Genomic DNA, 144,179 nt, shown 5'->3' with positions numbered 1-144,179 from the left:
CCATCTGTTAAGGGAGATAGGCATCCGGCACAACATACCGGTTATTCCTTCCCCGCTGAGACCAATGAAAGCTGTAACTAGAGGCTAATAAACCAACAAGATAAAACAAGTGACACTATCAGTTATGAAAGTCTGGCATATGTGTAGGTTTGTTGAATTAAGTTATGTAACTACATGGTATTGTTTGTTAGTGTGCAAAGTCTTTACAGGCCACAAAAACGAGAGAAAGTGCAGCGTTCAACTTCGTTCAATCTGACGGTCCACTGTTCAAAGCCGTATTATTGGTATTGAGAGAGAGAGAGAGAGAGAGAGAGAGAGAGAGAGAGAGAGAGAGAGAGAGAGAGAGAGAGAGAGAGAGAGAGAGAGAACGTTTATTGAAACAATAGGGAAGGGGTAAGGGAGACCAAGAGCTAGGAGCGGTGGGTGGCCACCCTATTCCGGTAGGCAGCGTGCTGCGGCTGCCATCCTCGCCCGAGAGATCAGGGCCTCCTGTCATCAAGCTGGAAGCTCTGCAAAGCACGCTCCCACTGCTCAAGGGTAGGATATCTGGGTGGTGGAGGATTGGTGGGGTACGTCCAGACGAGATGAGATGTATCACATACCGCTCATCGCTTTGGGCGCAGTTGGGTGGGTACGTAGTTGGAGAGATGTGGTGGAAATGGCGGTGATTATGATACGTGTTTGTTTGAAGTCGGCACAAAACGCGGGCGTCTGCAGTACGAAGAGAAGTGTGGGTAGGGGGATAGTTTTGTCGGTTTGCTGTATGGTAGTAGAGGATGTCAGTACATTCTAAGCCGGGTAACCTGATTAGAGGTGCACATTTTTGAATTTTTGTAACCGATAATTTATAAGGTACAAAAGTAACCTATAACTTAGTAACCTTTATGTACACGCGGCGTCAAAATAAGCCGGGGCACGCGCGCGCGTGGCAAAATGCATCGCCGCGACATCTGACGTTGCACATCTGGTGTCGAGACACCGGTGTGCGCGTGCGCGTCCAACCACGCTCGCTAGCCTGTCTTTTCATTCGCTTCAAACGGCAACGCTTGTCACATTCAGCGCTTGGCGCCAGGGGCCCCTTTGGGCAACCCCTCTTGCTCGCACACGCTTCAGCGGCCGAGGGCGAGGGTGAAGATGCGTTGCGTTGCTCGCTCTGCGCTGCTCTGACAAAGGATACATGGAAACGGGACTGCTATCTTAGTTTTAAATACTGCATTCTTTTTTACAAGAAAGCTGTCTATGGCTAGGATCGAGCAGATCGTCTACGGTAATAGAGCAATGTAGACAAGAATGTAGACAAGATGTAGACAAGAACAGCGTCTTAGGCCGGGTTCAGAGTGTTGTCGCAATTGTTGTAATATCTTTGAGTAATGACGTCATTTGACGTCTCAGCCAACCGAACTGTGTAAAACGCCGTTTTTTTACGTCCATAGCGCACGACACGGCTGTTACGTATTTAGTCTAAACATAGCATTAAGCGAACGCACATCATTGTCACGTGAACGCCCCCCTCACGTTTTCTGCAAGCGTCGAGCGCCTCGTGCGGGCACAGCATACTGCCCCTTCCCTTCCCCCACCGCACACTTTCGGAGAGCGCTGGCTCGCGTCACCACGGCGAACCTACTCCCCGCCCAATTTCACGACATTCTCCTTTGCTTTCCTTCACTCGTCGGTCTTCCCATCGTTCGCTCGGTCACGACGACGCCGACGCGGCTGAGCCCAGAGAAGGGCGCCAAAGGGCTGTTCCTTAAAATGGCTTCCCAGCAATTCATTTGTGTTAGGAGGTGAAGCAGACATCAGGGAATTGTTGTAAGCTTGATCTTTGTAAGATGGCTTTCCCACATCGACTGGTGAACAGTTAATCAAGTCAATATTCGGAGGGAATACCATCACATAAAGTGGCTCTAACGCTTGTTTCATTGAAACTATACCAACACAAATTATATGACAATTAGCCGCTAAGACGAATCTAACACAAAGCCTGGTTTTATATTTTTCAAAATTGAATGGTTAACAGTGAAATTGTAAATATTATGTAATTCTCGTCCGCTGTCAGTACATATAGGATTCTAGGGGAGGGAAACGGACAGCCCATGTTTGTCCACCGGAAGAAAGCTCTAGCTAATCAAAAGTTCATTCAGTCAATTAACCATGGAACTATGCTGAATCGCAAATTACAACGAACGTGTTTTGCTTCGTGCACCCCTTGGACCCAGCCAAAGCTCACGTCGAGGCTTGGCACCGCAGCTTTGATGGTCATCCTTCTTCACAGAGTGGAAGGGCACTAAATTTTTTTGTAATGTTTTTGTCAAACCCAGGAGCACGCCGAACTTTTTTCCCGCTACCTCTTTTTTAATTGTTTCAGAACGTGTGCAAGGTGAAGTCCCATCACACCTTCATAAAATAGATTATTTCTCGCTTCAGTTCGTATTCTGTTTGTGTGTTCATTCTTAGTTAACAACCAATTGCATGTTTTACTAAAAAAATACAAAAACTCGTTCCACCGATTGTGATTGATATCTACTGAAACAGCGCGGAGTCGCAGTTACGTCCGTTTTCTCCAATGCATGGCAATTTCTCTCCGTAGATTGCGTTATAATGACAACAAACTAATTCTCAAGGGTTTACAACTTCACTACCTAATTATTAAGTAAACGAAACTCGGCATAGCGGTGTCATCGTCCTATCAGCATAGTTTCATAGAACTTGTTTTTGGATACATTTAATAACACATGAGTTAAAGCCGTTTTCTTTAATCATACTCCCTCCGTAGATTTCCATGCTTCGCTGCGCAACAGGCAGTGCCGCAAGGCCCGCTTACAAAGACCAAGCTTCCGCCGATCTTCATAAAGTCGGCTTTACCTGTAAACACCAACGCTTTGCTGGGAACTCCGGAGGGTGCGTAAAACGATACAAGGACATGCTGTAGTCAAGCCCAGCCCAAGAACAGCGTCGCTGTTAGAAATACCGAAGTGGGAGAGCATATGTGGGACACAATTTTTTCACCGCGAGACGGGCAAGATTAGTTATCTGTCATAGCAGGGCAGGGCGAGCAACGCATCTTCACTCTCACCCTCGGCCGCTGAATCGTATACGAGCAAGACATGCTGAGCAAAGAAAGTGACCCCTGGCGCCAAGCTCTGAATGTGATCAGCGCTACCGTTTGAAGCGAAGTGAAAGACAGGCTAGCGAGCGTGGTTGGACGCGCACGCGCACATCGATGTCTCGACACCAGAAGTGCAATGTCAGATGTCGCGGCAATGCATTTTGCCACGCGCTCGCGTGCCCCGGCTTATTTTGACGCCGGGTGTACGTATACACGTAAGGGTTACTGAGTTATAGGTTACTTTCAGCGTGTATACTTTTCTATAGGTGAAATCTACCCCCGTGCAAGGCCACACACCTCGAAGGTGTTATGCTGCATACCAGCGCGTTTCCGCCGACGTCGCTGTGGCGAGCCTCCGATGGCGCCTTTCGGGCGCGGTAAACGCACAGTGCGTTAGTGGAAAACGATATGTGTGACCACGCTCTCCATTGCGCAGTCTGAACTCGGAAAGCCTCGGGCGTTTTTTGTACGTCCCTTCAATGAACTGCCGGCCACTATTGCGGCTGTGCAAACATTACAATAAGGATATACTAAAATAAAAGTTAGTTTTATAATTACTAATATTGCGGTGCCATAAAGCTTGAAAATATTCTCTTAATATACCTATATGCATCCATATCTATATCCATAGGATGACCTGTTCGATAGTCATTATCCAAGTTGTCTCTCAAATTCTTCGAGAATATTGGCAACGTTGAGGCATATGAACAGGCATGACTAAATTTGATGTTGGCATCAGCTTTGTGCCGTTTAAGAAACGAGCATCACATATGCATGAAAGCTCTGATAGTAAATTGCGGGCATGAAGTTAAGCTTTAGTGAAACTGCATTTCATTATATAAGCCAGATGAGATGCACTTGATAGCTTACTTCAAAAGGACGCCAAAGCTGTAATAACATATAGCCTTAAGCCAAAGATTCTTGTGTGACAACTTGGGTCATGATGATCAAAAAGATCGTGCAATACATGCACATATGTTTGCACATATAACAGGAGCTCATTTTCAGAAGTTTGGCAGGAGTATTTTAAAACATACAAGGGACCCATATTAAGGAATGACACCTGAGTTTATTCCTTAAAAATCACCAAAGCTGTGAACCACGCTAATCTTATTATTGTCCCTTATCGAGTATTAGCTTTTCGTATATTGCTATATATTTCAAAGTAGAATTTGCTTTATTCAAATATCCTTATTATACCTTTTTAATAAACAATGCGTGATCTACTTTACATACACGGCCAAATATAGAGATTTCCCCCCCTAAACGTTGCACGGATGTATGCAAAGTATTCCAAAATTTCGGATTGTTTGGATACTGCCATTGAACTATTTGTGGATGAGTTAGAATTTGAGCTGAATTTATGATATTCTTCGCACACTGTACTGCCCCAGTCCAGCGTTATTGTCATTGTTCTGCACAGAACAAAACAGAATTCCGGGAAGTGGAAAGAACGTTTATTATAAAATCACTGTTTCATACAAAGCAGTATTTAGGGCTATATTCGCTGCATTCTCCGTGTCACCCAGAGTTCATTCGTCTTCACGAATCCATCTTACACTTCGTTCTTAGGTTTGTCATTACAATTAGATCTGAGTTGTAGATTTCCAACTAAGTTATCTTTTTTCTGCAGCACTAACAGGTTTTTAGGCAAATTGCAATCAGTCTTTTCGAAAAAATTCTCCTGCCATATAATTTGCTGCATGGAAACAAGCACTTGGGAAAATGCAAACACATATGTTTGATATTTTATGTGGTACACAAGCAGGCACGAAATCAGGGCATACTGAAGATTTCCAGAGGTCATCTGAATAACTTGTTCCCTGCTGCCGTATATATGTGAGGGGACATCACTTCGATTTCGCCACCTTGCAAATACATCTACAGAAAATATCAGAAAAAGAACAAAAACCAGTGTTGAACCACACTGCAAACGACAAGACAAAGGACGATAGCAAGAGAACACACGAAGCGCTGATTTACAACTGGATTTTATTTTCTCCAACGGCGCCAAATATAAATGAAATTGAAGAAAACAAAACATAAAAAACATAAAAAACACATGAAAAAACCGGCATGACGAGACATGTAGAACCAACCACAGAGTTAACCGTTATCGGCACGTGTCCTTTTAAGATAGTCTATCTCCTTCTTCGTGAGTGCAATTGAGGCTATACTGACGCAATTCTCACCCAGGCGTTCAATCTCAGCGGCCTCTATAATTTCCCGAGTAAGCGTATTCATGGTTCTGCCGATAATGCGGCAATCTTCAAACAGCGGCTCGCAGCCGCATGTGTCGTAATGGGTGGCGAGATGACCAGCCGTTTTATTTTTAACATTATTATGGTGCTCCCGCAGGTGATCATTGAGGCATCTTCCGGTCTGACCGATATACCTTTTTCCACAATTTAACGGCAGGTCGTAAACTACGCCTTCAACGCAATCAACGAAGGGCGATTCGTGCTTTATGTGACGCGGGGATTTTTCCCTCCCCGAACCATGGTTCAGGCTGCAGAGGACCGACAGTTTCTTTGGGGCAGAAAAGCACACGTGTATGCCCGCTCTATTAGCTATCCTTCTTAAGTTGTGCGACACGCCATGAAGGTACAGGATCACAGCCACTCTTCCCTTAGGCCTTTGTTGTTGGTCTTGTGGCTGCGAGCCCCACAACTCCTGCTTTTTGGCCTTAGGCATACCTTCTGCAACAGAGGCCAACACGTGCCCAGGGTAGCCTGAGCCTAAAAGGCGCGTCGTCTGCGCTGTGAAGCTGGCTTCCGCATTGTGGCTTCAAGATTTTTTAAGAGCATTTGAAAAACAGAGTCGGACAATGCCTCTCTTCACCAATTTTGAATGTGCTGACGAAAAGGGCCACAGCGGTTTTGAACCGCTCAGTTCGTAAGCCCAGCATACATGACCAAGGGAAAAAAAACCTAAGATCTAGAAACCTGATAGAATTGCAAACAGGTGTTTCCTGCGTGAGTGTCAAAGGTTTCATGCAAGCTTGAAAAATCCACAAGACACTCAAGATCTGCTGATCGATGCATTTGAGGCTACAATTGAGTATGACTAAAAAATAATCCACGTACCTGAAAATCTTTAGCACATTGCACTCTGAAAGGCAACTAGACACTGCTCTACCGTAATGTGCTAATACCAAATCGCTCAGTACAGGGGCAATACATGATCCTATGCAACTGTCATCTTTCTGGAGAAGAATTGTGTCTTCCCATGCCACAAACGTTGACTCAGGTACAGCGACAACAATTCAAGAAAACCGCCAACACTCACTCCTGCCGTGTTTTGAAATGGGACTGCTCCAAACTGGTCTATGCAGTCTTCAGTGCAACTTGGTATTTTTCCTTTTGGCAGGGAATAATACAAATCCTTTATATCGATCGAAAAGGCACTGTAGGGCATTTCAGAGTGGCAGTTCAAGAATTCCACCACTGGAAAAGAATTCCTGAGAAGGAAAGGGTCTTCTACGCGAAGCAAGCTCAACTTTTCCTGTAAAAACATGGCGAGGGCTCTCTGCCAGGTGTTATTTTCCGAAATAATAGCTCGAAACGGCCAAGCGATCTTGTGCGTCTTCACAGAGAAGAACAACTCTTGAGTAAAATTTTTGCTCTTGTCAATTTTCTGAGCTAGTTGACCCAGTTCAAGCCTATTGCGTAGTTTATTAGCTTCAGCTTTGACACGGCCCAATGAGACAGCTTTGGGGCGGAAGAAAATGCCGTTAATTGCATCCACAGCTTTTGTGCCGTACACTTTACAGGGCAAGACTGCAAAACCTCCCTCCTTGTCAGCTGTAAGCAACTTAAGCTCGTGCTTATCCAGATAAGAGCAAATTTGTGTAAAAGATGGCGCATTCGACGCAGGTTTACACCGAGCAAATACGCCCACACCTTCGGAAACACACCTGTCACTAGCGCCATCAGGACGACGCCGAGACACATCGCGGACCATGGTTAGCAGTTCCTCAGGGAATTCGACGGAAAATTTGGGGCCGTGGTTAAGAAAGCGCCTCATGTGGTCCGGCAATCCGACGTCTCCCAAGGTGTGGACGCCGCTACAGGAAGCCGGACATTTTGCAGGAAGGGCCGATCTGAGCAGGAGCTGGCGTTGCCACTGGAACTCAACTGTCTGCTCGCCCTATGCAGAGTACTCCCGCCATCTTTTCTTTCTAGCGCCGACATTGCTTACGTCCTGGACAATGCGTGCGTGCAAGGCACCGCGGTACAGGCGCGCTTGCCTGTGGTTCAACATGCATCCCCAACTCACCCAAGTTTTCACATTGCTAAAATCCAGTGCCACCATAAACCCCACAACCAAACCACAGGCATGTGAAGCGCTATAATTACATTGCATAGAAATAAAGATGCAGAACAGAGAATGAAATGAAAGGCCAGATTTACATTGCATAGAAATAAAGATGCAGAACAGCGAATGAAATGAAAGGCCAGAGCGCACCAGAGGTACAGTAATTTACGTTTTTTCGAGTAATTTCACAGCACCTTATTCATCATTACACAGAGTAATTTTTCAGCATAGTTCAGAACAAGTGAAGCCACTGTAGTCATACCGACCAACCCCCCGAATTTTCATCGTGCCGTGTTCCAGTTTATCTCGCCCAATGTTTATGCATACTCACCCAGAGCAGGCAGCAAATTTGGGCCACGACAGAAAACTGGGGTGCCGCACATACATTTGCAAAAGAGAAAAACAATCACTTCCACGCCTTCATGTGGAATCATTGATAATGCAGCAGGCAAAACAGCCAACGTCAACCCCCGCCACCCCCCCCCCCCCCTGGTATAACAATTTTATTTTGAAGAAGGCCCCCTTGTAAAGCCGATAAGACTTTCATTTCAGTAACGTGTTTTTGTCAGTGTTTTGATTCTCTGCTATTAGTAACAAGGAACCGCAGCCTTACAATTTTTTTTCCATCCGGATGTGTTGTTGGAGTGGATACATCTAGAATTTTCACCGATCTTCAAGCGTCATTGCCAGGAGGTCCAAAACAGAGTTTCTGTACCTGTAATTGACGGAAGGGTTATTTCGGTTAAAATGCAAAAGGGTTGACAGCTGGGCTAGTACTATAAATTTACATTGACAGAGCACCACAAACTTGATAAGACGAAGAGAAGACAACACGAGCACTCACTAACAAGTGGAGATTTATTAAAGAGCTCTTTTTGTAATATTCTGTTGTAGCCCATCAGAACACCCCATGTAATAGACTAGCTGCAGTTGCTGAAAAACTACAAAGCTCTATGCTTAGGACATCGTTATGTTAATTTATAATCTACATGCAGTAACAAACTGATAGAAAGAGTCGCTAAGCATGGGGCAAAATAACGTAGGAAGTATAAAACACTATAACACTACTTGAAGAAAGACATGGAAATTTGTTTTGTTGAAGTAACCTATAAATCACTAAAGTAACCTATAAACTGCTTTTACTCCACGCTTGTAACCCTTAGAATGGACTGGGATAAATAAAAATCAAAATAGATCCATTGTAACCTTTATTTTAGAGGTTACTTCCGTTTATAAGTTACATTATAGGTTACCAGGACTACATTGTAGGTTTGGGAAAGGGGCGTTCGGGAGTTAGAAAAACTAGTTGCGTTGTTGGCCTCTTCTGGGAATCCCCGGTGAAGGAGTGCTCGGGTGGTGACGTGTGCCACCTCGTTCCCAAAGGGGGCCGTGTGGCTGGGTGTCCACGCTATGTGGGACAGAGGGAGGGTGGGGCATTGAGAGAGATGACCAGGGTAAGAGCCAAGACTCCTACAAGTGTAAAACGACGGCAGACGGCTTGGAAGTCAGACAGAATGGGAGTTAGAACATAATGCTGGGACTTGTAAATTGGGTCGTTGAGAGGGCAATGGCTGCTTCTTCGGTCGTAGAAGTTGTGCAGACAGTTTCCTAGGTGCTAAAAGCGTTGTCGAAGCGGGCAACAGTAGCGACATGAGCGGGTCGTTGAGCGAAGGGAGGGGCGTTCGTATACCGAGTTGTCGAGTAGGGGACATGTTTACTGATGAGGAGGCGTGTAAGATGCTGAAGACGGCCAGCGTTGTATGTAGGGTGCACATGACGCGGAATGGGAGGACGTGGATATTGAGTTGCATTGATGAAGGCATACGTTGTGGGGATTCCGGAGTTTGTACCACCTGCCGGCCTAACGTTTTCATCATATGACGACCGGCGGGAGTGAGTTATAAGCATTGTAGTTGGTTGTGGTGATGGACTTCAATAATCTCCGAGAGGTTTTTTTTTTGTAGACCCAGTCTCAATAAGCGGTGGGTAGAAGTGAAGATGGGCAGGCCGAGGGCTGTATTGTAAAATTTGCGAATTAGGATATCGATCTTGGCATGTTCGTGTGGTTTTAGGGTAAGATAGGGTCCCCCGTAAGAGTACCTCGACAAAACTGGACGCCACTCACTCACACTCGTTCAAAAAATATATCCTAATGCACTCCCACGCAATTATGGTCACGCTCGCCACTCGAGCGCACCACTCGCACTGACTCGCGCTCACGCTCACCACTCGTTGCCACCACTCGCACTCGCGCTCACGCTCACCAGTCGTCGTTACCACTCGCACTCACTCGCGCTCACGCTCACTAGTCGTCCTTCCCACTAACACTCATGCTCACACTCACCACTCGGCCTCGCCACTCATACTGACTAACTCTCAAGTTCACCACTCGTCCCCACCACTCGCAGTCACTCGCGCCCACGCTCACGACTCGTCGCCACCCCTCGCGGTCACGCTCACCACTCATCGTTACCACTCGCACTCACTCTCACTCCTCGCCCTCACCACTCACACTCAGTCACGCTCACCACTCGTTACCACCACTCCCACTCACCCGCACTCATGCTCACTGCTCGCCGTCACCAGTCCCACTCCCTCACGCTCACCCCTCGGCGTCACCGCTCGCACTCACTGACACTTACGTTGACCACCGGCATTCGCCAGTCCACTACCTCTCACTACCCCTCCACACTCGCATTGGCCAATCACACTCACTCGTGCTCACCACTCGCATCCTTCACTCACACGCACTCGCCACTCCCATACCTCATTCACGCTCACTCAAAACCACCACTAATCCGCATTCCTACTCAATTTGTTTCTTTAGCATGGGGATTTAAAGGGACCCTGCAACACTTGCCATCGACTACTAGTAATGTGTTTTGGGATAAAGTCTATTGTCCCAGAAATCTCCTCCCGCAAGAATTATGAAAATCCGTTCACAATTAACGAAACTACGCGCGATGAGAAATCGCGCATACTCGTTCCCTCTCAACTCGACCGCCGACAACGCAACAAAAGCTGCGCTCTCTCTCCCGGAGAGTGGGGCGGCTCGCGGCGTTCTCTTCGGTGTCCTTCGATATATCACATGCCGGGTAGTTTTCTCCTTTTCTCCGCAACGCGGAGGGGCCTATTTCCGGTCTGGTGCCACAAAAAAGCAGGCATGGGTGCCTGCTCGCAAGTGCGCGCGCGGGCTGGTAGGGCGTCTGTGAAGCAATAAATGTTTGTAGTCGAGTGGTCCCGTTGAAAGGGAAGTATTGAGCTCATCACTCAAACTCCGCGCGCACTCAAAACACAAAAGAAACGGCAAAACTGTGCCGACAGGTTCAGGCATACAAGAGGTTCGTACACAGCGATGACGACGATGGAAATGGGAGAATCTAGCCGCGAAGTTGACCAGTGACAGCCGATCGGACAGCCATGGCCTATGTGACGTCCCTTAGGCCATGCATAATGAGGACAACTGAAGAGAGAGCGGTTGGTTTTTCCGCGTCTTTCACATCGTTTTGCGCGCTCACCGCTTCACGTGCACGTGTAATATTTGGCTCAGGTATTCCTGGCAGTGTAATCTAAACGCCGCGCAGGTTTACTTGCACTGCTCAAAGAGTGTTGCAGGGTCCCTTTAAACTACAGTTTGTTTGTAAACCACATGAATCATTCCATTTTGTAGAGATCTTCAATACGACGCTATTGACGCCGATACCACAATGATACCCTTACTTGAAGCGAGAAAAAAATTTGTGTTTTAAGAGAGAGGCTTCACGTTAGCTATAAGGCATTCCCCACAACGATCATTACTCCAAAATACTTGATCCAACAGACAAAAAATAAATACCCCTGTCTTCAGAGAATTAAAACGCAAAGCTTTCTCCCGTGGAACCTGAGTCAAATCATAGTTCATAATTCAAACTGATTCAACCATGTCGGAATTGCGCAATCGGATAGACTTCGGCTTGATATCGCGAGGGGCCGAGGTTGGATTCCGACCACCGGAAAGGTTTCCTTTGGGCGCTTGATGTGCCATCGCTTATCATCATTATCGTTTCGCGAAAGCCACTGTGTAAAGTTGGCATTCCTGCAGGGTTATTTACTCAGACGCCGACACCATCAGTGGAGTGAACAATTTTTGCATTGGCAAGGATCATCCAGGTATGGCCATAATTAACATTGACGGTGGCTAGCCAGTCAACGGCAGCGGTTTGGCCTTTGGGCAAATATCGAGGCAGACTGTTCTTTTTTATTCTATCAAATGCCTTTGTTATTATTATTAGCATTCTCACTTTCATAAGTGCAGCAAACTAAAGGAACAGGAACAAAAGGTGCCAAACTGTACCTGTCTAGGTTCCTGACTCCATGCATTCTGCATAACGGGGAAACAGAAACAAGCTCAGTTACAATAGAAACACACAGAAAACGTACACATGGTATGTGTAGGAACTAGGGATTATAAAAAAACAGATATGATATACAAAGGGAATCTATGATACATAAAGGGAACAGAACTATCCAACACCCTATATATAATGCACAAAGGTGTCATAATAGATTTAACAAGGGATAAAAGAATATTATCTTTCAACTTTAACCAACAATTAATAAAACGGAGTTCACGCGATTCAGACAAGGCTTCATAAACTTTCCATAGGGAACCAGAACCACTACACAACAATCCAAACGGCGCAGCTCGGTTTATTAGAGTGCAGTCGACTCGCGTTAATACTGTCACGTAGCCAAAGACGACGCAGTTGTCTTCAAGGAAAACAAGTTTATTGGAGCGAACTTGTGCTCCCCTAACAACTCAAAGAATACAGGCGGCGAAGCAGCAGTCAACAAAGTGACGTGCGAAGGCGAGCGCGACGATTCGAATGCCGCGGCATCTGCTAAGCGGGAATTTATCACTCGGCGCGAGGTTTTCTGGAATAGTCAAATTGTATCCAGAACACTGTAGATCAACGAAACTTATTCTAGGCTGTTCGGGTTAGTTTGGAACGCTCTCCCTATCAGAAGAGATAACACATGCGGCAGAGAAAGAAAGAAGGGAACACACGCCTCCCTTGGCCCACACAACACCGATAACACTGACCGGCGCAGACGGGCGGCAAACGCAAAACACACGAACAAAAAAACAAATACAATGCATGGTTCGCGGCATTACCTCCCCCCCCCCCCTAACAGTGCATCGACCCGATGCTAATACAAGCGACAGTCCGAACAAATAAAAAAAATAGAAGTGCGTCATCGTGCGTAGAAAGGTTTTAAGCGAACCACGTGGACGACTTCGGGCCGCGTGCGTCGTCGTGATGTTCCGGAATCACCATCGGGGAACACCTCTTAGGTAAGGTGGCCAACACGTTGTAGAATTTGGTAGGGTCGGAAATACCGTCGTAAAAGTTTCTCACTGAGGCCACGTCGTCGGATGGAAGTCCAAACCCACACACGATCCCCTGGGCGGTACTCGGCGTCTCGGCGTCTCGGCGTCGGAGGTTGTAGCGTCTCGCATCCACCAGCTGCTGGTCCGTTGTGCGAACTCGAGCGAGCTGGTGGGCCTCTTCCGCACGCTGAAGGTATCCATGGACGTCAGCATTGAGGTCGTCGTCTTCTATGTGCGAAAGCATGGCGTCAAGCATCATAGTCGGCCGTCTTCCGTAGACAAGCTCGAACGGTGTCATCTCCGTAAGTTTCTTGATAGCTATGTTGTACACAAACTTGACATACGGAAGGACTTCGTCCCAAGACTTATCTTCAACGTCGACATACATAGATCGCATATCCGCGATTGTCTTGTTCAGACGGTCCGTTAGACCGTTCGTTTTGGGGTGGTACGCCGTAGTTCTTCGGTGATCCGTGTTGCTGTAGCGTAAGATTCCTTGCATAAGCTCCGCAATGAAGGCCGTTCCGCGGTCCGTGATTAGGACTTCAGGGGCTCCATATCGCAGCACAATTTGGTTTATGAAGAACTTGGCGACTTCTTGTGCAGTAACCCTCGGAAGAGCGGAGGTCTATGCGTAGCGCGTCATGTAATCTGTCGCTACGACAATCCACTTGTTCTGTGATCGTGATGTAGGGAACGAGCCTAGAAGGTCCATCCCGATCTGTTGAAATGGCCTCGACGGGACAGCGATCGGTTGCAGTATTCCGGCGGGTCTTGTCGGCGGCAGTTTTCGTCGCTGGCAGTCACGGCAACTCCGAACGTAGTGGGTAACGTCGGATGTAAGTCGGGGCAGCAAGTACTTCGCATTGATTTTTACAATAGTGCGAGCTGTTCCGAGATGTCCGGAAGACGGGTCGTCGCGGCACGCTTCCAAAATTTCGTCACGAAGGTCGGCGGGGATGACAAGTAGATAATTCGTTCTCGTTCCGGGGTTGAAATTCTTCTTCAAGAGGACGAAGTCTTTGAGGCTGAATGCTGGTATGTCCCTCATGAACGCCCTAAGCACGGCGACGTTGCGTCCTTCGAGGTAGTCGATCATGACGCGCAGGTCGGGGCCGGCACGCTGCTTGGTGGCTAGGTCGCTCTCTCTCACGACTCCGAAGAACGCGCTGTCTTCATCGGTGTCTTGTGGTGGTGGGTCGACGGGGGCGCGGGACACGCAGTCGGCGTAGGAGTGTTTCCTGCCGGATTTGTAGACTTGTAACGACGAACTCTTGCAGGCGCAAGCTACACCGCCCAAGACGGCCAGAGGGGGTCCTTCAAATTGGCGAACCAACACAGCGCATGGTGGTCTGTCACAACCTCGAACGGTCTGCCATACACGTATGGGCGAAATTTTGAAATGGCCGATATGATAGCCAGGCACTCTTTTTCGGAGGCAGAGTAGCTTTTTTTCCTCCTTCGACAGACCACGGCTTGCATAGGCGATTAACTTTTCGCAACCGCTTTGCTTTTGGACGAGGACGGCACCCAAACCTATATCGCTGGCGTCCGTGTGCATTTCCGTTTCGGCGTTTTCGTCGAAATGAGTGAGCACGGGCGGGTTTCGCAGGCGTTGTTGCAGCTCGCAGAATGCTTTTTCTTGGGCGTTTTCCCAGGCGAAAGGGGTGCTATTTTTTGTCAGGCGCGTGAGTGGATCTGCAATGCGTGCGAAGCTTGCGACGACGCGCCGGTAGTATGCGCATAGTCCGAGAAATCTTGGCACGCTCTTTTTGTCTTTCGGTCTTGGGAAGTTCGCTATGGCTGATGTTTTCGCCGGGTCAGACAGGACTCCCGCGGCGTTGACGACGTGTCCCAAAAACTTGAGTTCCTCGTAAGCGAAGCGGCACTTTTCGGGCTTCAGCGTTAACCCCGACGAGCGAATAGCCTCGAGTACAGACTCCAACCTTGCAAGGTGTTCATCGAAAGTCCGGGCAAATACCACAACGTCGTCAAGGTATACGAGTCAAGTGTGCCACTTCAGGTGTGCCACTCCGCGGCAATACGAATTCCACAGCAGCACAAAGCACTTGGTATTAACCTAACTTCCAGTTGAACACAATCACAAGAACAGGATTGTTATTATTCCCCAACACGTTTCCCTTCTCGATTTCGTTCAGAATGTCGACTTTAGTCGTCCAAGCGAGCGTACGGCAATGGTAGTTGAGACTTGTCACAAAATCGAAGCCTGAAGCATCCACAACACGAACTCCACACTCGGCGCTGTGCTCAGCAAAGGAGCTTGAGGACGGAAGAAGAGAGATGCGTACACTTACGCGAGTGTCAACTGCACTGTCGCTTTATCAACTGTGCGATACTCAGTTGCGATGGCGCCGAGATCAGTACACATGATTGTAGGGTCTAACGCTCCGAAGTTACACAGGTGATGGGGCGCACCCTAGTGGAGGGCTCCGGATTAATTTTGACCTCCGGCGGATATTTATCGTGCTCCGAAATCTCAAAAACATGGGCATTTTTGCTTTTCGCCTCCATCAGAAAAGCGGCCGCCGCGGCCGGAAATCGAACCCGCGTCCTCGTGCTCAGCAGCACAACACCATAGCCACGGAGCCACCGTAGCGGGTGACATCAGTACACAACACGGCTCTATTTTTGCGTTTAAAAATTCTGAATTTTATCAAGAAATGGCTGTCCCCCTCGATGGTTTTTATTCGAAATAACTTCCAATTAGCTGATATTGATATAATGGGCTCTCGCTTCGAGTAATCGAGAAAGCGCTTCCATTGGATTGCATGTAGAATTGCCTAGACCAGCATGCCACTTTATTTAACTGAAAGTACCAATTAGGCGACTTAGAATTATCGAAAGTCGACTGTGTTTGGATCTCCTTGATATATGGTCAAATGTTCCCCTAGATAGCGCGACGTGTCACTTTGCTGTGCTCACTAGGAAACGCCTATACGTAACCGGGTTCCGCTTCCCCTTTTCATAATGCGAGGAAACGCGCAGCAAATTAAAAATAAATGCTTCGCTGACAGTTGGCTCATTTGTGTTAGTAGTAAAAGCCCCAAATGATCCAGCAGGCTTTCATAATTTAAGTGGTGTCTTTCCAATAAAAATTATATTCTTTAATTAACAGAAAAATGGCTTTTCTCGACAGTTTAGGCACTTATTTTTTTGTCTCAAATACGCGTACGATTTCCTCTGCGTTGAGTGCTGTTGATATGTAGGAACGTGTCCACCGGTACCAGTAGTCAGGCCATTTTCATGCCTACGCAAACAGCTTGTTCTTTTAAGTTTAAGGTTTCTTTTTCAGTAATACGGTCCCTACGAGTTGAGGTTAGCGACAAAATAGCGACACCAAATGCAATGCCGGGTTTACTGAGACACGCTTCACATATCAAATAAAATCAGGCCTCTGGGATATGGCTCACATCGCGTAAGAAGCACGAAGGCACGCCCCTCACTTTCCCTCGGCGTTCCATCGCGTACCAATGGTGTGAAAGAAAAACGGTGCGAGCCGTTCTTCCGTCGAAATAGCCATCGTAGCCCTTTCTTTGGGAAAGCGCTGGCCGTGGTATTTGGGACAAGAGAAGGCTGTGCTCGACGGCCCTTCATGACGCTATCTCGATAAGCCATGACCATACATGCCATGGGATGGAGAAAGGCTACTCGTCTTGGCGAGGGAATGCTTGGATCGTTTGGTTTTTTCATTTGCCTTTTTTAAATGTGCCTCATTTGCTGCATTATCCGCCGGTCCAGCGAAATGTGACGATATATCAGGTGGTTGTCCATCCGCCGTTGGAAGTGGGATGGGTACATTTTCTTTTCATTCCTAACATGGGAGCAGAGATGCGTGGCTTTGCTTTGTTTACGGCTTTGCGGCAAGAATGTGTGAACCTGCAGAGAAAATAACATTGCCGTGTCGTTCCAGTCAAGTACTGCCAGTCACTGACAGCAACGAAACTGCCACGTCGGGTTTATCTTTGCATGTGGGTTATATGGAATACGGATCGCTGCTTCTTCCAGCATCCAACAAACCTCTAAAACTAGAGTTTATTTCAGTATTGATTAGAATTGAGAGAAACTGTAACGAAAACTGAAGAGGCTCGACGCACTGGCACCTGGGTTTTCACCTTGACATGGGTGGTAATATGGTGCATTGACAAAAAAGCGATGAAACACACGAAGAAAATGGTTGTTGAGCCAATAACGAATCAAGACGGTGGAGAAAGGAAAACTTACACTGAAAGAATGAAAAGAGAGAAAATGACTAAAAACGCCATAAAAATAAAACAAAAATAAACGAGTAGCTACTATAAGAACAACACAAGATTGTACCCAAATGAACCCATAGACATATATATCCCACTATTGACTACACAAACCCGTAAGGAGAAAGGCTGTTACAATACTGAACCTCTTACATTGAAATAGAGTGACACGGCTAATATTTTAAAATATTACCGTAATTTAGGTTTTTGATTATTAATCGCAAACCATCATAACCAATATATTATTATTAATTACTTAACGCTACGTCATCCAGGAGGGGTAACGCTTAAGGACGCGATGTATAAGTTCGTAGTAAGGTTACGCATAAATAAAATAATGAGCGAATTTGTTGCAGACGAAGCGTGTTGTAGGGCGTACCGTTGGCTCATTCAGAACAACCCGTGGATCAGTTGAGAGGGGATGGCGACTGGTTCTGGATATGAAATATTACATAATCTGGGCGCGTCTCAGCTCTCTTTCCTGTGAGTTGCGAGGGTGAAAGCAACAGTGTCCAATAAAACGTTCGAATGCGAACGGATATGCTAGCTTGCAAGCTCCGCCACGCATGGAGGAAAGAAAAGTTTAGGAGGGAGCGTCGCGTGACAATGGTGAACCCTAGTCATAAAAAAAAAAAACTCGGGGGAGCTCCACCCTCACGTGGCAGGCAAGCGAAAGTTCTTTGCGCCTCATGTGGCCGCCCGCCCGCACTTCGTGCATGCGTCTGTTCGTTCGGTTGCCGGGCCGTACGGTTATTCGAGATGGTTTCGGTGACGAGTCGCCGTCCATAGGTCGGCAGGCTCACTCACGAGTGCACTCACACATCCCTCACTCACCAATCACTCATGAGTGGTGAGTGAGCCTCGCCATCGTTTTGGGCTGGTGAGTGTGAGTGCGAGTGAGTGCGAGCCCGACGCCCCGTGAGCCCAGCTCACCGCTCGCCAGTGCGAGTGCCGCTCGCGCGGAGCCCCACTCACCACTCGCGAGGGCATTCGCGCTACTCGCACAATTTGCGGGGCTTACCACGGTGAGTGCCGCCTTCGCGCTTGTACTCGCTGTTGGCTATTCGTCGCTGGGGCCGCTCGCTGTGATGGCTGCTAATGGCGGTATTTTTAGCATCGGAAATATTTCGTCACTGAGTTCCTGCTATGGGGCACCCTAGAATTAATTCTCTGGTGGCGTGTTCACTTAGGAACATGATTTCGATGGCCTTCTGACGCTGTAATGCACTAATACTGTTCCGTTTCATGACTCATGGAGGGTGTGCTGCCCACACTCGCGTGCGAGGGCACACGGCTAGTGGCGAGCGCGAGCGAATGCCAGAGGTGACGGCGAATGGTGAGCGTGAGTGAGTGCGTCTGGGGATGGCGAGTGGTGAGCGTGGGCGCGAGTGATTGCGAGTGATCACTGCGAGTGGAGAGCACAAGCGCGACGGGGTTGCGAGTGGTGGAGGGCGCGCAGTGAGCGTGAGTGTGAGTGAGTGCGTGAGGAAAACTATATTTTTCTGTGTGAGTGTGATTAAGTGGCGCCCAGTTTTGCCGAGGTATGTCGCCATCCGAGCATTGCGCGCAGCGCTGCCTGCAGCCCGAAACGCGCTGCGGGATAATCGTGGGGGCAAAGGGTTCGGGTGGGAGAGACAGAAAACATCTTTATTTATTGAGCTTGGGGATCCGTCGAAGTTCACGCCGCAGGCGAAGTATTCTGTGCTGCCACTGGGCCAAAGTGGACATGATCTTTTTAACTTTGCCGCTGAGGCCCCATTATAGGTAATCAACCGCTTATTGCCAAGGCCAGTCCAGAACTTACCCCGGTCTTCCTCCCCCCCCCACCCCCAGGCGTAATCTAGCATTCATTTTTCCCATATAAGTATCGCACCAATTAAGCAGTCCTCGGAAAATGATCCGTTCTTCCCGTGCCCACCCCAACATCAGGGGTTCTGCACCTTTTGTTTTCCAATGCACTGATGAAGACAAAAATGTGCCACCATGCCGGAACACTGATAAGACGAACGTATGCAAATGAGCGCGCGAGTGAAGCCAAGGCTTTTCGCACAACCTCTCAGCCGATGGTGCACTCGTTACAGCGCTATGATGTTAAGGTAAGGTGGCGCGATAACTCTCAGCAGAATGCCAAACGCAATCGTCACAGCAAATCAGCCAAACACCACGCAGCCATCGGCCGCTTCGTGCTTGTTACTGTTTACGGCCGCACGTTCGAGCGACCCAACGTCAGAAGCCAAATGCGGCTTGCCGCTCGTGAGGGTGCTTCCTCAGAATAGGATCGAAATCTCCCCTCGCTTTGAACAACGACAGCGGCAGTAATTCCACTATACGATGCTTGGGGCGCAACGCTGGCGAAAAATCTTGTACGGCACCTTCGGCGACAGCGCTCAACTCCGCCGGCAGCCAGCCGGAGCAGCTAAATGCAACCGCCAGCCTGAACATGGTGGAGTTTCAGGACGCATTGCGCGGGAGGAGCCCGAGGAGAGGAGAATGTGGCATTTTAGGAGGTTGGCTTGCCAAAGCTGGGCCGCCTCACGTCGTGCTCCCTCCTAATATGTAACACAAAAGTGTTTTATTCCCGGATACACAAGCATTTGAGTGACATCATATGCGTCACGGAAGTGACGCAAGTACGACGAAGCAAGCGGCCTGTAAAGAGTGCACCCCAGCACACAGGGTCTTCTTGCGGGAAAGCAACCTTTAGAACCAAAGGGTATGTTATGCTTGGGGTTGTACGTTTTCTGGTTTTACAGTTTAAGACGCATGTGCTTTATGCCGCGATACATCAAGATTTTACTGACGTCATATCTGTCATGGAAATGACCCCAGTACACCTTTGCCGAAGCGACCGGCCAGCAGGACGTCGCTCGCCGAGCACACCCACAAGACAGCCGCCGACCCGCAAATCATGCTCAGCTGCAGATTTTGCTGCCCATTTTACTTTCGTGTTTTACCGATTCATGTGACGGAGGAACCAAGCATAGTTTTTTCTTCCTCTCTGCCGCCACGGAGCGGAAACGGCCGCAGCGCCAGCAATGAGTGCGGTGGTGCGCCGTGCAAGGCACCATGCCCTGGATCCCTGGTGACTGCTGTGCCGTTGGGTAAGGATAATCGCCTCTTTTTTTGCGCACGGCACTCACATCACACTCCCCTACCACGGAGGCATGCGCTACCCCGTATTCACTGACGATGCAGCTGCATTGCTGTGCTTTTCTTTCTGTTTTATTTCTGGAGCACCTAGGCTTCGACCTTGTATGCCGCGTAACAAGGAATTTGAATTGAGGCCACAGCGTTGCGGCCACAGCGTTGCCTGTGGCCGCTTCGCTGCCACAGGCAACGCTGGCTTCTTTTCTCAGTGGGTAATTCATTGCTCTCGAATTACATCTTTCCCCATCGCTGTTTTCCAGCGTGACCAGTGGCCCTCCCTTCCCAGTAGAAGTTCTTTCGCATTTAAGCTTTTCCCGCTATTTCAGCAATGCTACAGGTACCCGCGTTCGCGAGACCCATTTTCTGGAAGGCCTGAAATTCGGACTTCACTCCCTGTAAAAAGAAACTCTCCACGACCACAAAGTACGCAAGAAAAAGCTAAAAAAAAGAACATTGCTAAGAAGTGTACGCCGGATATGTAACTTGGATGTGCTAGGTGCCTTTTTTTAGGGGGTAGTGGTTCTGCATAGCGACTGTCTGATTCTGTTTCCGTACAGGGGCTAAATTCAGTACAGGGGCTAGAGGTAAACAGCTAGCAGTAAAAAAGGTGGGCCGAAACATTCGTATGGTAACGAAGTACCCATGGAAGATGTTTCCATTTCATTGTGTTGCACACGTTTACAAGAAAAGCACAATTGACCAGGGTGCAGCACAAAGGAGTGCCAAAAACTGCTGTGTCTGGTTGGCCGGCCGTGTCCAAGTGATTCACGGCTACAGCTTCTGGCTCGCATTCGATGCCACGCACTCCCCCCTCCAAGCGTTTCCACTCCTGCTGGCCGCTCCTTTTTGCGCTCAGATGCAGTACCGAGCACCGACGCCACCCTCTCTCCACTTTCTCCTGTCGCTCGGCTCCAATCGCTAACCCTCTCCGTGGCTAGAGTGTAGTGCCGGGCGCTGACGTCACATTTTTGCCACCCTATCCCGCTCCCCAGCGGCTTCCCCATCCTCTCCCCTCTTACGATTTTCTGTCACCCGCGCCCCATTTCCTGGGAACGCGTGCGGGGGATGCATACAGGCGCTACAGGTGCACAGCTTCGCTTTAAAAAGTTCGTATGCTGTCAAAACGGGAACGCTCAACGCCTTTAGGCATCACTTTAGTGCGTGATGTTTTGGTGCGGGACAGTTTCAATGGTGAGTCCTTTTTTCACGTGCCCTTTGGTAGCCGTGCCGTTATGACACGTGTTAGGTCGCTGCCGTTGGGTGGCGAGCGGTAATGTCGCTTGTCATTTTGTGACCGCTGCGTTGTGTTTCTGGTTACGTGGGTGGGTCCTGTACGATTTAAGAAGCGATAATTGACTAGTTAATAGTGGTTCTTGAGCCACTTGAAACACCGCGAAAAAATCGACGGGAAAAGAAGACACACCAAAGCGCTGTGTTTGTCTGTGGTGTGTCTTATTTACGTACAGGCACACATTGGTGTGGTGTGACTTAATTACTTGCTGTGCCCGTGCCGATCTTGTGCTGTGTTTCAAGATGTTCCAAAATCTGCACTTTCTTGTCTGAGCGACTACCTATTTTCTCTCTTTTGTATATGGCGGTTTTTTTTTGTAATCTTCGGTGCTCTTCTTCTGAACCGAAGACAACTGGAGCGTAGCTCTTTGTCTAAAGACTACATCTAGCCTATTTTTGTGTGGAATGTGGTATTGGACATGAGACATTATATTACCAGTCAACATCACATCCCGTATTCACACGCCATTCATCTGTAATGTTGTCCCGCGCACAGAAAAAGACAGCGCTTTTTACGTCCGCTGGCGTCAGCGGGGAAGGACGTGGCCCCTCCCAAAATTTTTTACCTTTGGGTAGGGGGGGGGGGGAGTGAAGGGACGAGGCCGACAACACCGCCTCTCGAAAAGAAAAAGCAGTCAGAATTAACTTCTGTCACAAGCTACGCATGGCTTAGGCTGCTTTAAAGGGACACTGAAGTGAATTTAATTTGTACACATAGCGGCATTACTAGCGCAAATTGTAGTCCGGAGTCCATAGGCCATGTTTCGACCACTTTGAGCACGTTTACGCGAATTTATTTAGTAGAAAAATCCATGCGAAAATGCTGTCCTCCTCTCTGCACCCTCGCCCATTTTCTGTGGCGTTTCCGCGTGACGTCAGGAGGAGGTGAGCTGGCAATTGGCATCGCTACTGCACGGCTCGCCGACCTTCCGACAGAGTCAGTCGGCTCAGCGTTTAGTCCGCCGGCCGCCGACGGGTCGTCGCAATTAGCTCGCTCAGTTGAAACTAAGCCGCAACACGTTTGTGAATGGAAGAATGTGCCTGTCTTTCCTTTGTTAGTTTGAACACTATCAAGCTCCGAGTCCGGGTCGCTCCACACAAGCGCTGCCAAAGTGCACATGCGACGCTTCGCTGGCTGGTACGCTAGTAGGAAAACCTACGCCCACTTTAAGGCGGTAGAAGAGTCAGCGAAGTCAATATAGGCACTAAGGTAATAAAATCAACTGAAACTTTTACCGTACAGCGAAAAACTAGGGAGCAGGAAGCACATTTTTGCGCTGGGTGAACAAGCACAGCGTTCAGCACCACGACCATACATCTGCGAACGGTTTTCCGTCTAACAAATGCAATTGCTAGACGCGAGTAATTGTGGAAGCTTGGGGTACGCTTACTGCACGGGCGCTATACAACAAATAGTCACCTAAGGTACTTAAAAAGCTAAAACTATAAACTGTAAACTGGTTGTACATGGTATACCTTATATATCCATGGTCGGCAGTGCTGGAGTGGTGGGCGAGCCCATAGACATCCTTAGGTCTGTACGCCAAGGCTGCCCCATGTCGCCCATCCTATTCACACTTTACCTTGAGCCACTTTGCCATATGACTCTCGCATCTAAGGTCATAAATGCCCTCACGCTGCGAATTGAGGAGCTCCGTGTTCTCGCATACGCCGACGATGTGGCCTTCGTTTGTACACAAAGATCACAAGTGGGCGAAGTAATCAGGCTAGCGCAACAGTTTTGCCGCTTTTCAGGAGCGGAGCTAAACCTACTTAAGTCGAGGGGTGCCTGGTTGGGTGAATGGGCCTCCAAACCAAGTTGCCTATTTGGAATGGCCTGGGAAGAGATGTCCAGTTACCTAGGCGTCAATCTCAACCAAAGCGGTGCAGTCACACAACGATGGAAACCCAAGCTGTCAGCGGCGGAAAGGAAGCTGCAACCGTGGAGACAAAGACACATCGCTCTGTTCACAAGGGCCCATGTATGTAATGCAATAGCATACCCCGCGGTGCTGTATGGAGCCCGCATAGCAACCATTGACGCAGGCTCCCTGAACAAGGTGCACCGGTCGTGGGCGGTGTTCCTCTGGCGTTCCACGTACGAGCCCATGCGCCGCTCAAACCTCTTTTGGAACCTAGAAAGGGGTGGGTTGGGTCTCGTCAACGTGGAGCTTAAACTGACGGTCCAGCGATTGCTGTACTTTCTGGAGCGAAGGGACTCGTAACTCGGAGCAACCACACAGAGCCCATGTGCTAGACATTTGGCCCCGTGGATCGCCACCACAGCACTCCTCTGCTTCGGCGCACGCGCCACCGGATTCTATAAAGAAGTTGCGCTAGCCCTAGCTCTGCTCGAGCAGCATTTTTCTTGGGAGTACCTACTCAAAGCAAAGCCCCGGAAACTACACTTGGACCTCGTGGAGAAGGTCCTGCCGCCCCCCTTTCTACCGACAACCCCAAACTCCTGACCACGTATTGAAGCGGGTAAGAAGACTCCCTGTGCCCACAGGTTCAAAAGATTTTTCTTCCACCTCCACATGGGAGTGCTGCCGGCGAAGGCACATTTGGAGGATAGAGGTTTCTTTCTCCATGGCGGCGCGAGATGCCTACTCTGCGGAAAGCGGGAAACGGCCGAACACGTCCTTATTGAGTGCAACACCGCGGCCGTCTTCTGGTACGAGCTACAGACTGCGTTCACTGAGCGATGGGACCTGTCGTGGTCAGGCCTCCAGCGCCTGAGCGCACCTACAAGGAATAGGGTGCTTCGACACTGCGTGCTTGTCAACGGGCTCCACTCTCTGTGGAGGGCCAAAGTAGACGCAGTGGAGTGCGCTAGGAGCCCCAAGCCTGCCTGGCGGCACTTTATGGCAAAAGCTGAAAGGACCGTGAGCACGATGGGGGAACCAGATAGCGACACAGACCTTCGCGACTCACTGCAAAAGGGATGCCAAGCCCTGCAAAAGTTCAAAGCGAAAGAAATGCAACACTGGCAACGGCTGTGACTCGCGCGTGGTCCTCCCACTGCGTTCTCACAACGCTGTACTCCACTCATCAGGCACCCCTCACGTCAACTAAGAGTATACGCCCCCCTGTGAACTCGGTTCTTGTCCAGCGTCCGCTCTTGAGTCTATTTGATTTTGCGGGGTTCTGCAACGCCATGGTTTCATGCTCGTAATTAATTTTGCACCCACAGTCATGTGTTGAGTACTTTTTTGACTAGTGAAGACTCACTTGAAGGTGGCCGAAGGTCATGTCACGACAGTATGTGCGCGCAAACTTGTCAATACCTCCTTCGTGCCTTTGTATCATGTACATATGTAAATCTGTGTAAATAAATGTTGCGTTACTAAAAAAAAGGCTCGTGGCCGAGTTGTCTGAAGCGCTAGGTTTGTTGTTTTGCAAGTCGCAAGTTCGAATCCCCGAGGGGACTTGCTTTTTTTTTTTTTTTTGTAAGTTGATTTTTTGTTTGCGGCCGATGTTTTATAAACTGAGTTCACAATTTTTGGGCCGTAACGTTCACTGCTCCACGAGCGAGTTCTCAGAACGCGCGCAGACTGACATTGACGCGCAGGCGCGTTCTCGTTGGCGTGCTGTTGCCACAAGCACCGACTACTTACTTGCGGGCAGTGGGCACAGGCCAGAATCAGCAGACCCTTGGCCTGGTGCGAACACGCTTTTTACGATACAGGCATGGGTGAGGCAAGCTCCGAATATGCGGGAAAAGCGCATGGCATTTGAGCGTCTGTGGTGACGTGACACAGAGGGCGTTCATCCACTGCGTAGGCATCGGCTAGTGATTGCTACGATTCCAAGCCGTCCTGGGAGGCTTACCTTACGCATTTTACAGCCGACAACATGGCAGAAGCGCGGTACGACGATTATTGAGACATGGAGAATGCCCGTCCAACGATAACGTCGGATGTCAAGCATGTTGCTTTACAGAACCGAAACCGAAACTTGTTTGAATGTTAATCCTGGACATCGTCCAGTCACGGTGCATCTCCTCCCGTCGTCACAGCCTTTAGTTGGTGCGGCCGCCACAAACCACGCATGGTAGTTTTTCTTCTTTCCCGCTTTATAAAGTAATTACCGACTTATCAACCGGATAAACGATGAAAAGTGTGGTAAATTGAACCAGTCTACGCAGTGCAAGCAAAACCACGAGTTTGACAAATTCACTTCAGTGTCCCTTTAACGTCTGCTCTCACAGCCACGAGTTTTGCAACGTCAATTAAGAAAACCGAAGATCAATAAAACAACAGGAAGGTCATGTAAAGTACTAATATAGTGCCACAAAGCATTTATTTTAATCTATGAATTTGTTTTTCTGTTTAGGCATTTTTATCTTGTGTGATTTTGTTGTTTTTATTTCTCTATTTAGTTCTCCTCCCTTTCGCTTTTTTCAGGGGTCGAGAATCCGCCGAAATTAAACCCTGCGCATGCCACCGCTCGCGCGTGATGAAATTTTCGAACCTTCGATTGATTTTGAGGAAAGAATGGGGGAGCATTCAATGGAAATCCTCGTGTGCAGCGAGAGATAATAAAGGTGGATTTTATTCTTACGTACGCCTGAAATAATTGAAGCTAAGCAGAGGGCGGAACCCAATTACCCTCAATAATGCGTGCACGCTCCCTTACTCAAACAGAAATGTTGGAAAGAGATGCATGCGCTGCGAAATGAACAAAGAAATATCAAATAAAGGTAAACCCACAGCGCCGTATGCAATCAAATCACGCTGAAAGGCGGACACAAAGTGCGCATTGCCAGCCCCTCGCAACAGCCCGGAATTTAGTCCTTTTTGATCGGAATGGCAGCCAGTGAGGCGTGTGAAGTGTTTGACACATCGGAGACCATACGCCATGTTCTATGCGAGGGCACACGTTTTTCATCAACTTTGCGGAAGCTCGATTCTCGGAGCCCGTTCTCTGACGGGAAAATCCTGGGCCACCGACCTTCGTCATCTACGCGCGCGGCGACAAAAGCGCTCAAGACTAGGGTCTATGAAGTCACCGAACTCCATCATCTGTAGCGTCGCAACGCTGGGCACACCTCCTTACGCTCTGTCCTTACCTTTCCTTGCTTTTACTGTTTTCAGATTTTTTTTTCTCCTTGCTCCCCTTTCCCACGTGTAGGATAGCAAACTAGGCTACAGCCTGGTTGACATTCCTGCCTTTGTTTTACCTTTTTCCTTCCTTCCTTGCTCACTTGTAGGAAAAGCAAAAAAAATGGCCAATAGCCTCTGTATTCTCTAGCAGCAGCAGGCAAATCAATCTGCGCAAGCACACGGGAATCAGCCACTTGCAACATTTCTCGTCCGCCTGTTCGATAAGGGCCTGTTCAGCGCCGAGGTTAGAAGGATGCCTCAGCGCAGCAGCGCATCGGCTAAGTTATGAAAAACATCCACATGCGGCGGCGAGAGTTTGAATTGCCTAGCGAATCGGTGGCGGGCGTCATGTCTTCTTTTTGAGTCGGCGTTGACCGACTTGCCCCTTTTTATTAAAGCAAAGAATATTGGGAAAGCTTTTAGAGCGGCGTGGTCGGCAGAGACGCATAGCGCAGCCGCCTCTGTTGTTCGACCTCGGCTCGATGATGCCGAGAGGATTTTTAGCGAACAGCGTGCGGAAAAATGTCTGCGACGACCAAAATGCCTTGTTTGAAACCTCGGGATTATAAAACAAATTTCAGCCAGACGCATATGAATTTTGCAGCATACTTAGAGGGACGCCACACTATAACAGCTGAGTTGCACATTTGAACGTACGCAGCGTGTGGTAGCAAGAGTTGGGCTTAAGCTCTGGAAGGCATGCAGCCATCTGGAAACTTAATATCCAGCGTCATGGCGGTCTCCGCGTCGCCGTATAACGGCGTATAGTTGTGGCGTGAAATCACATTTTCTTCTAGCTAATGATATGCATTAAGGCTTCGACAAAACTTCCAAACAATGCCGCGCAGGTTGCGCTCAATGGAGAGCATTTTGTTGCGGCTATGGGAGTGGAATCGCCATGATTCCTTTCGCGCACAGTGGTCATACTAACCCTCCGCAGGCTTGGCGCAGTAACGGCACGCCGGGGTAGTTTCGCAGCGCTTTCATTTTGCCGTGCTTTAGAAGCTCGACGGAATGTTTTACCGTATGAAAGTCCTGACAGCTCTACTCCTGGTGGGCAACAATATGTTCTAACGCTTCAAAGCAACTGTGCATGAAGGCATTGGGTTTATTGTCAGAGCCAACGGGAGATGATGATGATGAACAAACGTTTATTATAGAGCAAAGGGTTGGGGGAAGGGGGTGTGGTCAGCCTCCTATGTCCAGGAGGCCGCGAGAGGACGCCGCCGTCACCGCCCGGTCGACCAGCATAGCTTGATCTTCACGGTCGGAGCTGGTCAGCAACCTCTCCCACTGCTCACGGGAAGGGGTGGGGGTCATGCGGGGAGGGAGGGGTGGAGAGTGCGGGCCTTCAATGACAAGATGGAAAGTGTCTAGTGGGGTATTACATGGTTGACAGGTTTTCGGGTAGAGCGTAGGAGCAATGTGGTGGAGTCGTGTACAGTTGTAATAGGTATCTATTTGTAGGCGTCGCCAGGTGTATGCTTGGGCGTGCGTGAGGGAGGGGTGCGGCGGAGGATATTTGTAGCGGAGGTGCTTGTAGTGGGTGAGAATTGCTTCAGTGGTGGTTATAGGTTCGGTGGTGATGTCTGCCGTGGCTGCCGATTCGGATGCTGAGGATACCCGGTTGTGGATCTCGCGGGCTGAAGCATGGGCTGCTTCATTCCCCAGCAGGCCAGTGTGAGCAGGGGTCCATATTATTGTGATGAATAGTTGAGGGGGAAGCTTTTGCAGAAGGAGAATAGCTGCGACATGAGCTTGTCCACGACTGTAGCGTAGGCATGCCTGGAGAGAGTCCGTAACAATCGTGAGGGGGTGTTCACTGCGGTGCGTGGTAGCGGCGTGAGCTATTGCGATCGATTCAGCGGTAGTGGAGGAGATTCCACGATACGTGGCAGCAGTCATGGTGGTACCCGTAGAGTCGAGAGCCACAATTGTGGTACGCCGGTCATGGTGAGTAGACGCAATATCTGTATATCGGACGTGTGGATCCCTGTCCAGTCTTCTTTGTAGCATTCGGACACGAGCTATTCTTCTGCCCCTGTTATGACTTGGGTGCATGTGCCTCGGGATAGGAGCGATGTGAATACGTTGACGCAAAGAAATGGGGATCGGATTGGGCGTATCCTGAGCTCTTGGGGTGTCATGTCCCAGAAGACCGAGCAGGTGTCGTCCTGTTGAAGTAAGTTGAAGGCGATGGATTTGGGTCGTGCGTTGTGCTTCAAGAAGCTCCGAAATAGTATTGTGAGTACCCAATTCGAGGAGTTTTTGTGTGGGCGTAAAGGTGGGCAGATGAAGGGCCGTTTTGTAGGCTTTTCGTACTAATATATCAAGTTTTCTCAATTCGGGGGGTTTGAGTGCAACATACGGCGTCCCATAGGTGATGCGGCTAAGTAGCAAAGCTTGTATGAGCTTGCAGGATTCATTCTCCCTTAGCCCTGCATGTTGGTGGCTTACACGTTTTATCAGATGGGTAAGCTGGGCGCATGTTTTGTTCAGTTGAGGAATAAGGGCGGCACCAGAGCCATCGTGATGGAAAGGAACGCCGAGAATACGTAGAGTAGGCACTTGGGGATAGAGGTGCTTTGGATTTTCAGATTAGGATTCATTGGGGGTTCAGGAGGTCTACCTCGTGTGCGCGAGCGAAGCATCAACACTGCAGACTTCTCGGCTTGACAGCGAAGCCCTCGTGGTATGAGATACGTATTGATGGTGTTTATGGCTTGCTGTAGGGTGTCTTGTTGGGCTCCGACTGACCCTTGAGTTATCCACAACGTGATGTCGTCGGCATAGAAAGCATGGTGAAGGTCCGGGATGTGGTCGAGCTCTACGGGTAGATGAAGTAAAGCAATATTAAAGAGGAGGGGTGAAATGACGGAGCCTTGGGGTGTGCCGCGCGCAGGCATGTTAAAAAGGGGGGTCGAGTGCGGGCCGAGTCGAAGTGTGGCCGTTCGGTTGTGGAGGAAAGCCTTGACGTAGTTGAAGGTTCGATGGCCGCAGTGTGTAGTGGCAAGATTGTCCAGAATTGCAGAATGGTAAACGTTATCGAATGCCCCCTGCACATCGAGAGTCATGATCATTTTGGGATGGCTGCGGCTAAGGGTTTGGATTACTTGCTCTTTGAGTTGTAGCAGCACGTCTTGAGTGGATAGTCCAGTACGAAAGCCAAACATAGTGTTGGGATACTGTCCGGTTGTTTCAAGATGCGTGGTTAGACGTATATGAACCAAGTGCTCAAAAATTTTGCCAACACAAGAAGTAAGAAAGATAGGTCGGAGATTGTTGAGTCCTAGGGATTTGTGGGGTTTCGGTATGAGGATGATATCCGATCTTTTCCACTGTTCAGGTAGAGTTCCGGTTTCCCAATGTTGATTGAAAAGGTCAAGGAGGGCTTGTATGGTTTCGTCGTCGAGATTGCGGAGTAGTCGGTTAGATATTCGATCGTGTCCAGGGGCACTGTTGCGTTTTAACATTTGTAGCACCTGATGGAGTTCTTCCATGGTGAACGGGGAGTCTAGCTCTGCATTGTCGTTTCCAGTATATCACTTGGAATCATTTGATGGGGGGTATTAGGATTCGTGGCCAAAGATCTTCCGTCGAACTGATTGAAGGAGTTCCTCAGGTGATAAGGCTGAGGTTTGTACTAGGCGGTGAATTTGGTTTGAAGTAACGGTGCGCGTCTGTTCTTTGTCGATGAGAGAGCGCAGTATGTGCCATGTTTTCTTCGTGCTTAGCGTACCTTGAAGCTGGTTGCAGAAAGATGCCCAGTTTTGTTTCTGTAAAATTTTGGCGTAATCTTGGGCTTGTTGGTTTAAGACAGCAATACGTTGCTTTAAGCGTTTATTGTGCTTTTGTTTACGCCACCACCGAGTAAGGCTCTGTCTGGCTTCCCAAATGTGGAGGAGATGTGGGTCTGCTACAGGGTGTTCCGTCGTCAATGATATCGTTGTCGTGTGCTTCCGCAGCCGTTGTTCGAGTGCATCAATCCATGCGGCGAGATTGTCTTGCGGGGAAGGGAGAGGGGCGTTATCTTCGCGGAATTTTTGCCAGTCGGTGATTCGAGCTTGCCCGATTCGTATTGGATTAGTTTGGTAAGTTAGTCTGATGGAGATAATGGCATGATCACTGCCTAAGTGATTGGCTTGGCACGTCCACTGTATTAGCGGGCAGTTCTTCGTAAGGGTGAGGTCCGGAATAGTGTCACGCGTTACGCTATTTCCGATGCGGGTAGGTTGAGTAAGGTCGTTTTGGAGACAAAGTCTATGATCATGGATGGCTTTCTGTAGGCGCGTGCCTTTCTTGGAGTTTTGGTGGTATCCCCATCCAATATGTGGAGCGTTGAAGTCACCAAGTATACGAAGGGGGCGTCTCTTGCTACTGTAATAGCTTTTTGGATGAGGGAGATGTAATTTTTATTTGACCATCTTATAATAACACCCTGAACGATTATGAATTCAGAGAAGAGATTTGGGAGGGTATATTGCACGTGTATTTTCTTGAATTAAGGAAAACACGGAGTGAAAATACTGGCGTTACATTCGGGACGTCCCCAAACCTGGCTTCGTCGCCTCCGTCATGTCTGGTAGCGTGGTGGTCGAGCGGCCGGCAAAAGTTGCCCCCTTGGTGTAGACGACAAAAAGCCAAAGGCTAAACTTAACTGGTTTACTGCATGGCGAAAGATGAACAAGGACGGTAAGGAACATCACTCTTCCGGGCGAGCTTAGAGCATGGCTCGAACAGAGTGACAGCGGGATATGATGCTGTTGAAACAATGCGTTCCGCGCTCGGAGCGATAACGGTCAAACGGCTTTCCTTGTGCTCTTGCACCCGTCCCGAATACAGTATATGGATACACGAGCACTATTTCCCGAGTTCGTAAGGAGCGCCAGTAGCGGCGCACTTTGAGGCTGAGAGAGGGGGGAGATGACCCCTCGGTAAGTGCCGTCCGCTTCGCAGGTGCATGTCTCTGCATGAACAGTTCTTTTTGCATTTTGTAGCTGCAACCGAGCAGGGCCCGCTCGGCAGGCCTTCTCCGGCATGTTCTCTGGCACGTCCGGGGAAGGCGGTCTCTGCGGCAAAGCACAGGAGCCCTACACAAAACTTGCAGCACGCGCGAACAGGGTAGCGCCGCGCTGAATCGTAGCAATCGTTAAAAGGGCTAGCAGTAATGGCTGAGTCACTAATATAGAGCCGTAAGTTGATATATGACTGAAATCAGTCATGATATATAATCGAGATCTTCAGGAGGATCAGCTAGGTAGCGGCCTAACTTATCGGGAGAGATTTTTATCAATCTTCGAAGAGTGTGCGAGGAATATTTTGACTTGCAATGAGAATGCTTAGACGCAAAAAGAGTTTTAAATGAGGCTAACCTGATTAAATGCGAATGGCGCCATTTGACACACTTAAGCTTGTGATGTAGGGGAATAATTTCTCTCGATATTCATAGATGGTTTTGGTTTGTGCGAGCATGCCTGTTAGGAACGTATCTGTCGATGCAAAAGCGAATGGTAGATTTTAAGGTATTCCAAAAAATTGAACGGAACTGGGGAGGTTGTCACGAAAGTTTAAAACGGTGTCTAAGATGGGTCACTCATTGGAAAGAGAATAATTTTTTACGACTTTGTTAATTTGTTTTCGGTATTCCTTAAAACCTCTTACAATAAAATACAGCAGCACACTCTTGAGACATATTATTTTCGACGAAACCATGTATGCAAAGTGACTTGAATGAACAAAACAAGGTAGAGTAAGTAAACACAAACAAGCTCGATAATATATGAATATAATATTGAGAAGAGGGTTGTTAACCGCAGATTCTGTGTTACGCCAATCAATTTGGGGCAGATTCAAGTCACCAAATGTAGTCATCCGGTGGTATTTACACATACACAAATGATCGTAAAGTGAGTGAGTAAGTGGAACACTTTATCAAAGGTGAGAGGCCATGAGGCCTTGCGGGAAAGTGATGATGGGGTAGGGGGAGGAGGAAGGGAAAGGTCATAATTCACACCATGTACGCAGTTCTAGTCTTGGGTTTCGATTCACAAAATGCACAGTTCACTCAGTCAATTGCACCAAAATGCACAGTTTGCTGTGTTGACATTGGTAGTGAATGGGTATGGTCAATCCGGGACAGTCTGTCAGACCGCTACTCCAATTTGTAGAGACAATTTGCAAGGGCGTAATGGGTTATTATTTCTAGAGTTGCAGGGTCGTCACTGACACAGCTAACGTGCTCCAGTTCAGTCACGGGCGCAAAACCTACAGTTAGCAGCTGACGGTGGTTAGGGGCAAGATGAAACTCCGGTTGGCATCCATGCACCTCGCAAGCCCTTCTCGCGTCCGGGCGAGGTATCAGCCAAAAAGTATAGGCCCGAAAAACGCAAAGTTTATCATGATGAAGAAACGAGCACGAGGTCACCGGATTGATTCCCGGCCGCTGCGGCCGCTTTTCTGATGGAGGCGAAAAGCAAAAACGCCCGTGTGTTCGAGATTTCGGCGCACGTTAAAGATCCCCAGGTGGTCAAAATTAATCCGGAGCCCTCCACTACGGCGCGCCTCATTGCCTGCGTTGCGTCGGCGCGTTAAACCCTGCAATCAATCAATAAATGATGAAGAAACGGGAGACGAAGGATATAAAACGAGCAGCTCGGCCCCTCACAGCTTCGCTAGCCATTCAGATCGGTAGCCCACACTCTCAAAAATCACGCAGGTGGGCTTCACCAAAACAACGACTAATCATCGTTGCAAAATGTGCCAATTCGGAGAATGAAAAGGCCCAGCACACGATTAAAGCAAAAAATAGCACCTGCGCTGTGACAACAGCGCAGATGCCCGCTTCGCGCTGTTGTCACAGCGCAGGTACTATATTTTGCTTTAACGGCGTGCTGGACCTCGTCATTCGCCAAATTTGCACATTTGGCAAAGAGAAAAATACACCCGATTGCGAGTAATATTCGACAATAATTAACAATAATCTGGCTAAGTGTGAAGATGGGTACAATGCCAACTGGAAGCGATCGATTCTCTGTTCTTGTCTCCCCTCTCAGAGCATGTGACGTCAAAACTGCCGTGCCGGCCATCAGAAAGGAAGTGTCACGATGAGGGGTGGGGGTTCCGACGGCGTGCTGGGGGCCGCATAATACTGGCCTGCGGGCCGCAAGTTGCTGGCCCGTGCTCTAAGAGGATGCAAATACAATGGAGCCGCGAAGGAGCCTTTTACAAGTACCACCAAGCTTTCCCAAAGATAATAAGCGACTTAGTGACCCCAGGAGGAATTTTTTTTCGAGATGTGGGAGGGCTAGTAAATATAGGTGCAACGAAATAACGACATTACAATAAATACAGGTAAAAACATAAAAGTGCAATGAGATTTTTTTCTTCATGTAATTTACAGACTCTTAGTTGTGAACTAAATTTTGAGAAAAAAAAGAAACCTGCTCCGGTCAAGCGAGTCTGCTAAACGAGTCTGCTAAACTCGGGTTAGATAAACTTCCTTGCATCGTGCCGACCCTCATAATCTTCTCTGTGCAAAATTTACCTTTGTGATTGGGAAGATTGATTGGCCCATAGTTTGAGTACGCATGCATTGCATCCCGTGATCATACCTACGCTGTTTCGCATGTGCCCTTACTAGTGAAAAAATATTTTTCATTTATTCTCTGAGTGCGTGAGGTACGAACAACTCACGTTTTTTAGTGCCTATTGACTGCAGCTTTTCGATTTAACAATACTCAGTCTATAACAATAATATTCAGTCGATTTAACAAAATTCAGTCTATATATACGAGGTATCACCGGAAAACCGAACTCCTGTCTGTGCAATATTTGAAAGATACCCAACTAGCGTCAATTCATAGACCTCACAGCCATTTCGACACTTCTCAAAGCCCCTTTGCCCCAATGCTGGCCCTGCGCTTTTGTGCTGCATAGTTTCTTTTCATTGCTGGTTAATCTTAATGTCATGGACTCAGACGGACCATTGGAAACCGACAACTCGCTTCCTCTCATACCTGTGGTAGTGTTATTTACAACGTGTTTTCAAGTGTTTCACACCTGTGTTAGTGCGCCTTGCTGCGGTATGCATACCCGCAGGTTTTTTTTAATTTTCCTTCAGGTATTTTCCGGCTTCAGCGATGTTTTAAGCGGTGCACATTGTTTAAATTTTGCCTCTGTTGTGTATTTTCCTGTTGTTGGGTGCTTTTGTCTCACTTCTGCCTTTAAATACTTATGTATTCGCTTTTTTCGCTGCGTGTGTAATAAGGCACGGTGAGGGTATGTATGCAGCAAAGATTTTGTGCTCCTTCATTTCTTTAATGAACAAATTAAAATCTCTTGAAGAATAATCGGTGACAGCATTGTCAACAATGCCAATCAATGTAAAAAGTAAACCCACTCATTCATTCTTGTTTTAGGACTGTACACGCAAACTGACCTGATCTTTAAAAAATGCCTGCCCCTATTTTAACAATTCGCACTGTTGGGGCGTTGGTGTTGGAAATTTGAAAACGTGGCAGCACTAAAAATAATTACGTGGGAAGAGACCTAACAAGTGTGCTAACTTTCCACCGGGGAAAGTTAACTTAATTAAATTAATTAAATTAATTGGTTACTTTTCCCTCTCATTCTGACTAATTTATACGTGTTCCGCGGAAATTTATTTATTTTCAAGAAATAATCGTACCAACCCAACTGCCCTGTTCTGAAAAAAATATTTGGGAACTTTCAGTGAGGGGTCGTATTATCGTAGGTATAAACGAGATAACTGATCGCGCCAACATCATGTGCAGAAGAAAATATGCTAGATGATCCCAGTCGAAGAAAGGAGTGGGCACCCTGGCTCAACATACGAGGGGAATGTTTCGCGCTCCCCTCCACCATTAGTACTAGCATGGTCTCTGGACTTCCCACTTTCCGCACCTGGGCCAGCTGGAAGCGATCAATTCCCTGTCCTTGTCACCCGTAGGTTTTTCGAAGCAGTTCTGTAGCAATGCGGAGCCCCGAGGCCTTAGACCAGATGCTAGCCACCTCCCGAGGCCTCCAAGTCGCGGTGGGCCTGTGGGCAGCCGTCACAGGGGCATTTTTTCGAGTAAATGTTTTCTCTCTCTCTCTCTCTCTCCCTAAGAAACTGGCAGACTTCTGCAACAACCACGCCAAATACACTAAACGCCAGTCGCTCAATAAACACACAGGGTGCGACTTACAAGCTATGAGTTTTCAGCTCAGCCTCCAAAGTCCTCGGTACCGGGGGAGGTATTGTCAGCCGGCCGAACAATTTGTCAGTCGCGCCGGCGGAGGCCCGTCCGGCGGCGTGCTCCAGCTGCGCGCGCGCGGCGCCCTCGCTCGGCGGCGGCAGCGGCGGCGGCGGGACCTCGATCCGTTCTCGTGCTCAGAGTGCGTCTTGCATGCCGTGGGCCGAGGTGGCCGAGCCGGCCGCTCTGCGCTGGCTGGGCGTCGCGGTCGCCGCGCTCGTGCTCCTGGCCGCGCTTCTCGGCAACCTGCTCGTTCTAGCCGTGGTGTGCCGGTTCAGGCGCATGCGGTCCCCCACCAATGTGCTGCTGGCCAGCCTGGCTACCGCAGACGTGGCCGTCGCCCTGGTCGTGATGCCTCCGCGACTGGCTTATGACCTGGCCCGCGCCTGGCGCCTGGGCCTGCTCGCGTGCCGGCTGTGGATCTCGTGCGACGTCATGTGCTGCACGGCATCCATCCTGCACCTGCTGGCCGTGGCCCTCGATCGCTTCTGGGCCATCACGCGGCCGCTGCGCTACCGGGTGTCCCGGCGGCGCCTGGCCATCGCTGTGGCGGCCATCTGGCTCTGCTCGGCCGCCATCTCATTTGTGCCCGTGCTGCTGGGCTGGCACGCCGACGGCAGCGCGCCCGACGCCTCCGACTGCGGCCTGCGCGTGAACGCCGTGTACGCGCTCGTCTCGTCGCTCACCTCCTTCTACCTGCCGCTGCCCGTGATGCTGTACGTGTACATCCGTATCCTGCTGGTGGCCGGCCGCCAGGCTCGCCAAATCCGTCTTCTGGAGCGCTCGCTGGCTGGGCCGTCGCCAGGACTGCGTCGCAGTCTGCGACGCCGCTCCAAGCAGCTGCTGCACGACACCAAGGCGGTGCGATCACTGGGCATCGTGCTGGGCGTGTTCTGCGCATGCTGGCTGCCCTTCTTTCTCATGTACCTCATCACAGCCTGCTGCCCGGACTGCGACCTCAGCTACGAATGGAGCTGCGCCATCACCTGGCTGGGCTACTCCAATTCGGCCTTCAATCCCTGCATCTACGCCTTCCTGAACCGCGACTTCCGGGCCGCCTTCCAAGAGCTTCTGGGATGCGGCTCGCGTCGCCGCACTGCCGACGCGATATTGGGTCCCGCACGCCGGCGTCCACTCGTCAAGCCGCCGCCGCCACAGCCGGTGTGTCCCAGTACTGCTGCCGCGGTCACCAATTCGGGCCACGCTGCTTCCACAGACTGCTTGAGGGACTCGTCCGAAGCCGAGCGCCGCTAGGGCCCATCCAACGGCTGTAGCGCGCCCGACTCAGCTGTCTAACCAGCCTGAGCACAGACTCTTGGGTGCGCAACTTTCTAACTCAAACCTGCGCTCCCAGTTCGTTCGCCCATGTAACCTTCACGTGACAACTGGGAAGCCTCGAGAACGACAAACTACAGGTGCGGTTCTCGGGCACCGTGCGACGCACTTCCATGCACGGGGCGAAGGGAAAAGCCTCTACCGGGGACCGGCCCCTGCAAGACTCACAGTTCCTGGCTCTACGCGTCAAGTGTACGGTCCACAGTTACAGAAGAAAAAATGCTGCAGTAACACCGTTCCCGCCGTTGTAAGTCGTGTCCCTGGCGGCAAGCACTACTCATTCCCTGCATGTTACTCTATTTCTACTGCGTCGTGGATTCATCCTGGTCATGTTCATATTGTTACATTAGCTGTCCACATCATCGGCGAATCCGTTCACGGAAACCTGGTTGCACGGAATCGACGACGTCGACGGAGCACCGGTGACAAACAGTGCTTTTAAACTAAGCACATCTGTGAACGTACGCGAGCCGAACCAGAAGATCTGGAATTGTCCCTGATATTTCAGTCGGAAAGCAGGGTTTTCGCGGAGTCACCAAGAAAGGAAGCATTCCGAGGAACTACGTGAGTTGGCTTCACGGAAGCTTGTAGCTTATACGTTCATCCCGACTGTTGCTCTACAGAACTCTTCGGAGACAAAGTGCATGTTGTGACAGCTGCTTTCACGGTGAATTGCTGCTTGATGAAGGACTGAAGAACAGTTTGGGCGTGCACTAAGCAGTGGGCACTGCTTGGTACACGTTCAAGCAATGCGCTTGCCGCTGGCGCACGTGTAAATAGTACCAGAATAGTACAGTTTGCCGTCACATCCTGAAAGCGTCTGACGTGGGAGCAATCGCCGAGTTAACTTGGCCAGCGACAAGACATGTCCGTTTTTTTTTCGTGTTAATGAACATGTATTTGCGCAGTTAACAATAAACGAAACGCTCTAAGAAGCGGCGTTGTAGCTCGGAGTAGGCGCTTTTTCGTTGATTTGAGGAAGCCCTTGCATGCGTTCATTTCGCGCGAATGCAAAAAAGGAAAGCGCTTCCACACGCGTACATACCTTTGGTGATTTTGTCAAGCTGAACGCCTGAAATTGTTGAAAGAACAGCAAGTAACTTCAACAAGATTTCTGAAGTTAGGTGAAAGTTTAGTTTACATACTGAAACTTCAGAATTAAGGTTAGGCGCAACGCTTTATTCACCCTTATTTTTTTTTAACGGGACGCTTACTCATGTGTAATAAGTGATTGGACAGAGGTCGCTTGACGTAGGAACTAAGCAAGAACAAAAATGATAGCCATATAAACCAAGAGAAAGGGAGAGACGGGTGGAGGAAAATGAAGTGAGAGCCACTGACTCCAATTTCGCTTCGCTGGGCTCAAAAGAAGACGACAAGGCGGAGCGTTCAAAACGCCAGTTAGGACTCGTGAGTGCGAAGTACGCGCACAAATGTCGTTCCCTATGTACGCATCTTCGCTAAAGCACGAGCGCCACACGTCTAATGGAGACACTGGAGACATTATAGAAACAGAGCAAATAATCTGGAGGTATTCAAATTTTGCAGTCACAGCAATTTGTGCGCGAAGATGGATTGAACAGAGCCGAGGCACGAACGCGCCATTTTTCTTTTGCGCCCATGAATATATTACCATCGTCATTACGTCCCCTAAAGCCGGCGATCAATGGCGCGTAGACGTGATTTTTGTGGCTTGCTTTTTTTCAAAGAGTTTAAAGACGTAAGTTCGGCTTTCGCCGGCACCAAAATAGAATCTCTCCAGTTTTATAAAGCGCCGATTTTCACTTTATTTGTTTTTTGTGCCAGCAAAAAAAAAAGAGAGAGAAAACGAGCAGCTGATAGTACGGGGTTAATTCAGAGCTTCGGCCTTCAGCACGTGTTTTCTTGTATTTATGCATCCGGCCTGCAGGAGTGCGCTTCATCGCTGCACTTTGGCTAAGAGCTCTGGAATGGAGTTCTCCAAGGGGAGTCCCAGTGTTTAGGCAGAGTTAACTCCAGCCTCCACCCCCCCCCCCTTCCCAACTTCCCCCCTAAAAGGCTTATTTGCGCACCGGCTCAACTTCAGCGAGTTTACTAAACACATCCAGAAAAATCGTTTTTGCGCCGTGACGCCGCGCGGCGCAATGTTAATTCTGAGCATCTAAGCATTCATTCCTCTTTTTATTCTTTTCGCGAGTATGTGCACAAAAGGAAAGCTCCGCGCTGAGGTCAAAGGCGGCCAACTGCGCGCCTTGGTCACCTACAATGCAGTGCTTTAGCTTCGCATAACGGCGCGGAAAAATGCTCTAAGCAAAAAAAGGATGCCAAATTGTCCGAGATGCACGTCTAGCGGCGATCATTTAAGCCTAATAGATTAGTCACAGCAACAGCGTAGGTTAAAGGACACAGTACTCGGCGCTTCTTTCTGAAGAGGCATCCATACCCTTCCTACCCAGTGATTGCTTTCTGTAAAGGAAATCCACACATCGTCCACAAAATGTCGGACTTTCCAAACACTCTACTAACTGCATAAGGGCCATTAAGCCACTGCGGAGTTAAGGGTTTGAAACGACCTCTGCTGAACTGGTTACGAGGATCTACTATGGCTCATGTTTGGCACGAAAAACTAACGGGTGATTAATTGAAGAGTGCTGACAAACGCGCAGATATTCCTGTGCGCTAGCTTATGGCTCCTTCTCCACAATCTCTTCCCTAACCTCCGCCCCGCCTCGCCATTCTCTTCATTGGCCACGCAGATGGCGAAAACTGCGCTCAGGTTTCCGTTTGCCTTGCCCTGAACGTGTTCCACGCGTCAGGCGTGGCAGAATAGATGAGCGTCGTGTGTCCCCAGCTAGCACACTCGGCGCCTGGCAAAGTATTTTCAGTCCATTCCCAGTATGCAACGCGGTGTGCAAACTGATACGCAAAATTTTATAATGTGCACTTTTTTTTGTATCCTCGTAAAATTCTACATAACGGGCACTACTCAATTCTATTGTTACAATTTACGGTTTGCCTCGCCATTTGGTGCCAGACTTCCATACCGAGCGACATCGCCTAACATTCTTACGAGGAATTAAGTGTCAGTTGTTTTATTAGTTAGTTAATTAGTCATTATAGTTTTCTGAGTCCTACAGCACTGCCTTTTTATTTCCATAGATGCGCCTTTTCAAATGTAAAACTTTAACTAGGTTATATTATACATTTACCGAACGCTAGGTAGCCCTGGTACTCTTCATGGGGAGGGGCGTGGTTTCTGTCGCGTGTACCATCGACATCACAATGGAAATTTCCCCTAACGCATTGCGACTGAACAGAAATATAGGCGTTACAAACAACCTAGCTTCATTCAACTTTCAACTTTTTGTTTACAAGAGCGTTTAATAAAATTCTTTCTTGTACTCCTTCGCCTCCACGACACCTGGCGTGGGTTTTTTGTGCGTAATAAAAATATTAATCGGGTAACCTATAGATTGAGAAGTCAGCCGGCTCTGACAGTGTGTGGGCCGGTGCTGCGAAGGGTTTCGCTTGGTCGATAGGGCAAGAAAATGGGCTAAATGGGCTAATCTTCTCGGCCTTTGAATAAACAGAACTTTCTTTTTAACATAGGGTACCCTTATTTCGGTCGTGATTACAATTAAGCGGCTCCCTGCAGGATTCAAGGCTCCGCCGCAAGCTACGTTGCGCTAGGCAAAACGAGTCTCAGTGTTCGGGGGCACTGCACAATACAGTATTTCTCTGACGTCCTGCTCCACTGATGCGCCTTTGTCAACTTCTCTTTTTTTTTTTGAGGGGGGGGGGGGGGGGGGGGCTACGGTGGAATGATGTCGCTCCTGACTTTTTCGCAATACTTAATTTCCGATTGGTGTCATCTAAATATGACATAAAGAGTGAAAATTATTAATTTCTGCTCGAGTGTACACGCATAAATGTCGAAGACCTGGTACCCTGAAAGAGCAACATAGCGTTGCTAATGGAGAAGACCACTTTCCAGCAGACCTTTGCAGACATGATTTCATATAAGCCAAACTAACATGCTGCGAAATGCTTTACGTGCCGGTAAACGATCTTCACCGCCATTGTAAGATAGATAGGGCACCCACAACTGTACGTATTTTGTTATTTTTGTAGCGTGTTTCATGCTAGTTAAGTCTTTTTTTTTAGGCCGGAAGCCCCACTCCGCAATTTATCACAGGTCTTCAGTTTGCGCCTGTATAGCTTCTTCTTTCTTGTTTTGATACACCTTTCGAACTTTTCACAGATTGATACGTAGAAGTATCAGGAATTTCGCTGCAGTATTCACGTCATCTGTTTTCTTTCCAACGCACGCTACGCTGAAGATTATCAATGAGCGCTATCCCGCGCACACACGCAGACGGACACGCACTCGAGCAAAGATGCAATGCTTGTTTATTCGAACACGTCGGCTCCAACAAAGCGACCCTAGGTTTGGTATCTATTTGCGGTTAAAGTTATGTTTACGCTTAAGCAACGGCTGGCGAGGCGGGAAAGAAAGCCGCTTAAAGCTTTTAATCCGTTAATCTTTAATAAGATCAGAGCATGTTCCGGGATGTGTTTCACATGCGGAATTACATCTTCCTGTCAACTGCACCAATTGTAGGGCCGCTAGCACAGCCCATTGATAAAAATGAAAGATCCTAGGACAAAGAAAATAAAAAAGGTCTATACTTACGGCTTGTGAGTAGTTCGGCCTGGAGGTGCCCCCAACGAAACACAGCGGTGTATGCGACTATTCACGATATCGTACACGATCCAAATATGAATTCGTGAGCATCACTCACGCGTTACATGATTAATGGCGAAAAAACGGTGTCCCCGATCCACGTGGACGGAAAACGTGACCAGAGCCTAGTCCCCTTAGCTGCATCTCTTCCAGAAGGGTATTTGACAAAGCTGGCCGCCTAGACGCAACCCCTGTGCACCCCTGTCGCGTCCTACTGAACGTGTTGGTTACTATACTGACCTAAAAAATAACAGACCATCCTTATTTTCTTAAAGAATGCTTAGAGTTGACCTAAGAGAACATGTTGAACTGAAAAAATCGGTGATCTTCGCTGCAAATATTAGTTACTGGGACACGAACTGAAGCCGATAGGCTGAAAACCCGCGACGCCTACGCTGCCGAGGCCAAACAGCGTGGACGTATTAGCGGGTGCTCAAGAGATTAGGAGGGTTCCACATGAAGCAGCGGACGGCACGCGTCTAAGCGGTGTCGTGTCAAACAAGCATCCCGGAACCCCCCAGGAAAACTATTATTGGCTGCGATAGCCTAGCAACACGCCCACCTCCATGTGGATTGACCAGTGACGTTAACAGCAGCCGTCTAAAGGCTGCGGCTGATCCAACAACGTAAGCCGTAATGTTAAGTTTTCAGAGGTACTGTCTTTAACGGTAACTTGCAGCTTGACGTACAATTAATTAGTTTGGCGTTGATTGACACGTCGTTAGGCTCAACGTGAATTAAGTAACCTAGCACTTATCACCATCATTACCTTTATTGTGGAAGAGGGGGAGAGGGATAGAGGGGTGAAACTACGGGCGGCGTCGCATGTCCAGAACCTCGGCCCCGGGCTTGGCTAACAGGGCTGGCCCTAAAGGGCTGAATGTATTCCTAAAACACCCGCCAAGGTGTATTGGACAGGGACGATGACAGCAGCCGTTAGAAGCCACCGGCCGATTCACCAATTGTCAACAATGACAGTTTTCAGAATAAACTCACGACATACTCAATGGTTGCAAGTTTGGCTGCGAGTACTTCAATATACCGACCCACCAATCTCACGTTCCCATTTCGGCGGGTTGGCCAGTGACAGCAGCTGTCGGGGGCCTATGGCCGATTCACCCATTCTCATTCACGGACTCTCCTAGTTACGTAATATGCCCATCCACACATATTCTTTCAAATGTTAACGAGAAGCGATTCTTACGCATTCCGGTTTTATAAGAGGAAGCTTGTAAGCACCCCAGTAGGTTTTACCGCACTTGTGTTCGATACAAGATTTGACAACCAGCATTTTCAACTACGCAAATTTCTGAATATACATGAACCCGGAGACTGTAGTGAATGTGTAGGCTCACCGCAGTGTACGCATTGATTTTGGTGCCATACACACTTGCAACACGTCTAAATATATTTGCAGTTCCAAAAGGTGGTCTCGAACAGGGCTCAAATGAGCAGAGCAGCACAGCTCGGATATACATATAGAGAAACGAAAGCCCGTTGCGAAGGACGCCATGGAGGACATACAAGAAATAGCTATTTTTTTGGTGGAATAAATGAGATCTTTGAAACATCGAAAGAAAAAGAATGAGAGAGGAGAAAAACATGCTCCCAAAGTAGGGCCTGAACCCACGAGCGTCAGAGAACACGTATTATGCCTTACCACCTCGGCTATCTTGGTGGCTGTATTCCCCTGACTTAACTTCTCAAGTATTCATGTAATGTAACTGTATCATACGCATATCGTACTAGCCAGCACCGCTCCCACAACACGGGGTGAAGGAGACCTTTTTACCCCGGATCCCCGTGAGTCAAAAGCAGTGGGCCGGCCGGAACCTTTTTATGCTAGTTTTAACGTCCAGACTGCGGAAACCGTGGCTTTCGCTATGTGTTAGGACGGTAATTTGAGCTATTCGGTGCATATTATCTGAATTCACAACAGCGAGAATAGACGCGACGAGGCACGACAATGCAGGGCACGGAGTGGTTTATTCCGATGCCTGCAAATGGTACCTAAGGAGCAGAGGGAAGAGAGGCGAGATGAAACCATGAAAGACAAGGTGAATACAAGAAAGGAAATACGAAAATACAGGAACTATACACGTGCAATTGACTCACAGTGAGCACAATGGGCAAAACAGAAAGAACTCACGCAAACTCAATCAATTTTTTTCCTTCACGCTGTACTCACTCGAACTCATACTCAAATAGGTCGCGTTTACTCAAAATCACTCGTACTCACTCCTCACTTGCTCATTTGTAATCGTACTCACTTGTACTCAAACTTATTAGTCCTGACAAGTACTCATACTCAACCTGTACTCACTTGTACTCGTACTCAATCTGTACTCACGAGTACTTGTACTCAATCTATACTCACTCGTACTCAACTCCCCAGTACTCACATGACTCACTCAATCTGTACTTACTTATACTCGTACTCAATCTATACTCACTCGTACTCATCTGTACTCAGTTCTACTCAATTCAAAAGTACTTATAGTAGTTTCTTCTCGCAATCGACCACTTGAATTGTCGCGCTGTACTAGGACTCCACTAAGTCAGAGCAAGAGAACGCTTCCACCCCGTGCCAGTTTTTTCTCCCGGTTTCCTTTTTACATTCTTACAAACTGAAATAGACGAAAGCTTTTCTGGTTACCAATTCTGAAGACAGAGAAAGTGGCTTCAGCATGTGTTGTGCACGAAAGCAGCCTCCCGTTCCCCTTCATTTCGAACAATATGAACGAAGAAAGTGCAGCGAAGACACCCATGCTTGCCCGGGCTTTAACTATGGCAACCCCGTGACGAGCGGTTGCCAAGAGCGGCAACGCCGCGTAAGAGGAAATGGAAAGAGCCGCAGTTCCCCCCCCCCCCCTAACACTTCACTTTACCTTCCTTTAATGGGCGCCGAGAAATGCGTGAGACTCGTGCACGCACGTCGCGACTCGAGGGCGGGATCAAAGTCACAAGTTTTTACTCGCGAGTACATGTACTCACATTTGTATTCACTCGTCATCGTACTCACTTTTTTTCTAGGTCTGTACTCACTCGTCATCGTACTCACTTTTTTCGTCTGGGTCTGTACTCACTTGTCACTGCACTTACTCGTAAGTTTGGGTGCAAATGATTACCAATGAGTGTACTCCGCGGTGACTACGCCGACCTATGCCACAGATATAGCGTAAATATCAAACGCGTGGCAATATACGAAGGGCAAGGCAGTGTAGGTTGGTTTTCGAGAATCCGCGAAATCAACCGGCAGTTGCTAGTCACCGCCATGCGTTATCCTCCCTCGTACCGTCTAGCAGCGCGGTTGTGAATTCAGATTTCGTTATGCATCTATGGCTTGATATATTTACTAAGCGTAAACTCGTTTAGCGCACACAGAGAAGGAGGACAACAGTGAAGCGCATTACGGAAAGTAACGAAAATGCTTTCGAGTTTTGGGACTAAATTTGTTCAGGTTATTTTTCTGGGTCTTGCAGAGTGGAACGTTGGTTGTTTGCAGACTGGAATAACTTGGACGATATTGATGATTGATTGATTGTGGGGTTTAACGCGCCGACGCAACGCAGGCGATGAGGCGCGCCGTAGTGGAGGGCTCCGGATTAATTTTGACCACCTGGGGATCTTTAACGTGCGCCGAAATCTCGTACACACGAGCGTTTTTGCTTTTCGCCTCCATCAGAAAAGCGGCCACCGCGGCCGGGAATCGAACCCGCGACCTCATGCTCAGCAGCGCAACGCCTTAGCCACTGAGCCACCGCGGCGGGTAACTTGGACGATATTGCTGAGAATTCTGCTGCCGTGCAGAGCGTCGTGGCTCTCTAGGGACTAATGTGTCGCTGGGGGAGGCCCGTGCCGCATGGTCTTGATGACGTCTCAAGGTCACCGGACCTTGAGCGGCTGCCGCAGCTACCCCCTTACCACCGCTTTCCACGTGGTTCTGTTATTGCCTAGTTGTTGCCTAGCTGCACGGTCCTGTGCGTTTTATTAAAGGGACACTGAAGTGATTTGTAAACATTGCGAGATTATTAGCGCAAATTGTAGTCCGGAGTCCATAGGCCATGTTTCGACCTCTCTGAGCTCGTTTACACGAATTTATTTAGTAGAAAAAGCAATTCGAACATGCTGTGTTCCTCTCTGCACCCTCGCCCATTTTTTGTGGCGTTTTCGTGTGACGCCACGAGGAGACGAGCTGGCAATTGGCTGCGCTACTGCACGGTTCGCCGACCTTCCGATCGAGTCAGTCGGCACAGCGTTTAGACCGCTGGCCGCCGACGGGTCGTCGCAATTGGCTCGCTCAATTGAAACTAAGCCACCACACGTTTGTGAATGAAAGAATGGGCCTTTCTTTACTTTGTTAGTTTGTACACTGTATCTAGCTCCAAGTCGAGTCAAGGTCGCCTCACACAAGCGCTGCACAAGGGCACATGCGACGCTTCGCTGACTTTACGCTAGTAGGAAAACCTAACGCCACTTGAAGGCGGCAGAAGAGTCAATGAAGTCAATATTGGTACTAAGAAAATAAAATCAACTGAAACTTTTACTGTACAGCGCAAAACTAGGGAGCAGGAAGCACTTTTTTGCGCTGGGTGAACAAGCACAGCGGTCAGCAGCACGACCGCACATCTGCGAACGCTTTTGCGTCCAAGAAATGCAATTGCTAGACGTGAGGTATTGTGGAAGTTTGGGGGACGCTTACTGCACGGGCGTTATACGACAAATAGTCGTACTTCAAATGATAAGGCTAAATAAAAGTGTAAACTGGTTATACATTATATACGTTATATATCCAGCCTTCGGCAGAGCTGGCCTGTGGCTGAGTGGCCTAAGGCGATAAGTTATCGTTTTGCAAGTCGCAAGTTCGTTTCCCCGAGGGTTCAGCGATTTTTTTTTTGCCAGTTGATTTTTTCGTTTTCGGCCGATGTTTTCTAAACTGAGTTCACCATTTTTTCCCGTAACGTTCACTGTTCCACGAGCGAGTTTGCAGAACGCGCGCAGACTGCCACTGACGGTCTAGCGAGTTCTCGTTAGCGTGCTGCTGCTTGCGGGCAGTGGGAACATGCCTGATTCAGCACACCCTTGGCCTGGTGCGAACACGCTTTTTACGATACAGGCATGAGTGAGGCAAGCTCTGAATATTAGGGAAAAGCGCATGGCATTTGAGCGTCAGCGGTGGCGCGGAGGGCCTCATCCACTGTGTAGGCCTCGGCTAGTGATTTCTATGATTCCAAGCCGTCCTGGGAGGCTTATCTCAGGCAATTTACAGCCGACAATATGGCAGAAGGGCGGTACGGTGATTACTGAGATATCGAGAAGGCCCATCCAATGATGCCGCCGGATGTCAAGCATGTTGCTTTACAGAACCGAAACCGAAACTTGTCTGAATGCTAACCTCGGACATCGTCCAATCACGGTGCCATCTCCTCGCGACGTCACAGCTTCAGTTGGTGCGGCCGCCACAGACCGCGCATGGTATTTTTTCTTCGTTCCCGCTTTATAAAATAATTAACGACTTATCAACCGGATAAACGATGAAAAGTGGCAATTTGAGCCAGTCTACGCAGTGCAACCAAAACCGGGAGCTTGACAAATTCACTTCAGTGTCCCTTTAAATGCGAAGCGCAGTCTACAGAACACAGAGCAGCCACGTGGGTTTAGAAGGCATTTCCCTCGACAGACGCTGTAGACACTGGCTTTCCCCTCAAAGAGCAATTATTGCTTTGTAGGGGTAAACAAAGGTAGGGTGAATTCGCCAAAACGCGAATTGGGGGAATTCAGAAAAGTCTTACAGAGCTCCTGGCTTGTCAGTGCCGGTTTCTTATTTATTTATTTATTTATTTATTTATTTATTTATTTATTTATTTATTTATTTGCTCCGAAGCATTAAAGACCGGAGGGGGCAACACAACAATACCCATACAGCAGCGTTACAAAAGTAGCTACATATGACATTGCCGAACGTGGCAGAATCGGTAATTGAATCGGCAGAGGTGGGGAGGTGGTTCCACCCGGTGCTCGTCTTTGGTATGCGAAGGAGTCGTGACGAAGATTGGTCAGGCAGGTGAGCACACGAACTTTGTATTTATGATCACTTCGCCGTGATATGAGAGATGGGGTCGTTAAAGGGCAGAGTCTAAGAGTTGTGTTAGTAGTGTACATGTTATGAAAAAGGAAGAGACGAGATCGTTTGCGACGTAATGAAAGTTGATAACGATGAGGCCAATTGCAGCTCGATTTAGTTGAAATTGCAAAGGCAGTGCAAAAATAATTATATAAAAGAAAGCATAGAGATAGGTTCCGAATTTTTTCTGGTTTAGCGATAAGATCGTTTGAGGTTCCAAGTTTGAATGTAATGCTGCAATGTAGGTCTTGCCAGTGTTTCACAAAGCAAAAGTTTCAAGTGAGTAGGGGCCAGAAAAAATTGCGCCCCCTATAGCCCAGCGAGAAATGCGCATTGCTCATTACGGTGTGGGTCCGCCAAGGAAGATTGTTAGGTACCATTCTTGTATCATACGCGTGAGGCAGGCACAGGACGAGACAAGAGATGGGACGAGGATGAGCGCTCGACCTCGTCCTATCTCTTGTCTCGTAATATGTCTGCCTCGCGCTTAGCCTACAAGAATGCATCACCAACAAGCCCAACTTCATACTCTCGTTGGGTACTATCTTTGTCCAACCTTTCTAGGCCACGGCGATCGTGGCCGGAGCAGCCGCGCAATCTGGCAGAGGCGCTGAAGTTGCCGCTGTAGGCTGGTTGCGCGGCTGAAGAGGGGGATGAGAACTTTGGCTCTTCCTTTCGTAGTGTTCTCTTCCAATTAAGCAACTCTCTCTCTCTCTCTCTCTCTCTCTCTCTCTCTCTGTGTGTGTGTGTGTGTGTGTGTGTGTGTGTGTGTGTGTGTGTGTGTGTGTGTGTGTGTGTGTGTGTGTGTGTGTGTGTGTGTGTGTGTGCGCGCGCGTGCGCGTGCGCGCGCGCGTGCGTGTGCGTGTGTGCGTGTGTGCGTGTGTGCGTGTGTGTGTGTGTGTGTGTGTGTGTGTGTGTGTGTGTGTGTGTGTGTGGGTGGGTGGGTGGGTGGGTGGGTTGGTGGGTGGGGGGGGGTTGGTGGGTGGGGGGGGGGGGGCTGGCGCGATCAGTTCGGTGCGAGGCCGATTTTTCAGCGCAGGCACTTCGCTTCAGCCCCGGCACTTCGCGTCGCACTTATCGGGCCAGCCACACTATGAAAACAAGAGCCAAAGTTCTCCCCTCCTTAGACGCGCAATCAACCGACAGCGTCAACTTCAGCGCCTCTCCTAGGCCGCGCGCCGGCTCCGGCCACGGTCGCCGTGGCCTAGAAAAGTTTGACAAAGACTGTACGTAAACTGTAAGGTATTTACAGGGTACCACCTGAGTGACGATCATGTTATTTAGTAAATAATCCCTTTTTACATGCTAGGAGGCATTACGACCAATTCTCATCTACTTACACTCACTGACATTTATGGCTTATATTCAGGTTTCACAGGAGGAGCAAATTTGGTTAAGACAAGACTGAAGGGTTATATGGTCACTGGTGCTTAGAATTTCATGATAAATGGCACAGTGACAGCGGTAAGTTTTATGGAAGATATATGTTAGTTTTCAGGTTGGTAATGTAAATGAGAGAGAGTTAGACCCTAGAAGAAACACGTCCATGCCAGACGTTACGCTGAATGTAGTCATTATAGCGCGCCGTTAGACAGCAAGAACTCACTCTTTTCAAACGTTAGGGCGTAAGTTAAGCTTACCTAGTTTCAAGACAAGGAGACTATATTCACTTGTGTCGAAGGCTTCTGCGAAACCAATGAAAATACAGTCTGCAGACGACGATCGGTCAATGGCGGAATATAAATTGTTAGTAATTATCGGAGCTGAGGCTCGGACGAGCAATTTCTTAAAAAGCAGTGTCGATACATTTGCGAACACTGCCAGCCACAAGGCGGAGAAACGTTTGCCTACATTTCACTCATACTTCTGGAGGGGACGCATTGCATTTCTAGCGTATTCTTCGGAAGAAGCACTGAAGTGAGTTGTCATAGCCGTTCATTTCTGTGTGAATTGTGTAGCTTAACGCTTGTAATCACTTATTTTGCTATTTACCGCAATAGCAGAGCAATATGTTAAATATGGTGCGTCGCAAACTAGTAAACACTATGCGCCCTAACCAGTCGTTTTATAACCACGGTAAATATAGTGTCGGCGAGCTTGTTCATGATTTCGTTTTACGGTATCCCAAGCTCCAATATAAAGATTTTCATGTATTTTATGGAAGATATTGATTTTTTTGTTCGCCCACAGCTATACTTGTTATACATGCTTGCAATCCGCTGAATTTCGCCCTGCGAAATTGTCACATTTTTGGAGTGTTTAAAACGTGTAGAAATACATGAAGATGTTAGTTCGAAGTAAACGCATATTTAAGCATACTTTTGCCACGAAAATAAATGTGCGCGAAAGAATGAACTCAGAACATGACATAGGCTTTGGAACTCCGAACGCAAAACTAAAACCTAGAACTCAGAACATCACCTATAGGCTCAGAACATCCTAGTCTTTAATCGCAAGTAAACGATGCTCACAGCTCACTTCAGTTTTCCTTTAAAACGTTTAGTTCCATCGGGCAGCCAAAAAAATCACAGAACTGAAGCCTTTAGAGCTAACATCGAGAGCATTGCGCAGTATAGCTTTAGCAATGACTGTGCGTGCATTGAGTGAAGCGACTTTATCTGCCCCATAGGCGACTGACTGCAGGCTTTCTGGTGTTTTAACACAAAAGTGTTTTATTCCCGGATACAGCAAGATTTCGGGGACGTCATATCCGTCACGGAAGTGACGCCAGTAAAACGAAGCAAGCGGCCTGTAAAGGGTGCACCCCTGCACACAGACCCTCTTGCGGGAAAGCAACCTTTATTACTAAAGAGTACGTTATACATAGGGTTGTTCGTTTACGGGTTTTATATTTTGACATGAAAGTGTTTTATGCCGCGATACGCCAAGGTTTCACTGACGTCATATCCGTCACGGAAATGACGCCAGTACACCTTTGCCGTAGCGACCCACCAGCAGGACGCAGCTCGTCAAGCACACCCACAAGACAGCCGCCGATCCGCAAATCATGCCCAGCTACAGATTTCGCTGCACATACCACTTTCGTGTTTTACTGATTCCTATGGCAGAGAAATCAACCGCAGTTTTTTTTTACCTACAAAAAACCGCCTGACATTCGGTGTTAATAAGTTACGTCCACAGAGTTCTTCCAGGAACCGCACAAAATTCACCGGCGTACAGAACAGAACTTTGCGCCTTGAAGGGACACTGAAGTCATTTGTAGACATTGTGGGATTACTTGCGCAAGTTGTAGTCTGGAGTCCCTAGGCCACGTTTCGACCCCCTTCGGTGCTTTTACGCGACTTCATGAAGTAGAAAAAATCAATTCAAAAGTGCTGTTCTCCTCTCTGCATTCTTCTTGCAGATTTCCTATGACGTTTCGTATGACGCTCACGCGATATGGCTTGGAGTGACCAGCTTAACTCCGCTACTGCACGGCTCCCCGACCCTCCGACAGATCGAACGGCCGCCAGAGGGTCGTCGCAATTCGTTTCCTCAGTTCAAACTATGCCACGACATTATTTGTGCGTGGAATAATGTGCCTTTAGTTAGTTTGTAGACTGTGACAAGCTTAGTAAATTCTATTAGTATCTCCACAGAAGCGCACATGCGATGCTTCTCTGACTGGCACGGTACTAGAGAAAGCTAAGGCCAATTAAAGGTGGGAGAATCAGAATCAGAATTTTATTTCCAACACGTGTTTAGGGGGCCACCCAGGCGGCAAAAAGTGGCTCTGTGACCACCTGGGGGGACCTGGGGCCCAGTACAAGGCAGCAGGGCTTCACAAGTACACAGTAAAGGGTGAATTATTAAAATACAGACTGGAGATTCTAAACTACTGTAAAGTATGAGATCCCATACAGGTCACTTCAGTGTGTTAGGTAACAGAAATAGGCATACTATCATCTCCTAAAAAATCTCTTCATACAATAGTGGATGACCATGTAACATTAATAGTCCAAGTTTTTATAGTAACTATTTTTCACAACGAAGAAAACAATGACATTTCGGCGAGCTCACGCACAAAAACAAACACAAACCACACTGAACCTTCCTGAACGTTTCTGTCAATAGGATAAAAAGTACTCGCTCATTTGACGCAAAGTACATTAATTCTTATATTCCCGTCTTTCAACCTCTTGAGCAGAGTCAGCAAACGGTACGGTAGTGATCGAAAAATGTAGTTCGGTGGCAAGGACTAAGCCACTTGTCAGAGCTGCGGGTGCGGGAATCAGACTGTTGTACCGTTAGTGAAGAAAATTATTTGATAAAACGCAGTAGCTTTTGATTTAATAACCAATAGAAACGAAGTCGTAAATCGTACAACTTCTTCGCGCTTATTATTCCATATTTAAGAAAAAAGCCTTGTGTTGTCTTCAAGTAGGGAAGGTTTGCGATGCAACAAATTGCTCTTTCTGTAGGCGATGAATTGTATTTATATTTTAAAGTGTAGTTGTACCCCAGACAAGACTGCAATAATTTAAGTGTGTCGCAAATAGAGCGTGATCTGTAGCTTTGCTTTCTCGTGCATAAAATGACGACTCAATGGTAAAGCACCCCCAGCTGATGACGGACATTTGGTCAATGCTTCAACGTGAAATTGCCGAGACATATCAGATGAAAACGTGACCTCAAGAAGAACTTCATCTTTTTAAAGCGAAGCAGTATGTGTCTAACCCCTTCCAGTTTTCATTCCGGTCAAGCCCATTTACTCGGCGCCGCGTCAGCGTTCCCCTCGCCACAGCCGACACCGCCTTCACAAACGTTATTCCCCTCGCCACCACCGATGCCTCCCTCACAAGCTGCGCGATCAGCTGATAGCGGCGACAGCGCAATTATCAGGCGTTACCAGAGGAACTTGCCCGTTCATTTCCAGCATGAAAGGCTGGAATTCATTTTCAGCATGAAAGGGTTTCCGAATGACATTTACACTCGTGTATTTCAGGTTCGGTGTGGAAGCAGGGTGGCGTGCATGCATGGCTAGTCTTCATGCCGCCACCGATGATATGTACCTTGTGTTGGCGGGAAAGTTAAACGTGGAAGACTCGCGGCTCAATGCGACCTGTCAGCTGCGCTCGATGGTTGAGTGGTTTGGGTTTGGGTTGGAGTGTTGCACGGGTAGTGCGATGAGTACGACGCGGGAAGCAAGCACACGGCCACACGTTTGTCCACTATGATAAAGCTCAGTCCTTCAAGGTTTTAGCTCCCTATGGACAGACTCGTGTCGCTCGCTTGGAGGAAGAGCAGCGGGAATCGAAGGAGTGTCTGCCGGAACAGAAGCGCGAATGGGTGCGAAAAAAAAGGGCGCCAATCCACCCTGTGAAGGTGGTTGCAAAGCGAAGCTGTAAACGACACCCACAACGATTACCCATGCGACGTCACTCAAATTCACACACGTGGCTCTACAAAGAGTGAAAACAGAGACGAGTGAAATACTTGCAAAATCGGTCTCTTTCTTTTTCACTGCGCTTTTTAGCACTCAAACTGTGCAGTCGCGGAAGCACATCCGACATTTTCCAAATACAGCCCCTCCATTCGTTCCACATGGATTGGGGTGCCATGTGACAGCACCGCTACCACCCCGGTGACAAAAATTTGATGCGCCTACGCATGCGAGCCATTTCTTGAAAAGTGGCGAACAGTGTTGAACGCGATTTAATATTAAGCATACGCAAGGATGCATCTACCTGACAATACCAAGTTGTGAACAGCCGTTTTGACAACATAAGGGGTCGTATATAAGCCAATTTAGCGCTATCCGGTCGGCTGATGCGACTGGAATTCAGCACTGGCCTTTAGTGGGCCTGATATTTGCTATTGTTACCGTACATCCCTCTTACGCCGCACGCGGCGCTGGCCAGCGAGTTCTCTATGTGGGACCTTCTTACCAAATCAGGTTGGGTAATTTTTTTACCGCATCGCGGAAAGAGAGAATTTTATGCTTGAATATGAATTCCCTGTCAAAACTTAGGCAGCTTAACAATGCCTTGCCATTCCACTGAACACCAACAATTAGCTTATATGCAGGCGCATAAGAAAGGATTTCTATAAAAAGCAGGGCATTGACCAATGTTGCAACAAAATTGACGTTTCGAGATACGTACGGATCTCTTGTTCACAATGGAATGATGGCAGGCTTCTTAGCAGCAGGCTCCTAAGTAGCGTTGAGCGCATGACGTAATGTTCGGGAGCACACGTGGTTTAGAGTGCCAGACGATCTGTTGATTGTGTTGCTCGTTGTCTGAATTATTAGTGATTCGAGATTGAGCCTCGTTGCGAAATTCTTCTGCGGGGCTATGATGCGCGCGTGGTCCCAGTTTATCTTGTGGTCCATCTTCTCGATATGCCCTGCAAGTGCATTCGTCATGGTGTGGCCCTTGGTGACGTCATTCTTGTGCTGTTTAAGGCGCCTGCAGAAATTTAGACTTTCACCAATGTATACCGATTCGCAATCGGCGCATGGGATTTTGTACACTACACCAGGGAAACGTTGCCGAGGGGGAGGATACTTCACATTAAGCAAGTAACCCTTAAGCTTGTTTGCTGGCACATGCGCGATCTGCACACCACGTTTACTGAAGACACGAGCAAGGGCTTCACTTACACCTCGAATGTACGGAACCACAGCACGCTCGCATGTTGACACTGTGTTATCCATGGCTGGACTGTTTGGCTGCTAGTTATGCAGCCAAACAGTCAAGGTATTGGACTTATTTCAGACGAGACCCAAGGTGTTCCTGAGATACGCTGATCACTGCTTCTGTGTTATCAAGAAGAAAGACGTGCAACCTTTCCTTGATTGCCTTAAAGGAGCCATGAAGAGAAAACACAAGTTTGGTTCATTCAAAAGATTGTCTCGTTAGAATCATACTGACACCAATTTTAACGTAAACTTCGCTCAAATAAGCTACATAATTAAAAAAAAAACGGGAATGGTCATGCGACCCACCAGCTCATTTCCCGCAACAGAACCTATGATGTCACATGAGCTAAGCTCTGCGATTGGCGGAGGCTGGCAGAAGCACACGCAAATTAGGTAGAGCTTACAAACTAGACGAACGAGCGATTTGCGCTTAAACTTAGGGCACATTCTTTACAAAGCAATAAGAATGATAGGACAAACAGTGGAAGTTACGAAAGCACATGTAAACATAGAAGTACTGATGCGTTCTGCTGTTCTTACTGCGCACAGCATGCTTGGTTTAGCTGCACAGCACTACGGGGCTTGGGGTTGTCTCATACGACACTGGCCGATTGACGCAAGCAACGGTGTCTTACGTGACCCCATTTGTCGAGCGAGCACTGTTTCAGGGAACGAATATTTTCTCCCAGAACAAAAACAAGCCAGGTTTAAATGCGGGCAAAAACAAACCAAACGCTTGCCACGGTATGGTGGCGCCATCTAGGTTACGGAACGTAAAGAAACGCGGGAACAAACCAACACCGCTGTACAGGGTGGAGACAACCTTTGAACGGTCCCGTGCCGCCGCAATTGGGCCAACGGGCTCAACGCGTTATTCTTTTCGTTTCCCACGAGACCTAGCAACGCGAAACAGACAATATGATTCAAACTTCTTCAGTAAACCTCGTCGCGGCGATAATTTTAGCGCGGTTTTGACACAATGACTTGCTTCGGCGGCGAGCGAGCAACCGAAAATGGCGGCGCCAGCGTATACGTCTCTCTACCCTGTACGGCGGATGCGTGAATGAAGGTACTCTAGGCTGCAGAGCGGTCGGTTCCTGTGATGTCATTTGGGACCACGAAAACGCACGATTGAGCGGGAAAATCAAAATTTTAACCTAAATTGTTTAATTTCTCAGTGAATAACGCACCGTTTGTATCCGAACAAGCGCTGGGGGCACTATAAAACACGAAATCTTTCGAATAAAACCAACTTGCATTTTCTCTTCATGGCTCCTTTAATGGGGTCGAGCCTTCCGTCAAGTTCATTTTGGAAGAATAGAAAGACGGTTGCCTCCCTTTCTTGGACGCAGTTTTGAAGCGTGCTCCCACACGCCTCGCCTTCAGCGTGTACCGAAAACTAACCCACTCCGGTAGATATCTTGATTGATTGTAGGGTTTAACGGGCCGACGCAACGCAGGCGATGAGGCGCGCCGTAGTGGAGGGCTCCAGATTAATTTTGATTACCTGGGGATCTTTAACGTGCGCCGAAATCTCGTACACACGGGCGTTATTGCCTTTCACTTTTATCAGAAAAGCGGCCGCCGCGGCCGGGAATCGAACCCGCGACCTCGTGCTCAGCGGCTTCGGGGTGGGCAATGACTACTGAGTGTATGAAAGGTAGAATCCCACAAACAGGACTGGTCAACTATCTCCAATAAGAATGCAAAGGACGTATACAATGAATTTTTGCAAATATTCTGCCGTCTTAACGAATCATCTTTTTCTTTAAAGGTAATGAAAGTTCAACAGAAGATTAGGAAGCCATGGTTAGGTCCTGATCAAGTAAGAATGACCAGTAAAAAAAACTTTACAAGGTGTTCTTGCGTACGTAGCACCCTCATCAGCTTACTGAATTTTAAAGATATCGCAACAAATTTAATTCCGAAATGAGAAAGGCAAAAAGCAGAACACACAGGGCACGCCAGAACAACGAGTACAAAATAAAACGCTAACAGGAGTAGCACTAGCAGATTATTTCAATGCCCATTTTGTCAACTTGATGCCACCTCCTACAACATCAGATCGCTCTCAAATTACTGAAATCCGCTGAAATCCGCTCGACCACTGAGGAAGCCGGAGAGTCCCATTTCGCTGTGGACGTACACGTTTAAACATGCCACCAGCACAATGGACATGTTATTAGTGGAAACATGATGCCTATATCTGCGCGTGCACGTCCCCCCCCCCCTTTCCCTCCACTCCCAACTCGTGCCTGATACACCAGCAACATGTTATGTGCGTGTGCTTAGCAGTAAAAGGCAGCGCCAAAATTCTCGCTCTGTGAGCCCTTCACCTGAGCAAGAAATATTGTCTCTCGTCGACGTTTCTGTTCATCCGGGAGAGATTCCTAGCTTCTCGGCGAGCTGGAAATTTCAGTGGAAACGGGGACGGCAGTGCTTTCAAATGCTAAGCTTTTCACCTCTACCCTCCAAGGGTTCTGTCGCGACCGTTGTTGTCAACAGAAAACTCACGCAAACATATAAAAGAAGTTCCTGGCACCGTCAGGAAGCGAACCTTGAACGACTAGAGAAACGGAGCGATAGCCCGTTGCCATACCGATTGATCTATGAACCAACCCTGAGACGGGGTACAGACGGTGCACTCACCGAGCACATCTGCATGTTTACCCCCTCGCGTTCTGGCTGAATACCACGTGACAGCGTCACGCGACTTCTCGCGCCGCTGTGCGCTCCGCCCACTGCACGTGTAGCGGCCGTGTGCGCGCCTTGCGCATGCACTAGGAGTTATAAAAAATAAATGAAGCTCACACCAACGCATGGCATCTCACTTCTCCTCCGTGTCTCCTGCCGATCTCGTCGCCTCCGTCGGCGGCGGCTGAGACGAAAAAGAAGGGAGATCTTCTAACACCAGGTTTGAGCTTCCTTTAATTGTGATAAAAAAGAGCGTCCACTCATGTGCTCAACCAATACAACTCAACCAACCAACCACCGTTCATGAATCATGCATTAATATACCCTTAAGAAAGCATATCTCTTTGAAGTAATAAAGGGTATGGTTAAGTGGTTTTTCTCTGGTTTCACTCTTTGTAGAGCCACGAGTGTGAATTTGAGTGACGTCGCGTGGGTTATCGTTGTGGGTGTCGTTTACAGCTTCGCTTTGCAACCACCTTCACAGGGTGGATTGGCGCCCTTTTTTTTCGCACCCATTTGCGCTTCTGTTCCGGCAGATACTCCTTCGATTCCCGCTGCACTTGCTCCAAGAGAACGATACGAGTCTGTCCATAGGGAGCTAAAACCCCGAAGGACTCGAGCTTTATCCTATTGGACAAAAATGTGGCTGTCCCTTTCCGTCCCGTGTCGTATTCATCGCACTACCTGTGCAACACACCAACCCAAACACAAACCGCCCAACCATTGAAAACAGCTGACAGGTGGCATTGAACCGCGAGACTTCCACGTTTAACTTTCCCGCCAACAGAAGGTGCATGTCATCGGTGGCGGCCAGCATTAAGACTAGCGGTGCATGCACGCCACCCTGCTTCCACACCCAACCAGTGCACGCATAAACCGGCAACCGGTGCTGGGCGCATGCTTAGGCGTGGAATACACGGGCGTAAATGTTGCTCGGAATGCCTTTCATGCTCAAAAATAATTATGGGCTCACGTCGGCGTTCACAACGGGCAAGTTCCTCTCGTAACGCCCGATAGTGGCGCTGCCGCTGCCGTTATCAGCCGATTGCGCAGCTTGCGAAAGAGCCATCCGTGGGGGCAAGGGGAATAACGTTTGCGAAAGCGGTGTCGCCAGTGGCGAGGGGGAGCACCGAAGCGGGGCCGAGTAAATTGGCTTCACCGCAATGGAAACTGGGAGGGGGGAAGGCATCAGACATATATTGCTTCTGAGTGTTAAATTCGGGCCTTGGGTTGAGTGAGTAGCCTAACTTGTACGTACAGTGAATGCTGGAACAGCGACTGAAGTGAATCCAGCGAATGCTTCATAGGCTTCGACTTCAGAGCGTGTGTTACAGACACGTAGTGAGGCGTACAGAAGTAATTATGGGCATGTTAATCGCAAAAGTAGTAAAGCACGTTTGGAAAAAACGACCATGCTGATTCGCAAGGAGAGAACACAATCGCACAACGGAACACGTTGCTGCGGCCGGGCAGTTTCTACTGCGATTGGCTTTGAAGCGGCTACCTCAGTGGCAGCTAGCGGTGAAATGCCTCAAAACTTAGATACAAGGGAAAGGATAAAAGAAACTACGCTCGGTACTTGGAATGTGCAGGCAAGAGCCTAGTTGGATTTTCTGCTGATATGGTGTTGACCTTTGTTGAACTTGCACGTTGCTCTGCATCGTGCTTCATCCAACACAGCTTCCTCTGGACGGTGGTTACGACGAGCGACATTTCGAGATGATCGCCTCTTCCGCCGTGGCGCACTTTCTCACTCTTCGCCCGGGCCATCGTCACCCACCGCGACGGGGCGACGTATACCAGGCGCGTCCATGACGTTCCACCGTCCGTTGCCTTTTCTCAGGACACTGCTCCAGTGCTGACGTTTCCCGCAACGCTTTTCTTTGCCTTATTTGTGTACCCCACAACGAGACGGGGAAACTTTGAGATGTAAGACTTCCGCCAAAACATGCTGCGGCGAGCACGGGGGCAGGCGCTCGCTGTAGCCGAAACCCACACCGCCGGGCACTACAAATATCCCACTCATGTCCACGATATTGTCGTAACAGAAGGTGACAAAGCCGTCAGTGACCTACAGTGTGACATAGATCGCCTCTATAGACTCAAATGGCGTGTAATGCTTTCGTATTCCCGCACGTAAGGCCCTGAATTCATGGTTATAATACCGTACTCAATGACACACAATGAAGTGTGTCGCGCTAAATTAGCCATACTTTTTATTCCGCCGTGATAGTATATAGATTGAAGCAGAGTTGCAGCCTTCGTGGTCCATTTAATACAGCGCCTGAAAAGGAGTGTGTCGGCAGATTCCAGTAAAGCGGCTCACAGTCGATTGATGCTTCTCGGGGTCCGTCATTTTACATTTCTGTTGTGGATATCGTCGTTGCAGTGGCTGGATTTGTCAGCGAACATTGAGGGAGTTTAGTGTATTGAAAATTGTAGAACGTTGAAATACAATGTACGAGAAAGGCAGGCGGGACAGGCGCCGTCTTGTTTTTTCCCTACCAAGAAACAACTCATCCAGCAGCACATTTCAGTGAGAAGGATAAAGTCTGAGCACAAAACATTCGCACTCATATCAAACTCAAAAGCTCCCGCAAGAGCGAACGCACGCGAGAGTACCAACGATTATAGTGCGGAGAAGAAAGAGGACACGTCATGTTCACCCTCGCCACGCCTGCGCAGTATGGGGAGCGGGGTACAGGCGCCGTGCGTGGCTGAGCGCCTGGTGCTGGCGCGCATGTGTTCGCATTGCTTCCACGCCTGCGAGAATGTGAAAGAAGGAAGAGGCGTCGCACCGATTGGGCAAAGGGCGATCAACACAGAAAGAAAACAGCGGGATGCACACACGTTAACAAGAACAACCAAGGTAAATTTGGGCCCTCTTAGTTGCGCAAATAAACCGGATTAGGCGTGCTTTCTCACCTAGAAATAAATTTACATGAGGTCGACGCGTAATTGTTTTGTCGAGGCAAGGCGCCATTTTGCGTTAACTCTGTCAAGATGCATTTTGAGAGACCGTTACGAGTAACTGAAATCCAAACGAAGACTGTCCTTCTCACACCGAACTACGTGCATAACCAGGGCTATGAGAGCCTCATGTTCTCTTTAAAGATGATATTCCGTCTTGGGCTACTTAAAGGAGCCGTGAAGACAAAACAAAAGTTGGTTTTATTCGAAAGATTTGCTGTTTCATAGTACCCCAAGCGCTGTCCCGGAAGCAAATGATGCTTTATTCACTTAAAAATAAGGTAATTTAAGCCAAATTTTTAAATTTCCCGCTAAATTGTACATTTCGGGACGTGAACAATGGCGTCATATGAGCCGGTACATGAAACAGATGCTTAGTATGTGGACACCACATAGCACCCATAGAGTTTCATACAAATAACTAGAGGGGAAACTGGCGCTGGTGTGAACGCGAACATGGCATCAGCGCTTGCGCTTCAATGGGAATGATGGGTAGTTCTGGAACCGGATTGCGTAGGATCGAAACGAGCTTATGGCTGCGCAAATTGTGTTTTTTGACAAAAAAACTTTTATTGCCCGGTTCTCCGTTTGTAAATTCCATGACCAACAAGAAAGTTAGTGACCAAAAACTGGTTTAAGAAATAAAACTTTATATAAACAGCAGACGTGGAGTTGAGGAGGTTTGTGTAGCAGGTTTACCATTTGCCGTCAACTACAGCAGGACTCGGACTTCTTTCAAAACTATTTGTAAAAGTTTCGGCGCTTGTAGTTTGTAATACTAAGAAAAGTTTTGTGCTCATAAAAAAAAGAAACTGATTACCTTTGCAGAAGTTATTCTTCCCTGAATTAGTGACATTCATCAAGCTGCGTTCCAATCAACCGCCGGTGCTGCTGTTCTACGCCGTAGGAGCCGGCGTTCGCACGAAAGGTGTGGCTGTTCCAAGCGATTCGCAACCGTCGTCTGCTTTGACAATACATTGCTATGCCGAATGAGCAGTGCCGCAACTCCTAATTCGCAGACAACTTCGCCGCACAGAGCGCTGTCATTTGTGTTTTCGTGCTCATTGTGCGGCAATGAATTGATAACTCACCCAACTCGCAACTCCGGTTATAAAACATTCCACTCAGGGCGGCGTCAGTGCACGTGAGGCATGCAGTTTATTTTTGATCGCTTCTCCCAATACCCCGCGTAGGCAAATGCGTTCATGTAAATCCAACACGAAAACGAAACTGCCCGCAATCCAGAGCAACTTCCACAAGCCATCGAGCGCCAATCCAAATCCAGAACTACCCATCACGCCCATTGAGGCGTACGATCGCAGCGCCAGATTGCTCTCTAGTTGTTATTGTATGAAACTATATGATAGCACCGACACGCGGGAATCAAACAGGAACCGGAACTCGTGCAGAAACCGAGACGGCAGCCGTTTTAAAAATACTAGTAAAATCTAGTACACCCGCAGCCCTAGTGATAGCATCGCGTGATCCGGACAACAAAGCTCTCGCCGAGGAGCTCGGTCTTGCATTTAACAACCTCACACCACTTGAATGGTCAATGTTTCTAAGTGCACGAGCGGCAGGAGTTGTGGGATACACGGATGGACCGGAAAGCGACCATTCCGCGATACCCACAACAGACGAACGCCCAGCCGTCCGCACCGCTGCCTCGTCAGCACCGTCGCGACGGACGAATACAGACTGGTACGTAAGTGCCGTATTTTTATTACGGTTAATAATAGTTCAATTTCAGTAGCAGTATCGCTTATGCCAGTTGGCCGGTGTCGTGTACGGAAAGCCGTTCGCGCGAGCTCTCTGCTCCGACCAGAAAGATACGAGCGTCAATGCGCGGTGTGTACGGTATTTTTTTTTTTTTTTTCAAGCTCAGAGCGGTTTGACGGCGAATTGACGAAGTCGGTGCCGAGCGGCGGAATGTCGCAGGAGTGAGGTAACGCAAGGGTCCCTGGCGTAATCACTTCGTCGGAAATGAATGGAGCACACTCGTACTTCCTTTAGCTCCCTTTCGCCTCCGTTTGCAAAGTTCACAAAACGTAGCCACTTGCTTCGCCGAGGTTCGTAGTTGGGCAGCGCATGATAGGAGATCTCTGCACCGGCGGGGATGTCACACTCCCTCGACGATTTGCCTGTACTACACGGGCATTTCAGGACGCAGCAACGAAATTTCATTGTAAAGTACTTGAACAAACTGAAGTTTTCAGTGGTTGTAAACTGAAAACGAGATCGTAACGAAAGCAGCAAGCCAACACGACCACCATTCCGAAACTTCTGCGACTAGTGGCACTATCTCATCGCTGCTTGCTGTTCCTTACTCACCGCGTTTCTATTTTTACCTTTGGTGGTTGGCGATATGATGCCAACTTCCCGTCAAGGGATTAAGATACCAAGCAAGGTCGCGGCTGTGTGTGCTAAAGCGGTTCGTTGGCCCGAAGAGCCTCGAACCCGAAAATTCGTCTGCGCGACGGCGAAAGGTCCAGCTCGGCCGGCGGTAGTTCCGTACGCATTGGCGTACATGTTTGCGTGTTCGTTCGGAACTTCAACCATGTACTCTACCGTTCTTAGTGTCATAAAAGGAATGTGCAGTATGTTTCACGGGAATATAGCTCACTCTGCAAACTGGTAAGCCCTGCCTAACTTGCATTTGCTTTTGCCGGCCTCCGCCAATCGCAGAGCATTCTAATATGACATCACAGGTTCTGTTGCGGGAAATGAGCTATTGGGTCGCATGGTCATTCCCTTTTTTCCTAATTATGTAGCTTATTTGAACGAAGTTTGCGTTAAAAGTGGTGTCAGTATGGTTCTAACAAGGCAATCTTTCGAATGAACCAAACTTTTGTTTTCTCTTCATAGCTCCTTAAAACGCGAAAATTGTCGTCTGTCTGTCTGTTTGTCTCTCTGTCCCGTGATTCAGCCTTCCGGCCAAAAGTTTAAACAATTCATGAAAAAGAAGTTTATATTGGCAGAATTCTTCCAATCTACTACATACATGTCCCGATCATTTAGCGTAAAGGAAACCTCAGGAACATTTGAGGAAAAATTTAAGTACCTAACCAGTAGTCCCAGCGTTCCTTTAGCTAACAATACAGGTCGGTCTGGTTTTTAGAATGGCAAGCAAAAAGAAAAAGAAACTGGTTTACAATTATGATGACGGGCTTCAGCTCATGTGAGATGAAAGCAAGCACAAAAAGAACCGAACTGCTGCTCGTGCCGTTCCAGGCAAAACAAAAGATAAAGAAAGGGGTGCGCGCTGTCCCAACAGATGACGTGCGAGCAGTCCGAAAGCGGGAAAATTAAATTGCATTAAAGAAACCATGATTCAATTTATCCCAAGAGGAGCCAGAGGGCAGGCGAAGAGCGGGAGGGTTTCAACCTTCAATCTGGTCCACCCGGAATGCTCGCATAGCGACGAATCACGACGCTTTACCACTACCGGCTTGCACGCTGCCTACGGCGCGGCTCCCTTGTGTGATCACGCGTCCTCCTTTTCCTCCAAAGCAAAAAATGCCGGAGTAACAGCCTTTACTGTCACGAAGGTGTTTCTTAGACTGGCTGTGGTAGTTAAAACTGAGCTGCGCTGGAGCCTTAAGGACCAAGTACACAACGCTGGCAGTTAGAAGTCAAAACAGTGCGGTCAACCACTACCTGGACATCGTCCATAAATGCAGCGACACAGCTGCAAAGGAAACCTATATAGATAGCTTTGTCAGAAACTTCGCAGTTGAAGAAAAATTCTGCCGGGTCATGACCGCAAAGCACAACAAAATGTTCATTAACTGCAAATTTTAAACAAAATGCCCCGCCCCCTTCCCTCACCTCCCCGAAATGGTATCTTGCGGACGCCACTGTCTGCGCTAGATGCCAATCTCTTAGCGGCACGCGGTCTGGGAATTAACTACCCCGGTCACTTTTATTATTTACACCTTGATGAAACGAGTATAAATAATGGAGTAAAGTGGCTGGCCAGTATATATCACTCTAATCCTGGTAACATATAATGTAACTTCTAAAAGGAAGTAACCTATAGCATAAAGGTTGCATAGAGCGAATTCGAGCCTTCCTTTATCATAGTCCATTTTAAGGGTTCCAGGCGTGAAGTTATAAGCGGTTTATGGGTTACTTCAACAAAACCTGTTAACCTTTACGTTGTAATCTATAAAAGGCCCGCTAACTTATAAGATATGCTTGTGGCGCCATCTCTCCAGGCGGCTTGTGATTTCTGCGTTGCATGACGGGAAATAGAGAAATGGCGGCATCCGAATGGCCGGTAGCCGCGTCTTCGCGCCATGTGAGCCTTTTCACCGCTGTTATTCATCTATGATGGAGTGATAACTGCTGTTACAAGACTTGTTGTCGGCGTGAGTCGCGGACGGAGGCTGCGGCGAGCCCCTTTGTAACTGGCAGCGCTACACGGCCCTATCTTCTGAGACCATCAAGCCTGCATGTTGGACCAATGCACCAGCGCCAGAGGGAGCGAACTCGGTGAGTATATTCACGTAACTGTTTACGTGTTTTCATTAGTGTGTGTTTTCGCTGGGGACTTTTCAAATGTAACATTTGTAATTACACCATACGAGAGGGATTTTCGTTACCTGACTGGCTGTTTCGCTACATGTTTTTTTTTTGTTGTTTTTTCCCGCTACGGCTATTGATTGAAATCACTGGCTTGCGTTCGTTGCGTCAGGTTAAAGCGGGCAATGGGGCAAGCGGGCACATTGTAACAGACGGCCTGTTTTTAGCGCTGTTATTATAGCGGAGCGTCAGCTTGCGCACCTTCCTCATCTGTTGATCGTTTCGTTTTCGCTGTTGGCTGTAGGCACACCCGGCGCACTCAACGAGTGATTGACCCATGAAATTCTCAGATAGCTGTTTCAATAATTGAATTTTTTTCCCGTTAAGCACTTATATTATGGCACTATTCTGTGCGCATTATCGTTTTCTGTCAGCCGTCGCGGAATTCTCACTTTTCTCGCTGCATATCTTCGGAAGTTTGTCGAAATTATTGATCTTGTCGGTTTCTATCCGCTTAAACACAAGTTGTGCATTGCAGAAACGTCGTCCGCTAAATGCTGCCCAAAATTTCTGAACTCATTCTGTTATTTCTGTCAAGTTTTTTTTTTGTTTGTTTTGCGCTGGCAATTTTGGTATTGGTATTAAACAGTGGGTCATTTTTCACCAAGATAAGTGGGTTTATTATTATGATTTGCACAAATAAGTCGTTTATTTATTCTCCTGGTGTCGCAGGGCTAATGGCTGTTGCATGTGATCCTGGTGTAAAGCAGTAAAGCTCCTTTAGGGACTGGTGGTATGTATGAGGCAGCATGCAGGCTGATGGATTGTTGTTTTAGATGTGACTGCATCTCCTTCACTCGCCTTGTCCCTCCATACGCCGTTGTTGTTGTCCGTCCACACCCCTCCCCCATTCTCCTCGCCGCGCGAGCTGCGCTCTCCGCCGCTCACCCCCTCTCCTCTCCGATAGCGAACTCTCTCGCGAGGGGCATTGGATTGGATTCAATTGGACTGGCTTGGCTTGGCTTGGCATGGATTGGATTGGATTTGGATTGGATTGGATTAAAGTGGATTGTGTTGGATTGTGTTGCGTCATAGCCGCGGCAGGGGGTTTCCAATTTTGCTGGGAGTTATCGCGCCACCTTCCCTTTACATCATAGCGCCGTAACGAGTGTCCTGTCAGCTAAGAGGTTGTGCGAGAAGCTTTGGTTTCGCTCGCGTGCGCATTTGCATACATTCGCCTTATCGGTGCTCCGGCATGGTGGCACGTTGTACATGCCACAATTGTCGTGACGATGCCTGTTTTGCGTTGCTGTCTCCTTCAGTGCATTAGAAAAGAAAAGGTGCAGAACCACTGACGTTGGGTGCGGGCTCGGGAAGAACAAATCATTTTCCGCCTCGCGTCTCAGGCAGAACGCGGGCTGGTTGTCCGAGTACTGCTCAATCCGTGCGATAGGTATATGGGTAACGAACGCTAAATTACGCCTGGGAGGTGAAAATATAAAATTACCAGAATCAAGGAAGTGAGGTGTGTTTGTGAAATAAAATGTGAGGCACGGATGTCGTACTCTGACATCTCCGCTTTTGCACTGCGGCGGAACACGACACTTCGACTGCGGCGCACTTCGACGAATGCCAGAGCTCAATAAATAAAGATGTTTTCTGTCTCTCCCGTTCGAACACTTTGCCTGCACGATCAGCCCGTTGCGCGTTTAGGGTTGCAGGCAACGCCGCGCGCAACGCCCGGACGGGGACTCGTCGCCGAAACCCGAATACCCGGACGGCCCGGCAACCAAACGGAACGACGCAGCATAGCGCGGGCAGGCGGACGGCCGCGTGAGGCGCAAAGAACTACCGCTTGCCTATCACGTGAGGCAGGGCATCTCCCATCAGTCTTTCCTTTTTATTTTTTATGACTAGGCTTCATGATAGTCACGTGACGCTCCCTCCTAAACTTTCTTTCCTCCATGCTCGCCACATCGGCGTCGGCGGAAGCGCACGCGACGGGCCGTTTCACATAACCTATTAGAGGTGTGTGGCCTTGAATGGTGACAGTATATCTCGCCTATATAAAGGTATATATGCTAAAAGCTGCAAAGTAACTTCTAACCAAGTAACCCTGACTGGTATAAATATATAAAGGTTACGAATTTATAGGTGACTTTTGTACCTTATAAACTATTGGTTACAAAAATTCGAACGCGTGGACCTCTATTAAGCGTTACTGAGACCGGCAACGATAATGAGGATTATTATGATGATGATGATTGATAGTGGTATACCCTTTGTAGCGGGGTGATCACGCGTCATCTTACCAAAAAAACTGAAAAGAAACTAATATACCTATGCTTTGCACTCTTCGTTTAATACTAGCGGTGCTCTTAGGGCAGGCACAAAAAAAAATCGCGCCAATCCACCCCGTGAATGTGGTTGGAAAGCAAAGCTGTAAACGGCACCCATAACGATTACCCATGCGACGTCACTTAAATTCACTCATATCGCTCTACAAATAGCAAAACCAGAAAGAAGTGAAATGCACTTAACCACACCATTTATTACTTCAAAGAGATATTCTTGTTAAGGTTTAATCAATGCATGAAGCATGAATGGTGTTTGGTTGAGTTGTATTGGTGTAGCACAAGAGTGGAAACTTTTTTTTATAAAATTAAAGTAAGCTCCAACCCGGTGTTAGACGATCTGTCTTCTCCGTCTCTGCGCCGCGGACGGAGGCGACTAGATTTGCGGCAGAGGAGGAGGAGGAGGAAGAAATACTTCTGATCAGATTTCTAAACGGCCCAGCGTGCAGCCCTGGGGAGTGATTCCTTCTTCTGTGGGGCTCATATGCAGTCCGCGCGGCCTGTGTTCTGTCCACCAGCTGAAGCTGGGTAGGTAGAGAGAGCCTGGACAGCAGCATCTCCCATTGCTCTTGTTGGGTAGTTGACGGGAAGAGAGGAGGGTGCTCAGGGCTAAGGTCGCACACCCCGATTACGGGGCGGAGTGTCCCTACTTCTGGGCAAAATTTACGTTCAGCGTCGTAGTTATTCGAATACATTAAGTGAAGACGCGTAGGCTGTGGGAAGGAGCCCGGATTGTATGAGCCGTAGTGTAGTTTGTTGTCTGGAAAGGTCAGGGTAAGGCGAAGGTACGGTCTGTTTCAGAAGGCTATAATGCTGAGTTATCTCCCTGAACGTGACAAGCGGGTGACTGTCCTCGTGCAGCTCCATAGCACGGGAGGTAAAAGCGCAGGCCTGTTGGGTGGGCGTATTTGTTTCCCTCCATTGAAGCGTGAGGGGGTGTCCAGATGAGCTGAATGGAACCGTTTGGGGAATGGCTTTTTCGCACACGCAGTGAAGGTCAGGCCACCCAACCCTACTGGTAATTCCAGTAGGTTTGCTGGGAATCGATGACTACCCTCCGAACCCCTGGTTCAGCGAGAGCCAAGGTGATGGCTACCTCTTCTGCTGCCGTCATTTCTTGGGTCCTCAGCGAGGTACACGCAAGGAGGTTGGTTCTGGAGGTAGCCACGATGATGGCGTATTGCTGCCCTCGATGTTTGGAGGTGTCTGTGTAGATAACTGCATGATCCCCACCGAGGGTGGTGTTTAGCGCTTGAGTCCGTGCTTTTTGGTGACCCTCGTCATGTGAGGGGTTCATATTTCTAAGCAAAGGGAGCATCTTTAGTTTTAGTCGCCAAGAGTCTGGGAGTACGTCAAGCGGAGTGACATTCTGGGCTGCCCAGCCAATCTGGTGAAGCATGCGGTTACCCATCGCAGTTCTGAGTTGGACCTTCTGTTTAGAAAGATGGCCTTCTATCAGCTCTTGCACCGTGTTGTGGAGCCGCGTGCTAAGCAGCCTCTGTGTGGACGCACTCATGAGAAGATCAATGGCCTGCTCGACCGCCTTTCTAATCATTATATAAAGCATCTCTATGTCTTCCTTGTCGAGAAGAAGACAGGGGGCTGGCGTAAGTGATTCTCGAGAGGACAAAAAAATTAGCGCCAATCCACACTGTGAATGTGGTTTGAAAGAAAAGCTGTAAACGACACCCACAACGATTACTCATGCGACGTCACTTAAATTCACTCACGTCGCTCTACATATTGTGAAACCAGAGGGAAGTGGAATGCACTTAACCACACCCTCTATTACTGTAAGAGATATTCTTGGTAAGGTTAAATTAATGCACGATGCATGAATCGTGGTTGATTGAGTTGTTTGGTGGAACACAAGAGTAAAAACTCATTTTTTTAAGAAATTATAGCTCAAACCCGGTGTTAGACGATCTCACTTCTCAGTCTCTGCCTTCGCGGACGGAGGCGATCAGATCGGCTGCAGAAATGGGGGAGGAGCAAGAGAGGAGGGAGAGCATCAGTAAATACTTAAATTCAGATTTCTGAACGGCACAGAGTGCCGCCCAGGGGAGTGGTTCCTTCTTCACTGTAGCGCATATTCAGTCCGCGCCGACTGTGCTCTGCCCAGCAGCTGAAACTGGGTAGGCAGAGAGGGGCTGGACAGCAGCATCTCACATTGCTCTTGTTCGGTGGTTGACGGAAAGAGAGGAGGGTGCTCAGGGCTAAAGTCGCACACCCCGATTATGTGGCAGAGTGTTCCTACTTCTGAGAAAAATTTACATTCAGCGACGTAGCGATTGGGGTTCATTAAGTGAATGCGCGTCGGGTGTGGGAAGGAGCCGGATTGTACGAGCCGTAGGGTAGTTTGTTTTTCTATGGAGAGGTCAGGGTAAGGTGAAGGTAGGGTCTGTCTCAAAAGGCGATAATGCTGGTTTGTGTCCCTGAACGAGAGAAGCGGGTGACTGTCCTCGTGCAGCTCCATAGGATGGGGGGGAGGAGGTAAAAGTGCAGACAGGGTGGTCGTATTCGTTGCCTCCTATGGAAGCGTTTGCGGGTGTCCAGATGAGCTGAATGGAACCATTTCGTGAGTGGTTTTAGCACGCGCAGTGCAGGTCGGGATACCAAAACCGACTGGTTATTCTGGTAGACTCGTTGGGAATCGGTGACTACCTTACGAACCCCTGTTAGAGTGAGAGCCAAGGCGATGGCTGCCTTTTCTGCTGCCGTCATTTCTTCGGTCTCTAGTGCGGCACCCGCAAGAAGGTTGGTTCTGGAGGTAGCCTCAATGATGGCGTACTGCTAGCCTGGATGTTGGGAGGCGTATGTGTAGATAACGACATGATGCCCACCGAGGCTGGTGTTGAGCCTTTGAGCCCGTGCTTGTCGGCGACCCTCGTCGTGTGAGGGGTTTATATTTCAAAGAAAAGGGAGCATATTTAGTTCTTGTCGCCAAACGTCCAGGAGTATATCAAGCGGATTGGCATTCTGTGCTGCCCAGCTAATCTGGTGAAAGATGCGGCGACCCGCCGCAGTTCTGCTCATTCGGTGCTTCTATACACAAAGATGGCCCTCTAACCGCTTTTCCACCGTCTTGTAGAGCCCCGTGCGAAGCAGCCTTTCGGTAGACGCACTCATGGGAAGACCAGTGGCTTGCTCAACCGCCTTTCTAGTCATTATATAAAGCATCTTAAGTCCTCCTTGCCGTAAAGAAGGCTGGTGGCTGACGTAAGTGATTCGCAAGAGGACAAAGGCTTGAAGTAATCAAAAGGTATCAGATTCCTTGCGGCCTCGCTTCTTGGTGTTAACTTGCCTGATCATGTGTATGATTTTATTGATAGTGTGAGGCCCTGCAATGATCTGTCACTCTTGGTGTTGGTCTGGAGATGTAGGCGCAAAATCTTGATGCTGGGGCTTGGAGTGATGGCCTGGCCATCAAGGGGTATTTCAATGTGTTCCTTGAGGTGTCGTTTGACGTGAGGGCGGACGACAAGAAGCTGATAATTTTTACGTGTTTACTGGAAGCCACAGGTTTTAGCACACTGGCGTACTAGAAGTGAGGTGCCATGGGTTGGTGTAAGCTTCTTTTAATCGCTATCACGTGGCATTCAGCGAGAATGCAGGGGTTGAACCCGTAGATGTGCTTGGTGAGTACACCCCTTTTCTTCCCTATCTTCGCATGGGCTCGTAGCTAAATCGGAAAGATAACGGGCTTTTGCTTTGTCACCCGGTTAGTTCCAGGTTCGATTCCTGGCGGTGCAGTAAATTCTTTTATTTGTTCTCGGGAGTTTTCTGGTGACACCAACGGTCGCGAAAGAACCCTTGGGGGGTAGAGGTAAAAAGCTTTGCTTTAAAACTTGAATTGATCGAAAGGTATCGGATTCCTTGAGGCCTTGCTTCTTCGTGGCAACTCGCCTGGTCATGTGTACGATTTGATTGATGCTGTGTTTGACGTGCTACAAGGAGACGTCACTCTTGGTGTTATCCTCGACAAGTAGGCCCAGGATCTTGATGCTGGGGCTTGGAGTTATGGCCTGGCCATCAAGGAGTATTTGAATGTATTCCTTGGTTTGGCATGAGTGCGGACGACAAGGAGCTGCGATTGTTTACGTGAACACTGGAGGCCACAGGCTTTAGCACATTGGCGTACTAGAAGTGAGATGCGATGCATTGGTGTGAGCTTCCTTTAATTTTTGTAACTCTTAGCACATGAGCAAGGTGCGCACAGGGCCGCTAGACGGGCGTGAGTGGTCGCGTGATGCTTTCACTTGGCATTCAGCGAGAACGCAGGGGGTAAACCCGTAGACGTGCTTGGTGAGTACACCACCTGTCTTCCCGTCTTTGCGTGGGCTCGTAGCTAAATCGGTAAGACAACGGGCTTTCGCTTTGTTAGTCTATTAGTTCCAGGTTCGATTCCCGGCGGTGCCAGTAAATTATTTTATTTATTCGCTGGAGTTTTCTGGTGACACCAACGGTCGCGAAAGAACCCTTGGGGGGTAGAGGTAAAAAGCTTTGCTTTAAAACATTCGTAATCGCGGCGCAGAAACGAACGTGCCGTTGTGGTATTGTGGTACAATTTTCCCTTAGCGCTTCCTGGCCTTCGAAGTTCTGCGTGCGTAGGCGTATCGTTCTTTCAACGCTCATTTGGTCTGCCATGACAACAGAATTTCGTAATTAAACAAACAGGCTACAGACCACAGGCCCTATCAAGAGCACCAGCACACCTCCCCCCTCCACCCCCCCCCTTCATACGGGTGCGCGCTAACGAGATTCTTGCTGCCTGGATCCGCAACTGTTACGTATACATTCTAAAATGTCGAATGCAGGTAATTTTGAGCAATCGTCAGCATTGCTTTATAACCAATATGACCGAGGAATTATCACTAAAAAACTTCGCAATTTTTTGCAAATCTATCATGTCGTAGCCTGAAAGGTGAACATCACGGTCGCTGTCAACCAAGGAAATTCTCTAACTGTGCCATTACTGTGTGTTTCACGCTGAAAAACTGCAGTCTGTAGCATTTATCTAGGCGGGGCCATGCCATTACGCGTGTTTTCTTGGTGGACTCCAGGAAACAAAAGCATCGCACCACGCGCCAAGGTGATGCTGGCTCTGTACAACTGCCCAACGCTCCGTTCTCTGGTAGACCAAGGAGCTTCCCAACATTATTTCCATTTCCTGAGTCTCTAACGAAAACTACAAATTCCTGTACGCCCTATAAATTCCAGAGCCAACCGTGCTCATACACTGCATATGCTTTAAAACCCGCCGTGTGTACTCGGCTGAACAATGGCAGCCCCCGAGTCAGCTAAAAAGTATGTCCTTTCATTAAAGTTTGAAATCAAAATGGTAGGACCTTATTATAACTCCTTCCTCAGATCTCACGGCAAAATACCGAACACAGCAATATTTTGCTCAACTTGCACTGAACATGCCTAACCACAGAGTATGGCCACACATCGCCGTCTCGGCCTTATTATTTTTTCTTGCTGAATTTCCAGCATCACCGTCGGAAGTCCACCATTCTATGCCTCAAAAATTCAACGACATCCTCGACCATTACCGCCTCGAACGCCGCATCTTTCGCCCACCCCACGACAAGTTGACTAAGGAAGAAGCCACCACGTACCGCCGCCTTCAAACCAACACCTACCCGCACGGCACCCTCCTCCACGCCATTCATCCCACCTCCTACTCCGCCACCTGCAAGTACTGTCCCCAACCCTGCACACTGTATCATATGATTTGGGCGTGCTCCCACACACCATCCCTCCCCCCTACTCCCTCCCCCAACCATGAGCAGTGGAAAGGCATGCTAGCCAGCCCGGACCCCGGCGATCAGCTTCGGCTGCTTGAAAGGGCCCGCCTGGCAGCGACCGCCCAGGGACTTCTGGACTGAGAAGACCTGCCACTACTACAAAAACTAATATTGAAATAAAGTTTATTCCTCCTCCTCCTCCTTCTGAATTTGAAGCTCGATACAGCATTGAATGGTCAACTTTGCAGTGACTTACCTTACCTTATCCAGGAGTGGTATCTACACCTAAAGGAATGGCCTCCCCAGAAAAGTTACTGGATAGTGCACGTCTTCAGACATACTATAGGGCATTTATGCACGAAGCATTGAATACTTAACAGAGAATAATGCAACTATTTCAGAACACAATGGGGGAGCTCATTACAGCAGACTCGACATTTTGGCTGTGCCGAAATGTCAACCAGATTCACTATGTTACAAAGCACCAGCTTCTCATGTGTGTCCGGAGTCCTGATAAAAGCTATGAAATGGATTGCGTTGAGACCGAAAACATAAGCGGAAATTTTAACTGGCATGGCTTAACAAATACCGAGGGCTGAATTATTCCGCTTTGCGTGAAGGCTAATCCTGCCATGTTCCTGTAACTTTCGTCGTTAACAGCGCTGTTCTTGTGCGGGTTGTCTGTGTGTTTATATAGGTTTAGTACTTGCTGAAATTTTTGCTACTGATATCACGCTTATTGTAGGCATAATTCATAGCCTATCATTTTTTTTTTTAAGATACGACCTGCGCTACACATAACCTAAGGGCATGAATTCGATGTAGACTGCACAGAATGAGCTTCATTGGCCTTGCACTGAAAGCTGCTGTACGGGCGTAGAATGCTTATATGCAAAAAAAAAAAATCTGCATTTTGGACAAGAAGAACTAAATAAAAAACTCAGTCTTACGGCCCACGTTATTCTATTGCGGATCCCACACTCCACACGTTGAAATAAAGCAAGTAATCATATGATACTATGGCTATTTAATGCAATGCCTAGACAAGGTGCTCGTGCGGGCAGAATACGTCTTGTATCACGGGCACAGATTTGCACCACGCGGTCTGCGGATTTTCACCAAGTTTACAACTTCACCTGGCGCAAATACCATCATAATCCACACCAATATCATGAGAAAGACCCTAAAGGGGCCATATGAAGACAAAATACAACCTCGTTCAATTTGGTAGAACTACCTTTGGTAACTCCCACGCTCCCTTCCAGTCACAGACGTTTTTCAACCGAAGCAATGCAACAAATATCAAAAACTCATATTTAGCACTGCAGTGACGTAATATGGGCAGGAGTATTGTGTATAGGCTAGCACTAAAAAGTAGTTATGAGGGTGTGAACTGCGCGTTAGAATTCAAATGATAGGATCAGTGGAGGCCCTACAATCGCGAAATCATGTTCCTTGGCGGTGGCTTAGGTCGTTGGGCGCCAATCGTACGAACAAGATCCTGTGATGTCATGGAGAAATTGCGGGCAAGTGGGCGAGGACTCGCCACGGCTTCATATCTTCTATTTAATATCTCGACCATTCCTTTGAAGTTAGCGATAAAACTGGTATCATTGTTAACAGGACAATGCAGTCTTTTTAATGAACCAAACATGTACACTACCGCGCCTTTTTTTTTTTTTCATTGAGGCGGGGGGCTTGAAAACAACCTTAGCCCCCACCACCCCTTCCCTGAAAAAAAAAAAAAAATTCTGGCTACGCGCCTGGTTCGATATATAGCATAATTGGCTCTATCCGGGTTCGTTATAATCGGGTTTGACTGCACCGTGACGTAAATGCGCGCCTTCCACACACGATCGCAGTGTAACCACCAACTTGAAACAGTGCATCTCTCTGCGCTTCATAAAGGGTGACACCTTGATAAGACCGACACCATTATTAAGCCCGGCCGTCACCTCGCCGCTCGCCGCGCGCTGAACGCTGACAGTGGTTCAAACCTGGTGCTAGGTGATTCGCAACCAAGAACCCGCCTTTACGAGTATAGCGCTGGTAGCTTTTGCACACTGGCACGAAAATTATACCGCACTTTAGCCCTATACAGCTTCTCCATAAAACTGTCATTTATTGCGTTTTATTTCACTGAAATGTTTTTTGTGTGTGAAAAGGAGAGGTATTGCTTATCCCCTTAGATTTTCGTCTGTATAGTGTAGCCCTTTCATTTCAGAAACCTCTGGTTATCTTGATATGGCGCAGCGGTTGTTTCCTAAGCAAAATTCGGTTATCCAGCCTCAGATAGCGTGTTCATAAATCGACACCATGAACATGAAGCCGGAACATGAAGCCTGGGGAGGGGGGAACGGGGTGACCGCGAAAGCAGAGGATATAAAAGAGAAAGCAGAGGATAAAAGATAAAAGAGAACGCAGAGGATATGAAAGACAGGCCCATGCAGAAGGCTGCCCAGATGCATAAGCATGCTTGCTTATCCACGTTGCAGAAGCGGGGGCAATCTCTGAGCAGAGAGCGGCATGGGTTAGAACTGTGCGCGCCAGGATATCACATACTTTGCGCCGTCTCCACGCAAAATCAATCATTCTATGTTTAAACAGCGTCAACGCCACGTGCGGAGGCCGAGAGAGAGAGAGAGAGAGAGAGAGAGAGAGAGAGAGAGAGAGAGAGAGAGAGAGAGAGAGAGATATATAAAGGGAATGAGAAGAGAAAAATTTATCTTTTTATGATGAGGAGAGGAGGGGGCAGCTACCTCGGTCCAGGCAGCTGCCGCTGGCACTTCGGATGAAGGTCGCCAATTCCTATCCACGTGTGGACACCCATTACAAAACAGACCCTCATGTGGAAGAGTCGCAGTCAAATTGTCAGCGCTTTGTTTCCCGTTTTTCCAGCCTAAGTATGCGCGCTTTGCAATAGGAGATGTGTTGCGTAACGTCACGTTCATGTCCACTCGCCAGGTCGATTTTATTGCCTAGTGAGAATCCATTTATAGCGCGTTTGTTTTCGACTGAAATGTAATCCGCAGGGAAGGGCGGTGCAAGATGGATACTTATCACAGAGACCGTTTCGCCTTTAAACTTTAACTACATGTTGGGTTCATCACCACTAAAATATGTCACTTCTGTAAAATATTTGGGTTTGACATTTACAAATACTTTATCAAGGAACGAGCACATTGACAATGTATGTTCATCTGCGTTTCGTAAGCTGTGTTTTTTAAGACATAAACTTAAAGCCGCACCCTCTAATGTAAAGCTGTTGATCTATAATTCCTTGATTAGACCAAAACCTGAGTACGCGTGTATAATTTAGGACCAGTTCACACTTTCTAACATCAGTAAGTTGGAAAAAATCCAAAGGAAAGCCGCCTGGTTCATATATTCTAACTTTTCCCCTTATGATTCCCCATCAGACTTACTGCGTGATAATAACATTCCATTACTTCAGGCACGTCGGAAGAAACCCCGCTTAGATTTCCTTTCTCTTCTCATCAATAGAAAGCTCGGGCTAGACCCCAGTAATTACTTAATTCCTTTGTCAAGAAGGTCTACACGCCACGATCACCCGGAAAAGTTTACGCCATATTTTGCTCGCACAGACCTGTTCAAGTTCTCTTTTTTTCCCCAGACGATAAATGATTGGAACGCTGATATTTAATCCCGTGGTGTTAACTCCCTTACTTGATGTTCTCATGTTTATTGTGTTTTCTTGTTTATGCTCTTGTTTTTTTTTGCGTCTTGTTGTAAAGCACCTGTCCTGCGTGGACCCATGAAAGATCTGCAGTATGTACAGAAAGAAATAAATAAATAAAATAAAAATGTCATCATGCCGGATTTGGGTGCATATAAAGATTCCAGGTGACTGTAGCACTCCGTAGTCCAGTAAAGCCTTGAATTTAAACCTGAAATTCTGCGCAAATGTTCACTCCGCGACAATGAAAATTAGAATTAAACATATAGAAGATCAGTCTCACGGCCTTTCTAGGATGCGAAGCCTATATTTCAAATGCTGAGTGAGATAAAGATACGCACATGCCCTGAGTGGTCGTTTTTGACTAGGACTAGGGATATAACTGGCAGAAGTATATTTTCATGAGCCTCAACGCGAATGGTAGCCTCCGTTTAGCAGGCGAATCAGGACACACGCACAAGTAGAGCGCAGCCAACAGGGAGGGCTCGACCGGTGCTGGCCCACCTCAGCGGCAGGGCCGTGTACTACGGGACTGCGGCGTTGACTGCAGCAGCGTAGCTCATGTCGGTTGGGCGAGACTCTGGCGAGAAAGTTTCCTCTCTCCTGGTAGCAGGAACGGGGGTCGGCGGTGTCGGACCTGCAAATGCGTTTGGCTGCCCCCCACCCCCCTACACACACTTTTGTTATTTTGCATTAAACTCGAATTTTGGAGAAAAACGTATATGGCTAGGTTTCTGTGTGTTTTTCGGAAAGAAATGAAAACGACGGAACAGCCATTTACCAAGGAAAGTCATCATAATTATCATCATAACGATGCAGCAGTTTTCAGAAGCATGCCCAATGGAGTCACAAGGAGCGCGCTTGTATTGTGTTTTTACCACGGTTTCACTGCGAAGCAGCATATGTCTAACCCCTCCATTCCTGTGAAGCCGATTTACTCGGCGCCGCTGCGGCACTCGTCCTCGCCATTGCCTGCACCGCTTTCACAACTGTTATTCCACTCGCGAGCACGGAAGCGCCTTTCACAAGCGGCGCAATCGGCAGACAACGGCGCTAGCGCCCTTATCAGGCGTTACCGGAACAACGTGACAGCTGAGAACGTCGACGTGAGCGCATAATTGTTTTTCAGCACGAGGGGCTTCCCGCGCGACATTTTCCCTCGTGTCTTTCACGCCTTAGAACGCGCTGATCACCGGTGTCCGGTTCATGTGTGCACTGGTTGGGGATGGAAGCACGGGCGAGCGCATGCGCAGCTGGTCTTCATGCCGCTAGCGATGACATGCGCGTTCGCTGGCGGGAAATTTAGAATTTAGACGTGGAAGTCTCGCGGCTCAATTCCGCCTGTCAGCTATCCTCAGTGGTGGAGCGATTTGGGTTTTGGTTGGTGTGTTACACAGGTAGTGAGATGAGTACGACGCGGCACGGAAACGGACAGCCACATTTTGGTCGACTAGGATAAAGCTCGAGTCCTTCGGGGTTTTAGCTCCCTGTGGACAGACCCATGTCGTTCGCTCGGAGGAAGAGCAATGAGAATCGAAGGAGTGTCTGCCGGAACAGAAGCGCGAGTCGGTGCGAAAACAACAGAAAGCCACTGCCGCCGCAGATTCCACCACAGATTCTACCGCGAGTTCCAGCTCGCCGAGTATCTGGGAATCTCTCCCGGATGAACAGCAACGTCGACGTGAGCCAATATTTCTTGCTCAACTTGAAGGGTACCTACTCGCCGCGGTACCTACCCGCCGCGGTAGCTCAGTGGCTAAGGCGTTGTGCTGGCAAGCAGGAGGTCGCGGGCTCGATTCCCGGCCCCGGGGGCCGCTTTTCTGATGGAGGCGAAAAGCAAAAATGCCCGTGTGTACGAGACTTCGGCGTACGTTAATGATCTCCAAGTGGTCAAAATTAATCCGGAGCCCTCCACTACGGCGCGCCTCATCACCTGCATTGCGTCGGCGCGTTAAACCCTATAATCAGCGTTTGTGTGAAGGAAAATTTGACATCCACCTCAACGCAGCCGTACGGCTAAAAAGGAAAGTTATACAGCTTTCTCAGAAACTTCGCAGTTGAAGGAAAATTCGTCCTGGTCCAGGATTCGAACCCGGGACCACCGTTTAACCGGAGGGGAGGGATATTGTGTTTTAACATTTAGCTTCATTACGCTATTACAACGATTAAATGCGTTACTTCCGCCAGTTACGCATTGTTGTGGAACTGCAGGGCGTTACATGACTGGCTCGTCTCCGCAATTTTTCTTCGTAATTTCAACGTTCTTTTGAAGGCTTTTTAAAGTTACGTCTTCATTTCCGAGCAGATGTAAGACATATTTTTAGTAAGTTCACTATTGTGATTATTTATTTTTTCTATTTTTGTAGTACATTTTAGTTTCTCAAAACTACGCTTGGCCAATTACATCCATTTACGCTATTAATGGATATAATTGGCCCCAATTACTTAAAGCAACAATCTCCTACGAGAGGAAATCACGAGCATCGCGGGGCACCCAGGAGAGCTCCGTCAAGCGTCAATGCGGCCCTTGTGCGGGCTGCCAAATTAAAGCTGCATGAACGCACGACGGAACGGGGTGGACCTGACCGGCCCGACGCGTCGACGGCACCCGCGCACCATGGGTCTCCAATTCCACCAAACGGCGGCGGGGAGCGGTTTCCGGAACGTTCACCGGCGCCGAAAACCGGCTGCAAAGATGGACATGTGTCCGGCCCTTTATGGTGTTACTGTAGCCCCCGCACATAGATAACAGAAATTCTACTGAGGCCGAACATGTTCTCTACCACTGACACTCCTGAGCGAATACATGGCTACTTAAAGCCTGAACGTAACCAGGCAAGTCATTAACTGCAACTCTTTTGGGTCTACAAGTCTGCAAAAGCAATGTAGTGCTTCCGTGATTAGGGGGCGCCAAAGCGCTCTCCTGGAACAGATGATGACTTTGCAAACGACAATGCCTAGCTTTGCAGCAGGAATTCACCACCCATGGGCAAGCAGTCGCGCTGTAATTGACTCGGCCGAGGATATAGAGACAACGCTGTGCGTCCGGGCCTCTCGAACTCTGTACAGATTCTCAAAAACTGTACAGATGGCTGTTTGCGAAGCTATCCTTCAAGATATTCCCCATGGCGCTTTTCCAGGAGATACATGTTTTTGCGGCTTAGTTTGTAAAATCACATATCGCGCTTGGTGCAGCTACAAACGAGTGTGGATATGATCGGTTAATCACAATAGAGAGAGCCCTAAGCCGTACAGGGCTGAGACAACAATAAGACCATAAAACGCTATTGCTGCTCGATTCCTAGCTACTGAGGTAGCCCCTGCTTTCGACTGTTTTCATTTTTATTCGCTGTAATATGAGTGAGGGGAAACATATATCTGGCGCGGAATTCGATGCGCTATCCGCAAAGGGTAGAAAGCGCAAGAAGCCTGCGTGGACGCTTTTACGGTGCGGCAAGCACCTAATGGGAATACGCGCGTTCAGCCGGAACATAGTTGGGCTTGGCTGGGTCACAATGCGCATTAGGTGCCGCTGCACGATTTTTGTATGTAAAGTGCGTTCTTTGCCCGTTTCAACAGCCACCCCGAAGAAATTAACATGAACGGCTTGCGCACTTAATGATACCTGGTGCCCAACAAAGCCTTCTTGACACCTTAGTCAAGAAAAACATCGCGTGTATTTACGCCCTGAACCGGCAATTATGCGTAATAAATTATGGATGGTAATTAAAAGATTTTCTTCTTGTTCAGCTGTTAGAAATTTCTAGTTGATAATCGACGTCTTGCGCGTTTTTTCTCCACTTTGCACGAACGACGTGAATAACATTTGTGCTCAATGATGAGGACATATGCATCAAGTACGCTTCAAAGCAATCTTCCTTGTGCCCATTCAGTTCGGCCTCTTTGGATGAACTGGGACGGCAATCAGCTGCGCTAATTACACCGTCGGTCACCGCATGAGATCAGATGTGGGGCGCTCCTGTAAGATGAGGTATCACCGGATCCCTTGCTGCAAAATAAATAGGTTTACCTAGGTATTAGGCGCCCTACGCAGAGCAAAAAACAGATGAATAAGAGCATCTAGTGTCTGTATCTTTTTACCTCTAGCAGGTTATTTACATGTAATACTAAAAGCAGGGGCTTGATGAAAATTGAGAATTAACTGGTTTGGAAAGTGGCAGACCACCTCCACCTTACCGTTTTAATTAGCTTTTCACGCTGAGATTTAGTTTACTGTCTGTGCAGCTAAATTCCCGGCATTTAAATGCACAGCCCTTCCTTACATCGTCTCCTGCCACAAGTCTGCCATGAATACTTAAGGCCGAAGACGTACGCGCACGCGTGCGCTAACTCCAGGCGAAATACACTCCAACAACGTAGATATCGAATACACCGACTCTCCAGCTTATCCTAACCTACCAGCCCCCCGAACCTGCCGTCTTCTACTTCCAGTCACCTTCGCTTATGCCACTAGACGGCCATCGCTCAAGAGACCGCCATTGCACTAGCACCCACCACAGCACCGGGCGGCTCCGTAACAATCATAAGAAACTCCCACAAGGCACGCCGTGATATACCTACAGGCCGCATAACCCTCCGGCTTCTTCAAACAATGCAAGCCCTACCCTTTAGACCCAAATCGCATGGTCCCCCCCCCCCCCCCCCCAAGAGGGACCGCCGCATTATTTCTCTGGTATTCTAATCGAGGATGGACGAATCGGCCATACTCCCTCTCGGCCAACCTGCTCTTCCTTACAGCGGTAAAATACTCCGCAACTACAGACACAGCCACCTCCCGTATTCTTCACCTGACCGAACGTTTAAGGCTCAGTAAGCCTTCCGTTAGCGCCGACTGCAAACCCAAACTCACTTCTACACACCCTCCTATGGCTCACTACCCCAACACAACACCCCTACAACTGTGAATCTCGTCAAACGCCCGGCCCCACACACCAGCTCGTGTGGGTAGACCCCCGGGTTGTTTCAAATAAGATCGAATAAAGGGTGGGTGGTGAGCCTCTTCAATGTGCCTGAGATATATTTATGTAATTTCTTTGCCGCTAACCATGGCGACTACATCGCGGCCTCACAACTCTCAGGGCAACACGCCCAAATACGCCCTGAAGAGTACTTTGGCAAAGCATCCGCGACCATATGCACCAATATTTTCTCCTGAAAAAATATAGTCCACCTGTAAAAAAATTTCAAACTTGACAAGGTGGCCCCCGCGCTGCCTGCCCGTGCGCCTCGGCCAAATTTAGCGACGTGTAGCTATGAAAATATTAATGAGGGACAATTCGTAAATTTTATGCACAATTTACGCCTAGTGTACATTTATCTAAATAAGTTTTCCAGCTGTCAAGAATATAAATTTTTCGCAATAAACTGTCAAATTCGTATCAGAACGCAATTTTTCTCGAACCTTGAGCCTAATTATCACAAAAACTAATTAAGTTACAACATTCACATTTTGACCATGTGTGCTCCTTTCAGTTCTGAACAAACGCCGTGAATATTATAATTTTGTTTTATGGTTAAGATAAAATGAGCACAGAAATTTGAAGAAAAAACTGAAAAACAAAGTTCAGACGCTAATATATATAAAAAAACACATCGATTTTTCTCACATTCCCTCCAAATGTAGGCCTATAGATGTACCTGCATTATCATGAAAATAGGTTGTATGATTTTGTTCCTGGGCCATGTATAACGCGAGAGAGAAGCCATATCCCCCCCTCCCCCCGGCTCTCCACGACTTACTGTAGATATAGCGACTTTTCCTCAGATTAAATAACACATATATGTTTTGTATAACAGGCAAATGATCCCTGTACGGATACAATAAGTGAGAACGTAAAACAAAAAAATTCATTTTTAATTTCCACGTTGTAACTATAACAACTAATCTCCGCCCAATTTAAAGTGTACGGATTGGGGGAAAAACGACAAAACTCTAAGGTTCAGCCCCAGAATAAAAGACACCGCTCTTTAAAATTTTGTGAAACTCTCCAAAGATGTTTACCGCTAAATTTACTTTGGTTATAAATAAAAAAATCACGCCATATCCACGGAATGAATGATGATAAGTGGGGCGAAGCTCGAGAGGGGGAGATCATCGGTAACCGTAACTCTCCCGTGAAAGTTCGCCCATTACATCATTAAGAAAGACGTAAGAGTGTGTGCGTACATTGTACAAATCAACTTTTAATTTCGGAGTCAATGCTCCCAGGCCCAGACCTGGTGAAAGACCCCGCGCCATCGAGGACTACCCCGCACCTCCACCACAATTTGTCACGTAGGATGGGACACAACGGTAAAGAAAGAACTTTTATTTAGGGCGAACTTGTGCCCGAACAAGACGAGAGGAAACGAGCAAAGGTCCTTGCGTCTCGTTCGATCTCCGAGAACGACTGCCTGCGTTCGTGGCGTGATCTCTTGCGTGATCTCCCCCTCGCAGTGCACGTGCGCTCGCGCCTCCGTTGGCGAACACAGACAAGCTCGCGCTCCCGGTGCCGAGTTTGCGCTGCGGGTTGCAGCCGGTTCTTGCGCGTGCAACGCCGCCCACTTTGCGACATCTCCGAAAGCATGCGGCGGTCACGTACCACGAGACACAAGGGATGGACAGACCCATGGCTTTAGGAGCTTCGCCCCAAAAAAGCCTTGCATCATATCGATACTGCAAAGTCTGCAGCGCGAGAATGGAGCCCTGTCAGCCATGCTCTTCGCGGTGTGCTCAGACCGGAAGCAGTGATATGGCTACGTCCTTTTTTCTACAAAAGGCAAACGATAACAGCTGAGGTAAAATTACACGCAATACAGAACAAAAATGGCAGTTTTAAAGTTGTCGTTGGACGCCTTAAACAATCGTCCCCCTAGAAAAATTGTATACTGCTGTGTTGCACAGAATTATGTGTCTTGCTAAAGTTCCATTTCATATAGGTATTTATAATTTTTTTGTATGATGCAGACATGCTGTTATGCTTGTAGATCACATGTAACTGCTGCTGTTCCCTTAAAGTGGTACTGACACAAAATTTTGAAGGCGAGATAACTGCGGAGATAGATTGGTGTGAACACACATACATCATCTGCAAAATATCAGCGGCGAATACAGCCTAGAACATATTTAAAATCAATTTTATAGTGTGCGAAACGCAACAGAGCAGCCAGCAGAGGACCACGCGCAATCGACATCCCGTGGATATTTTGTAAATAAACAACATCAAACACGTCACGAGTTTGGGTCGGCCGCTACTGCACTGCCGGCGTTTTTCGCCGGCTAGCCCAGCTCGCCGCTCCAATCGGAGGGCGGAGCTTCTGCTCTCGAGAACGAACGACCCGATCATTGGCGGCGGAGGCGCCGTGATTTCGTCGGCTCATCGGGCAGCTGGCCGCGACCAAAGTTCTACAGAGATTCCAGGCACTCTGTTCTTATTACTTTTTATTTACATTGAACGCGAAAATGCGCCGGAGACACGAAAAGCCCACTGAGCGAGCCGCACGGTCGCTGTGCAGGCGGCGGCCGTGGCCGCGAAGTGGCGCAGGTCGCCGCAGGTAGCTCGAGTGATAGCTTGTTACCACTGCACGAAATTGTACCCAAGTCCCAACCATGGCAGCTTATGTGAGAAAGGAGTCAATGATGCGATGGGGGATTGCATGACAAATTGTAATCTGCACCGCTTACGAGAGCGGCAATCGAATATCCACCGCAGTGCTAAGCCGAACACATCTGTAGGCGGACCTGTAGGCAGACCGGCCGGCTGCTCCCAGAGCGCGTCTTACCACCCACTGTCTCGAGCGTCACGCGTCGTTCTTTAGCCGCGGTAGCATTTGAACTCGCAGCGCCTGCGTCACGTCAACGGGCACTTTTTAATTAAGCGGCTCACGAGATCAGTGCGTGGGGGCATTCGCAGAAACTGCCGGCGATGCGCATTCGACAGTGCTACGGCAGCTCTGCTCTATTATAGCCCTCCGATGGTCATGTGGTCAGCTTTGTTCACACAAAATCCATCGTTTCGCGGCACCCGCTGAAACCGACACTGCGACTGTCGCATTTAAAATGCCTATAATTAAACAACCGTCGCACGCTGACGCAAATGAGGTTTCTGCAGGTGATAAGTAGGTCACTAGCTACTTATCGCAACACAAAAAAAACAAGATGCGAAATTTTTGTGTCAGTGCCCCTTTAAATTTAGCGCCACATGTGTCAGGACTGAATGCCGGGGAACGCATGCACTGGCCATCACTATTCCCCTTTTCTGCCACGGTAGTTGAAAACTTCATTTCGCTCCACGCATGGGAAGTGTGCGCACTTAACTTTCTCAGACTACAGTTGAGATGTTTCTGGCAGTATGAATTGCAATTCTTGTGATCCCCTTCAGGCTGTAAAGTGTACTCTAGTGTTTAAAGGTTCCTACAACTACGTCGCATGCATTCTTTGAAAATGCAATCCAGAGTCTTTAAAGAAATACCAAGTGGTCAACGGCTTTCTATAAAAAGTCGCCTGGCTCCCACGTGACAACCACAATTCTTCGTCACCCTCTCCCCCCAACCGTACCCTCTGCAGAGATATTCCGTGTTTCGAGCACGAGAGACCCGCTTTTTGTGCACTTGCCTCAATCCCCCAAATGGCATTGATTTGATGGGGCGCTGAAAATGAATGTACAGTTCAATTATCGGGCATCTATACTTGAGTTTCTAGTATTTTCCGTGTATGCAACATAAACCTCCTAGTTGGCACAGTACGTGCAGCAGCACATTTCTTGCTGTCGATTACATTTAACGCCAGCCGGTCGCAAAGGATAAGATATTAAACTTGGATAGTTCAGAACTGTAGTAAAGATGGTTTTGCTTGTACATGCGGAATGCTTCCCGAATTGACTTTGTCATGACGTGTTCCTTCCCAAACGTTTCCTCGCAATCACGCACCACAGGTGATGTTTTGTCGGTTATTCCGTTGAGAACTTGCGCGTTGTCGATATTTCTTTACTTGAGACAAACTTGTCAATTTATACTACGGATTCGTACACTGCCACATAAATTACTGTATTATAGTCTGGGGCTCCACATTTAAAACACATCTGTCTCCTATACTTTGGTTACAAAAACGAGAACTTCGAGTTGTTTTACGTTGTAGACGTAACGAAATAGTGAATGTGAATTTTTTTATGTACCTAATGTTTATAATGCAGTGAGGTATAACATCGCTCAACTCATGTTCCAAATTCTTCATCGCAAATTTATTATAAACACACTTTACCTGCAACCTTCTCATCGGACCACTGATACCATCCCACAACGTCTTCGGTTGCCTAAAATTGTACCAACTACAGAAAAAAGAACACTATAGAATTCACAGGAGCAACTTGCTGGAATAGTTTGAATGCTGAAACTCAGAACCTTGCTTCTTTTGTATTGTTTAAAATATGTGTCAAGCAACATCTTATGTGTGAAAATTGGATGTGATAGCGTGATTTTTGTTTTCGTTTTTATCCTTGTTTGTTGCTGCAATTGCCAGTACCAACTTGTTACAAAAGTGTAGTATTATTTGGTTGGGACCCTTTGACAACATTGTTGGGTCCCTCTGTACACTGTATGTGTGTCTTTTTGGTTTAAATAAATAAATTTCCAACAAACTTCAAACTATCATTTTGGAAGTATTCCCGCGCCGCGCTATTTGCAGTCCCCAATCCCTCAGAGCGCCTCACAAGTGTGCTTGATTGCGTGCGAGTAAGCAAAAGAATTCTGAGAAAAGTAAAAAAAAATGTCTGCAACTTCTGCTATTGTGAAATATTTGACTTTACAGAGAGAATACAGCATATTTACAGTTGGGGTGTGCACGCGCGTGGGCCTCGCCGTCTCGCCGTGCGGCAGCGGTGACCGTTTTCACGCATGCGCGCCGCCAGTTGCGCTGGGCAGAAGCGGGGAGAAAAAAAAAATGGGAGGAGTGTTTCCCCAGCCCCACTACCTGCACGAGCGCAATAACAGAACCGAAACTAGAAAAAGTAACATTGGCCTGGCAATACTCCCACCCAGCATCACACTTTTGCCTCACCGCTGCCGCACACACTCAACACACCCCACTTTCCCAAATGCCCTGTCACACACCTGCATGCTGTTAATATCCGTAGCGCCCCTAAATGCAAACACATATACTTCAGATACCCCTTTCAGCAGGCCTTTGCTTTCACACTAAACGCGACCCTCTCCTACGTGTTGGTGACTTCAATGCTCCCAACGTGCAGTTGGCCTACTCTCATGATACTCGCAAAGGATATAAACGTAGGTCTTACAAAATAATTTCACGTTTCTTGTGGCATCTTATGGACTTCTCTAGGTACAACAAACTCAGCTGAGCGCCAAGCTTGTCCGTCAGGTTTTCTAGTCTCGCTCCGTCAGCGCTAACAAGTTATTTGGGCCGACCACAGTACCTGTGGCAGCTTTGCATGTGGGGCGTCCTCGTACACGGCAGGAAGAAGAAAATAGGGAAATTTTTCTTAAAAACTTGGGATATAGCTCATGATAAGCTAAAGCATTGATTTGATTGGTCATGAAGTTTAACGCCCCGACGCTACACCTGGGGCATGAGGCGCGCCGTTGTGGAGGGCTCCGGATTAATTTTCCCCACCTGGGGTTCTTTAACGTGCTCCGAAATCTGATAAGCTTAAGCATGGTTCAAAGATCTGTCAACGCAACTAGATAGTAAATAACCTTTTAACTCGGGATGAAAACGCATCTAAAATAGACACCGATGAGTTCACTTATTTCTTGCGCTTTTGTTGGATCAATGCAGAGGTGTGCTTATTTGGACATTATGGCGCTGCAAGAGGGACGCGTCACTGATCCACCTTGAGGAAAAGATGACCGAGATAAAAAAATTGCAGAAAAAGAGGTACTGCAATCAGCCAGCAGTATGACTGATCGCAGCGGGCATTACCGTCACTTAAAAAAAGCGCGTAGCATTTCGACCGCAGTGCCTGGGAGGTTTAACTGAGTGCTCTTCTATCTAAGTCACTGGACAACGAATAAACTAAATGTATTTAAAAATTGTCGCAACTGCAAGCTACACTGCCGCTCATGGTCAGTCATTTTGCTGCTGTGAAGTAATATGCTACGCAGAGGTGATCAGCGTAGGCGAAAAGCTCTTATATCCCGTAAAAAATTACGCTACGCGTGGTTTTGTATTCCACAGCCAAGCGCGGCCTCTTGGAAGCGCGTCATATGAGTATAGCTCCCGCTCCTGTGCTTGGGTTTTCGCTTATGTAATTCATGCTGCCTTTCTTCCCATGCACAGACGTACACAACGCTCTAGGCGAAACGCGCGTGTTAGTTTGGTTTTGATGTGACAAATTGTAGACGTTAATCGCGCTTTTAAGCAACAATGCGATTGGAACAGCGCTTCCGGGAAGAGGGAGATTTTTACATTAGTATGTTTTGTTCACTAAACAAGGCAATAAAGGAAAACTGAAAGAATATTCGTGTCTTTGGAAAGCATGGCATGATGTTAGCAATCTGCCTAGGCCTCGACTAATGAAACAGCTTTCATGCGTTGTGCAACTTGATCGTGCGGTCACGACATGTGGCGCCGTAACGCTAAGACCTGAGTCGGCGCACGACTGTCGATTACTTTCCCGACCAGCGCGAATTGAGACGAAGACGAAGGAAATAACCACAAGGACCCAGCGGCTGTCCTTGTGGTTACTTCCTTCGTCTTCGTCTGAATTCGCGCTGGTTTTATCCAAGAATTGCTTTCCCACTAGCCCAGCTTGCAACCCTCCTACTTTCCCAACCCTGCTGACTTCTTTTGGCTACACCAGTTCGAGATTCGGACAGGCATTTTGATGTTGTCCAATGGCGATTGGCAGCGTGAGTACGTTGCGAAGGCAGGCCATGAAGCGATAGCGCTGTTCCCTATGCAGACACTTCTTTCCCTCTTGTCCCCTCTGTTAGAATGCCTACCAACTGTGGACAACCAAAAGGCCTACATATCGACATCAGCGACTGAGGCGGCGTAGAAGGATGAGCTTTCGCAAAGCTGAGGTGTAAGCTTTTCCTCATAGGTAGGCTTCTGCGTAGGGCCTAAAGCTCAAATGTAGTACTGTGGACTCTCGATAAACGGAACTTCAAGGGACCGAAAAATCTAGTTCCGTTTAACAGGAGTTCTCTTCACTGAGCTAGATGTGGGAAAGGGCAAGTTTATGTGCGTACACACTCTCAGTATCATTTTATGGAACTCTAAGCACTAGAAGGGGAATGTAGCTGATAGTTTTTCAGAAATCAAGAAAACTACAAGAGGTGTTCTTGCAACAGCACAGCATTCACAAAGTTAATTTGTCAACAGTGAGTCGGTGTGCACTACAAGATGCATCAATTGTTTTTTTTTTTTTTTTTGAGTCTTGCAACTGCATTTCTACGGAGGCTAGAGCCACCGAATTTAGAAGATGGCAACGCGGGAATAAAGCGCGAATAGCACCACGTTGGCACGAACGAGGCGGCAAAAGCTGAGCCCTGCAGCCTCGTCGTCTTGAATCGAGACCGAGCGACTGGAACACGAACTGCGATGTTGCATTCGTTGCGCTAACACGGCTGACCTCTAACGAGACGAGGCTTGCAAGGCCAACGAGGCTAAAAAACATGAAAGAATACAAAAAAACAAAAAAAAAAACAAAAAAAAAACACAAAAACAGCTGGAACCGTAAAAAGCTGATTCTCATGCCAACGGATTTCACAAGAAGCTCCATTTTTGGTTCCGTTTACATGGTGACGTGGACATTTTAGTTCCGATTACCGAGAGAAACTTACAGGCTACTTTCCGTTTAAGCGGCAGTTCCGTTTAAGCGATTTCCGTTGATCGAGATGCCACAGTAAATGAAATGTGAGCACTGTACAAAATGGAAAGAAAGGGAAGGCATGTTTGAATTATTTTGTTTGTTTGTCTTGGTAGCGACACAGAAAAAAGAAGTGGGTCACCCAACGTAGCTCTTGCAGTGTGAGAATGCGTGAGCCGATGAGTAATGTAGCGGAGTTATGTAACTGAGCTAGGTGTCACCGTGTGTTTTGCTGCTGAGTTTAATGTTGCTGGATGCATAACCTCACGAAACACGCAAAAACGGACTTTTCACACAGAGTGAGAGAGCCAGCTTCACAGAAAGAAATCTTTACACCGAGCATCTTCACAGTCGGTTTGAGCACTTGTCAGTAATGTATTTATGGGACATTTTTCTAGGGGCAATAGGCAGTATATATGAAAAATATGAAGGCCCTATAGGATCTTCTTTTTTTTACATCGCCTCTTGGACCCTTTCATTTTGCCGACATGTTCCGGCCGCGTCGCTTGGATACGCGAATCTACGAATGGTGCGTTACCCACCACCTAAGCCAAGAACTATAATTCCACTCACACGACACTTACACCCGTGCTGCGGTCCCCTTTCCACGCGGCCAGGTAAGTTAGCAGGATTAATGATTAGAAACAGCGCAAGAGACTGGACGAGGAAACTGACAAGGACGGGCGCTGCAGCTTGCAGGTAGCATACCCCTTCAATTCGAACCTATCGTGTGAAAGAAATCTGGGAGGATATCCCGTGCAAACTTCCGTTTGCAAATTTAGGCAACTTCCATTTTCCTCGTATTTCCTGCGGAATTCAGGTTCTGACATACATGAAAGTGAGGTCCACATTTTTTTCAGAGCATACTTTACCTTATAAAAGTGTAAAGCGCTCGATTTGCGCTTGATAAAATAACAGCGGGGCAAAGTGTGAACTGATGTTGCCTAATTGGTACCGCCAATGAAGACTAAGCAACCGTGGGTTTTCCTAGTGCTCAATATTCCGAACAGCGGAAATTTGCACTCAAGCGGTTGGTTGGCCGCATTTGATGTTTAAAGCCTGCTTTCTTCTTCGTCCGGAAAGTCGGACCGACCCGCGAGGCCGTGTCGGGCGGCCGTTTTCTTTTAGATTCGGGAGCAGGAACCCGACAGCAGTGTCGGGTCAAACACGACACTTGAATCAAATATTTTAATTGGTTCATCGGACCTTATAGTACTTTTTGTTTACGCTCAAACAGCTATTGTGATAATATGAGAAAAAATGAGTTTATTTCCCTCAGCATGGCGTGAATGTTGATCTCGCTAGACGTAATCAGCCAGCATCCGTAGCGTTTATGTAGAGGCAAGCGCAGTGGAGCGCTTTCCATGCATGCCCGGCGATGCTGCAGCTTGGCCCGGGCAGGGTCACTCTGGGTCGGGTTATGAAGCGGCGATGGCACGAAATCTATCCTTCCCGCTTATCCGAATGTCATGCGGCAAGGCTGTTCTTACTTTGATATATAAGCGCACTCCCAGCAATGTAACGTGCGTCCACGTAGCAGCGCCCTATGATTGCGCAGAATTAAGCTCTCGTTCAGCGCACCGCATTCTGATACGGTGTGCACGGGCATTTGCATTGTTGCGGCAAATGTTAGCGCTTCTTTCGTCAACTGCAATGAGCGCTGGTATTTTAAATTTTGTGACGCAAGGTACATAATTTGATACGGAAATATCGGCAGCATAGTTGTTTTGTTACAGTAACCTAATGTCCGCATCTCTTAAACACATATTTACGTACTCATTTTGCGATTATGCACCTGTGCAACTGCCGCAGCCACCGATCGTATTTAGCAACTGGCGAAAACAGGATTACTTCCACCGACCGGCGTCTTAGTGTTTTTTTTTTAATGGCCGATGCCGGCTTTGACCTCGTTCTTAGTGTTCTACAACGAGATCACCTTTTCTGGACCACCACGAAGGCTCCCATCCAGGTAAACAGTTTTACTTAGTAAATAACTTCCACAAAAAACACAACTAGGCACATTTAACACTTTGCTGCATGTTTCTAGTACATTTGTTTACAGTTAATTCTGATTCCGACACTACAGATTTTCTTTACAAATTAGCACAGGCTTCGAACTTGGCCCGGGGTTTGTAAAAACAGGCGTCCGTACAGATGTTTGCATGTGGTGGCCATATACCAGGACGCATGAGTGATTCATACAGCAGAATGGAAGTTTTTTTTAGCCCTCACAGGAGCAGGCCAGCCCCACCCCCTGCACTTACTGGGGCTACAAGCCGCCTGGCCAAATTAATTTCAAAAAATTATTTCACAAACTGCCTCCCACTCTTCCCGCTCCTTTCTTGCAGCCTCGGTTGCTGCAAGAAAGGTGGAAATAAAGGCAAAGGTGGAAATAAAAGCAAAACAAGATTTTGGAACACGTTTTGAATACTTCAAAAACAGCGCCGAGACAAGTGATAAACAATGCTGCTCTAGTTAGTCACTCCATAAGTCTTCATCTCTGCGTTGTTTTTGAAGTAGTCAAATCGTATAGCCATCGTCAAGCTTTAGTGCATAATCACAGAACGCGCTTGGTCATAAAAGAGCAGTTGAACACGACAAAAAAAAATTGGATGCCCACAGTTACATGACAAAAAGTTGGATTTCATGTACACGTATTCACCTAAAAACACTCGAAGTAGACAAAGCTGCGGCTGTAGGCCCAGTCAGGTTAGCCTCATCGATAAAGTACGCCGGCTACCTTAAAACATCGTGTTACAAGCATGTGGAAGGTATGAGGTGAAAGCTTTGACGCCCGTCGTCTCCACCTGAAATAAAATGGGCGCGCCTGATTCAGTACTGATTAGACCCATCATCGTTAGCCTCTTTGCGAATTCTTTGCATGAAGTCAGACCGTCTTCAAGCACTGCACTAGCTACCGCTTCAAAACAGTAAAAAAGCGACACGCCTACTTTTGTTGTGCGGCCTGCTTCGGGTCTGTGGTTGTGGAAGTGTCAACAGCACAGCCCAAAGTTTCGAAATAAAAACTATTATGACTACTCCTTGGGACAAGGCATTCGCAAACCCACAAATCACCCAGAAAAAAAACACTGCCTACACGAACGTTCTTAGTAACACCACGCCGAAAACCACGTTTTGCGTCTGGAAGCATGCTGCCTGCACGGCAGAATGCAACCGTGGATACGGTGTCGGTGCCGCCGCGTAGGTAGCATCGCCGCACGGTCAAAAGACCAGTGCATACACCCTACTGCTGAACTTCCGAAGACACCAAGTGGCGCTAGGGTCGGATATCAAACAAGCATTTTCAAAGGTTGGCATAAAACCGGTGGATAGAGATGCATTGCGTTTCTTGTCGTTTCAAGCAATACCAAAACCGGGTGTACCACTTTCACCGGTTTTGACTTGCTGCATGACCCGCATCTCTTTCGGAATGATGGCTAACCCAATTCTACTTTCCGAAACGCTTCAACACCACTTAAACAAAGAGCAGTACCCCGAAACTGTGAGACATACACGGATGACGTAATCACAGGAGCTGGGAGCGATTGAGCTGCAGTGAAGCTCTACAACGATGCAACTGAAATGTTCGAAGCAGTAAAATGCTACGCCAGTGATTTCAATGGGACTCCCGGGCTACCATACATCTCGGTTATTTGTCGGGTGTGCTGAAGGTTTTGCGACTTACGTGGGACCCGTGTGCTGACCACTTAACAGTCTCTCGATGCATGGATTGTATTCCTGGCATAGAACCATTCACAAATTGGCCCATGCTACAAACAACGGCGTGGATATGTGACCCACTAGGGCGCAACGTGAAAACTTGGGAGAGTTGGTGATGCATGTCGAACCCTAGCGCAAACGAAAGGACACAGCAGCGCTTCGTGTGACCTGTTGCTATAGTACTGAGTCTCGTCGTTTGCACTGAGGTTCAACATGAACCACTGAGTCGGGGGGGGGGAGGGGGGGGGCTTTCTCCCTTCATTGTCCATGCCAAGGTCCTCTTCCACGAACTGTGGCGTAAAAACTACGACTTGAACACGCTACCTAACAACATCACGGCGGCCTGGAAGGTGTAGCTAGACGGACTCCCTATCTCCCTGAGGTTCAAGTACCCCGGTACTACAGATCGCAATCAAATGGAGGGAGGACGCACTGCTTTCACATTTCTGCCGATTCCCGTCCAATGGCATATGAGGCAGTACCCTGGAGGGTGAAAACGGTACAAGATCGACAACTCTGGTAAGCAAACAAAGGGTGACACCAGGCAAGGAAATTACACTGGCGAGACTGGAACTGATGGCATGCCTGCTTGCTGGTCGATTGTGTGGCTATATTTTGGAAATCCTGAAGCAACAGCCTACGGACAGACTCAACAACTGCACTCTATTCGATTCATGAAAATGTTGGCCGCTGGAAGCAGTTCGCGTGGAACTGAGTCCCTAAAATTCAACTCCTCACGGACAAGATCGTATGTAGACATTATATGGGGAAAGAAAATCCAGCACGTGAGATACCAGCCACGCAGCTGGCCAAAAACTTACTGTAGCGGAGCAAAGCACTGTGGATTTGCCCCGCATGCATATTGGGAACGAGTACTTCCGAAAGCGATATACGATGAAATCGAAATAGGGGAAAGGAAGAAAACAAGATCATTGCCAGCGGCGACATCGCCAACTGATGAGTCCGGCGTGATCGATCTGGAACACTACGGCAAAATCGTAAAGCTAATCACAATCATAGTCAGTTCAGAAATCAGAAATCAGAAATCTTTATTTCCTCAAGAAAATGAGATACAAAAAATAGGTGAGAAGTCATCTGGATCCATAGCCGACATGGCTATAGTAATGGATCCATAACATAATATACACAAAAACACAATCCAACACAATATTACAAAGATAAAATACAATGTGCACGAGAAAAATATATCGTGCAAATTTAACACGGTGAAGCATAAAGCTCAGACATGAAGTACTTTTTTAAAGAATGAGTACTATCGCTAGAACCAAACAACAAAGCAGCAAATTGGGACCCCTCATATCTGACGAGCTTAATCCAGCTGAACAATACTGGATACGTTGGGAACAAAGAGGGATTCCCAAAAGAAGTCACGTGCGCCGAGCACGGAATACGAATTACCCCCGACTCACCTTTAACAACGTTCACTGATGATTGATGATGATGATGATGATGATGATTGATGAATAAGAGTTCAGGGAAGACCACAACATAGCCACCTTTGGTGTGGCTCAAAGCAAACAACAATAACAAAAGCGTAAATGGACATTTGAAAAGGTTTATGATAGAAACCATTTTGTGAACATGGTGTGTAAACACTACTCACAGGAATATGTCATGACTGCATGATTATATTAACAATAACCACGCGCTTCATTAGTAAAGGTACTTTTTCGAATAAAGGTGCATGGAAGCTTTACCTAGTGCCTACACGCGGCATGCGTAAACAAGCAACAGCTGCAAGTGAAATGACCACGAAAACAAGTCCCAAACGGAAACAGCATCTCACACGAAGCACACGTCCCGTAACCAGGCAGTGCTCAACGTAAAAAAACAAAAAAACAGCCTGGACACACACTGCAGTTGCTGCTCAAAGCCCAGTTGCCACCACACCACGCTGCCACTAGAATAGGTGAACCAGCAGAGCACTCACGCCGCTAGTTTGGGAACGCTGCAGTCCACCAGCGGCACCAAAGCACCAGCGGCACCCACATTTTAAAACGCAGAAAAACCGCCACACATCCAGGCGGCACAGAAAGTGTGCCCCAAGACCGGCCCGTCTATGGCCGCTTTCTGGCATGTCCGGCCAGCATCCAGGTTCTGGCAGCCACTGATCATGCATTAAAGGCCAACATTCGGCAACCAGCGCTTCGGCATTTTTCCGTCCGCCCGTGTCCGGACGCACAACGGCAGCTAACCGGCTGCCAGATATTCAGTTCTCTTACGGCTGCCGATGTTGAGAAAGAGAACGGCCGAAGTACGGCCTTAGGGCATCCGTTTTTTCTTCGGGAAGCGGTAATCGGCCGAAGCACGGCAGGCGACCGGCCACAGAATATGCGTATTCTTGCGGCAGTTGGTGTTCGAAAGGAGACCGGCCGGAGCGCGGCTGCCGTGCATTCGTTGTTTCAACGGTGAACCGCGCGTCCGGCGGACGTACGGCCCCAGAATATACGTTTTGCATTCGGTTAGCTGTCCTCGGCCGAATTACGGCAAGGGAATGGCAACAGAATATTTGGCAACCGGTGTTGAAGAGGACACCGGCCTACGTAAGGTATCTGGTTATACGTCCTTTTTTCGGCAAACGGCATACAGCCGAACAACGGCTCGCGCCTGGGCGCCGAGAATTCATGCACAGACGTGTTTGGAAGGAGACCGACCGGTTTTTTCCTGGGGGGACAAAAAGCCGTTAGGGAGCCGAACGACGGGGACGCGTTTTTCATCCGCTCCGTGTTTCTACGTTTTAAATGAACGAACATCGTTTGTCAAACAGTAATGAGTGTTCTCGGTGAACGGGCAAGGTGCATGGACTCACTGGACATTAGCAGGGAACCTTTTAGGCCATCGAAATGTCATTTATTGCCACAAGAAGACTGTGCCACACCGACGGGTGAGCTAAGCCTCACCAGTCATCGCCGCTACCACGCTTCTGCCGCCGGCTTCGTCGACGCATCATCTCGAGGCTATTCGCCCGCTCAAGAAATGGAGAGCATTGGAGACATCGATCCGCCAGAGATGTCCGATCCGAGATGGAGATGGTTCACCAAAATAGCTGGCCTTCAAGGGCGTCGAGCAAGCAGCAACCACGCAGGAGCTAAACCGCCACCATGTCAAGGACTCCCCACCAAAGAAAGGCAAGTGCGAGCAAAAGCGCAAGTTATTCTGCTTACAATTAAACTGCGACAAGCAATGTTGCACTATGTTGTTGGTGATAAACGTAGAAGAGACTCGCTCGTGCATTGGTAGGATCAACTTCATGCCCTGCACTGTTACTTCTGGGGATTTTATGACTGCCTATATAGAAAAAAAATTATTTTAAATTTGCGATAACAACAGAGCGTTGTCACTGACGAAGCCTAGCTGTTAATTTAGTTCCGATGTTTGAAGGTGAGCTTAGCTACTCTTGGGATATGACTCATTTGGGTAAACATAATCGCCAGCATCCTAGCAAACACGGATTTTGTCAGGATTTTCTTGCTGAACGCAGATTGTTGAGTTCACGCACGATTTGGCTCTTGAAATAGATAAGCTTAAAGTGGTTGACTGTATATTCTTGGACTGCAGAAAAGCAAATGATGGTGTTGCATATCACCCTCTGCGTAGTACATTTCATCCTATGAACTGAATGAATCGGTTTTTGCATTGTTATTACTATTGGTCCTATAGCTTTGCTCAAAAGTACTGTGTAGTTAACCGGACTATAGCGAATGAACGTGATTCCGTATACCTGCAGCTTTATTCGCATTTAATAACATCCTGGTGTGCTGATTCAGAAAAGTTTTTGGATGTTAAACAGTCTGTTAACGGCCCCTTTACAAGAAAACCTTCATTCCAATTGGATACGTATACCGTAAATTATGCTGCTGTGACAACGGCCGAGGAATATAAATGCCTAGGAGTTTATTTAGGGAGCGGATAAAGGTTAAATAGGTAGGTGCACACCGTAAAAGTTACAGCTGCATATGTTTTTGGCTTTCTGAGACGAAATTTCAGTGAACCTCCATCTAACTGAAAAGAACAACCGTATTTAACTCATGTGCGCTCAATCTTGGAGTACGCATGTGTTTTCGTGGATCCCTACACCAAAGAGCTCGTTGATACGCTCGAAAACATACAGAATATGCCAGTGCGATTCGTATTAGGTAATTGGCGCGCTCAACTTAGCATGAGAGGAAGTAAAAATAAACTGAAATGGCAGGACGTGAAAGATCACAGACGAAACCACAGGTTTAACTTTTTTCGTAATATCTATCATTCGAAAACTGTTGTAGAAGGGGACAAGTATGTCCAAGCGCCATTCTACATATCGCAAAGTGGGACCGCTAGCTTAAAGCAAATTATTAACTTTCCTTTAAAGGTGACGCCTTGCGCGATTCATTTTATTTTACATCAATACTGCAGTGTAATTATCTTCGACGTATGATTGTATTAACTGTTTATATTGACGATTTTCAGCGCGCTTTGTAGAATTATTTTGTTATTTTGTCTCATATTTAATGCTTAGTGTTATGTATCTCCCTTCTGTAATGCATGCAAAGGCAAGCAGGCATCAAATAAATAAATAAATAAATAAATAAATAAATAAATAAATAAATAAATAAATAAATAAAACAATGAATAAATAAATGAATAAAAAATAAATAAATAAATAAAACAATGAATAAATAAATGAATAAAAAATAAATAAATAAATAAATAAATAAATAAATAAATAAATAAATAAATAAATAAATAAATAAATAAAATTCCAGAGGGGCAAGTTTGCCTCCGACGGGTTGAGAACCCTACGCATTCAACCTTGACCAATAAAATATTTATTGCCCTATTCGTTGCAGTATGCAAGGTTTCCTGTATACATGCTCCCATTGCTATGTTATTGGTTTGAAACAAATTATGTAACTCTAATTTTACGCCTTTCCTTGCGTGAACACAAAGGGATACAACTGCAGCCACCTGAAGCAGGGCGTCATTCGCGACGCGTCTAGAATTTTTTGAACGTAGTATGACATTAGAAGAAAATTAAGCTCTTTTGGACTTTTAAGTGGTGTGGACGTATACTCATGAAAACAACATTAAAATAGATTGAAAATGAAAGTACCTGTTCGCTCCTTCTTAGGATCAGCCCTGCGCAAGATCATCAGAAAAGTTGATCGAGTAGAAAATGTGTTTGCAAGAAAAATGGTCAAAAACTGGACATACTTTTTTGTGAAGGAGTTATATTAAATGCTCCTGAGTGTTTTGTTGAGAACCAAAACGCTTCGTAAAGGCATTCACGCCGGTTTTATATACATCAAAATTGGTCAAGCAACTGTTATAAAAATAGTTTATGTAGTCATAGCATGAAAATGTTCCGGAATATTGCCCTAAAAGAAATTGGCTAAAAGCGGCGCAATTTATCTCTCTGAAATTCAACCCACTAAAGTATGCGCCTTCCGCCCCCCCCCCCTCCTCTTTCCCCGTTTGCTACAGGTAAGCCGCCCCACAGAGGATATCAGGACCTGGACAATACATCTATTCAAGCTCTACAAAGAACTCAATATTTTCTGTGTTCGGCAGTAAATGAGGCACAGCAATTAAAGGAACGACAATTTGTGAGCACTGTTTAATAAACGAATTTTGCTATGTACTGAGGCTGGTAATTAAGCAAGGCTGCGCTGAAAGCTTGACGGCTGGTGGTTGCGCGCGAGCTCACTTTGATGTGGCTGCATTGGACCCAAAATGCTGGGTTTGTGCTGCTTCTGCACTGCGCGAATGAGTCATCTGCTTGCGCGACATGCAGTGACCGGCCTCAGTACAGCTAACGTACTGTGGATGAACTCCAATGCCCGTAGCACGGCCGTATTTCCGGTAGCTGTAGTCCGGCTGGAGTCCGACGACCGCATCTCGGCTGTCCTCCGGCGGACGTACTTCGGCCGTACACGGGTGGCTTTGGAATGGCCGGAGCCCTACGGCTGGAATCTGGCCGTATGACCGTAAGCCGGTCGACTGGCCGACGGACACTGGCCGTTGGACAGCGATGGGAGTACGGCCGTATACGGCCAAAAGGCCCACATTTGGACATGGGCCGAACATGGCTGCCGGAAAACGGCCGGACAGAAAATCACCGGCCAAAGTACACCGGCCTGTTTTAGGCCGAACAGTCCTGTGCTGCCCGGGAACTCTCGGATGCGATGTGTTTCTTGCAGTATCGGAGATTGCGGCGCCGTAGCTTCACACACACACATTCAACTCCAGGAGAACTGCGACGTACCACACACGTCAATCGCGTTATGGTGGATTTTGGTGCACACCACTCATTGCGAGAGCCGAAGTTCGATACATCAAACGTAGCTAACAGCACGGCGTTCACTTGATATGAAAACTTGAACTGTACACAAGCTCTGACCGGCACTGCGCGTTGATTTCACTCACAGTGACCGTATTTTGCACGTTATCGATGATCCAAGCGAGGAGACAGACCTTGACAGCTCGGAGCGCGCGAGAGACGGGCCGCGATGAATTGGACTTACCGGTCATCTCGCGCTAGCGATGAGCACGACGAGCATATCTCTAGACACTTGATAGAAAATGAAAACACGGCGCACCACACTGCAGACGCTGCTACGGGTGCCTTTTCTGCCTCGGCTCCACACAAAGCGCGAACATTTGAAATAGACCAACGATAAACGCGTATCGCAGTACCGACTCCCGACCGGCATGGTTTGTCGTAAATTCTGCAAGTGCTTGTGGTTGTGATATCACAGTCAAGTTGTGCGACGCACACCGTCCCCGCAGGTCACCGCTGCCATGTTGCCGAAGGCCGATGGGCGGAGCCAAGTCGTGCTGGATGGCCGAGTCGGACGGCTGAGCCGGGTGCATTCGCTCACGGAGCGATTTCGGCCTCGGCGTCCAACTTCGCCCGACGGGGCCTCTCCGACTGGGCACGACAGGCCGAGTCGGACCATGCCGGGCTCAGTCGGACTAAGAAGAAAGCAGGCTGAACTGGCGCTGACCGAGCGAATACCCCAACTCTGCGTCGAGGTGATGTCTTCCTCACATGCCTTCTCGGCGACTGTGCCAGGAGCAAGATTTGTCAGCGGCGCTACCTTTCCCATGAGAACCTCCACGGAGACGTGTATTTCCCGTTATTATCTTGCCCCTTTCCCTTCCCCATGTGTTTTTTCCTCTTACCCCCTCGCACGAAAAGTGCTCGGAGCGAACATCGTGTCGCTCACGGCTTCGCAAATTTAAGTTAACAGCCCCACCGCCACCGCCTACTGTCTGGATGCCATCAACTTCAGAGATTATTTATAATGATAGCTAAAGGCTTCCCTTTTAAATTATGGTAATGAGAAATATCATTTTACCACCAAAGTTTTTTAGCTGTTGCTGCCTTCTCCTGTGTTTAACTGTCTCATTTTTTTCTTTGTGACAACGTACGGGAGCTTCACCTTTAGGGACGACTATTTCGCTGCGTTTTAAGTGCGAATGCACTTTATAAGCGACCCCGAACCTTCCGCCGTCCGCACAGCAACAGCTGCGGGTGCGCGCGCTTTTCGTCTCCCTTAGCAACGGGGGGAGATGGGCGCGCGCTGCCTGGCCGCTGACATGGCACATACCCACGTGGGAGATTGGCCAGGAATAAGTGCGAATGCACTTCTTAAGCGAGCCTGAATCGTCGCGCTCGCATAGCGCCTCCTCTCCCCCTCGCCTACTCTCCTAAAGCCCCTTTACTACTCTCCAGCTCGCAACACCCTCTCTCGGCGCGCCAGCCAGGCCACTACACTATATAAAAAAAAACAGCATCCGGCGCCAGGTTTCGATCTGCGGACTTTGCGGCCGCAGCGCGACGCTCTACCGACTAAGCCACGGACGCGACGTTGATATCAGTGTTATACTACAAACCCGCTAGTTCTGCATTCTCTCACGTGACTGCGCCTCCTCTCCCTTCACTCCGGTCGGCGCTTCGCAGCTGCGGTGCGCTGCGGTGCGGTGCGCTCCTCCTCTCGAACATACACGTTAATTCACCAAGATTTCCGCAGAGGGACAAACGAGGCGTGTTAAGCCGAACGTGATCACGAGGGGGTGTTAATGTAACTAACGGGCAAAATGCCACCAAACTTCAACAAACTCCCCCTCATAGCATCACCCCGTGCTTCGCACTTCCTCATACTCCCCTTCGGGGAAATGCGGGGGAATTTTTTTTGCGGGACTCTGGACTAGAGAATATTTTGTAATTCTTTAACTGTGCGCGTGCTGCATCTTTACGTATTTGCGTTGTCATGTACATATTTTTTTTTCTTTTGGTGCCTTTGATCTTCTATGATTCCTCGGCACAATTTGGTCTACATTTTATTCAACTTTCTTTTTTAGGTTTTATTGCTTGCAGTTTATTGCCCGTCTTTCCTGATATTCAATTTTGTTTTCTCCGTCATTATGGTCTCCACAGTCACCCACATTCACCTCACATCATTGTAATCATCCTCATCTGGCGTAGCAAGCACCACCGCTTGCAGAGCTGACCTATTCAGTTAACATTAAGGGCTCTCTCTCTCTCTCTCTCTCTAATTATGGGTGTGGCGGCCTTGCCCCTGCCCCTTTCTTCCTTTTTTTAAATCATGCCTTGCCTCCAATCGCTTCTAGTTAATCTTCTTGCAGGCCAGTTAACTCTTCCATAAACTGCGACAAGCGCTTCTTCCGGAAGGTGCACCTGCACTCCTTCCGTGCGAGACCAGTGTTTTAACGTTCCGTGGCCACATGTTATACTTCTGGGTATCTGTTCCAGAGACTGCGGAAGTCTCATCTTATTGCAAGTGTCTACGCATATATGGGCCCATATTCTCCAGTAGCCAGCTTGGAACTGAAAAAGCAATGTCCTCCCTGAGGTGTTATCGTAAAACAGTTCTTTCTTAATGTTCCTTTTTGCCAACGTCATAGAACTCCATCGACGTTTTTATTTTCTCCCTTTGCACCTATGTTCAGGTGTCTATTCTCTTTTTTTTGCTGTTTTGTTAGATCGTGATTGTCCGTTACCATTGTCAACATTTTACTTCGTTGCCGTCAGTCTTCCTGGGTGTCCACGCTTGAGTGCACACATCTGCGCACTGTCATTGCCTATTTCCGATCGTTCCGTTTACCCGCCACGGTGACGCAGTCCCTAAGGCGTTCTGCTTCTGAGCCCAAGGGCGCGGGATTGATTTTGGCCGCGGTGTCCGCTTTTCAGAAGGCGGCGAAAAGCCGAAATTCCCGTTTGTCGACATTTCGCCCTATGGCTGAAGATCCTCAGGCGATATAAATTAATCTAGAGCTCTCAACCAAGGCACGTTTCATGACCCACGAGCAGCTACGGTGCGTTCATCATCATCATCAATAGCCCACTGGGTCCACTAAAGGACGAAGGCCTCCCCCATCCACCTCCAACCGCTCCTTTCCCGCGTCGCTCCAGTCCATTCTTCGCCTCGGAAATTCTCTATTTCGTTTCTCCATCGAGTAATTTGGCTGCCCCTTCTTCTAGACAGGCCCCTCGGTATCCACTCTCTCACCATGGAATACCACCGGTTGTCATTTCGCTTAATAACTAACGGCCAGCCGAAGTCCATTTCTTTTTTTTTATTGAAACTGTGGTATCTTCTACTCTAGTTTGTTCTCTGATCCAGGAAGCTCGTTACCTTACTTAACGTTACTCTTTTCGTTATTTCCGCAGCCCATTGAGCCGAACTAAGCTTCTTTCAAATTTTTTAGAAAGGCGGCACGTTTCCGCTCCATATATCATCACCGGCAGGACGCATTGCTTGATTATTCTCCTTTTCAGTTATTGAAATAGCTTACTTATTATCCGGGACTGCTTGCCGAGTACACCCCAGCCCATAGCGTTTTTTTTTCTCTTTATTTTTTCTTATATAGCTCTAAGAGGGAGCCGAGGCTATAGGCGGGCATCGCCTGAAGGGGGCCCCGGCCCCCTTACAGGTTTCACAGTTTCACACAAAGGATCTAGATTCAAACAGCTGGCTCTCAGCAAAACGAGATAGGAAATACAACAACAGAAATTCAACGTAACAAAAGATTAAAACACATAACACAGGTTCATATATATAAAAAAATGAAGCAGAATACTACTACAATATATCCACGTGCATAGATGAAACGCTTCAGGGGTGTACCTATCCATGTAACATATAGTAACACACATTAGGTAAGCATACATCTTACAAAAAGTTAATGGGGCGTACAGTGTACAGAAGGGAATAGACATGTATTTCTAACAATGGGTCCAGTGAATTTATTTACAGCATAAGTATATATCATAAATATAAGCTGCATATTCAAACACACAATGCAAAGTTCTTGGGGTTCAACAAATATTAAAGAAACAATATTTCACAACACCAGTTCAAAGTGTAGAGAATGATGTGCCATTCCGGACTAGACATTTTCTGCATTCGCTTTTGAATAGGACAAATGGTCTTAGGAAATTCATTTTCATATCACTGCTATTTAATATTTTCGTAGCCTGATAAGAAATAGTCTGTTTACCGTAATTAGGGCGGATTGTAGGTGGTGGAATTAAGGGCTTCCGTATTGGGTATGTGCTAGGTTTCGCGGTTAGTACGTTATGTAGGCGGTTTTTATGAATGTGTTGGAAGAGTTTGAAGTAATAGATTTGATCAGCTTTAAGCATGTTATACCTAATAAAGAGTGGGTCTGTCCTTAAATTTTGTTTGTTTCCCTGGTAGTTCTCACATGTGCGAAGAATTTTTTTCTGCAAAATATTGAAGCTATTGTAGTTATAGTTTCGTTACATATGCTGAACAGGGTGCTATCGGCATGTTTATTCGTCAATACTATAGATTTATTTATACTTATTTTTACCCCAACGGTGCCGCTTTCTGAATTCAGTTCCTCAGAAATTTTTTGCAGGTGTTCTGCCGACTCGCTTAGCAACACTATGTCACCTGCAAACCTTAACTGGCTCAAGTATTCCCCGTTTATCCACACTCCTGTATTTTCCAAGTCAAGCTTCCTGAATACCCCCTCCAGATATGCTGTGAATATTTTTGAGGAGATGGTATATCCCTGTCGTACATCCTTACGCCTCGGGAATTTGTCGCTTGACTTGTGAAGAATTATCCTGCCCTTACATCCTTTATAAATCTCCTCCAGGAGTCTTATGTACCCCTGGTCTTTCAATGCTTCCAACACTGCTGCAGTTTTCACTGAAACAAACGCTTCTCCGTAGTCTATAAATGCCATGCAAACGGGTTTATTATACTCTTCGGATTATTCTATTACTTCATTGACGGCATGGGTGTGATCCATTGTTAAGAATCCTTTCCTAAACCCAGCCTGCTCTCTGGGTTGATGAGAATCTAGGCTGTTACTTATTCGGGTTATTGTTACTTTTGTAAAAAAAAAAAAGGCCACGTATATCTGCTCCTTTCGTTGGAAATGTCGACAAAAGACGAGTCTTTGCCGACATTGGCCAAGTAAATGCCTCCCTTCGCTTTCCCGCTCACCGCTCATGCTGCTCCTCTTCCGTCGCGCTCCTTTCAAGGTAAACACGCTAAAGGTTGGCTCAAGTCAATTTATGTTTACCGCGTTCCCCTGCTCCAGGCCGAGTGCCTCGATGCCAGCGCTGCCGTACGACGCAGACGCGCGTGAATCGAGGCGCCCTACTTCAACGTTTATAGAACCACGTTACCTTACTCCACGTGCGTTCCAGGCAGGCCGTGAAACCTACCTAGTGGAACCTTTCGTAACTGTTGCCGCTTAATTTCTTAAAATGCCGCCAGAAGCTACAGCCGCGCGGGCGACAGCAGGCGACGGTGGAGTGAATTTTTTTTTCTGCAGTGGATGTAGTATTTCATTTCGCAAAAATCAAGCATCTATGATTTTCTTATAAAGGAACTTTGCAAATATCACTTACGTATTAATTTGTGGTTTTATATTTGCGTAATGCCTTGTTGTTGTTCAACAATGTTGACAAGTATGAACATTACACCGGACTTAGACTATAGATTTGGCTGCGATATTGTATAACTTTGGCCGGGTGGCTGAATCGAGTCACAGACAGACAGACAGACAGACAGACAGACAGACAGACAGACAAACAGACCAAAATTTGTGGGTTTGAGCAGTGCAATATATCTCCCCCTTCGTTTTAAAGATTCGCGGTTATGCTGTCGTCACCTGCAGCTTTTCCTCTTTTCATGCCCTTGAGAGCCTTTTCATTTTCGTCTTTGGTTATTAGTAAGACTTCGTGAGCTCAGTTTGCCCGCTTAGTAGTTTCCCCTGCATGGTCTTACGTCGCAGGACTATAGCCTTGGGTAAAATCGTTTCACTACTTTTATTATTTCGCCCATGTTGTGTGAAATGTCGCCCTGGTCATCTGTCAGTGCGTATACTGTGTCGTTGCCGATACCTAGCTTCTTTTAAGTTGCCATTAAGCTTCCTCCTATTTCCACTGTTTCTTGGATCACCGCCGCGTTCAACGCACGAACGTGGTTCGTTTTACTTGTGCTAATCATTTTGACAGCTCTTGCTAATTCAATATGGCCCGCCGTACTGGACAGTTTCATCTTCTTACATTTTGTAATTAGTCCCTCGGCTTTCTGGGTTAGTTTTTCAGTTTTTCCCTACAGGTTGCCTCTCCTACAGCTGCTGCTGAAGCACTGAGTGCCGTTGTTAGATCGACATTTAGCATGCCTACACTTTCCTCGTCCTCCCAGTATAAAAGGCCGAAATCGTTTGAAGGGTCATTCTAAAATCCTGCGTCCTGGATCCGACTGCCGCCATGTCAGGTTTCTCACTTATTACAAGTCTCGTCATATTTTTTGGGGGATTGAGACTTGCTTTGCACCTAATCATCCTCTGGTCGCTGCTCCGAATCTTACTAAGCACCTCCACGTCCTGCACAATACCTGGGTTGTCACTTAACATGAAGTCAATCTCGATTTTTTGTTTACCGTTGATACCTTTCCACGTCCATTTCCTAGTCTTTCATTTGCAGAAGAATGCGTTTATTATTTTCACGTTACTTCTCTAAGCAAATCCCACCAGTTTATCTCCTCGACTGTTGCAAGTGGCTATTTCAATGTTTTCAATTGACCGTTCTCTCATTTGCTTCTAACCTACTTTTGCGTTAAATTCTCCAATCACAATCGTGAACTGTATTGTTCCCTTCTTCACTGCTGATTTGACGTGTTTGTACAAACTGTCTGCGGCGTCATTATCGTAGCAGCTGTTGTTGGGTAGGGTTGTGCTATCTGTAGCTTGAATCGGTGGTTTAGCTTGATTACCACTGACGTGACTCTTTAGTTAATTAATGCTGAAAAATTCCTCCATGTCACCTACTATTTCCCCGTGGTTAAAGAATCCCACCCTGTGGTCTCCCTTTTCTTGATATCCTCGTTAGCATAGAATATGCCCGCTCGTTAGTTCCTGGAAGCCTTTTCCTGTTGTTTTAACTTCGCCTACGCACATAATATCCCACTTAATCTCCGAGAGCTCCTCTAATAGTACAGCTAAGCTTCCCTCACTAAGTAGGGATCCTGCATGAAACGTTGCCAGGCTTAAAATCCAAAGGAGGCCTGCCCGTACCCGAGAGGTTCTTAGCACCCTGTGCTGTACCACTGGCCTGACCACTCCCGTGGTCAGATGCCCTACACCTGCTGGGGACTGAGGGTCGAGCATTGCATTTGTCAGTCATGGGATGTTGGGACCAACTACTGCACCAGAGTGGCCAGATCCTTCTGTGATGTGGGAGTGGTATTTGTGTTTGGCGCGTTAAACCCAATAAACTTTTATTTTTAAAGAACCTTTTACTCTGGGCTTCCCTTAATTCAGACGAGAACCGGCGCATGAGCAATTGTCTATATGCCTGCGTGTCGGTCTGTGGGTGTGCGTTCGTCAGTCAGTCCATCTCTTCGTCCGTCCTTGTGTATATATGCTTGCCTGTCGGTTTGTGTTCGTGTGTGCGTGTGCGTGTGCGGGTGCGGGTGCGGGTGCACGTGTGTGTCGTGTGTGTTGTGTGTGTGCGTGTGCGTGTGTGTGTGCGTGTGCGTGTGTGTGTGTTGTGTGTGTACGTGTGCGCGTGTGCGTACGTGTTCGTGTTCGTGTGCGCGTGTGCGCGTACGTGTGCGTGTTTGTGTATGTGTGTGTGTGTGTGAGTGTACGTGTGTGCGCGCGCGCGTGTGTGTGTGCGTGCGTGTGTGCGTGTGTGTGCGTGTGTGCGTGCGTGTGTGTGTGTGTGTGCGTACGTGCGCGCGCGCGCGCGCATCCATTTGTCCGTCCGTCCATCCGTCCGTCCGTCCGTGTGTCTATGGCCCTGCCTGTCGGTCTGTGTACGTGCGTGTGCGTATGCATCGGTCTGTCTTTCCGTCCGTCTGAGCGCAGATGCTCTGCGCAAGCATAATTTGGGGATGAGCTTCTTTCGCCGCAGACACTCTGGGGCGAACACAAAGTGCGCATGTGTTCTATACCCCTTCGTGGACGGTACATATGTGAAGGAGTCGGTACTTCTGCTAATCCGCACACGTGCGTCACGGTGTAGCTCCTCTTGTTATGAGGCCAGACCGATCGCGTCAGGGAAAGCTAAGAAACGCTTCTCATTCAAAATAATGTTGTTTGTCGGTGTTGAAGCGCAGGCTTCTAGCTATATTCGCAGAGAGCACCATCTGTAGCGCACTAGTTTGCTGGCTGGCAGAAACGATGGTTGAGGACGCAGGAGTGTGGAAACCGGGACCACTGCGTTCTAAAAGAGCCACGAGGACGACATGCAAGTTTTATTCGTCAAAAAGGCCGATTTGTCCCGATAACGACGATAGCAATTTTGTCACAAACTTCAAATGATTAATGAAGGCATTATGGATGACTAATCAAGCAGGGGGGAGTGCCCAGCCACTTTCCGGCGATGCCTCAAGTACAGTCGCCGGCAAAAGTTTGCGGGATGTGCAACGCGTGGCCGAGCGGCGCAAAACTGCATTGCTGCGCCATCTGCAGCCAGCGGGCGCCGGGCCGAGGCTCAACGAACTGGCGTGCTAGGCGCGCTTTGCGCATGCCTGTCCTTCATTAGTTACGGGGCATCGCTGATCCCTCCCGTGCCCCCGACATGCTTTCGATGTTCGCGGTAGCCGCTGTGGCGCCGCGTGATCATCGCCGTCCTTCCGCTATCACTGGTGCAGCAAACACGTCGCCCGCGGCCGCCGTTTGCGCGGCGCACAACGTTGAATAAATCTTGATTGATTGTAGGGTTTAACGCGCCGACGCAACGTAGGCGCGCCGTAGTGGAGGGCTCCGGTTTAATTTCGACCACCTGGGGATCTTTAACGTGCGCCGAAATCTCGTACACACGGGCGTTTTGCTTTTCGGCTCCATCAGAAAAGCGGCCGCCGCGGCCGGGAATCGAACCCGCGACCTCGTGCTCAGCAGCGCTTTCTTTTTTTTTATCAACAAAAAACTTTATTTACAGAGATATATACAGGATCACATCAGATGATTGCAGGGTATTCGTCGTACACAATAGCAGCTCTACGCATGCAGAAAAATAGGCGCTTACGGCCTTTACGCTAGCATGGCGTAAGCATGTTCTGCCGGCAAGTGTAAGCTAGTGGCATCGTAATGCTGGCACAGCCGCAGAGTTTGGGCGGTAATTACGCCAGCACGAACGTTGTCGAATGGATGACGGTGCCTTTTGTGCACCGCTTGAAGGGAATGGGATGGGAGCGGAGGGAGGGGAAAGGGGTTCTGCGCAAGCAGAGGTGAGTAGGAGTGTTCCCGGTTCTAGCCATCAAATGGAGTCCCATCCCCTCCGCTCCTTTACCTTAAATTCTGAAAGGACACGCGAACCCTGCGCCAGTGCACCACGCAGCTCGGTGTCCGAGTCAGGCCCGTCAGGCCCATTGCTCAGCAGCGCAACGCCTTAGCCACTGAGCCACCGCGGCGGGTCGTTGAATAAATCTTATCTTCCCCGAGGCACTGCTGGTTGAGCACGAATTATGTTCTAATTTTTGCCCTAAGCAGCGATAAACTGTAAGCTGGCCCAGAATCGCCATTCGCCGCTCATTCCTGTAGCTACCGCAATTGATGTTGGTGCGTGCTCTGACCATGTCGCCCCGCGCTCCGGAGGACCAAAGAAGGCATATCGCACGCCTTACGGGCAGCTCTAAGTAGGCAGTGACGGAAGTGCAAGTAGCAAGTTGCGAGTGCAAGTTGCAAATGGCAAGTGGTGAGAGCAAGTGGCAATATATTACAGACCCAGATGAGTGCGAAGCACTTTTACGGGCCTCCGCTATAACCAGGGGCGGATCCAGGTTTTTTCTGAGGGGGGAGTACGCTTCTACCAGTGATGATGATGATGATGATAACAAAAAGGAGGATGAGGATAGTAGACCTTTTTTATTCACTGAAATATTTCAAACCACAAATACAAGAAATAGAAAAAAACATTCAACTAGACTTTTTCTACGACCTGAGGGGTCATCTTCTAGGGTGTACAAATTCCCAAATTGAGGGGGGGGGGGGGTCAGGACATCCGGACCCCCCCTCTGGATCCGCCAATGGCTATAACAGAAAACAAACTCAGAACTGTTGAGTGCAGAGCAAATACTCCAGGTAGTGCGCAAAGTTTTTCCTATGAGGAGTAGGGGGTGCACCAGTTGTAACAGGTGGAATACACACCTAAGTTCAAGTGAAGAGAAATGGGAAAAATTTAGAGCCCTTCCAGTCTGTTTTTCCTACTTCTTAGTTATTCAGGTGAATGTAAGCAATGGGGACTAATGTTTTATTTTATAAGACAAACACTGGGCTGGAACTGGCTCGCAAGACGTTGTAGTCGTCTGCGCGACTAATTATCATACAATTTGGTCTGGGGTAGTTCTGACAAAACGAGGGTTACAGTCGTTTTCTATAACCATACCTCCTCGTTTGAATGTCATGTATTGACAGTAGATGGGAATTCCATATCGTTTACAGCTTGCCTATAAACTAACTGTGGCAAGTAAATGTGATTCGGCGTAATGATAACGCCATCCTCGCGGCCAATTTCGGTACGATGTTTTTACATGATACCTACATTAGACACGAAAGTTTGCTTTGCCGCAATATTCACCAGGAAGTTTACTTTGCCGCAATATTAAATTCGACGACGCAACTTTTTTCTATGCACCTCGTCACCAGACGCAGTTTCCGTCAGGTAGCCTAAAAAAGTCAAGCATTTCCCAAGTAAGAGGGAAGATGGCAAAGTACGAATGCCCGAGTTTGCCCGAAGTTACCCGAAGTTACCCGATTTGATCCGGAGGGGCGCTATGTTAAAGTCTTTGGCATTCGCACGTTACGTACCTCTCACTTGGGAAATGCTTGGGAAAGCGCCCTCGAGCGTCGGAATACGGAGCCGACGAGCGAGCGCCCCCATGCGGACGGAACGCGAAGCGAACCGGCACAGCGGCGCGCCGCCCGCAGCTAAGCCGAGCAGGAGACCGTTGCTACGCCGAGACCGTTGCTACGCACGCTCTCTCTCCTCCTCCGCGCCGTTGCTAGGGGAGAGGGGGAGCGCGGACGGCGGGAGAGACGCGCGCGAAGGCGCAGTACCGGCGAGGGGGAGATGTCACGCGAGGGGGAGAGGCACGCGCCGAGGATGAGTGCAAACCTAGCGGGGGGAGAGGCGCGCCAGCTGCAGAGCACGTGATGTCACGGCGCGAGGGGGAGGGGGGAGCAGACGGCAAAGGCGCCAGCGTGCGGCCACGTGGAGTGTGACGTCACGGCGCGAGGAGCGGTGCGGAGCCGGTGCGGGGCGCGCGGAGCCACGGCGCGGGAGGGCGGAGCGCGCGCAGTCACGTGGGGTGTGACGTCGCTGCGCCGTTGCTACAGACGCTCCCCTCCGCTTTTCGCGCCGTTGCTAGGGGAGAGGAGGAGGCGCACTGCGGATGGCGGAAGGTTCGGGGTCGCTTATAAAGTACATTCGTACTTAATAACTCCTGTAAAATAAATTTAGTCGTCGACCAATGCATTACTTGGAAGATAAGGTTTATTCAACGTTGCCCGCCGCGCAAACGGCGGCCGCGGGCTACGTGTTTTGTTGCACCAGTGATAGCGGAAGGACGGCGATGATCACGCGGCGCCACAGTGGCTACCGCGAACATCGAAAGCATGTCGGGGGCACGGGAGGGATCAGCGATGCCCCGTAACCAATAAAGGACAGGCATGCGCAAAGCGGGCCTAGCACGCCAGTTCCTTGAGCCTCGACCCGGCGCCCGCTGGCGGCAGATGGCGCAGTAGTGCAGTTTTGCGCCGCTCGGCCACGCGCTGCACATCCCGCAAACTTTTGCCGGCGACTGCACTTGAGGCACCGTCCAGTTTGCGCGATTTGCGGCCGCCAGCCTCTGCCGCCGCCAAGGACGATGAGCGGGGGATTGCAGTTCCGTTGGTTCCTACCACTAGAATGCTAGCGTGTGCTTAACCCGCTGATAACTATTTTTTAGTGTTGGCCCATGTTGCGTCACTCCTGCCAATAACACGCCACTGTAGCGCGAAATTTAAAAGCTTTTTTTTTAATATTTCTCGCTTTCTCTCGGCTAAATAAGCATCGTTCGTGGCTGGAATGGGGCTTAATGGGTTACGAAAAGCTAGTTCTTTCAAATTGAACAAAGCTGTTTTTTGTCCTCATGGGCCCTTTAGCTGCGGTTGCAGTGAAATAAAATTGGAGCTAAATTGATTTTGGTCCGGGAAGAAATAGAATATGGCTGTAGTGACCAATAAACCAGTACAGAAAACAGTCTTCAATAACTCAAAACACTTTCCAAACTTAACAGGGGACAATGTATGGGGAAATTGTATGACTTTTGGCGCAGGAATCTTGATATTGTCACAAGATGGTCTTCGAGCCAGACATTTTGAGCGCTTGAGCCCTACTATTCTCCATTCTGCGAGTCGTTCCTGTGCCACGAGTGAACGAAATGAAATGCAGGAGCCCCTGTCTAACAGCAGTACACCTCCCACCCTCTTTCGGGAGGCGTAGCGGCGGTGTTTCCGCCGCAACGTTTCCGGATAGATTGATCTCACTCAGGCATCCTAGAAAACGGTAAAATTCCCCAACTATTGTCATACTATAACGGAGCAATTTTCCCACCAAGGGCTGTGCAAAAATAAGGAAATTTGCTCAACGATGGCAAATATCGAGTATGTGTGGCTCTGCTTTTTTGGGGGAAACCCTTCGGGGCCGCTTTTCGCCGACCGAGATGACAAATTTCGTTTTCCAAACGTACCACGCGCTCCCTGAACTCCGGAGGCAGTGGTGATTCCCTACGTATTGCCGAATATGCTTCCGTCTTCTTTTCGCAGTCGTGCACATGCCAGTAATTTCGGTTACGCCAGAGGCGCTCTCGCTTTTCCTGATTCGAAGACGGGGCGGATAAATGTTCGGCTACGCTGGAACTTGTGCTGCCATCACAACCTCCGAGGCCTCGGTCTACAAACTTCCCCCTCCGCTCCACCAGGCGCAGTTTTGTGCCTGAGAGCACTTCCGGCATTGTGTGAGCACGCTGAGGGCTACCCTAACCGCCTCCCGTTGCATGTGCCGGAAGTGGTGCTTCGTAATCGCCCCCTCTTTGCCTCTCGGATGGCTATTCATGGGGCAACCCCTCGTTTATCTGGTGGGTATTTGTACAGAGAGATTAAAAGGAATACGACCAGTGGAGCGCACAGCCTCCGACGCCTTTTGTACCGTCTGGCTGCAAAGTGAGCAAACTGCACGCATGCGCAATTCTTCGAGAGCGTTTGAGAGTGCCGCCTACTCTCATGGGAAACGCTTGAGCAAGAAGAGAAGGCAGCGATTTATTTTGCCGCTTCTGTTCACGCTGCGTCACCCCTTGGCAGGATGATGGTGTAAGGGCATCATGGTAGCTGTAGTCAGCCTGCTGCGCCCTTGGCTATCGAATATAGTAGATAACAGGCATGCTGGCACAGAGCTCGCTTGCCGACGTACAGTCTTTGTCAAAATTTTGTGGGGCACGGCGACCGTGGCCAGAGCAGGCTCGCGGCCAGACAGGGGCGCTGCGCTTGCCGCTGTCGGCTGGTTGCGCGGCTAAAGAGAGCGAGGGGAACTTTTGTTCTCGCTTTTGTATTGTGTCCGGTGCGACAAGAGCTGCGCAAAGTGCCTGCGCTGAAGCGAAGTGCACCTGCTCTGAGAAACCGGCCTCGCTGCACTTATGGCGCTACGAAGGGAAGCGAGCAATTTCCCCTCACTCTCTTTAGCCGCGTAACCAGCCGGCAGTAGCAAGCGCAGCGCCCCTGCTCGGCTGCGCGCCTGCTCCGGCCACGGTCGCCGTGGCCCACAAAATTTTGACAAAGACTGTACGTGCATTTAAAATAGAACCGCTGGCTCGAGGAAGGAAGGAAAGAAGTAAGGAAAACTTCAATACTAAAAACCATGCGTTTTAGGGTGGATTTAGCTCTTTAATTAAGCTTTTAACAGCACAGCGTTATTCCTCCGTCGCACCAAAAAACATCGCGTTGCTTCGCAACATCTCGCGCAGCTGTGCATGCATATCTTCCCGCTAGCTTCACTAGCCTAGGCACGGCTCCGCCTAGCCTCACCGACGCCGGTCAAGCCGTGACATCACGGCACAACACATGGTATAAAGGCTGGCGTACGGGGACGTCGTCCAGGCTTGCGCGTGGGACGAAGGGAGAGTGGCCGCCAGCTCTGCTGTTTCTTCAGCATTACATCACTAGTGCAAGCTGAGCCTATTGTTTTTATTTCATCACCAGTACAAGCTAGACCAACACGTACACCCAGAGTTTACTCAGGCACTGCCTCAACTAAACAGAAGTGTGACGAGTTGTCGAATTTGTGGGGCTCACGACTTTCACGCGCTAACCTAGTTTGGCTAGCTTTCCCTCAAGGATTGCGTGACGGGAGCTCTTTCCGTCCCCGACGTGTTCGCTCGGGCCGGCGAGGGTATCGCATTTGCTCGGCAAACGGTATTGGTACACCGACTATGGCGCCGACAATTGGTGAAGTGAGTCGAACCATCTTGTTCTCTAGTGTTTATTGCTTCACTCCCAATGTTATATGTATTGTCTACGATTAGTCTGTATGCAGTATATTTGTTTTGCACGATGCAATAGATTCTACGCGTGATGTTTTGCCCTAGTGTCTCTGTATGTCTCCGTGAACAACGGACCCGGCCGCGGCCAAGCGGTTGCACGGGTGTTTGGTGATCGCAGATGGCTGCAGGGTAGGTAATAAATAGTGGGCGAATAAATTTCACCTCCACAAATTTGACCTTACCAATGGTTTTTTGACCGTACTAAATGGTTCTTTGTAATGGTTTTCGGAATATTCAATAAACCCGCCGTGATGGCTCAGTGACTAAGGCGCTGCGCTGCTGAGCACGAGGACGCGGGTTCGATACCCGGCCGCGGTGGCCGCTTTTGTGATGGAGGCGAAATCCAAAAAATTACACCAGCTTCCCGAGGGGAACCATGGGGTGATGCGGAGCGAGTACTGCTGCTCGCTCAGGTACTGCTGCTCGACGTTGTCGTTTCGAAGCGGCTTCTCGTTGTAGTTCAGGTTCCGCTGCTCGCGAACCGCCGCTGCTTCACGTTGTCGTAGTTCAGCATCCACCGCTCGACGTTCACGAACCAACGCTGCTTCACGTGCTCGAAGTTCAGGTACTGCTGCTCGACGTTGTCGTTTCGAAGCGGCTTCTCGTTGTCGTAGTTCAGGGTCTGCCGCTCGCTTCAAACGTTTACGTTCAGCGTCGCGTGCCCTTCGCTTCGCAGCTTTGTCTTGATTGAAAGTAACGTTGCTGTGTGCGTTTGTGCTGATGCTAGTATGAGGTTGCGTCAGCCCACTCGCAGACGGGGCTGTTGTTTCCATCACACTGCATCTGAAGTCAACGGAGTCAAGCGGAGTCAACTGACGTCAACCGAAGCAAGCGCTGCACTGACGCGCAGCGCTTTCACACTTGAAGGAGAGGAGACTAGAGGAGAAATGCGCAAGCGCCGAGCATGCGCGGTGTGAGTAGAAGTGAACGCACGCGAAGCGCGCGCAGCTGGTAGAGAGAGAGAGAGAGCGGAGAGAGTAACGCGCAGCTGTTGGAGAGAGGGAAAGAGGAGAGTTGCGCATGTGCAGTGTGAGTGCGGACACCGACGACGCCGACGCCGACGCGGGACAAGCCACCGCTATAAGATGCTCCGCATCTAAAACGCCCGTGTGTTCGAGATTTCGGCGCACGTTAAAGATCCCCAGGTGGGAAAATTAAATCCGGAGCCGTCCACTACGGCGCGCCTCATCGCCTGCGTTGCGTCGGCGCGGTAATCCCTACAGTCAATCAATCAAGCTTCGTTTTATGAACAATGAACCACAGAAAAGATGGCACGTGCCCTGCGAAAAATACGGTGTTCATGCGCTGTAGACGCATGCGGGGCAGTATGTATGCGGGGCAGTACTTATAATACCGGTACATACATAGACCAACCAACTGACTATGCTGTCCAATTTCCTTTGTTAGTTGCGCCCCCCTCCCCCCCTTAGACATCCATACACACACATACTCATACGCACGCGCGCGATTTCGGCGGCGGCGTTGCGATGCCACCTCGATTCCTGCGTGCACTTGTTCGATCAGTGTGGCGCCTTCCTGTTTGACTTGCACTTGTTTTGGAATCTTGCAGTATACTCCGTATCATTAGCGGCTCTATTGGGCCTTGATTTTCGTTTGTACTTCGCGCATTCTGCTATCATAATACGGCCACATCGTTATAAGAAACTAGCCGGACAAGGCATTTAGATTGTAGTTACGTTACTTTGGTAACAGGCACTGAGAATGTGTGATAATAAATCGTTGGCCTGTTTCACAATTCCTAGGTCTAAGCATTAACCTCCAGTCAGACCACAGCCGTATCTTCACTCTTCACTCCTGCTCTTTTTTAGTCCCCTCGTGATTTCTGGGTCAAGTTTGCTTTGTAGTGTTTTCTTTAAACGAATACCGCTGGAGTACAGGCCAGGTTCAACGGGGACAAGTGCCTCCCAGGTTAGAATATGCAGACACATGGCATAAATAGCCTCCAAGATAACGCAGCGCAAATGGGGCAAAGAAAGGGGCGAAAGAAGAAAGGGGAGTGAAGGGATTGCACTCAATGAAAAAAATTCACAGTAGAAAGCTTCGTCGAATAAGAACGGCGGAGAGCAAAAGTAAATAAAGCAAACAAATCTGAAAAGTTGTTGTCGTTGTTGGTATGCCTTCCTGCGTAGCACATGCCTATGGGGTTATTGACCGCAATTTGGAGATTTGAGGAGCTAAGGGGCCCAGTTCGCAAAATTCATCACACTGTGAATTTTAAAAGTAAAAGTCGCGGAATAGTGCGTTCCGCGTGATGTCCGAACGTGATAGCGCGGGAGTAGGACAGGTGCACACCAGACTCGCGGAACCCCTATTCTAGGGAGGCTATGGCGTGTGCCAGACTGCTTGATGACGTAGTTCATTAATAAATAAAAAACAGAAAATTACGCAATAATGGTATAGCAGAAAAGAAGCCGGTCAAAGTAATTCGTGCTAAAAGACAAAGAAACGAGAAGGAGAAAAAAGGCGCACGTACAACGTATCGGTTGTTAATACGTATTGCCAGGCTTTCGCCTCGAAAGCACGTCAGCAGAGTTGCATGCCCCAAGGAAATTTTGTATCAGAAAGCAGGCGAAGGATGTCGATAACGCAACACCAAGCAGCAATTATTTTGAATGTGGCGCGTTTCCATCACCCGCTTTCTTTTCTTTGCTCTTTTTTTGCGAGCCGGCCTTTGTCACGTGTCACTCACAACAGAAATGGGCAGAAACTGCTTCTTAGAATGAAAAATTTTAAACAAAAAGCTCTTGTGAACGCCCTAAATAAAAATTAGAGCCCTTTCAGTCTGTGAAGAACGACGACCTGCGAATGCGGACGCCGCACATGGAGTGCATGGAACATAGAGTTTCATATTAAAATTTACCAGAGGGAAATCTGTCGCTGCAGTCGCGGGCCGCCATGGGCGGCGCCATCGCCGCTAGCGACGTTCCTCGCCTACTTGGCTTAGCTAACTATATGGCTTCTTTTAACACGAAAGTGCTTTGTTCCGGGATATACAAATATTTCCATGACGTCATATCCGTCACGGAAGTGACGCCACCGCAACGAAGCAAGCGGCCTGTAAAGAGTGCACCCCTGCACACGGGGACTTCTTGTGGGGAAGCAACCTTTAGTACTGAAGAGTACGTTATACCAGAGTCCTTCAATGCTTTACTGGTCACGAAACGTCTCCGTAACTCAATGGGGGAGCTTCATATGCTGCATTTGGCCGCCGCGCGGTGGCGCCACCCTCTCACTGAGGTCACTCCTCGGGCGGCGTTGCGCTGGCTCGAACGGCGGAGCCGCGACGAGTTGTGTTTGTTTTGTGCGGGAAAAAAATGTAACGTGCATATCGCGCTCTTGTGATGCGACTTAAGTAGTGCAACGACGATGCTGAACATGTGTTGCGTCCCGGGATTTTGTTCCTTGTACAACGATAGCGCAGAAAATGTTTCCTTGTTCTGTTGACCGAGCGACGGGCAGCTGTGTGAGAAATGGAGGGGTGCCATTCCAAGGCAAGCAACGGGAGATTTCAGCTTCCATTATAAGTGTGCGACAGTGTGTGGATATGCACTGTGCGTGAGAATGGAAAAAGCAATGTACCCTTTTGAGAGCATCGTGGGTCTAGAATTGTACAAGGCTAACTTAAAGCCCGATTTTTGTCATATCAGTCAGGTTGTAGCGGTGCTTCATTACCTGTTTGCAAACTTGTATTACCTTGCGCTCAGGCTCGCGTGTAAAAAATCTTTGGGACATCCTTGTGCTTTTACTTTTCATATTTCCGCGAATTATCCCTTAGGGTTCGTTTTGTTTGTTTTGTAACCGCGCGTGGCCGATTCCGGTTTCTTATCTGGCGTTTCAACCGGAGCGCCCGTTTGCTCATTTTGTCGTACGTCCCATCGGGCAATATTGTTTGATATGGAAAGGGTTCCACCTTGTCTCTAACTTGATTTTTTGTTTCTTCGACAATGTTCTCGATCCTATTTCCATGGATCTGAAATTAATAACGTTCCAAGAGTAATGCTTGCATAGCAAACGCCGCGCAACTCACTTTATCGACGTTCATCTGTTCACATCACACTGCGGACTGCTTCTTAGACGTTTGTGTTTCATTCTAGTATTTTGTAGTGCAGGAGATCGCTAGCTCGCTGCGTTCAGAAAAGCTTTGCGTCATTCTTGGCTACGTGGCAATATTCTGTTTCCTCCGTGTGCTGCACATCACAGCGCGAAAAAATAATTTTTTGTACGCTGGACCACGCTCTTTTGTCCCCCTTCGTAACATAGAAATCTTTTGTTGCTTGTGATAAAATCAGTTTCATTGTTCTTTTTTCGCTTCCTGTTTTTGCAAGGATTGCAAAGCGTGGAAGCAGAAAGACACACGGAGTAACATATATATCTTCGTGTTTTGATCCTTCGCGTTTATGCAGCGTTTTTAGATGTTCTCAAGTATGTACCCACTCATCGAAACGACAATACTATTGGGCTATCTCTTTTAGCGTTCTGTACGTGCATTAAAGAGCAATCAACGGATTCATTAAGCGTAGTCTGAACGACGCGTACTTGGTTTCTTTCAGTTTTTTATTGTATTATCGATAGGCCCGCAGCAGTCCGTCACTACACAGCTACCGAATGTGGGGTATTTACAACTTTGCTTTAAGAAAAGAAGCAATATAGATTTAAAAATCCGTAAACACGACGGCGCAGCGCTTGTGCCAGAGCACACAGAAGCCGTTGCCGTTCGCGGCCGCAGTCTACGGTATCTTACTTCGAAAAATAAAACCCCATTGAAGGCAGGTGATAAACACAATTACTGGACTATTCATCGCTAACTACCACAAAAAAAAACACACTTAATCAGCGCGCAGACACCAAAAGCAGCGAGCGTTTGCACGCCAAGAGCTGGCAAATACGCCGCACGCGCGGCGGCTGGATGACCTTCGTGCGGCGGTGGCGCCTGTAGTGGCGCGCGCGGTCCCTATATGAAGCGAGCGCCGAAGTTTTGTGACCAGTAAAGCATTGAAGGACTCTGGTTATACTTAGGGTTGTTCGTTTTCGGGTTTTATATGTTAACACGAACATGTTTTACGCCGGGATACACAATTATTTCATTGACGTCACATCCGTCACGGAAATGACGCCAGTACACCTTTTCCGAAGCGACCCGCCAGCAGGACGTCGCTCGCGAAGCCCACCCACAAGACAGCCGCCGACCCGCACATCATGCGCATTTCTCTGAAGATTTCGCTGTACATTTCACTTTCGTGTTTTACCGATAACTGTGACAGAAGAATCAACCATAGTTTTTTTGTGTCCAAGCCAAAACCAACAAAAAGGGTAACATTTCTTTCTTGTTCATCGTGCATAAAGCTTCTACATAATCACTGGCAAATTAATCTTTCTGGACGTTCAATTTTGCCCTAACAAAACAAATTTCATGAACCTTCTACAGTAATATTTTGATTTTTTGCAGCCAGAGCCAACTTTTCAGCCTGTTCATGAGCCATGCCAAGGACAAGTGGAACGTGCCTGCCCGGTACATGACGGAACGCTCGCCGAAGCGCGGTGCCCCTAGACGGGGGCGCCAGATTTACCTCTAGTGTATATTAGTATGAAACTCTATGGCATGGAACAAAACACGATTGTTTGTAATTTGCCAACTAATATTGGAACCCCTTAGCGGGAAGTTTTCGGCCAGCACCCGACAGCGGCCTCCGTTACGTCCAAATCTTTAGCGTTTCTGATATTGATGACATCGTTCTCGAACCAGAATGTTGATTGATTGACTGATTGTTGGGTTCAACGCGCCGACGCGACGCAGGCGATAAGGCTCGCCGTAGTGGAGGGCTCCAGATTAATTTTGACCACCTGGGGATCTTTAACGTGCGCTGAAATCTCGCACACACGGGCGTTTTAAGTGCGATGCACTTTATAAGCGACCCTGAATCCGCCGTCCGCATTGCTCCTCCTCCTCTCCCCTAGCAACGGCGCGAGGAGCGGAGAGGAGCGTCTGTAGCAACGGCGCAGCGACGTCACACCCCACGTGACCCGCGCGCGCTCCGCCTCCCGCGCCGTGACGTCACACTCCCACGTGACCGCGCGCTGGCGCCTTTGCGTCTGCTCCCCCTCTCCTCGCGCCGTGACGTCACATGCTGTACAGCTGGCGCGCCTCTCCCCCCGTTAGGTTTGCACTCACCCTCGGCGCGCGCCTCTGTCCTCGCCTGACAGCTCCCCCTCGCCGGTATGCGCCTCTCAAGGCGATGGCAGAATTACTACGCCGTGTACTCTCGGCGCAAGAAATGCATTCGCACTTCCTCACGATTCCCTTCGGGGAGGTGGGGGCAATTTTTTTGCTTTTCGTCGAACCAGAATGTATCGCACACTTCGAAACTGGCGCCGAAATGGCGATCGATGAAATTGCGTTTGAAATAAAGTAAACGGCGCTGCATGTTCGGGGGTAGGGGCTTTGTGTTGTTTTTGCGTACATTCGCGTCACTGTGCGCGCCGATACTCCTTCAATCGACGCTATTATTCCTCCGAGCGAACACGCGCGTCCGTCCCAGTGTTAGTTAAAAGTGCAGTTGTTAATAAGTGTGCTAGCGCAATTATCAGCCGATTGGGAAATTTGTGAGACACATCAGTGGTGGCAAGGGGAATGACAGTTGGGTCATTCCATGCCAAACGTCCCAGGCGTGAAGTCCACCATGATGGATTTCTTCAGAAAAATGTTGGCTCATCCTTGCATAGCCCATAATGCTTCCTCAATGTATTTTTGTGCAAGAAAATTATTCCTTTTTGTAGCCGCTCTTTTGTCGCCAGCGCTTAAAACAAACTTTGGTATGTAAAAAAATATAAAAAACTTCGTTCCTTTTCAATCACCATCATTTTTTATGGACATCATGCTGAGGCCCTGGACTGCCCTTTGTGGGACTTTTTGAAGATTTTTGCTTTTTGTTGCTCTCGTTACGCCAGTCAGAAAATACACAATGTTGCGCGTTTTCAAGCTTTTCTTACAAATACAAACACGCTGTGTCAGCCAATGAAGCATATCTTGATTGATTGTGGGGGTTTAACGCGCCGACGCAACGCAGGCGATGAGGCGCGCCGTAGTGGAGGGCTCCGGATTAATTTCGACCACCTGGGGATCTTTAACGTGCGCCGAAATCTCGTACACACGGGCGTTTTTGCTTTTCGCCTCCATCAGAAAAGCGGCCGCCGCGGCCGGGAATCGAACCCGCGACCTCGTGCTCAGCAGCGCAACGCCTTAGCCACTGAGCCACCGCGGCGGGTAATGAAGCATATCTTGCTTTTTTTTTACAAATTGTTTACAATGGTGAAATTGAATGAAGCATATCTTGCTTAATTTCACCATTGTAAACAATTTGTAAAAAATATATTGACACTCAAAAAAGGAGAAATGTGGGATAAAACAATTGTCAAATTTGAAAAAATCGTCTTTCCGGCCCATTATCACCCCTAAATTGCGCATTATCATGCTCGTAGTAAAAAATATCAAATACAAGGGTTTCACTAGTGCGAATTATCGCAGTTTATTTCAGAAAGTTCAATCGGCACAGTTTCTGTTTTAGCAGAGAAGAAAGTTTCGTATTTGTACACCGACACTTCTCCACGATGACCTTTCTCGGTCCACAACAGACACTGAGGTAATTTGCGCAATTTGTCGAGGCATGGCTTAGTTCTAACTGCGCGAACGAATTGCAACCACGCGCCGGTGGCTGACCCACCGATTCTGTCGGAGGGTCGGCGAGCCACGCTGTAGGAACAGTAACGTCATAGGCAATCCGCAAGGAGGATGCAATGAAGAGGACAAAACTTTCGAATTGTTTTTATGCTAAATAAATTCATGTAAACGCATCCAGAGTTGTTGAAACATTGCCTACGGACCCCAGACTTCAATTTGCGCAAATGATCCCGCAACGCTTACAAATCACTTCAGTGTCCCATTATTACATGACTGACACTACCAGTGTTCTTTTGATTAAAAATAAGCTAGGGCACAATTTTTGCGATAGCAAAAAAGGATGACCGCGCAAGAAACAATATTTTAACCAAAAATACATAAAGGGCTCGCACTGGAGTGTTGGGCTCGTAGCTTGAAACAGTTACAATAGCTCCCAATATGATGTGCGGCAGCAGTGTGAACCCGGGAAAATTGATTTGATTCCAGCTAACTTTCATTGTGCTTATCGCGGGAAGATCAAGACGGGAGAGAAGCAGTGTTAAAGGTGGGCGAGAGAGAAAAAAGAGAGAGTTATGTGGCAAGGGCGGCAGAGGACTATCGCCCTCCGACGAAATTAGCAACGAAGGGAGCAGATACGCTGCTAATTGTTTGTTTTTTTCGAAAATAAAGTTTATTTGAGGGCAGTGTGTTATGTTCGGGCTCCTCATTTAATTAAGGAAAGCCGCCGGTGGCTCATGTTCGGCGTCGCGTACGCTGGTTGCGGCTATTCCGTGTCCCTTTCATGTAGCCGCACGGACGCCAAGTTCGGAGCCGCGGAGAGCGTGTTTTGTGCCCGTCCTATTGTGTGTCAAAAGACGGGGGCGCTTGGCCTAAGTACGTCTGTCGCGTCGAGGGTGGCAGGGTCATTCGCATAACAAGCTGACGGGCGGCCAGATGATCGTATCTCTTAGTGTTGAAAGCGCGCGCGGTGTAAGTTTGGAAAATCTTCGACTCCGGCGGCGGGCGCTCTTAATCGACGGGTCGTTCGCCTCGACGATGGTCGCCTCGGCTGGCAGCGTCTCTCCCCGTGGTCTGTTCAGGTGGCCGGCGGCGCCCCTTTAGTCTGGGAGGGAATTAGCAACTCTCATTGTCACGCCGCGCGCGCAGACGCCCGACGTCGTGGGAGGCGTCGCGCGGAGGGAGGTCAGCCGCGCGGGGACCGCTCCGGGCCCTCGGCTTGGCTGTTGTTTGTGCAGATGCCGCCCGCTGAACGTAATGGATGGTTCACTTTAGGCCGCAGATGGCCTGTATTTTCTGGCCGGGTGCAACAGCGTGCGTAGGAAACGCACTATGAGTGTGTAAGAGAGAGCGTTAGGTCACGTGACCGCAGGTGGGGACATGTGTGTGATTGGCTGGTTCCTGTGGCCAATCAATGGTTTCTATTAATTGTTTGAAAGGTTTTTTCTCTCTTTCTTGTACGCCCCCTTCTTGGAGGCGGGGTTTTGCGTATCAAAACCGGAGTGTTGGGTTTTGTCGAGGGTCGGTCGAGAGGGGATCTAGTTTAGTATAGATCTCGGCCGAACAGGCTGCTGCTGTCAGAGTGACAATGTAACCGTCACTCTGACCTGATGTAAAGTTGGAGTTTTGTAAATAATGTAAATAAACCTAATATCCAGCAAGGAAGGCAGTCCTCATCCCTCACCTGCTCCAAGCATCGGTCGTCGGTCATCGGAGCGAGTCGAGATCGTCCTCTCGGCTCGCGCATCAAAAGAACATCACTATTTCGCCTCCATCAGTTCGCCAAGAAGATGGAGAGGCGAAATTTAACTCAGTGCCCTGTCTTTTATGTTTGTTTCTTCCTTTGTCCGCGGTGTTTACGCCTTTGCCATTTACAACTACGGTAACCAACTACGGCAAACAGCCTTTTTCACCGGAATCCGGCTATGGAACACCATACCACCGCAATTCAAAATTTACCAATAAATGGGTAGATTCAAAAAACAACTGAAAACTTTCCGCATATCCATGCGGAATTCACCATAACTGGGATTAGTTTTTACTTTTCTTCGCGTTTGTTACCATGCTACTTTTTCTCCGTCTCCCTTTCCTGCCAACTATTTCACAACCTTCTGCCGATGAAGCACTTCATCGGTTATTTTTGTGTATTGCTGCAAATAGGTGTGGTTTCTTTTTGCGTTCGCTTTTTTTGCTAATTTCCAACTCGTAAAAACCTCACAATTACTTATGAGTGTTTAATTACCCTTGTTTCTTTCCCTGTATAATTTTCGTTTCTTTTTCATGTTTGCTCTTCTGTTGTCGAATACCGTGTGTTGCCTACGATGTATTTTATTATTTGTTTCAATTAGATTTTTAATGTTCACTAATATAGGAGGTCCAGATACAGCCCCTCACTATGAAACCTCTTTCTGAATACAATATTTTGTAATTTATCTATTGCCGAATAAAATCGTTTCTGACTCTGACAACCCTCCGCGGTGGCTCAGTGGCTAAGGCGTTGTGCTGCTAAGCACAAGGACACGGGTTCTTTTCCCGGCCGCGGAGGCCGCTTTTCTGATGGAGGCGAAAAGCAAAAATTACGGCGTGTACGAGATTTCGGCTAACGTTAAAGATCCCGATGTGGTCAACATTAGTCCGGAGTCCTTATACGGCACGCCTTATTGCCTGCGTTGCGTCGGCGCGTTAAACCATAAAATCAATCAGTCTGAGTCTGACGACTATAAAACACCCAATCTTTTGTATAAAAACTTGTATGTTGTCCTCATGCACATTAAAAACTTGTAAGCAAAAAAATCGGAAACGCGTTGTTTGTGTAACAGCAACAATAATTCTTCTTGCTGAAGCAACGAAAAAATCTAGTATCTTGGCCGACTTACGCACCGACGCTACACCTGGACTATAAGATGAGTCGTAGTGAGGACTATGAAATAGTGTAGACCCCCGTCGGGATCTGTAACGTGCACACCAAACATCGACCCAGGTGTGTCGCTTTTCCCCTCAATCAGATACATGACCGCGGGGCCCACGATTGAAGCGTGGCACATGTGCTCAAAGGCACAATGCCTCCGGCACTAAACCACACCGACAAACAAATGGTTGAAAAACGAAGCTTTAGAAAAATTGCCGAAACAACTTTCGTTACTCCGCTAGATTTCACTAATAAAATGAAAAATTGCAACCAGCGTTCAGACGTGGGGCTGAAGAGCGAGAATTGGGCAGTTTTAACAGCGATGCTGTTAAGCTGGCATTGGGCCGGTGAACGTGCGCAGCAAAACCTTGCCGAAGGATGACGTCATCGCGCTCGCCGGACCTTCGAGAACCCTCTTCCCAGCGTTCGTGGCCTGATCTCTCTCGTGCTCTTCTTCTCGCCAGTTTACGTGCGTTCACGCCTCTAGTGGGAAGTATTGAAGAGCTCGCGCTACAGACGCTGAGTTCGCGAAGCCGGTCGCTGGCGGTTCTAGCGCCTGCTAAGGCGGTCTACCTTGGGAGAGATGCGGAAGCCTGCGGACAAAACGTTCCCGGCCTGTCAGTCATGAAAACCCTTCAGCGGCAAGTTCGACAATAAATTTGAGGTGCAACAGGGTGTCCGACGAAGGGAGAGGTGGAGCAACAGAAGCGCGTCACTCCCGGCGCCGGTGAAGAGGCGACGAAACGGGCGCGAGTTGCAGAAGATCCGGAGTTATGAGCCCGCTTACATTGTACATACTTTAATGACCGAGTGTTCATTACTCTTTGGTGGATTAACAACGACACTACGCAGAAAACGTGACTGAGTCTTAAAGCATAATCACGCTGGAAACTTGGCCGAGCCTCCAAGCATAACCCCGCATAAAGTTAGGCGAACCAAGAATAAGCTAGGTGGAGACGCCAGCTTCCAGTTTGCCCAGTCTTTGTGCCACTGCGAAGCGGCCCCAATTTTTTGCTTTCAAACGAAAAGTATGGAAAACAACTGACGTAAAGCAACAAAAGACATATAATGAAAAAAAAAACCGCATTTTACGCTGTGGACGAGGATGGACAGCAACTTGCATGGGGAGTGCAAGAAACAAAACCCGGAGCGGAAACTTGGCGGCTTACTAAACAACTAGAAAACAAAGTTAGGTCTGTCCAACGTGCCATGGACCGAATATTGTTAGGATGAACGCTCAGGGACAGAAAATGAGCAACCTGGATTAGGGAGCAAACTTGATTAAAAGATAGTATAGTTAAAGTTAAGAAAAAAGAATGAAGTTGGGCTGGCCACGTGGTACGACGAACGGACAACAGGTGGACCACATGGACAACAGAATGGGCACCGCGAGACGGGAGTGGAAGAAGGACAAGGCCGTTAACTCGATGGACAGACGAAAGAAGAAAATTGACTCCGGCAGCGCGGGTCAGGTGCGGGTGGAGATCGACGGGGGAGGCCCTCGTACTGCAGTGGACCTAAATAGACTGTTGTTGTTGATGATGATGAAGCGAATGCCGCTGTATTCTTCTGTACATCGTGGTAACGAACCCTCGAGCTTCTGGTCATGTCGGCCGTAGCGGCCATGTTCTATCACATCGCAGTTGTGAAATGGAGCACAATGGAGAGACGAACTAGTTGGCGAGCGAACAAAGCGCTGGTGTCGTCTCCCTTCTTTGTCCCTGTTTCAGTTTACACTTAATTTTCCATGATTACAGTTGTAGACGATGTGAAAAACATGCAGGTGAGGATGTAGGTCTTTACAATCTACACGAAGGCAGCGCATTTGTCAGGAGCTTATGCACACTTCTCTAGCATACACTCGTTGATGAGCCTGCCGCTGATATCATTTCTTTCGCCATTAGGTCGAGTGGTTTCATTTGCTTAGATTTATACTAAGAATTGCTTTAACAAGGCAACATCTCAGGCGTTGTTTTGTTGGACAGTGCCCAAAATACTAAATAAAATACGCAGCAAGAGTACCGCAAAAACTTGTGCCCCTGCTAGTAGTGTGTGCAATCGGGAGTGCGGAAAGCTTGTTGTTTTTGCGATGAATGACTGAAATAAATGCGGGTAACCGGTACTGTTGCGCACTACCTGTTGTTGCGAAAACTTCTGATTGTTTGGTTGCCTCTTATTTGTGATGTTTCTTTCTCTTCTTTGTGCTGTTCCAGGTTTGCACTGTACACTGCTCAAGACTTGAACGTGTCTAACATGTTCTCATATTGTTGCGTAAATATAATATTTCAAACCAATATGTGATGCATTTTATTGGAGCAAGACTTTCCACATCGGGCGAAGCTAGGAGTTCCATCAAAGCTTGTGGCAAAACTTTGGAGAAGGACGGGGGGGGGGGGGGGGATCTAGTAGGGTGTTCGTACAGCTTTTTTCGTTGCCTTCCTCACCAGAGAGGATGAAAAATAAAGGACTTCTTATTGTTGGGTTACTAGTCAGCAGGCAATGCCTGGCAAGAACAGCGGCAGGTGGGGATGGGAAATTTACAGGAAGCCAGACGCTTTATTTGGGCTCATGATTTGGCGCCTATCGCGATACAATGGACGCTCCCATGTTCCGTCGCCCCGAACTCGGGGCGCACGCCATTTAAGCCGCACTTAACGAAGGCGTCATTCGTTCTGCGCACCCTTGACGGCGTCCTTGATCTTCCCATAGCTCAGGTACAGGAGAGCCTAACAACTGTGAACATTTCCCAGTGGGATAGTACTTTCATCCTAGCCACACTTCTAGAATACCAGCCACCAAGCTTCTAAGGAGGGTAAAGATGAACAGCGATAACCATAATTGTACAAATTGTGAAAACACGCAGACAGATAAAGCTTTGACATATAAAAAGTGCATTATGTATGCTGGGACATCTTCAACCACGTTTTTCGCCTGCCACGAACCCTTAACAGCACCTGTTGAGAGGGAGTGGAGAAATAGCAAGGCCTACTGAAGGGGAAAAAATCCGGCCGAAGACGAAAATATCTAGTCTGCTACTTCTCGTTGAGGCAAGGGGACCAAGAAAAAAACAAGTGGTGAATATGGAATAAATGCATATGAAACAGGCGCGTGAATATCAAACATTCTTAAGGACATGTCGTCACCATGGATATTTTTTATCATGTTAGATCGTTAATCCGTAAATAATTGTAAAAACAACATTTTAAGGTTACTCGTGTATTTAGACACAGAATGTGTTACTAATTGAGCAGGGAAGCCAATATTTGGCTGTTCCATTTCCGCTAAGCGTCGCGGCCTAAAGTGTGGCGCTCTGGGCAAGACATCGCTGATACTATTCCAAGCGGCAAATATGGGTTTTCTTACTTGTGTCTAGATTTTAGCGCATTTAAGACTCCCAGATGGTCTAAATTTGTCCGAAGCCCTGCACTACGAAGTAACGAGCTGTTACTCCACGGCGTAAAGGCGTGGCCCACGCTGAGATATTGTTCCGTAAATATAATATTTCAAACCAATATGTGATGCATTTTATTGGAGCAAGACTTTCCACATCGGGCGAAGCTGGGAGTTCCATCAAAGCTTGTGGCACGCTACGTTTCCGATTTTAGAGCGGAGCTGTTATACACTAGTTTTAACCAAAACTGCGTGCTATCGACAGGGTGTGTCGAAAAAAGGTTGCGGCGACAAAATTGCATCTTGTGGCAAAGCCAAATTTTCTGGTGAATGCTCTGTAGATCTCAATCTAACGTACGCACAACGAAAAAAGTTGCACTGAAATTGGCCGGTAAGCCGATTCTATCAGTATGCCGAGTTCTATTTACCTGTCATAATTACTTGGATCGCAGTAGCGTTGGAAAAGTTTTGGACGTCCCGGCTGCTGTCAATACATGACCGTGTACGGTAGGGGTAGGGTTGCAGAAAACAGCTGCAACTCCTGTTTTTTATTCAAGCTATTCAGAAAAAAATTATATGGCAATTAGCGTGATAAGACATACAGCAAATTAGCATTACGCCGAGTTTCATATACTTTTCGTAATTACGTAGTTAACAATGAAATTCTAAATATTGTGGAACGGCCGTCTTCCCTCAATACATGGGCTTTAAAAGTAGAAAAACGGACAACTGCACGTTTTTCCACTAGAATAAAATTCTAGTCCGTCCAAGTTTCATTCACTTAATAACTAAGGAGTATGGTCAATTGCAACTTACAAACAATGCGTTTTATTCTTGCACGTCTTGAACTACGCTGCGTCGCTAACTACGTGCCGAAGTACGCTACGCTGGTTATCCTTCTTCGATGAATCCCATCTGGCGTAGCAAGCAGAGCCGCTAGCGGAGCTGACCTCTGCAGCCCATATTAAAGAGTTCTCTCTCTCTTTTCTTCGTTGAATGGAGGGATACTGAGGGCCGTATTCTGAGACCCACCACCACACCATTTGTTCCCTCCACTCGGCTGAGGGGAGCATTCCCCAATGCTTCTGCGTGGGGAAATCGACTTCAAGGATCTCCTCCACTAGAGGCTCGTGTGGAAGGAGGATTCAGAGTACCACGTTAATTGTTTTGGGTCATTTGTTTTTCGCAAACGCGCTGATGAGACTTGTCTTCGATTACGTAAAAGCTGTAACGGTACGCAACCAGTTGAAACAAGGGATACGCTATGCCCTCCCTCCCTCCTTCACTCACTCACTCACTCACTCGCTCGCTCACTCACTCACTCACTCACTCACTCACTCACTCACTCACTCACTCACTCACTCACTCACTTACTCACTCACTCACTCACTCACTCACTCACTCACTCACTCACTCACTCACTCACTCACTCACTCACTCACTCACTCACTGACTCACTCACTCATTCACTCACTCACTCACTGATTCTACATATGAATAAAGCATGCAGATTCCACATCGCGCTGAAAACATGGGCATTGCCCTAACTTTGTTCTGGCAGTGATTGAAATCGACAACCTTACCTCACCGTAGTATCACACAACAAACGTCATGAGCAAAAAAAAAATGCATTGGAAGAAACGCATTGACTTCGCCTACGTGAGCTGCACTAAGAAAAATCAGCTCATTCACTTCAGGCGGAAAAGCTTATTAAATAAGGCCGACAAGGGGCCAAGCAGGTCAAAGGCGAAAAGAGAGCAGTCCCAAATACAATCAGCTCAAAGCGGTGGCAGCGCTCAATTCTCGACCTTTGGGCTTTTTCGGAGCTTTCGCCTGGAGGCTGTTGAGCCGCAGTGCTGCGTAAGCAAGGCTTCAAATCCATCGGTACGTTTCCTACATTTCCCTTTTCTTTCCCTGAACAGGGCGAGAGAAGATACCTGATTGTATGTGCCCACTCGGAGTGGGCCTCGGGCAAAGCCCTGGGTCTTGTGGTCCTCCGCTGCTGGTTCGTCACTCATGGTTCGGGGTCGAAATCCACCGAAAGGGAAGTGCTGACGGCGCTGCCCCAGTCGCCAAGTTCGCTGAACGCGTTTTTTTATCGCATGCGTATCGTAAGCGCTGCTCGCTTTGCGCGCTAGGGAAGTGGAGCAGCCGTGCAGCCCCGCCAACTTCACGCACACCTCCGGTCGTAAAGAGCTCGAGGCATGACAGCCCTAGCCGGTTTTTTACAAACAAAGGCAAATGGATGCATCTACTGAGATTTTTCTCTGGATAAAATAGGAGCTGAAACGGGCGCAGAAAAAATTGAGACTGGAGGCGACAATAACGGCCTAGGGGACAATAGAGTTACGAGTAGCAAGCCACGCATGAGAATGTTGCACCCAAGCAGAACGAGTATAACATTGCAAGCAAGGCCGAGCCGAATTTTCGAACATCCCTCATTGGTTCCCTGTCGGCCGTACCACTTTCAAACTTGCGATAACGCTCTCTTTTCTGACCATGGAACCCAGGGGCATATTCGGCCCGTTGCTGTGAGCCACATAAACCTGATCGTATTTTTAATGAAAGAGCACTGAATGGCAGATTAAGCGAAAGAGCGAAAAAGCTAAGAAACACGGCTCCTAAATTGCCATTGGCTGTCAAAAGACTTCCCTTCGCTGCGAACGCAGCACACGGAATCAGGAATGCAGGTTCATATGTGCAACAACGGGAGTGGGCGAAGCAGTTATGTGACCGCCTATCGTCGTCGCAGAAATAGCGAGCCCTCGGTACTGGATTCCTGGAAGCCACGCTGGCTCGCGGCCTCCTGGGCTAAGGAGCCTGAACATACTATCAACCTTACGTCAATAAATGTCTATTACTAGTACTAATACTAGACCTGTCCATATCTCCGTTCCCTTATAGATTCAACTGTGGCGGAATTCACGCCACTAGAGTGATATTTCCTTTGATTTTTTCAGCGCGTTCGATTTGCGCAAACCAAGTGTAGCTTCTGTTAGGCCAAGTTTGATTATCTCACCTGGACGTCGTTCGGGTCAGCAGGTATCGTGACTTTTAGGGATCTTTTCTCCACTTTTTCCCACCCCAATGTTCCTATGCTGAACTATCTATACGTGGTGCTCTTCGTTGTAAGTTCGGCTTAAGCTGGAAATGTCCAACTCGTTTGGACGAACGCGAACGGCTCTGTTAAGTTGTGTGCTCCCAACTTTACTAGACCTTTCTATAAATAGAACGTACTTTTAATGAAAATTATGACGATATTGAAAAATGCATAAAAAGGAACCAACACAATCAGAGAAACTTATGTTGCCACTAATTAAGAAAATTTTATCCCCCCTCTCCTAACACTTGATTTCTAAGTGACTTGGCAGATACACGAATATGTGTACACACTACGAAGCGAATTTCTGAGCGGCTTCAGCAAGTGAGGCCTGTTGCCTCTGCCTAGTTTATTTTTTCCGGCACATATCCTTTCGCAAGTACGCGAGTATGTTCCGCTCGCCATTCTCACTCGACCATGGACACGCAAGGTCGAACCGCCAGCGCAAACCAGTTTAGCGTTTCCGACCATTTCCCCCAGAATCCACATCATTTTTCTTCCCGGGTGCACAATAAAGCGTAGGGTACGCGAGCACGCTTTTGCGGAGACTGGCTATTATCACTGCGACTTATAATTTTGCTTCACTTTTTCTCGGTAATGGTAGTGTGGCGCGTTATGATTGATTGGCTCGCTTCATGACGGCACACAATCTGTTGTGAGTAAGAAAATGAACTCGACAAACAACCTGTGTACTGAAAATGCAAAGGGAAGCAAGAGCTGAAGCACACGGCGGGGCTTTGCAGTTTGCTGAGGCGAGCGGATATTGCTGATGTGATCTGTTTTCGTAGGAAGCATACGAATTTGGATATTTTTTCGCGCACAACACGAGAAACAATCACAACAACAAATAGATCAACAAGAATACGACACAGCCAAAAGCAGTCATTGACGGTTACTGTGCTCCCTGAGGCGAAATTTGTGCGCTGCGCGAATAGTAGTCTTCTGGGTCAGGACGCATAGCTGCTGCGCCTCAGGGAGTGATCGCGGGATCAGCGAACGCACGGCGGCGCGCGCTACTCTGGCTATATCTCGCAGCGCGTGGCCGCCGCCGAGCATGTTGTTACAAATTGTGTTTGAACCTTCCGCGCAAACGTCACGAGGTTCGTATGCGCCAGGGGGAGGACGACGAAGAAGGAGAGTGCACCTGGTTCGTTCTCATCAGCTCTGCGATCAAACTTGAATATTCGAAAAGAAAAATGTCACTCAGCATCCCCTTAAAGTGTTACCATCGTGCTCCGTAAGTCGCCCGGATCACGCCAATATCCCGCGTTTGGCCGTAAGTTCAATTTTCACCAGTTTACGGTCTTTTCAACCATTGAGGCGCTGGGCACCGCCTTGGCTGAGCCTCGCCTATGGATGCCACGTCGTCGCACGCCGTGGCCCCTGAGGCTTCGTCGTCGTCCATCGTCCCTGGCCAAACACCCTTGCCTGACGGCGCAGACGACGACATGGACCAGCAGCCTTCGCACGCATCTTCCTGCTCCACAGAAGACGACGAAGACGCCACTGCACCATGGATAGAAGTCACCAGGCGAGCTCAACGCAATAATCAGCACTCGACCATGACTGCGGTAGGCCGAAGCCCACTCCGACCGGCAATCACGACAACCAGGAAATCCAAGCTACCTTCAAACAAGCCGAAACCATTCCGACTTCCGGAGAATGATTACAAGATGGCGATTCGCCCGCGCAATGGCCTAGCACTGCGAAAAATCAGTCAGTACACGCTTGCCAGCAGCATCTTGCATGAAGCAAAGCTCACGTGGAGAGAAGCGGACCTGAAGATCAGAATTAATGAAGCTCAAAACATGCTCGTCGTGAGCACTCCGTTTTTAGCGGCGGCGAAAGCACTGAGTAAAATTCAGCAACTGAAGATAGAAGGCACCATTTTCCCGGTCAACGCCTACGGAATATCCCCCGACAACTCCTGCCAAGGGGTTATCCACAACATCTGTATCAGCGTCACAACAGAGCAAATAATGGCGGTCCTTTCTGCTCCCGGCTATGAGCCTCTCACGTGCAGAAGACTTGGCGAGTCAGGAACCGTGCTAATAACATTCGCCGGAAAGAAAGTCCCGTTCTTCGTGTACATCGGAGGAGTAGAAACAAGGTGCTACCTCTACAAGCGGACCCACGCCTATTGCCACTTGTGCCATGCTACAGGTCACAGAGCCGACGTCTGCCCTCAGCCTACCACGCTTACAGACGCCAACTGCAAGCGTTGCGGCCACCAGACTAAACGGCACTGAACACGACTGCAAGCCCAAGTGTGCACTCTGCAGCGGGGACCATGTCACGGCTAGCAAGGAATGCCCGCACCGATTTCTTCCGCCAGTCAACCGGAGGAAAAAGCAGCGCGGATCCAGTCGGGGTCGCCGGGAGTCAAGATCCCGCTCCAGATCCAGGGGGCCCTCCAGAGACGGGAGCAAAGCACGATCAACTTCCAGGTCCCGCAGAAGAACACCCAGCGCCAAGCGACAAAGTGCATAAGATGCGACGGGAGTACAGGTGAGCTGGGCTCAAATGCTCTCTCCACGTGCTCAGACCCCTCCTCCCCCTCCTCCCAATACCCCCAAGCGTGACGAGCTGGCGGAACTTAAACGACTAAATGCGCAGCTTCTTAACGAGATTAAACAACAACGTCAGGAAAACAGAGAACTCCATAGTGAGCTTCTCGCGCTCAAGGCAGAAATTAGGCAAGGGGAAAACACTACGCCAGAGAAACTCAAAAAGCCCGAACGTCCCGCACCAACACCCCCGCAAACACCGAATTCAGAACCAACTTACCAATCTGCCACCACGACAGAAGTCCCGCTGGCTCAAGAGAATACCCTAATCGCCGAAACCGTAAAGCAAATGATGGTCATGTTAAAACAAATCACGCAACGATTAGATAAATTAGAAGTACCGGGACAGACAACTGCTGCTAGTCACTCTCGCCGAGACCTCAAGTCCTACAGCAGGCCATCACACCTGGCAGAGGATGCCACTTCCCAAGATGGCAACACCCAAGAATAAACGCATTCCTACGCAGGGGTCAAAACTCACCATATGGCAGTGAAACTGTAGGGGCTACAAGAACAAGGCCAGCTCATTGGCTCAGTGCATTGCGTCGGCTCAGGAGTCACTAGATGTCATTACTCTTCAGGAAGCAAACTCCCCGGCAAAACTTCCCGGCTTTATCTCATATGAATACGGACCCTCGAGTTCTCTCGCCACGCTAGTAAGCAAACGAATCACAGCTATACAGCATCCGCTCCAGCAGTCGGAAAAAATTGGAATACTAACGGACATTTTCCCGAGGAAAGTTAAAGTGGCGCAGAGCCTTTATTTACTAAACATATATTGCCGTCCAAGAGGCCAAGATGCAAACCTCTCTTTCGTCATCAAGCAAGCAGAATGCATTGCACTGTCTAATCCGCTCATCATCGTGGAAGATTTTAACGCGGCACACCCTTTGTGGGGATACAGCTACACCAACAAGAGAGGAACCGCTTTGCCTTCCATCCTTGAAGAGGGAAACTTCATCCTGCTATCGGACCATACTCCCACGCGCATGGGTAACAGCGTCTCCAAAGACACGTCCCTGATCTCTCCTGATTCTTCGGGGAACGTCACGGCTATGTGGTCTCACACCGGGGAAAACCTGGGAAGTGACCATTCGATCCTAGCCACTACAGTACTTGGAGAAGAATACGTTATTCCTCTGGGCAGGGCGAGCCTCACGGACTGGCCTAAATTTCGTGAGCGAAGGGAACAAGCCCGACTCGACAGTGCAACCAACCCGCAGTTCACTCTACAGGAATGGGCTACCCAACTCCGCAATGATATGAATTCTTTCACAAAAAAAATTAGGACAACCACTACAACCCCCTGGGTAGTCCCTCACCTCCTCCACTTATGGGAAGCGAGAAGAAGCCTCATCAAACGCTGGAAACGACAGCGCCTTAATCGTCGTTTGAAAAGGAGAATCGCCCTTCTATCAGAAGAAGCAGCCCGCTATGCGGCTCACCTGTGCAAAGAAAGCTGGCTATCCCTTTGCGACAGTCTCCGGGGCCAACTCAGTACATCAAAGACCTGGAGACTGCTCAGATATCTTATGGACCCCTCAAAAAGCAAGACCGATTGAAACCAAACCATGCAAAAAATAATTCACTCGCACACAGGAGATTCCAGTGCCCTCATGGAGTCCCTCCTGGACAAGTTCCTCCCCGTGCATCCGAAAACGCCACTACCGCCGTACTCGGGACAGCCAAATCTCAAACTGGATGAAGACATCTACATCTGTGAAGTAAAAGCGGCACTGCAGACCATCAGACGCAACACAGCCCCAGGGGTGGACGGCATCACCAACAAGCTTCTAGCGAACTTGGATGATGATTCCATCATTGAACTCACCGCCCACCTGAATACGGTATGGAGGTCGGGCCAACTTCCGGAAGACTGGAAGACGGCAGAAGTGCGCCTTATTCCGAAGCCCGGAAGACCACAGAGCACCGAGAACCTGCGCCCGATATCCCTAACCTCGTGTTTGGGAAAGCTTCTAGAGCACGTCATCTACAAAAGGCTACAGGGGTACCTCGAACAAAATAACATGTTCCCACATACCATGTGTGGATTTCGCAATCACCTCTCCACGCAGGACATCCTTCTTCAACTGAAGGAAGAGGTTATGCTGAAATGCTCGAGGGATAGCCCGAAAGCCATCTTAGCCTTGGATTTAAAAGGTGCGTTTGACAATGTCAGTCTTACGGCCATACTTAAACAACTGAATGGCCTTAACTGCGGGGAACGTACCTACAAATACATTCGAGACTTCCTCGATGGCCGAAAAGCCATTCTGAAGGTGGGAGGTTTAAAGTCAAATACAATTTCTCTCTGCAACAAGGGCACACCCCAGGGTGCGGTCCTTTCCCCCTTGCTCTTTAGTGTAGCCCTCGTAGGCCTCCCTCCGCTCCTGGATGCCATACCAGGCATACGCCATGGATTATATGCGGATGACATCACCATATGGACCACTCATGGGTCACTGGAGGAAATGCAGACCAACCTACAACAGGCAGCCGACATTGTCTGTGAATACGCACGACAATGTGGCCTAGCGTGTGCACCGCAAAAATCTGAGCTGCTTATCGTGTCACCACGTAAAAAACTCCCTCCCGGGTCGCCAACCATCTCCGTAGAAGTGGATGGCCACCCTATTGTTCCAACTCAGCAGGTGAGAATCTTAGGCATGCTTCTACAAGCGGATCGCTCCAATACCAAACTGCTGTACCGACTTAAGCACACCACGGAGCAAGTCTCCCACATGATCCGCAGGGTCAGCACAAAAACGAGAGGTATGCGAGAGGCGGATGTGCTAAGACTAGTCGAAGCCTTTGTCATCTCTAGGATTACTTACGCCATTCCCTACGCTGTGCTCTCGAAGGCTGAAAAGAACAAGGTAGAGACCATCATACGCAAGGCATACAAGCTGGCGTGGGGACTACCTGTCAGCACATCGACACAGAAACTACAACACTTGGGAGTTTGTAATACCTTGGATGAACTCCTCGAAGCTCATCACATGAACCAATTATTACGTCTGAGTTCCACCTCCACCGGCAGAACAATTCTGAACCAGCTATGCCTGCGCTCACCGATTCAACACCCACAGGCCGATGCGACTCAGCTTCCGCATGAGATTCGCCAATTTATTGATGTGGCCCCACTGCCCCGGAACATGCATCCAACACACCACCAGGATCGCAGAGATGCGAGAGCGAAAGCAATCTTCAAACGGTACGGCCAAAACTCCACCACAGTATACACGGACGCAGCATCCTATCCCGGGAGGAGAGCTATGACCGCTGTTGTGACTACAGCTCAAGCCCTCACAAGTGCATCAATTCCTACCACCCATGCACTACAGGCAGAAGAAGTGGCCATCGCCCTAGCAATTGATCAAACCCCTGCGGAGATCATCATTACGGACTGCCAACAAGCATGCAGAACATTCTCTAGCGGCTTCCTCTCACCCTGCGCCACACAAATTCTACAGCATCATCCTCCACAACACCGTGTAAGGATTATTTGGGCTCCCGCCCATGCCGGCGTCCCCGGCAACGAAGCTGCCCACCAGCATGCCCGAGATTTGACACACCGGGCTAGTCAGGAGATCGGCGAGCAGTGGCGTGTCTGTCCCCTTTTTACATACACAGAAATCACGCAGCACTACCGCCTGCAGTGAATAATGTACCCTCCTCCACACAAAAACCTCACAAAAGAGCAAGAACACCACCTTCGATGCATCCAAACCAACACCTTTCCCCACCCAACTAGCGCCCACATTCTGGCCCCCACCCTCTACTCCTCGGAGTGCCGCTTCTGTGAGGCTCCGGGCACGCTTTACCACATTGTGTGGGGCTGCGAGAAGAAGCCCAACCTTCCCCCCCTGCCCTTCCCCTCCCCTGAGCACTGGGAGAGAGAACTGTCGAGCTCGGACCCTGATGACCAGCTTTGGCTGGTGAAGAGGGCTCAAGAAGCCGGACGGTCTCAAGGGGTCCTGGAATGAGGACTCTTCCCCAAGGCGAACTGCTTTATAGGGACGTTTATTCCTCCTCCTCCTCTTCCTCCTCCTCCTCCTCGTATGAGCCACGAACGCAGGAGGAGCCCTTGGCGAATGTGTGAAGGGCAGGCAGTCAGACATGCTGAGCTGTGGCGACGCGCTGGGAGATGACGCCATATCAGCGCTGGCCGCCCTCCCCCTCACACTTTCGCCAACCGCTCTTCCTCCGTCTTTTTTCTTCCTTCGGTGTCTTGTTCACTCGCTCGATTACGGGTGCATCGCCGTCGCCGCCGCTGCTGCGAAACCGCTGTAGTGTACGCCAAAGTACTGCGCACTAAAATTGCGGCAAATATTTACCGAACGCGCGTCCTACTGAGGATTCATGTGAGCAGCTGCATAAATTCGATGCAAAATTTGTATAAATTTGATGCAAAACACAGTAGCATTTTACATAATATATTGTTTACTCGCAGTAATGCGAACTATGGTAGTCGATTCTAATGGATAATTCTAAAAAACATTAAAAGTTTGGCATGCTCGTCAAGTTTTTGACGTATTTCAAGGCCACTTCATTTTCACGGCGTTTTCCTCTAATTCTTACACCTTTCATTTACACCTAGAACGTTTCTGTAATTACCCGATGTCTTGCTGCGGCTCTTGAACTCTGCTATGGACATTGATAATGCGTGTGTACGAGATTTCGGCGCACGTTAAAGATCTCCAGGTGGTCAAAATTAATCCGGAGCCCTCCACTACGGCGCGCCTCATCGCCTGCGTTGCGTCGGCGCGTTAAACCCTACAATCAATCAATCGACATTGATAATGCGAAGGATAATCATAAAAATGGCGAATGCGACGCGAGAACACGATAGTATGGCGCCGTGGATGCAGCAAAAGTCCACAGCGCAACTTTGAACATCTGCAATAACGCCGTTACTGAACGCAACCTTCTCCGCTTTATGTCATGTAATATTCCGTCAAATTCCATCTCGTTGTTCCTTTCTCTGGCCTCCTTCTCCGACGTGTTTGGGCGTAGCAAGTGTGAAAGAATGTAATCTCAGTAACTGGAAACGGCTTTAGGGAGCTGGCTTGACAACGTACAAAACAGGCGCAGCACAAACGGCGAAGGATAACGGAAGCCCCGTGGTCCGGACTCCTAGCCCACAATCTAGCCGCCCAGAGGCCAACCTAAGCTTCTGTTGATCAGGACGCCTAAATAGGCAGGACTCGCTAAATGACGCTGTGAATGAAGTCACTGCTGCGCTCAGCGGAAGCGAGGGAGGCGCTGTCGCAGCCGCCATGCGTTCGGTGGGCGCATCGAGAGCCTTCCAAGTATTCAAGCAAAAAACGGACGTTTTAGCAGGGACCTTCTTGATTTGATTTTAAATTTCCACACACTGAGCAAGAAGTAAGCGGCAAATACAGCACATCGCGGTACTGCGTGCAGGTTATGTTATGAACAAACCTGTTTCACGCGCCTTCCGAAAATATCTGTAATTACCTATAACCATTAATGCTTGAGAATAAAGAAGTCCGGCAATATGTATGTATAAACGTTTTTTTAGATTGCTGTGCATACCTTCGGTTCGAAGCATCAATGTAAAACAGTATAAATACATGCAATAAAGTACAGAATAAAACATACAAAGAAGTTTCTGCCACTTTTTTTCCTGTAAAATCGATTACAAAATATCATGTTTTTGCATGCGCCACTATGTACGGAAGTGAGATGATGCACTTGGCATGCGCGTAGTGTTATTACCGACATATAGCCGCTCGTAGTACGTTTCTGAAGGTATAGCCGCACTGATTTACGCACTCTTTCGCAGCACAGGGCTGCCTACCGCGAACTCATTTTTTGTTTCTTACCTGACAATTTCTTACAGGCTCCTGAAATGAAAGTTTGAGCGGGGTGCGGTACTCTCTCGTGTCGTGCTTGCTTCCTTGAGTGGTAAAATAATAGACGCTCGAGTGATATTTGTATTGACTAGAAGTTTTGCCGATCTTTAAGAGAGTTACCGATGTTTACTACGACCGTAATGCTTAAAACTGCCCTGCAGTTGGCTCGCCAGGCCGACAAAAGCCACAAGCAGCGGATTTACTTCTTCGCCCGCGAACTGTCTCGCGAGCGGCCCGCGCACCGATGAAGCGCGGGTGGGTCGCGGTGGTGCGCATTCGCTCGGGGCTTGCAAATCGCTGCTTCGTTTGTGCGGCTCGCTACAGAACGAGTCGAACAGCACCGAGCCTTTGTGGGGATAGCTAGAAGCAGACGCTCCGGAGGCGGAACAGGCGGAGGTGGTAGTACCCCTGCCAGCCTTTCCGGAACCTGTCCTCATTAGCGAGTTTTAGCAGTCCGTCCGTTCCGTCACGTACGTTGCTACCGGGTGCACCGGGACCCGTCTGCGCCTGCGCGCGCGGAAGGGCGAGGAGGAAGGCCAAGGAGCCGCGGACATGGCGAAGGCAGGCCAGCGGAACTCATCCCCCTACCATGACGAATGCCCGACTGCCCAGACGGGTCCCGGTCAACACGCTAACTACGTACCGGACGGAACGGACTGACTCCTAAAACTCTCTGTTATCGCGGCACCGTTTGCGGGGTTGACCGTAAGAGCAAGAATACCTAAAGCCAGCCGTTATTATCTGCCATCAGCTTGTTCTTTCATGCGCTTTATTTTTTACTCAAAACGACATCGTCTCAGTTCGCGTCAAATGCAGAGATAGCCCGACGTGCTGCGTGTTGTCAAAGCAGCCCAACATGTCAGTCTGCGCTTCGTTAAGGACATTCGCTTCTCCTTCATCATTTTTTAGGCGCCAAATGCTGCTTGGTGCAGAGTAGCGTGCGACGTCAGAAAATGGTAACCTACTCCATTTTTCACAGCAGCACTCAGGGCTCCGATCTTCGGGCCGCTAAGAAGCTGCAGGAAAAAAAAAATTGGCATATGTGTGCGACGTTGAAACTTGATGAGGCCAGACTCTACGTAAGAGCACCGCCACGAGGTTTCGAACTGTATGTCTGGAGTTGTGCATAACAACCATAGATCACGGTTCCTAGGAGGCGTCAGTGGATGATAAAGGTAATGAAATAGGTGCAGTTCTGCGCGCGTTCGATTGTTCACCTAACATGAAACATAAATGATATATCAAATATGAATGATATATGGCTTGACCGTCCGCGGTGCCTGTGTGGCTGAGCTCAAGGACGCATATTCGATCCCGGCCGTGGGGGCTGCGTTTTAGGCGGTGGCGAAAAGCGAAAACGCCCGTGTGTCAAAATTTCGGCGCGCGTGAAAGATCCCCAGGTGGTCGTAATTGATCCGGTACCCTCTGCTACAGCGCTCCTCAGAGCCCACGTGTAGCTTCGGCGCGTTATACCCTATAATCAGACTTATGGCTTCGAAAAAAATTACGCTCATCTAACCCTGATGTGATGCGACGCATCGGGGGGGAGTGGGGGGGGGGGGGGGGGGTTCAATTGGCGTTTCCATTGGTTTGATTTTCTAAATCGCGTGAAACGTGTTGTGAACGCCTATGATGCATTCCATCACATGCGGGTGTTCTCATACGCGGGAAGATGGGCGTAATTTTCCTTTTCATGCACATGCATACGCGACATGAGAGATTTGCCATCACCGTTTGGATTGACGATGGTACTCGATTGTGTCAAACCACTCGCTGACGGGACTGTTGCTTCCATCGCACTACATCGGAAGCAGCAACGGAGTCGTCGTCATCAAGCGAAGCACAAGCAAAGTTGATTGATTGTAGGGTTTAACGCGCCGACGCAACTAAGGTGATGAGGCGCGCCGTAGTGGAGGGCTCCGGATTAATTTTGACCACCTGGGGATCTTTAACGTGCGTCGAAATCTCGTACACACGGGCGTTTTTGCTTTTCGCCTCCATCAGAAAAGCGGCCGCCGCGGCCGGGAATCAACCCGCAACCTCGTGCTCAGCAGCGCAACGCCTTAGCCACTGAGCCACCGCGGCGGGTAGCACAAGCAAAGTCAAGCGCAGTCAAGCGAACGCACTTGACTGAACCGGCGCAGCGCGCTCACCCCTTTATATTCAGCACTTGAGGGAGAGGAGACGAACGGAGGAGAGTTGCGCATGGGCAGCGAGAGCAAATGCGAGAGATAAGCGTCAGCGAAGCGCGCAGCTGTTATGATAATGAGACAGAGAGTGCGCGTTGCACACAGCTGTTGGCGAGAAGAACGGAGGAGAGTTTGCGCATGTGCAGTGAGCGTGCGGACAATGGCGCGACAACGACAATGGAGGGACATACCCCCGAGCAAGAGATGCGTCGCATCTAATAACATGGGTGTATTACAAGTGAGCCGTGAGGAGAAAAGTAAGCTGTCGATAAGTATTGTGGAATTACTGTAGAATTAGGATGGAGCAGGTTTGTTCATTTTTACGCACACAAGGAGTAATCGACATTGTTACGGGGTGGTGGGACACGAAACATGAACCGTGAGGTATGCCAACTGTATTTACATTATTTACATGGCGGCCATCATGCAGCCCGAGCATGCTACGCCCGCCCACAGCCTTTTCTTTGTCGAAGGGTAGGTCCAGACCACCACGCTGCACTTCCCTCTTCACAAATAAATGTAGGGGCATATTAAAGACGTTATTCGAGGCGGATTGGTGTGTGTTGGGTGGAGAAAATGTGGAAATTTCGGCCTCGAATATTATATAGTTAATTTATTTTCAGATGTTTTTGTTCTGTTTTTTTCTGCTGTAGCTAGTTCTGTATCAAAGCGCATTTGAAGGAGACAAGCTCTGTGAACGGTGTCGCCTAAAACCCGCTTTGCGAGGGAACTTTGAGTCCATTTTGCGATGTTTAGGAAAAAAGATCGCTGAAATGAGGTGTACTGACATTACGTACAAAGCAGAAAGCATGAATGAATATCTGAATACGCCCGACAGCACCACACTTCCTACAGCTCGTCAATTGAGGGAAAAATTCCTTCGGACAGCAAGTCTGCTTTCGGGCTTTGAAGGGGAAATCCTGGTGACGTACTTATTAACAACGTCTTTGGTGGTACTCCGTAGTTAGTTCCTTCTCTTTCTTCACTTTCGCTTTATTTTTGTCACTTTTTTTTTGGCGAGGATTGCTTTTGACCTGCTTCTTTTCTGGCAGACGGCATGGGAGCGATAAACGAACGAAGTGCAAGAAACACAAGCGCACGGAACGGTCACTGACCGTTTGACACGTATCTACGATTTTCCGCTTTGTCATCTGGGTGCACTCTTGAATCACTTAGACACACCCGCCGCTCCTGGCTGCACACAACTGGGCCATGCGAAAAGCAAATGGAGACCACCGCTACATCACAACGCGTATTCAAGTGCTCAAATCGATCAAAATGCGAAATCGGCGCTGCGCGGTCTGCGCCCCAGCAGCGCAACTCCTCCAGCGCATCAACGCGCCGACTGCACAATAAGCACTGTTTGCGTTTGCATTTTCTCTCTGTTGTGGTGAACGACGATAGTTGCAAAGTTGTGTACTATCCAGCGTATTACATCAATGAATAGGCGGCTCTACTTGATATGACCTTCGGTTCGCATGAGAGGCCCTTCACCACACCTCTAGTTTCCTCGACCCTCTAAACTTATTCATGAGCCAAATTATTTGTCTCCGTTATCAAAAGTGAGTGTCTCAAACTATCTGCCCCACGTGATGGGCGATAAGTGAGAAAAAAATAGAGGGTTGGCTCACATAAAGAAGCCGTATTTTGCGGGAGCGCACTTTCATTAATTTTATGCCGCCAGTGTTTAATTATTCCCCTATCCTTTTTCTATTGCTTATCTCATTATCTACCTTGTTTTTTAGCCCATTTAAAGACAGCAGGGTTACTTACATTACTCCACCGTGACAGCGGCGACGCTGACACCATTCCTGGCTATGTGGAAACTTTTATCGCCGAGTTGCACGCACTCGCGACTCGAATCTTCCAAGTTATGGCTGAGGCGGAAAATGGGAAGTTGAATGCCAGTGGCAGCGCGCGGGCGTTCGGAGCGCCGCGCTTCGAAATACTTTAGGGCTCAATATGTGAATAGCCAGTCCAGCACGAAACAGCTCCACCGGAGGCGTGTATCACCCCATTGAGCAATGCACGCATGGGGCAAGTAATGCTTTTTTTTTTTTGCGTGTGGATGCATATTAGGGGCTCCGTGAAAAGCCCTTCGTTGGCAAAGGGGTATCGGCTGCAATGATGCGCCAC

At 48.4% G+C, this 144,179-nt stretch overlaps 1 protein-coding gene across 1 annotated transcript; it reads left to right on the top strand.

Annotated features, from left to right (window-relative positions):
- Nucleotides 1-36,014: 36,014 nt before the first annotated feature.
- LOC144156347 (beta-3 adrenergic receptor-like) lies at nt 36,015-38,131 on the top strand. Its single transcript, XM_077688350.1, has one exon. It carries the CDS (start codon nt 36,015-36,017, stop codon nt 37,113-37,115), a length of 1,101 nt encoding a protein of 366 aa, XP_077544476.1. The 3' UTR covers nt 37,116-38,131.
- The last annotated feature ends 106,048 nt before the right edge of the window (nt 38,132-144,179 follow it).

This window comes from Haemaphysalis longicornis, unplaced genomic scaffold (assembly GCF_048455015.1).
Source record: "Haemaphysalis longicornis isolate Haplotype H1 unplaced genomic scaffold, Haemaphysalis longicornis Haplotype H1 scaffold_1, whole genome shotgun sequence".
NCBI classification, from domain to species: domain Eukaryota; kingdom Metazoa; phylum Arthropoda; class Arachnida; order Ixodida; family Ixodidae; genus Haemaphysalis; species Haemaphysalis longicornis.
The sequence above is the reverse complement of the archived record's forward strand: the minus strand, read 5'-3'. Positions and strand labels throughout refer to the sequence as shown.

Bases quoted from the DNA above. Each gene is read 5' to 3' on its own strand.
- LOC144156347 (XM_077688350.1), top strand. From the start codon at position 36,015: ATGCCGTGGGCCGAGGTGGCCGAGCCGGCCGCTCTGCGCTGGCTGGGC.